Genomic DNA, 144,179 nt, shown 5'->3' with positions numbered 1-144,179 from the left:
GAAGGAGAGCAACTTAAACACTTTGTTCCCTTTCCAGGCAGGGCAATTGATGTAGGATATAAACTTTGCTGAAAACATCTAAGTGAACCCTGCCATAATACTTGTAAAACCCAACTTTATTTTTCATGAGCAGTTTTACTCCCCTCTGGTGTAATGTGTATATTTCATTCCCATAGGCAGAGAGAAAATGTTTTCTTCTGGAATAGCATTCTCTTCTCTTTAAAAACAGTTACTTAACAAGGAAAGGTTTCTAGGCCTCAGTTTCCCCATCTGAAAAAAGGTGAAAATAAGAGTTTCAACATCAAAGGGTTGTTAGAGTGAATTATATAATGTAAGTAAGGTCTTGGCCTGGTGCCTGACTTAGTGGAGACACTTTCACACTCAAACTTTCTTTTTTTTTTTTTTTTTTTTAGGTGCATTTGCAATTTCTATGCCCATCCCTCCCTTGTCAGCAGAATGTGTAGCTGTGTGCCAGTGAAAGCTGGGCTTCGGTCTTCAGTTTCTAGTCCATGTGTTCCTACTTTTGGCAGACATCTGCCCTGATTCTGTCTGTAAGAAGCTTATTTCCCTGTGTCCAGAGACTCCAGAATGACCATGTGTGGCTCTGGGGAGGGCTGGTTTTAGTGGCATCCTCACGGTGGTGCTACGGGCCACGATAGTCCAAGCTGGGCTTGCAAACCCACTTTCACCTTCCATCTCCAATCCCAGCCTTTCTTCCTGTTGTGGTGAGCAGTGCCTGCCACCGCTGCCATCTCCTCCACTCCCCTTCCACCTTGAAATGCAGTGAGGTTTCCCTTGTCTGGTTTCCCAACATTGAAACAAATTAGTCTAGCTCTTGTTGCTGATAGAAAGTGAATTAAAGTGAAGTCTGGAGTGCAGGCGCCTGTAGATGTAACTCTGGTTTTGTTTTGTCTTTACTAAGTGATGTCATCAGCCAAGAGCTACTATTCTCCTTCTTGGTTGTGTTTGTAATTTGCCTACATGTGGCATTAAATGAGAGCCTAGAAAGAGAGGAATGTACAGAAGCTGACAGTAAGGACCAATCACTGACCCACCTAATGCAAGCCCCTTTTTTCATCTCTATTTCTCCAAGTGCAATGAGAAAACAACTCTAGAGCAGCAAACGATTGTACTTTGGCCAGATAATATGGAGGCGAGTCTCCATTCGGGCTTTTGGGGTAAATACAAGGAGCTTATTCAAGATACAGAACAATTCCTTGGGCAGTATCTTTCTTCCACAGCATGGGTGCCATTGGTACAAGTGGTAAAGGGTAGCCAAGGACCTAATATGTATTGATGACCACCATTCATGTTCTAGGAATTGTGTTACACGTTTATATATATAAATATATAATATATATAAATATATAAATATAAATATATATATTTAATTTATTCATGAGAGACACACACAGAGAGAGGGAGAGGCAGAGACACAGGCAGAGGGAGAAGCAGGCTCCATGCAGGGAGCCTGATGTGGGACTCGATCCCGGGACCCCAGGACCATGCCCTGGGCTGAAGGCACATGCTTAACCGCTAAGCACCCAGATGTCCCCACATATTTATATTCTTTAAAAAAATTGATCAGGAGTGATTATTTCAGACATCTGGGCCTACTATGGTGTAATGTATGGGGGGAAAAGCATCCTGGGAATTAGAAGACCTACGCTAATGCTGGTTCAGCTGCCAACATCCTATGTAGTGTTGCATCATGTCCTTCAGAACAGTTCCTTGTACGCTGGCAGGGTTGGGTTTGTGAATCTTCTACTCAAAATCCTACAGTGGACATACTAAGAAGCCACTGTAACTCCCAAGTTAAAACCTGAATGTGCTAATCAATCTCCAGTAGATATCTGTCCTCCATCAGAGATTGATTAGTCAGTTGATGAGGTTGGGAGCTTTCTGATAGTTTTCCTTTTCTCCTGGTCACCTTTGGGGCCATTTCAACACCTACCGATTTTATATATTTATGTAAATGCACATGCTCATCTATCCCAGACTAGGGAAATAGGTGAACTTCTTTCAGTTCCTATACTTACTATCTCATTTAGTAACAATCCTGATGAAAAGACTTCAGGGGAAAAGGGTGAAACCTTTTGATTACAATGAAATTTGGGAATTTAAGCTTTTGAGGAAGTTTAGGAATATATTTCTCAATATGTGTGTTACAACAGATATGCAGGTAATGGTTATAATGTAAAAAAGTTTATTTAGAGTTAAGAGATATACATTTCCTATACACATGAAGACACTTTGTGTGTAATTTTGATATCCAGACTTACTTGGTATAGGACTAGAAACTAATTACCATTCATGAAGTGTCAGCATAGCTTCTGGGTTTATGATAGTAGATGGATTATTTTCTCTATCTATATGGTCAGGGCTTTTCCTGGAAGCTTAGGCTAGTCAAGGCTTTCCCAGTAATTAAAGAAACATTATCATTATTGTTATCCTAATTAGCTACATTGTATATTTTCACAGCACACACAAACACCCCATCTGGGGGAAGGAAAAGACTTAACACTGTTACTGTGTCTGGCACTTTGCCTAGCTCATTATATACTTTATTGCATTTAATTCTCAAAAACAAAAACAAAAACAAAAAACAAACTCACAAAACAAAACAAAACAAAAACAAAACAAAAACCCAGTAACATCTATGGTGCCAAAATGTATTGTATTCCTGGAATGCCAATGGGTAGGCCATTGTTCTCTACCATGCTTTTTTTTTTTTTTCTTTCGTGTATTCACCCATTATCTTACTCCTTGCTTTCTGTGTTTCTTTCTTCATGCTCTTCTCTCGGACTCCTTGGTCCTGGTTGCTGATACCTGTTCCTTTCCTTCTCCCTTCCCTCTGCTTCCCTCTCTACAGTCTTAAGTCAGCCAAAGGCTCCTGTGGGTGTCCTTTAGCTCTGCTGGTAACTTTTGTAGCTAAAACTGTTGTAGGCTTCTGGCATAAGTCAAACCACATTTGGCAAAATGTCTGTTCTGTATCTGGAAACTGGGTTATACTCATTCTAGAGCAATTAACTAGATAATTGCCTTGGCATAAAGACAGCCTTGTACTATTCTTGTAATGAAATAGATAATTTTAACCATAACTTCCCCTAATACTTCCAGGGAGTGCTAAAAAACCTGGCCCATTCTTGTTTTAGATCAATTAAATGCCTCCGAAGCTTTTTAAATATTCTCTCTTACAGGAAGTTTACTGGCCTTAATCACTGTGTTGTTTTTGAGCTGGGAGTCCTTGGTCTCTCATGAAATAAAAACAAATGCTCTTTGAATTAAACTCAGTTGTACATCAGAGGGGCAAAAACTTCATCCCCTTTTCTTCCTTTAATTTTCTTTGGCCAGGGCATTTGACTGGTTTGTTCAGCACTTCAAATTAGTTGGCACCAAAAGGGAAGTGAGTCGGTAGCCCTAGGGCGTGACATTGGAAAGAATGTCCTAGAGGAGGAGGACAATGTTCCTGACGATTGACTGGTCACTCCAGCTGATGTACAATTGGCTGCAAGTGACCGAGAACCCAACCTGTATGCTGGGCTTCATATTGTTCTACAAATGGAGGACAGCATGGGTCCTTGCCCATAGGAGTGTGTAATGTCCTTGGGGAGTCTAGAGGATCCCACGCACATAACAGGAACAAGCTCTGCAGGAGAATTGGGGGTGACTTGTTTTTTTGTAAACAAACATTAAAGGCTGCTGGTGTTCCCAAGAAACAGAAACAGCTGTGTGACTTAGGAAGACTTCTTGGCAGATTTGGGGTGGAAATGAGAGCCCTAAAGAATGTAACAAGTGAATGAGAAAGAAAATGCCCTAAGAAAGGCCTAGTGTCTTTTCCAACCTCCTCCCTTGTGATAAAACTAGGCAAACCAGGAAGGCGGCATGGCTAAACCTTCAGGTTTTGGAATCAGAAAATGTTGGTTTGGACTACTTGTTACTACCTGGCTCTGTGACCTTCATCAAATCTCCAGACTATCACCTATAAAATAAAAGTGATGATATTGCTTACCTCTGGGTCTCTCAAAGCATTTCTTAGGATTCTCTTCATTCACTCCATATGTTTGTTGTTGTTAATTTGTTTCAGCACTTAGTTCTATATCCTTTGCTAGGCTTGGGGGATAGAGAGGTAAATATATTGGGTACATCTTTGTCCTCAGAAAACTTAAGAGTTCAGTAGACCTATGCGATTATATGAAAGACACAGTTTGACTCCTAGCAAATCTTCTAGTGGCCTATATTGGTGCTTTCTCAGCTGCAATTGTCAACAATCATGGTGTCTCAAGGTGGGGGAGGAGGGGATTATAAAATAGAAGTAATTCCAATCTTTCTACCAACACAGCCAGTGGTATTATGCAAATTCAATATTCTGTATTGTCATTAAACTTCCTTAAAAACGTCCCAATATAGAGTATTACACTGATTTTTTTTTAATATATATACAGTAATACTTTAGGCTGGATGACCTCTCCTTGACAATAGGAGTTCTGCCTTTATATTTGTGTGATGAATAGAAAACTATAGCATAGAGAGGTTCCCCATCTTTGGAACTGAGCGACCTGCTACTTTCTTGACCTTCATTGTGAATAAATTTTACCCAGTTATACCAGCCTTTGCCACTTAGAGATGCATTGCTGTGCCAATTGTACCTGGGGATGGACCTTAATCTAGTATCTACTTAGTCTTAAGGAATTTTGTTGAGTTATTTGCATGCCTTCTGTCTCCTTCCCCCCACAAGTTGTTGATGCCTACTGGCACGGCTTCCTGAGAAATAGGACTCTGAATCGGAATCTGAGGCTAGCATACAGGAAGTACATTAGAAAGTGTGCTGGGATCACACCTAAGGTAGAAGAGGGAAAGCAAGCAAGCAAGCAGAGTTGGCCAGTGAGAAAAGTTAGGCTATGGTATGGTCTTACTGAAATCCTAAACCTGCCCATGGGGGGCTTTGAACTTGGGAGATCCTTTAAGGGTTGTCCCAAGTAGGGGGTAATATTGCCAGGCCTTTACATCCTCACATTGATCAAGTATTGGAAGGCGGCTGTCTCAGAAGAAGGGCATGTCCTTGAGTGAGGTGGCTCTCTTCAGCTGAGGTAACTCCCTGAAGAAGCTGGTAGACTAAATCCCTTAGTACCTGAAGAGGGAGGTGGGTGGTGCCTCACAGCATCCCCTACATACATACACACTCCTCTCTAAAAGGTCAATTTAAGGTAGAATCTTTATATCCTACCATGGTATTTCCAATGTCTGCAGAAAAACAATCATGAAATTGGTATTCACATCCCCTCGGGTTCTCTGGAAGCTTCCATTACAATAGAAACTTGATGTGACAGTGCGACTCAGATTCTCCGAGATGGGTAGTTGTTGGGGTTACAGAGGAGCCTGGGTGCTATCCAGATAATCCATTATAAGACCAATCTTTTTTCCATATTGGTTACATGATATGGCTGAGACTTTTTCTTGGATTCTGAGTCAGCATTGTCTCATGAAAATGTTATAGTTAAATTAGGCAGGTGCCTATCATTTACTTCTTCCCCGTTGCATGTATATTCTTCTTAATCTTGTCTACATTAGCAATAAATAGTTCCTGAAGAGCAAAATGATGCTTTTATTTCCATCAAGGACTGTGATCACTGATTCAGTCATACCCTAATACATTGCTGTACTGAGTTAAGCTAATGACTCCTCAAAGCAATGTAATAAACTCCCAAATGAGAGTTTATTCAGTTTTCAGTAACTGTGGGTTAAATCTCCCAGGGATGCATAAAATCTATGGCTTTCTAAGATTACACTTACTTCCTTGCCTTTAAATTAATTTGTTACTGTTTATCTGATATATTTTAATTCCAATTCAGATGTTAATCTTCTATTATTTAAAAATCTGTTTTTTAATGTTCTTATGCTTTTTAAAAAAAATACAACTATAAGATATGTGGGGGGTAAATTACATACAAAAATCCATTTCTATGCTAATGAAGTTGTTATATGAGACTCCTCATGCTTTTAGAGAGAAAATTGACAATACTGAAATTTATCTTGGATAAAAGGTGTTTATTAAAAATATAAACCATGAGCTTTCTAGTTAGTTACACTTTTCTCTTTACGTCTTAAAGGAAATGTTTGCTTTAAATTACCAGAGGCTTGGGGAGGAGAGTAACCTAAACAAAATAAAACAGATGACTTGGTTACAGATTTAAGACTTGACAAATCTTATTTTCTATAGTTAAAAATGGGGCTGTTCTCAAACTTAAAGATTCAGAACCAGTTTTACTCAAATACAGTAAAACAAGTTGAAAAACATTCACTTTATTTCAATAAGCAAGACTCCCTACTCCCCTTCTCCCCACTTCCCACCCCTAACTAGTTATTTTTGATCTCTTCTGTACTTAAAACAAACTTGTGGAAAATTTCGAATAAATATAAAAGTATGAAGAATAAGATAAAACCTCCATGTGTCTATTACTCAGTTTCATTAATTATCAACTCCTGACCAATCTGGTTTTGTTTTCACCCCCCACACTTGCCTCTGTCTCCACCAGATTATCTTACTGTTACATTATTTCATCTGTATATCGATGAGATTTATAGATAAGGACTCTAGGACACAGAACCACAGACCAATTCTACTTTAAGATTAATTTCCTAAGAGCATCAGATACTCCATAATTGTTCAAGGTGTCTGTCACATTTTGATTTTTCTTGTTTCAAATCAATATTGAAATAAGAGTCCTACATTACAATTGCTATAGCTTTGAAGTCTCTTTTTTTGTGTGTAAGTTTCCTTTATATTTTTTATTTTTACTTCTTACAGTTCCTTTGAAGAAGCGAGGTCATTTATTCTGTATAGTTTGCCACAGTCTGGATTTTGCTGGTTGCTTTCCAATGTGTCAATTAACATGTTCCACTTTCCCCCTCTATTTCCTGTAAAACGGTAGTAAGATCTTGAAATCTAATCAGGCTTAGCTTTAATTTTTTTTTTCATAGGAATACTTCAGATAATGTGTTGTGTTTCCATTCAGAAGCCTATAAAATTCAGTTAACTTTTTTTATGACATTAATAGCTATTAATGATTATTGCCTAGGTCCATCATTGTGTTAAATTATTCAAATTTTGTCACTCCCATTTCATTTATTAGCTGGAATACTTCTATAAAGAAACACCTCTCCTTAACAACTATTGAGGTATCCTAATATACAGTTTTAGTACATATTCAGTTTGCTCGATTCTTTCTTTTTATTTATTGGTTTTCAAAATAACATTTTGGTTCTCAACATCCTATAGATATAATCAGTGAATTTATTATCTACCACATTTGTGTGTTTGTGTCAATCCATTGTAACTATTAAATCTATTGACATTCAGTTGTCCCTTTTCAGCCGATGGGAACCTCTTTAAATTAGTTTGTATGCCCTTTGACTCTTCTGGAATACTCTTTGGCAACTTCCTAATGTCTAGTATGACAATAAGTTCCGGTTTCATTTCATATATATCCTATCAGCAATTTCTCCAGAATTCTGGGAAATGGTATTGAAAGTAATAATTTGGATGCCAGGCATCATTTGTTTTTTGTTATTTTGTTGCTATTGGTTCGGTCACTGTACCTAGGCTTTTTCAGTGAACGACTTGTTTGTCTTAGTAAGAACCCATGATGTAACTTACTGATAGTCTCCCTTTTAAGACCATAGGGTTTTTATTTAACTGCACTGATCTTGTAGAAATTCTTTGTCTCATGCTGAAAATCTCCGTTCTCAAAGAAATCCATATAATCATTCATTTGCTTTATCCCATGATACAAAAACAATTGACTCAGAGTAAAATATGAACACTGCCACCGGGAATATGATTTATACGATTTAAGGCTTTTTTGCAGTTCTTTTTATATTCCACTTATATCTCACCTGGCATATATAGTAAAAGTTACTGTATTTCAAAGTCCCTTAAAATAGTCTGCTTATTTTGCAACAAACTCCGTACACAGCTGGGTATATTTGCTATGCTTTAGCTTTTCAGAATTTGCCTTTTAAAAACTATTAAAATTAGGTACAGTATCTTCCTTGTTTCAATGTCAAGTTTACAAACAAGGTATGCGCAGAGAGGTCTAGCTTCTCCATCTTCTTGATCTGTTCCTTCTCTTCCTTATAGATGAACACTTTGGGAAATCTTTAGTCCTTTAATCAAAACTCTCCCCCCCCCCCTTTGGTACTTAGGAAGGTTTTCTAATGATTTTATATTAATATTCTCCTATAATAAACCCAATCACTCTCCTTCTGGATGTTGTCTGTTTCCTACCATAAGCACTACTGAAAGTAGCTAATGGCCTGTTTCCCTCTCCCCCTTATCTCCCAGCATTTATTTTAAAATTTTTTTTCTTTAAAGATTTTATTTACTTATTCATGAGAGACACACAGAGAGAGAAAGAGAGGCAGAGACACAGGCAGAGGGAGAAGCAGGCTCCATGCAGGGAGCCCAATGTGGGACTCGATCCCGGGTCTCCATGATCATGCCCTGGGATGAAGGCAGTGCTAAACCGCTGAGCCATCTGGGCTTCCCTATTTTAAAATGTTATCCTTTTGCAGTAAATAACCATAAGGTAATGATTAATTTTGGTCTATTTTTCATATATTCCCCATTTTTCACCTTTTTTTTTTTTGATAGCTGTATAGAAGAATGTAGAGCTATTACATAGTATGATTTCTCTACTATAAACACTAGTTAGCTTCAGTGTTTCAGGCACATATTTAATGCCCATCCCTAGTCCTACTGTCCTCATCACCCTATTTTCGTTATCAGCAGCCCATTCTGAAAAGAGTTAATAGGCATAATATTCTTGGAACTCTTGAATTCTCATAACATTGTATCATGGTCGGGATCCCTGGGTGGCACAGCGGTTTAGCGCCTGCCTTTGGCCCAGGGCGCGATCCTGGAGACCGGGAATCGAGTCCCACGTCGGGTTCCCTGCATGGAGCCTGCTTCTCCCTCTGCCTGTGTCTCTGCCTCTCTCTCTCTCTGACTATCGTAAATAAATAAAAATTAAAAAAACAAAACAAAACCAAAAAAAACATTGTATCATGGCTTTTATACCCAAATGCATTTGTGCTAAATAGTCAGTAACTCACATTTCCCATGTTTCTTCTTTATTATGTAGCCTTCTGTCATAAAACATTTCTGTAGAAAAATTTATACCGTGTCCTCCTCTTGAGCTTACTGCCTGGCTGTGCCAAGGGTTCTGTTTTTTCTTAAGGTTCATTGATTATTAGTGTATTTTTCTGCATTGGTTATTCTGGTTATAATTTCAAGTATTTATTTCAAAGTTCATTGAATTGAAATTTTTAGAATTCTATTCCATTGTGTCATTATTGAATATATGAATCTTCTTTACATTTGGTTTCCCTATTTCTATCTTTATCCCTTTAGGCTCTTATATGTGTTCATTTCTTTTAATTTTTAGATTTTTCTCCTTTTCTATGCTGTTTGTTACCCCCAGTGTTCATTCACTTTTGTGTTTCATTTGTTTATTTCTGAAATGTTTTTCTTAATTTTCCTGTGTTTTCCCAGCTATCATCCAAGTCTTTCTTTCAATCATCTAAATTCTGAAGGTTTTCTGTATCAGATTTATATCCTTTTATTTTTTAATTTCTTAATTTATATCCTTCAATTTTTTAATTTCTTATTTTAAAGCATTATATTTCAATTCTATCTTTTCAGATTTTTATCTTTATGATATACATTCATTTGTTTTATTCTGCACCTTGCTCTATTAAATAGAGATTTTGAATGGGGTTTTATCATAATCCTTTTCTGTTATTCATGTGTAAGTGTGACCATTTTTCCTGTTTTTATGGGAGATAACTTTCTTTAGAGCTTCAGAATTACTTCTGCTACTTTCACAAAGTGTTCAAGATGATGACCTTGTATATTATAGCATGGAAGGCCTCCTTCTCACCTCCACTTTTATATGGGCCTTCCTTTTTTTTTTCTCTGCTGTTCCTCTCGTTCAATGTGGATTCTATTCCCAATAGTTTTTTCCTCAGTGTAGACTTGTGTTTCAGAAGAAAGTTTCATCTAGTTTCTAGAGTTGAAAGGGCCCAGGACCACTCTACTATCATCTAAACTTAACATTCCTTCTACTACCCTGCAGATTGGAATCCATAAACTTTCCTGCCATTTTTGGCTGCTGACCTGTGCATGGCATGTTGAATATTCAAGTTTGAAGCATAGGTTTTCTGGGTCATAAGGCCATCTAATGTCCTCTGGCTTTTTGATTTCTCTCTTAAAAGTCGCAGATCCTATGTGGGCCATGTTGCTATTGGTGTCTTCTATCTTCCAGTTTACGTTTTCAGATTTGGGAAACTCCTTGCAGCTACTTTGTTGCAAAAGTATTTTGTAAGGTTTGGATTTTACTAACCTAGGTGCTCTGTCAGCTATGGAGGGTAGTAGGATTCAGATACCCAAAAACTTTCCTGCCATCATGTTTTCAAGTCAGCATTTTAAACTTAAGTTCAGGGATCCCTGGGTGGCTCAGCAGTTTGGCACCTGCCTTCAGCCCAGGGCATGATCCTGGAGTCCTGGGATCTAGTGCCACAATGGGCTCCTTGTGAGAAGTCTGCTTCTCCCTCAGCCTGTGTCTCTGCCTGTCTCTCTGTGTGTGTGTGTGTGTGTGTGTGTGTGTGTGTGTCATGAATAAATAAAATCTTTTAAAAATTCAATATTTTTGAGATACAAAAACTACACAGAAACTTAACATCAAAGACCTATTTCAGTGTTTGATTAGACTAAATGATGCTATATTCCTGTTTGAATTTGCTAGAAAAACTTTTGTAAGACTAATGTTCTAGGAGGAAGCAATTTATAAAAAAAACAAACAAAAACAAAACAAAACAAAAAAAACCCTGCATTTTTAGCAAGGAGTAGTGGAAAACATAGACAATATAGTTAGATTTGACACTCCCCAATATCATTGAGTAGTTTACTATTTGCTACCTTTCTGAGCTTCTGTTACACTGCTGAGCTCATAGTAGGTATCTAATAAACTTCACAAATGAATAATTGAACTTGTTTAAGTGTTGGTAGCTTCTTTTAATTATTTTTTGAATTGATTGAGTAATGTGTAAAGTGCCATCCACATTCTACTCCTATTCATCATTCTCCTTAGGACATCTAATGACAAATGAGTATGTTTCTATGTGACACATGCATGTGATTGTCCTAAGTGCACATGTGTTCGTGATGCCATGTGTTTGTGTGAAGACACGTACACGTGCACAGCATACCACTCCCTGGATACTAATGTACTACATCATAGCTTTATATGGTAATATTTAAGTGAATTCTGGAGTTAAAAAGGGTTAGAAATAAGCTCTGGTGACTGACTTAGTTATTTTTGAGATTGCTGACAATCTGTCATGGGGGATCCTGCTTAGTAGATTGTCATTTGACCTCTGAAAAATCTCAGACAGCATCAACAAGGCTTGGAAATAGCAAAGACACTTAACTGAGGCTTTTGGTACAGGCTTAGATGGAGCAATGATAAGACGGGTGATTAGGAACAAGCAGAAGGGAAAAAAAATTCCAATTTTTAGAAAAGATCGCCACTCACAACAATCTAAAAAATGAAAGCTGACAGGCAATTGATTGCTTCACTCCACTTCCACTAACCATAAGAGCAATAAAAATGGATGGAGGAAAAACAACTGATGAATGCTGAGGCTTTGCCTCATAAAGAGAGCAATCCACTTAATAGAAGCCAGAAATATCCTTTCCCCTTCTCAGTATTAGTTTCTAGATTCATAGACCAGGTTTGGCTCAGGCAGAAAGCTGGGCAAACTGCTGTTGATGGTAGAAAAGGTACTTTTTAGGGTAAGAGATCACTGTCCTTAGCTCTGCATCTCTACACTTCTTACCTCCCTTGGGAGATGAATTTCCACAAATGAACAGAATGGGGAGGTGGGGGAGGGCGATGGTTCCTTAAAGCATTGTGACCACTGTCAACACGTCCAATACAGTGCTGTATGGTGGGGGCTAGAGTAATAAGAATCTTGCTTCAAGGTGCTAGAGATGTAGAAAATAGACATGAAGAAGGTTATACTTTGCATAGTAGAAATATATAGCTAAATGCCTGAGAAGTACTGGAAACTGAAAAACAATCTGGGTCTATAAGCTGGCCTCTGACTTTAAGTCCGAGAAATAAACCGCAAACCCCTAAGTGGGAATTGAGCATAGTCATGGTAAACTATCTTTTGGTAAATGTTGAGTCTGAATAGAGTTCTTTTCATATACAAGTAAGTAAATAGCAACTTGTGCCTATAAAAACAGCAACAGCAAAATTGCAGGATAAGAGAATGGCAGTAACCTCTCCGCTAGTTACAAGAAGAACATGCCACTGAAAATGATCTATTTTCAGAATCCACGCAGGAACTGGAAATACAACATCAAAATGTTGTGCTGCTTCAAGAGTGTATTGGAAGGAGAGAAGAGCTTTTGGCAAAGAGTTAGAATGAACATCTACACTGGAGGTAGTACATAGTGGAATGGCCCCGGAAAATAAAATAAGTAAGAACAATTGTAAAGTTCTCCATGAATATAAATTGCAAAGAGATTAACCTCTGACAATAACAGAACAGAGATTCAGTCTAGAACTTAAAAGGTGTTTCTGAATTGGACATTAGAATAAAATATTTAAGAATACAACTGACTACTGTGAGCTGAATAAAGTATTTGAGAATGCAGATTTGAAAAATTTGCCATATTGATGTAAAAACAAAGATTTACATCTAATCCTATTCCACCAAAAGCTTTAGGAAGGATAAAAGGGAAAGTTTAAGCATTTGTGAAATCACGGTAAACTTTTTTTTTTTCTTACAAAGTAACAAATCGGGTGGCCCTGAGACTGGTCTTCCATAGCATAAAATACAAAATAAGTAGATCAGGATCTTTGGAGGGGGAGGATCTTAGGGGGAGATGTGGCTTAACCTGTAGTGACTGTCTTTCCTATGTAAGGGATATGTGCCTCTAAGGTATAGCATAACTCAGAAGACCAGATCCTTTATCTCCTACCCTTCATAAAGACCACCAAACATAATGGTTACTCAAAAGTGAACAGCTTGAGTAGGAGGATATCCAGCTCAAGTGATTCCTTATTTTTATACAAAATTAACATATTAGGGATGCCTGGGTGGCTCAGCAGTTGAGCATCTGCCTTCAGCTCAGGGCCTGACCCCGGAGTCTGGGGATCGAGTCCCGCATCGGGCTTCCTGCATGGAGCCTGCTTCTCTCTCTGCCTGGGTCTCTTATGAATAAATAAATAAAATCTTTAAAAACAACTAACATACCTAGTTACCTTAAGTGTTGTCACACTACTTCTGTAATCTAGATCCAGACCTGAGACCCATAATACTTTGCTAAATCATACCTCTCTTAATTCTGCACCTTGTACTATGGTAGAAAAAAAAATGTCTTTGATGTTAAGCATTAAATCAGAGGAGTTCATCACAGTTAAGATAATCTCCTGCTATGTATAAAGCCCACCTAAGATAATTTGGGTCTAAGTATACAGAAATATACTTAGTATTGGTGTTTGTAGTTACCAATTTATATGTCTATACACTGATACAGGCAGAATTATAACTAGGGCTACTCCATGGAGTTGAAGGTTGTACCCTACTCAAATGTGACTAAAAGGACAGGAATCGACTGAAATTTGGCCATGGTCCTCCTCAAGGAACACCCTAGCAGAGGCTGTGCCTGCTTGAAGCAAGACAAACAGGTGATTGGCATTCCAAGCCTTACGCCCACAGCGCTGTACAACCTTCTAATTCATCTTCTAGAACTATCACCCTGTTCTAGTTCTCAAGAGGCACCAGATAGGCTACCAGTGTGATATGCTGTAGTGATAGTTACTAAAACAATTGCTCTTCTTCCTCTCCCAAAAGTTGTGTGGAACCCTATAAAAGGCCATTTTGATTACCCAAGACCTTGAGGAATGACTTTCTAATCTTTATACTGTGTGACCTGGGCACTGCTTTTTAATTAAAAGGGTAAGCCAGTGGTAGATGGTTGTCAGTGGGCAAACTCTCATCACATCCTGGTTCCTCTGAGCCCAGGAAGTGTTCCTGAGATAACCATACTTAGAAGTCCCTACTACTGATACCAGCACACATGCTACAGCTAAGCTCTTCCTTAGTTAAGGAATTTGGTGAGACTTAAACCCTCCTGTCTCACTTGACAGATACAAAGAAGAGACATTTAAAGAAACAGAAGGGGGTGTGGATAGAACACAGAGTACCATGAAAGCAATGTTGACATAGAGGGGAAAATCTGTGAGGAAATAAAAATACTACCAGTTCTTATTTCTGTCAGATGAGTTTCTTGAATTATTTTGTTCAAATTTCACATGAAAGCCAATGTACAATCTTCTGGTACTATGATTAGAACCCAAATATTTTTTGGAACAAACAGGTTAGTAATTACATCGGTATGTGAATTTCCAAGGTGGTGAGACTATTGGGGATTTTATTTTCTTCTATATATGTGCGCTTTGAAATTGTCTGCAACTTATAACATATTTAAAAAACCATAAGAACTAATGCATTTCAGTTAAAAAATTTTTTAAAGAAATTTGTGGCAAGACTAGAGGAATAGAGAACATAGAATTATATATAACAGATTCCAGTGTTCTAGGACCAATGCTGCTCTACTGTTATTTACACAACAGCTTCTTATAATTCTTCATTTACAATCACAGGGAAATTTGACAGGAAATGAAGCTCTTGTGCAAATATTGTCTTTATAAGAGAATAGCTTAGGGTCTTTTTGAGATTTAATTTAGTTTGGTACTTTACAAATTTGCTGATCAGATTTTCATTTGAATTGATAGGAATCATACTCTGTCCTTAATGGTTTTTTTCTACATCTAAATGGAAAAGTTTTATAAACATTGCCTATTAATCCTCACATTTTTGTAAAGTCGAAATTAATAATTTTTACCTGTTAAGCAAGCTAATTGATAGTTTAAAAACTTTGCCTCAGTCAATGGATGTGCAGAAGAGAGGATTTTTATTCTCAAGAATAGCCATGTCCATAACATGCCTAAAGACAGCAACTGGAAAAAATTCCTTAAATTTGGTTTTTAGACTCTCCAGGGACAGACCTTTATGCAGTCCTTACCAGTGAGAACTTATGCCTGCCTGAGAGGTCCTTAACTTTCCTTTTTAGCTTGACTACACTTGAACAGGCTGCTTCTTGCCTTTAGGTCCCCGACTTCTTTCTTCTTAGAGCATTGACTTTGGAGAACTTGTAAATTCTTCCTCTGTCTCTGAAATGTAAATACTCTCCCAGTGCAGGAATGTCCTTCTCGAAGACCTGAGAGCCATCCCTCTGAAATGTAAACAAGAAAGAAAGCCCTTGCTCCTATTTCTCAGTCTCTGTGGGAAGGAAAGAGCATGAGTTCAACAGGTGCCAGTTGGGAAACACGGATGGTCTTATCACATTGACCAAGCTGTCCTATAACTTCCTTTGGGACTTGATGCATTAACTCATTCTCCGCTTCGTCTTGCTTCAGCTGAGTTGAGTTCAACTTCTTTCCTCCATGGCAATGGCACTGAAAAAAAGTCCTCCTCGCCCATTTTAACTTTGTGGTGCAATTTTCCTTATACATGCTGTATAATGTATATTTACTGAGTCTCAGATTCTTGCATCAGAAAATACAGAACGTAAGACTCCAACCTCTCTGAAATAATGTGTTAACATAGCTGTGAAAAACCATTTGCATCCAAGAATCCAAGAGGGAATGGGGAAAGAGGTGATATGATGCCAGCATCTTCCATTTCTTTCTTTAATGTCTGTATGGTACTACTGTGGAGAAGAAATTTTAAAATGTGAAAATTTTGAATTCACATTTTAGTATTTCTATGACATGTGCAATGTTGAAGGAAGTAACTTCAAGGCATTTAGAAGTCAAGCCCTTTCAGCTGAAAAGATACCTGGCAGGGCTCTTGTAGCATAGTTTGAGCTATAATTTTTTTCTCCTTCAACTTTCGGCATCTTCTTTCTTGAGATTTTTCCTTTTTGGCATTTTTTTATCTTTTATTTTAGTGACTGTAGTCCATTTTGAATGGAAATCTGAACACTTTATTTGGATTCATCACTTTGGTTGCCTTGTTGGTTTTGTTTTTTGTTTTTTGTTTTTTTTGTTTGTTTGTTTGTTTTTTCTGTCTTGTTTTGTTTTTTGTTTTACCTTTTGGTCCTTTTTTATTCGTAAGTGCTATATGGTCTCTTGCCCTACCCATGTTTTTATGGCTTTCAGTGACTTCCTCTAAGTTTCTGTGTGTGGATCTTGCACTTATGCCTAAATGATTCTAGCTCTTTTTTTTTTTTTTTAAGATTTTGAGAGAGTATGAGAAAGAGAAATCATGAACGGGGAGGGGGGAAAAAGCAGGCTTCCCACTGAGCAGGGATCATGAATGAGCCCAAGCAGATGCTTAACCAACTGAGCCACCCAGGCATCCCATAGGCTTATCTTTAAATGGTGATACCTATTGTTTGAAAAATAGCAGTGAGCAGAAGGTGGGGAAGAAGATCCAGTTCCAGGCTTTTTAGTCTTGGGCTAATGGTGTGTTGCACCTGTCACTAAATTGGTTTCTTTTAATTGGGGACACATTTCTTCTTGGTTTTGTTTTTTTTTTGTTTTTTTTTTTGTTTGGTTTTTTTTTGTCTTTTTAGGTTCCAGCAGAGACTTGTAAATCACAGGGTCTCTGAATTACATTTGGTCACTACCTAGAACCTGTTCCATCTCCCTCTGTCACTATCCTTGCTCTCCTGCAGTCTCCCTCCACTGGAAGGCAGAGTTGTTGCTCTAAGTGTCCTTTCAGTGGGTTTTCTTTCTTCTGTCTTCTCCCTCCTTGCTATTCAGTGATGTCGAACATCTCCAAGAAAGACCTACCCACCTCCAAAAGATGACTATATATGTATCTTCTAGGACTGACACATAAGGAATTCAAGGAGATATGTACTGGTAGTTAGCATGGCCTTTTCTTCTCCCCAGATTTTGCTATGACCAGAGTATTGCATCAATTATAGTCTAGAATTATGGTAGTTCCAGGTTTCATTTGAGAAGTTTTTCTTTTTCATTCCATGGTGCTTTTTGGATGATCGTTAAGAGAGGAAAACGCAAAATAGACTCATTCGGTCTTTGTTATCAAAACTGGCAATTGTGATTTTTAGTTGTGAAATTGTATGGTAAATGACCATTTCCCCTTCTAGACTCTAAGCCTTATAAGGACGAAGACCTTTGCATATTTGACTCAGGCAATGCTACTTCCAGCCTCCACTTTTGATCAATCACCTAGCCTCTGACATTCTGGTTGGTCTACTCTGTAATGGTTTCTTTGCCCCTTTTATAGGTCTTTTGTAAGGTGTAGCTTTGGTCCAAGAGAACCATGAACATTTGTGCTGTGGGCGGTTAAGTCCTCATATTCTCAGTGCTTCTCCAGCTACATTTGCCTGTAGACTCTCCCAGGGTAGAATTAAATAGCAGGGAATGCATTTCAGCCTCTGTCAGTGGTTCTCCTAAAGCTCCCTTATTTGGCTTAACTGAGTGGAGGGAATCTTTTTGAAGTGGCAGGAACAGCTCGACCATCATGGCACTACTAGCTCTAAAATCAATCAATCTATCTTTCCTTTATATACATAAACAATGTCTATATGTTTCTATGTATGTTAATCTAATATGTAAAGCTCTACTATGCCTTTTCATAATCTGTCTATAAATATGGAGCAGATACTTCATTTCATATATAATATACATTTATATATAATCTCTTTGTAGATTTAGATAAATTTACTAAGCTTTATTAGGTAATCCATAAATTTATATAATCTATAATCTTTACATTGAATGCTATATAGTACATGCCATATCCTTCCTATATTTTACTTAGCATAGTGCTATTATGTAGTATATTTACAGACTGTACATGTATGCTGATATTTAACATGTTAGATATATCTATCATGTAATTTGTACTATACATTAATAGGTTATAACTTAGATTATATTATCTTTATTAAACAATTATCATCTACCTGTATTTTTATCTTGATGAACTAGTTGGGATTAATGTACAGGCATCATGACACTTTATCCTAAATACTTCACGTATATTTCCCATCTATAAGGATGCTGTCCTACATAATCACAAAACAATAATCACACAAGAAATTAACACTGATATAGTACTGTTAGGTAACATACAGTATAAATTCACATTTTTAAATACCCAAAAATGTTCTTCATAGCTGTGCTTTAAAATAAATCAGGATATTAAAAAAAAAAAAAAGCACTTACTGAATTTAGTTGTCAGATCACTTTTCATCTTTAGTTTAGAGCAGTTTCCCTCCCTCCCAGCTCCTCAGCCTTTTTAATTCTTTTAAGACCATGACATTTTTGAAGGCCAGTTGTCTGGGTTTTTGAAGACCAGTGTCTGGATTTATCTTATGATTTTTCTCATGTTAGGCTTCAAGTAAATCCTTCAAAATGAACTCTACATAGATAATTGTGTACACCTCCTGTAACATTGCACTAGAAGAAAAGTGAAGTCAATTTATCTCATTATCAAATATGTTCTGTATATCATTAAGATGGTAGGTACCAGATTTCTCCATGTACACTTATCTTTTTGTAATTAAGCGGTAATCTGGTGGTTTATACTTCAGACAGTATTAATATCTTGATCCCCAATCACTTTTCACCTAAATGTTTTAGCATCTGCTAATCATTCTTGCCTACACTGATTATTAAAATGGTGGTTGCAAAATGAGGTCCATTCTTTCTCTGCCACCAGTAATCTAGCCTTTGGATTGTGGGCATTTTGGCACCTGTTTCTGGTTTTTAGCCTTTGTTGCATTAGCCTAAACTGATACAGATAAAGCTCAGTATAGCATCCTTATGTAAACTGTTACTAATATTTTTTTCAGAGCAGAGATTTCTGCCACTCTTTGTTATATGGCATGTGCCCCACAAACTGAATAAGTTTTACTAAATGTGATAAATGTGCATGTATAAATATATATCTTCACACTGGTGAAATTTTGCACTGACCCTATAAGATTGAAAACCCTAGATCAAAATAATATATATAGATTTGGAACTTTAAAGAGCTTGCTGGATGATGCCTAAAATCTTTGACAACTGAGAGGTAGTATATTGTACTGGTTAAATGTAGACATTTGTCTGACCTTAGGCATATTCCTTAAAATTTCTTTATCAAATTTCTATAATACTTTAAATGGGACCAGTAATGCCCACATCGCTTAAGTGTTGAGGTAAAATGACATAATGTAGAAATCTTCTGGCATAATGCCTGACACAAGGCCAAGCTTTGAAACAAGACACATGATAAATGGTAGCTAATACTATTTTTGCTACTGAATTATAATGACAAAAATGATACTGCTGTCAAACATATTAATTATGAATGCTTTTGAATATACAAATACTATATCCAATTAACAAGTGAAATAAATACCAAATGCCAAAATTTGACATTATCTGTTGGTTCTTCTGTGATGTGGATATTTGTAAATATTCTTTATGAGCTTTGTTTATAGCAGATACAGATTTGTTTTAGAAACCACATTGCAGCTTCCTAAAAACACAGCTTCTCCTGTTTCAAGTCCTGACATGTAATTTTTTTTTCAAAACCCTTTCTCGAGAGACAAATGCAGGTTGTTTGGGGCTTATTTTCCCAAACATGGTGTCTAGTTTTGTTTGTTAGCTTCACAGCTCATAATGCCCTTTTTAGTTTCCTGACAGCATTGCCCCAGTAAGGTCTGTTCCTTGACTCCTTGTTTTTATCTCTTCTTCTATTTTTTTTTTCTAAGACATCCAGGTTCACTTTGTATCTTTCTTCCAGAATCAAGCGCTCACGATTCTCTATAGCACTTTTCTCTTGTATAGCAATTTCACCTTGCCAAGCTGTGTGCCCTGCTCTCTCAAGAGGTAACACAAAGTCCATCTGGCATCTCATGACAGCATGCCTCTGGTCCATTTCCATTTTATCATAAATTATCTTATGCTGCACAGAGTGCTCGTAGTGCTTGGCCAAATTTAAACAAACTTTCTGAAGCCCATCCTCAGTTGTCCATTCTGAATGGACTTGCCTTCACTTTGAACACTGTAAGTGCCCCCTCAAGCACAATGAGCTGTGAAGCCATGGCATTTTTAATGGCTCCCAAATGTAATAAAAAGGCTTCAGGATAAAATACTGAAGTGGTAATATTTATACAAATCTTCCCTAAGTTAAGCTGGTTTGTCAGGCTAGGGAAGCCTTCAAGGATCATCTTCAACCTCCTGAGGCAATTCAGGATGAAGAAAAGTCCTCAGAGACTAGGGTGGCCAGGGACAATGAGTGTTGGATGACTCACCTAGAAATTAAAAAAAATAGGAAGAAGGAGGTACTGAAGGCAAGTGACGTTTAATTTGCCTCCTCTCTTGGTATTGATTTTTTTTTCTTTTAGGGAAACCATGATTCTATGTGAATAACATAAACATTTTGGAAAGGGCTATGGTGGTACATGTTCATGGTACGCTTGTGGGCACAGCAGGATATTAGTATATAGGTAATTCTGTGCTTCACGACATTTTCTATTAAGCACTTTTTTTGTTGTTACTGTAATGCATAGATACCTGAACTAAAGCATATGTATTGGAGAACTTACATAATCAACTCTACAGCCTCTTAAACTTATTTTTGAGAATAAACAAGCTTCTGAGTTTAGCACCACATGATGTTAATGTTTGCTCTATACATACACCCAAGGTGAGGCTGTCTGTGGGACAGGTCAATCTGTGGGTAGTACTGGATCATGCCAAAGAGCTGGGTTCTGCTGTACTTGAGATCTTTCTTATCAAAGGGCAATAGATTCTAGAGGAATCAATAAAAGATTTGTGTGGGGGGGAACTTGGGAACTTGAAGTCCTCTCTTCTATTAAGCTGTCTTTATATTGAATTTTTCTTTCAGTGTCAGGTGGAAACTATGCAGAATTTTTCCTAAATTATTTCTGTTGGAAATATGATTGGTCATCCTGAGACCATGGTGTTGCTTAAGTTTTCTATGCTTAAAATGCCTCCATGTGGGGGGTGCCTGGATTGTGCGGTCAGTTAATTGTTGGACTCTTGGTTTCGGCTCACCTCATGATCTCAGGGTCATGAGATTGAATCCCACTTCTGGCTCTGCACTCAGCATGAAGTCAGCTTGAGATTCTTTCTTCCTTCCCTTCTCCCTCTCCCCCTCCTGTTCATGTTCCCTCTCACTCTCTAAAGGTAAGTAAATCTTTAAAAAAAAAAAAAAAAAAAAAAAAAGCCTCGATGTGGATGGTAATCTGAGAACAGTTACTAATCAACTCACATGTAGGAGCCCCCAAGTGGTCAGACAGGAGTAGCCATCTTGACGAGACTCTTCAAACTGCCTTTATTTGAGCCCTGGGGAGGACAGCAAGGAGGGTGATAAAGGCTAGAGTTTTGGTGAGTTTGGGCCCAGCATGGAGGCAGAGACATTAAATGGATAGGATAGCATTTTGGTGGTAGTGGTCCTATCTGTGTACACATACCTGAGTCAGGCAAGCAAAGATTTTGCTGCTCAAAGTGGCAGTTATGAACCTAGGAGATTGCTCATGCCTTTATCCAGTTTCTCTTATTCACATGTTTGAATCGATGGTTACCTTCTCTTGTCCTGATGTTTGCTCCTTTCTTTCTCTCCTTCCAGCCAGTTTGCATGCATGGCTTCTTCTGTACTTACTTGGCTAGTCTCTACCACCTCAAAACTTCCTGTTCCTTGCTCTTCCTTCCCTTGCCATTCTGAAGATCCCAATCTCTATCCACTTTGAACATTAGGTTAAACCTGGCCAGGCCACTCTTATGTGTGATAGGAAGTGGTAAAAGTTGGGACAGATGTCCATTTAGTCCTATACCTTTCTTCCCGTTTAGATAAAAATTGGCATTACTTGCATTGTATTGTCAGAGCTACAAGGAAGACTCAAATGTCACTCTCTCCTTTAACTTACTTGGAGAGAAAGATGGAGAGAGCTGGAAGGAGAACATGAGCAATGAGCTTTCTAGAAATTGTGGTAATCCCTGCCTGCCTTTAATATAGTAATTTCTATTAGGGTCTAGTGTCAATATTTATGCTATGTTAGATTTTATTTTTTTAAAGATTTTATTTATTTATTCATGAGAGACACAGAGAGACAGAGAGAGACAGACAGACAGAGACACAGGCAGAGGGAGAAGCAGGCTCCATGGAGGGAGCTCAACATGGGACTCAATCCCAGGTCTCCAGGATCAGGCCCTGGGCTGAAGGTGGCGCTAAACCGCTGAGCCACCGGGGCTGCCCACTATGTTAGATTTTAATTTATGAAATCACTGCATAATATTGGACTCTCTTTGGCCCACTCTTTGGTTAACCTACCATTCCCTTCTTGAGATACTTTTCTCTTAGCTTTTGTGATGATACTTCCATATTTTGTCCTATTGTGCCTCTTTTCTTGGTCTTGTTACTAGCTTCTCTTCTGCAATGATACTTCTAGTATTGTTGGGCCTTTGGGCATTATCCTAATCTCTTTTCTCTGTATTTTGTCTCACTATATCATCACAACCTTTGTATATGCTCACAAATTTATGTCACCAGATCAAATTACACCCTTGAGTGGCTTATCCTAAAACCTGAATCTGCCAATTCTTCCCTTTCCTATCCATATCTTGTCCATTTCTCTGCATTTTCCCCTCCACTATCCTAAAACACCATCAACTTTCCCATAAAATGCTGTAAGTATAACATGTTATCTTTTATTCTTTATCACCTTTAGTAATCCAATATCCACAAGAAAATCAGAGTGATTTTAAAGATGTGTTTAGATTTATGGAACTCTCTTGCTCAAAATATTGAACTGGCTTATGGTTCCTAGAGTAAAACACAAGTCTGTGATGTGACTGCCTGCCTCATGAGTTACATCTTATAATACTGTTGGTGTTTTGCAAGTTGGTCCTGGTACACAGCAAGCAAGGAGAGACTGAAGAAAGTGTACATTCCAAGGACACGGGAGGAAGTTAGGAGCCCCTGATTGCCCAGTCCAGCTCTCAAGTCAACAAACAGCATTGTCTTCCTCAGTGACCTCCAACAACTAATTTAACTCGCTACTCTCTGGGTGTACTGCCCTCCTTTCCAGCCTTTAAATCCACTAAGCTCTTGCATACTTCAATCTTTGCATTTACAATTCCTTTTCTTAGGAATGCCTGTCTTTTGGCTTGGTTGGTTCTTTCATCCTTCATATTTACCCAGTTTATCTGAAGTCTATTTCTAACCAGTTATTCTCCATTTCTATTACCAAACTTTTCATAGCTTTCATACTTATCACTATCTATAATTACATACTTGCTGTTTATTTTCTTTTCTTTCATCTCCACTGCCCCACCTCTCCAGAATGTAAACTGTGTGAGTGCGGATTACTGGTCTGACTTACTCACAGCAGCATCCCTAGGAACTGGCACTTTCTGGCACATAAAATGTGTTCAATAAAATTTTGATAAGTAAATGCATAGAAAGTTACATATAGCATATCTGTCATGTAAGGGACATTCGTTTAAATAAAGCTTATCTCCTTTTAGAATTAGTGAATGCTAAGAGAGTATTAGAAAATAGAGGGTAAGCATCCATGGAGCTCTTTGTCATGCTGAAATAGATTGTAATCCAAATGTATTTGGAAGTCTCTGTAAAAAGATTTTCTTAATCACTTCTATGATGGGCTTTAATGTGCTTTCTCTATTTCCTCGGACCACAAAAATGAAAATTCCTGGCTTAGTAGAACCTGAAGCAAGGCTACTTTTTCATGTACAGCCTCCAGATCAGGATTCAGCTGCAAGAAAATAATGATCCCAGTTAATGAGTTAACAGTTAAGCCAATCTGTGTGAAAGCCAAGCATAAACACCTCGCCCAGGTTGTCTGTAAATCTGAAATACGAACACTTTGAGAAGTCAAATTTCACTCAAAGTCTGTAGCAAACTCTTATTGCAGCAAATCCTGATCTGAACTTACATGAGGCCATTTCAAATGTTTACCTCCAAATTCATGCTTCCCTGGAGAAATGTTAATGTTTTCAATCAATGTGACAAGATATTTGTAGCTTATTTGCATGAAGATGCATGGAGATCCATGAAAATCCACATCTCTGGATGGGTGGTTTCCAAAATGATAGTCCTTGCGTTCTGGGCTGAACTCAGGGTGGTTCTTTTGTGATGCCCCAGAATAACATATAACTGATGAAAGACAGGTTTATTTTGTACCCACAGATATAATAAGTAAGCGCCTGTTAATGCACAGAGGCAAGTTTATCCAGGAAATTAAAACCTAGAAGCTTCTGACTGTAATTTAAATAGAGCAGGAAAAGAAGTTTCTTTTTTAGTAACTTATATTCAGTGCCACAGAAGAGATTGCAGCAGATAGAGAGGTGGTTGCACGTGGAATGAACAAATACAGTCAGTAATAAAGCGGGTCTTACAGTCTTAATGACTTTTCAAATGAATGACAAGCGGTGACAATGTTTGGAGTGTGATCCAAGTTGAACTGGCCATCACTAATTACTAGGTCTTTTGTTTGTGCTTGGCTTTCATACAGATTGGCTTGCAATATGCCAGATTCAGTCAACTGCAAACTCAAACTCAACATTTTCTAGCACTGACAACTCTTCATTAACTCTGACCATTTCACTGCAGCTGAAACCTCATCTATCTGGAGGGGATACATTGGGAACCTGCCTTGTTTCAACTTCTACTGAGGGATATTTATGTCCTCAGGTGCTGCCACTGCAATTAGTCAATCCTGTGTTTGGTATCTCTTATTTCTAAGCACTCAGGACTGCATGTTTGATGGCTAGTAGAATGTTTGACAACCAGTACTATTGCAAGCAGTGTTAGTTCCAAGGAAAAAATAATAGACTGCCAGTGCATTTTATTTTCTTTCCTGAACCTGGCGCTTTATTCTCTTTCTGCTTCTCAATCTGTCTCTAATGGACCCTGGTGAACTTCGAAACCAGCAGTTAAAAATAGAAGCTTTCAAGGACAAAGAAGAGAAATGACTCGAGGTTGGTAAATACCATGTCCTAAAGAAGTGAAAATAAAGTGCTTGACACAGAACATGCAAATACAACTTGTGAGTTTAAGTATATTCAATATGATGATCTCCTAGAAGGGGAGAAAACATTGCCCTCTAAATAAAATAAAAAGAGTTTCTTTCCTACTTTTGTATATTTTGCCAAAGCAAAGAAAGTAATTTCTGACATTAATTAATAGTACTTTTTGAGTATATATATATATGTATATATAGTAAAATGATTATAAGTTAATACTTGATTGAGTTTGATAAATGTCCAAACCCATGTAACATATACCCCTATCAGGATATAGAATATTTCCATCCTCCCAGGTGTACCCCCCCCTTTGTAATCTCCTACTCTCAAGAGACAAATAACTATTGTGATTTCTATTACCATAGATAACTTTTGTCTATTCTTGAACTTTATATAAGTGGAATCATTATGTTATACAGTGATTGATAATGGAATTTCTTTGCTCAAAATGTTTTTTTGAGATTCACCCATGCTGTTTTGTAGTTCTATGTTTTGTTCATTTTTATTTTGAATGGTATTTTGTGTGACTGTAACAGATTTATTTTAAAAAAATTATTCCGTTGGTGGACATGTGAATTATTTCTACATTTGACTATTATGGATAAAGCTGCTTGAATATTTTTGTACAAATCTATATATTTTCATTTTGTGTGGATGAAGGCCTAGACTGATGATTGTTCTGTCAGAATAATGGTATGTCTGACTTTGTAAGAAACTAATTTTCCAAGGTGATTGTAACTTGATTCCCATGAGTAGGGCAAGAGGGTTCTAGTTGCTCCATAAACTCTACAATAGTGTAATTAGCCATTCCAGTTGTTTTTACATTCTGGCAGTTTTAATTTGCATTTTTTAGATGACTAATGGGTCTGGGACACCTATGTGCACACTGACTTTGGTTGAGGGAGGAGGAGGTTTCTTTGCAAATGTAGGTAATACAGAAGAAGAAAAAGGAAGAAAGATAAAGAATTTGGATTTGAGTATATTAGTTGGAAATAAAGCACTAGATTTTAGGAGAAGAGTTCGGGGAACACAGGTTTAAAAACTTATGACCTGTTAAATAGGAAAGTTTATGCCACTCTTAGTAAAAGGACAAAGATCCAGTTTTAAAATTCCATAAATTGTCAAAAATAACTTCAGTCTTTCTTCTCTACTTCTCTTCCCCACTAGAATGAGAATTCATCTGGTCAGGAAGAGTTTTTCGTTGTGTTGAGGATATGAGTCTTTCTCCTCCCTCCAAAAATACAAGAAGTTTGGTGTTACACTTGAAGAGAATTGGGTACATATTTTTCCAAAGAACACAACCTTTCTAAATCCAGGAATGAGTGTTCATAATTATTCATTTCCAGACCTCGTAATTCTCTGGGAAAGAAGACCTACCAAGAAGCTGGGGCACATGGGGGGCTCAGTCAATTAAGTGTCCGACTCTTGATTTCAGCTCAGTCATGGTCTCAGGGTCCTGAGATCAAGCCCCATAGTCAGGCTCCATGCTCAGCAGGGAACCTGCTTCTCTCTCTCCCTCTGCCACTCTTCCTGCTTGTGCTTGCTCTCTCTGTTCAAATAAATAAAATATTAAAGGAGGGGGGTGGATTCTTACTTTCCTCTAGCACTTTGGGTATCTTGGATATCTGCTCATGGTTTTCCAAGCCAGATGTCTTGGGGTCTTCTTTGTGGAAATCCCAGGAGTAGGGTTGCCTCCCTGACTCTTCTGGAAAAGGTGCTAGGCTGGTATGATCCCTCCCACTTGTGTGTCGCTGTGCTGGGGGCTGGGTTTTTGGTGAGACCATATCTCTGTCTCTCCTACCTGTCTTAATGTGATCTTCCTATGGTTTGCTGTGGAGAAACAGCTCATGTAGTTTTTAGATATTTTTCAGAGGAAAATGATCTATATATACACCGTAGATTTAGACACAGGGGAGGAGGATTCCCTGGGAGGAGGTGAGTTCAGGATCTTCCTATGATGCCTTTCTGCAGAAGACTCCCAAGAATTTTTTTTTTTCCTTTAAAGCAAATGACTACAATGTGAAGAGTCCTATGCTTATTTACATAGAGTTCTGTCTATCTTATCTAAATAACAGGGAATTGGGGAAAGCTAGGAGTGAACCAAGCAGAAAAGAAGTACACAGAGTAGGGGGAAAAATAGGAACTATCAGGCAGGCAGAGAAAGCAATGAGTGCAAATTTTGGAGCTCTAGCATAAACTCATTTGGGATGGATGGAGCATTTACTTGTCAATAATCGGGGTTAGGGAGATGATTCTGGAAAAATTGGAATGGGTCAAATCTTTAAGAGCTTTGTATGTTACTGAGGATTGTATTTGGGAAACCACTGAAAAATTTTAACATCATCTCATTTATATATGCTGTGATCCTTCTAATAGCTTGTAGGAGAGAAGTTGTCAGAGACTACAAGACAAAATATGGGAGGGTGTTTTCTCCAGGTTAGAACTACTGGGGCTAGACTTAAGACATTGGCAATAAAAGTGGGGAGAAGAGTAACCATTCCAGAGATGCTAAGGATCCATGTATAGGGTAATAATGACAATGTACAAGACATGTCCTGTCAAGATTTGTTTTATTAAATAGGATAATGCTTCAGCTTTCCCTACCTTCCAACTTGGTAAAGTGAATACATGCAAATACATAATTGTCAACTGCAGCTGTGTGCATAACTTGACAATTGTTTTCCCTAGACCTGCAGAGAATATTTTAGGCTTCAACAATAAGCCCTTGCTACCATAAACCAAAGGTGGATAGTTAGGCCATTAGAATTGAATGGATGAAGATCCAAATCAAGTGATAGAACTGGCCCTGAGGAAAAATCACTTTCTTTAATCAAATCTGGTCTTTAGTATTCGACGTTAATGACCTAAATCCATTGCGCAGATGAGAGTAGTGAAGTCAAGAGACATTAAGTTGTCATTGATACAGTACTACTAGAATCCAAGTATAGTCTAACTTAGTTGACAGCACTTTCTACTGTACCACTCTGCCACTACTATTCGATTTGCAAATTATCCTTGCTTGGATTAAATTGTTTTTCTTGTAATCCTTGAATGAGTTTTTAATCTGTTTTTATTTAGTTTCAAGATTTTATCCCTATTTTTTTTCATTTTGTGTTTTTAGTTCTACTTGCTGATATTTCCTTTAATGGAATAAAATTTTAGTTTTACTTTGTGTACTACAAAAGAAATTGATTAAAATAAAACTATTTCCAGGGAGGAAATTGAAGCAGTCATCAAAAACCTCCCAAGACACAAGAGTCCAGGGCCAGATGGCCTCCCAGGGAAATTCTATCAAACATTTAAAGAAGAAACCACACCTATTCTCCTAAAGCTGTTTGGAAAGATAGAAAGAGATGGAGTACTTCCAAATTCGTTCCATGAGGCCAGCATCACCTTAATTCCAAAACCAGACAAAGACCCCACCAAAAAGGAGAATTACAGACCAATATCCCTGATGAACATGGATGCAAAAATTCCCAACAAGATACTGGCCAATAGGATCCAACAATACATTAAGAAAATTATTCGCCATGACCAAGTAGGATTTATCCCCGGGACACAAGGCTGGTTCAACACCCGTAAAACAATCAATGTGATTCATCATATCAGCAAGAGAAAAACCAAGAACCATATGATCCTCTCATTAGATGCAGAGAAAGCATTTGACGATATACAGCATCCATTTCTGATCAAAACTCTTCAGAGTGTAGGGATAGAGGGAACATTCCTCAACATCTTAAAAGCCATCTACCAAAAGCCCACAGCAAATATCATTCTCAATGGGGAAGCACTGGGAGCTTTTCCCCTAAGATCAGGAACAAGACAGGGATGTCCACTCTCACCACTGCTATTCAACATAGTACTGGAAGTCCTAGCCTCAGCAATCAGACAACAAAAAGACATTAAAGGCATTCAAATTGGCAAAGAAGAAGTCAAACTCTCCCTCTTCGCCGATGACATGATACTCTACATAGAAAACCCAAAAGTCTCCACCCCAAGATTGCTAGAACTCATACAGCAATTTGGTAGCGTGACAGGATACAAAATCAATGCCCAGAAGTCAGTGGCATTTCTATACACTAACAATGAGACTGAAGAAAGAGAAATTAAGGAGTCAATCCCATTTACAATTGCACCCAAAAGCATAAGATACCTAGGAATAAACCTAACCAAAGAGGTAAAGGATCTATACCCTCAAAACTATAGAACACTTCTGAAAGAAATTGAGGAAGACACAAAGAGATGGAAAAATATTCCATGCTCATGGATTGGCAGAATTAATATTGTGAAAATGTCAATGTTACCCAGGGAAATGTACATGTTTAATGCAATCCCTATCAAAATACCATGGACTTTCTTCAGAGAGTTAGAACAAATTATTTTAAGATTTGTGTGGAATCAGAAAAGACCCCGAATAGCCAGGGAATTTTAAAAAAGAAAACCATATCTGGGGGCATCACAATGCCAGATTTCAGGTTGTACTACAAAGCTGTGGTCATCAAGACAGTGTGGTACTGGCACAAAAACAGACACATAGATCAGTGGAACAGAATAGAGAACCCAGAAGTGGACCCTGAACTTTATGGTCAACTAATATTCAATAAAGGAGGAAAGACTATCCATTGGAAGAAAGACAGTCTCTTCAATAAATGGTGCTGGGAACACTGGACATCCACATGCAGAAGAATGAAACTAGACCACTCTCTTTCACCATACACAAAGATAAACTCAAAATGGATGAAAGATCTAAATGTGAGACAAGATTCCATCAAAATCCTAGAGGGGAGCACAGGCAACACCCTTTTTGAACTCAGCCACAGTAACTTCTTGCAAGATACATCCACGAAGGCAAAAGAAACAAAAGCAAAAATGAACTATTGGGACTTCATCAAGATAAGAAGCTTTTGCACAGAAAAGGATACAGTCAACAAAACTAAAAGACAACCTACAGAATGGGAGAAGATATTTGCAAATGACGTATCAGATAAAGGGCTAGTTTCCAAGATCTATAAAGAACTTATTAAACTCAACACCCAAGAAACAAACAATCCAATCATGAAATGGGCAAAAGACATGAACAGAAATCTCACAGAGGAAGACATAGACATGGCCAACATGCATATGAGAAAATGCTCTGCATCACTTGTCATCAGGGAAATACAAATCAAAACCACAATGAGATACCACCTCACACCAGTGAGAATGGGGAAAATTAACAAGGCAGGAAACCACAAATGTTGTAGAGGATGCGGAGAAAAGGGAACCCTCTTACACTGTTGGTGGGAATGTGAACTGGTGCAGCCACTCTGGAAAACTGTGTGGAGGTTCCTCAAAGAGTTAAAAATAGACCTGCCCTATGAACCAGCAATTGCACTGCTGGGGATTTACCCCAAAGATACAGATGCAATGAAACGCCGGGACACCTGCACCCCGATGTTTCTAGCAGCAATGGCCACAATAGCCAAACTGCAGAAGGAGCCTCGGTGTCCATCTAAAGATGAATGGATAAAGAAGATGTGGTTTATGTATACAATGGAATATTACTCAGCTATTAGAAATGACAAATACCCACCATTTGCTTCAACGTGGATGGAACTGGAGGGTATTATGCTGAGTGAAGTAAGTCAGTCGGAGAAGGACAAACATTATGTGTTCTCATTCATTTGGGGAATATAAATAATAGTGAAAGGGAATATAAGGGAAGGGAGAAGAAATGTGTGGGAAATATCAGAAAGGGAGACAGAACGTAAAGACTGCTAACTCTGGGAAACGAACTAGGGGTGGTAGAAGGGGAGAAGGGCGGGGGGTGGGAGTGAATGGGTAATGGGCACTGGGGGTTATTCTGTATGTTGGTAAATTGAACACCTATAAAAAATAAATTAAAAAACAAACAAAAAAAAAACAAAAAAAAATAAAATAAAACTTTTTAAAAGAATAAGTTAAGCCTCAAATGCATCCTCCCTGTAATTTGATAGAGTACTTTTAAATAAATTATAGTTCATTAAGCATGCAAATACACTAACTACTTTAAGTACTCAATTAGCTACCTTACCCTAAATAATTGTCCTGAATAGCACATTTTTAAAAGGCATTTTTTTCAAGGTGCTACATAAATCTTTGTCTCTGATGTGAAAAATGTAATTACTCTTGGAAGAAAGAGTATGGTAGCAGTTGATTGTTCAGGAATACAAATGTTGTAGCATGAATTACTAGCCTCTCTAGACCCCACTGTCTTCATCTATTAAATAAAGTGCCTGACCTAGAAATTTACAAAGGTTCTCCACTTCTCTAAAGTCTTGCAATCCTTCATCTATGAGCTATGATCTATAACTCATTTTGTTTACGGGATCCTATACATTCTTTAAGTCTGACTTCTTTTATACCATCTGCACCCATGCCGCTATTTCAGCCCTACTGGATCTCATTAATTACTAAGTTACATGAAATGGCTAACCACTTGGAAATTCTATTTTCATTCTCTGGAAAAAAAATCACTCAAGTTCTGACCTGGAGACCTATCTTTGAGGGTCTGCATGGCCTATTTTTTTTTCCTAATTTTCAGTTTTCATTTAAATAACCTAACAAAAGCTTTGTGGTGTCATCTCACTATTCTTATTTCAACAACTTAGTGCTCTATCCATTTCAAATGATTTTATGCTAGAGCCCCTAAATTAGCATCTGACTCCTATAACCAGGTGCAGCTTAATGATTCTTATATTTTGTGTTACATTTTTAAAGTCACACCATAGGAGGAATAAAGAACACCCTGTCTCTGTATCCTGGGGGCTTACATTCTTTTCATTTAAAAAAAAATTGTGTCTTCCCCAATTTCTTTCATAACTGTTCTATAGTTTTCAGAGTACAGATCTTTTACCTTTTTGCTTAGGTTAATTCCTAGGTATCTGATGGGTTTTGATGCAATTGTAAATGGGATCAATTCTTTGATTTCACTCATTAGTGAATAGAAATGCAACAGACTTCTGTGAATTGACAGATGAATGGATAAAGAAGATGTTATATATAACAATATGCACACAATGGAATATTACTCAGCCATCCATCAAAAAGAATGAAATCTTGCCATTTGCAATGATATGAATGGAACTACAGGGTATCATACTAGTGAAATAAGTTAGAGAAAGACAAATACCATAAAATTTCACTCATGTGGAATTTAAGGAAAAAAACAGGTGAACATAAGAGAAGGAAAAATAAGAGGAAATCCAAGAAGAAGAGAAACCATAAGAGACTTTTAACTATAGGGAACAAAAAGAGTTACTGGAAGGGAGGTGGTGACACAATGAAGTAACTGCATAATGGGTATTAAGGAGGACACTTGAAGTAGTGAGCACTGGGTGTTGTATGCAACAGAATCCCTGAATTCTATCTCTGAAACTAATAATATAGTGTACGTTAATCAAGATAAAAAGCTCTGCACAGCAAAAGAAACTGTCAACAAAACAAAAAGGCAACCTATGGAAGAGAAGAGATTTGCAAATGTCTTATCAGATAAAGGGCCAGTATCTAAGATCTATAGAGAACTTATGCGAACTCAACACTCAAAAAACAAATAATCCAGTCAAAAAATAGGCAGAAGACATGAACAGACATTTCTCCAAAGAAGACCTACCAATGGCCAACAGACAAATGACAAAATGCTCCACACCACTTGGCGCCAGGAAAATACAAGTCAAAACCACAATGAGATACCACCTCACATAGGTCAGAATGACTAAAATTAACAAGTTAGGGAATGACAGATGTTGGTGAGAATGCAGAGAAAGGAGAACCCTCTTACGCTGTTCATGGGAATGCAAGTTGAGCAGTCTCTCAGGATAACAGTATGGAGGTTCCTCAGGAAGTTAAAAATAGAGCTACCCCATGATCCAGCAATTGCACTACTAGGTATTTATCCAAATAATACAGTGATTCGAAGGGGCACCTGCATCCCAATATTTATAGCAGGAATGTCCACAATTGCCTTTTTAAAAAAATATACCTTAAAAGTTCAACATCCATGCTTTCCTTGGTAAAATCTAAAGTTAGTTATCATCCCTATTCTCCTCTAGAACAATATTAATACATTAGAATTCTTAAGTATAATCAATGGTCCTTATCTAACCTGTTACTATACAGCATTTTAGTTTCATCAGTTTTAAAAATCGACTTCTGGGCTATAATTTACATGAAGTAAAATACATACATGTTAAGTGTACCATGGGGTGAGTTGAGTTTTGACGATGAACACTCACCTATTTGATTTTTAACATCCCCAAAGTTAGTCACTATTGTTAGGATGAATTATATGTAATCACCAACAGGGTTCAATCTAATTTGTGTTAGTTATAACTGAATTCAGGATTATTTACAATGCTTTCAATTCCTTTGTTCCTAATGCTTCTTTCATTCTTCTCTTTGATTCTTTGTTTCTAATTTTATTTTTCTAGAACTACAATCTTCAGTCTATTCCATGAAGAACCTAGTTTTGAGTAACTTGTCTTTCAGCACATTAAAGATACTTCTTTTCTGTTCTCCTTTTCCATTGTTAAGACAGCTGTCAGTCTAACTGTTCTCCTTTTAAGTAATTTTTTGTCTTTAGCTGCTTTTAGATCTCCTGAGTTTCACTTATAATTATGCTATTGTGAATTTATTTTTATTTACTCTGTGTGGGATCTATTGAGCTTCCTGAATTGGAGAAATTTTTCATCAAATTTTTGTTTGCTGGTGATTCAAGTTATATCCTCCATTTTCTCTATTTTTTTTCCTCTGTGAATTCTATTCAGCTAGGCTTTGGCTTCATTATTTTATCCTTTGTGTCCTTTAATCTTCAAATTATAATCTCTTCATTTCTCTGTGCTGCATTTTGGGTATCCTCGGTTATATATGGTTATTTATTTGGTTGTGTTTGACATGTTGACCTGCTCAGAGATTTTAATTGGTTATCTCTTTATGTGTCCTTTTCCCATGATGTATTATTCCTGAGCAGTCTTTACCTTCATACATCTCTTTAGTTATTTTGAGCATACTTGATATCTCTAGATTGTTTCCCAGGCCTGTTCGAATAAAGTGCCACAAACTGGGTGGTTTCAACATGGGAATGTGTTGTCTTGCAGTTCTTGAGGCTAGAAGTCCGAAATCAAGGTATCGGTGGAGTTGGTTCCTCCTTAGAGCTGTGAGGGGATGCCCTGCCCCTGCTTACAGCTCATGGTTTGCTGGCAATTTTTGGCATTTCTTGATCTTTGTCTTTGTGTACATGTGGTGTTCTTCCCTGCATTTGTGTCTCTGCCCAAAGCCCCTTTTTATAAGGAAACTGGTCATGGTGGATTAAGAGCCCACCCTTTTCAGAAAGGCCTATTAACCGGTTACTTCTGTAATAACTGTTTCCAATAAGATCACATTCTGAGGTACTAGGGGTGTATAAATACTGAGGGGTGTATGTATGAATGAGGGGTGAATGTATGAATATTGAGGGGTGGGTGGAGGAGACACCATTCAACCCATTAACAGTCTCATAAAAACCATTGACCTAAAATTTGAGAACTTGGAGTGTTAATTGGTTTTTGTGTCTGCTGAGCAGATTACTTCCTTTTGGTTTTGAGGTTTTTGAATGTGTACTTGAATTTTCAATGAGAGAACATTGGCTTTTCTCCATGAGGATACTGCAAGGTCTGGGGGCGGAGGTAGAAGAGCCCTTCACATTAGTTTTGCTTGAACTTCTGCAGGCATGGGAAAGCACAACCTCAGGGATATTTTTTTTACCATTATTGATTTCTGGCCTTGGGGTTTTCTGTACCATATATCTAGTGTCCATTTATACTCCAAACTCAGAAACAAAACTGGAGTTGAAAATTCTTTATAAACGCTATTCTCTATCAAAAATCAGCTTAGAGCACCACTTCCTTGACTTTTTCCTGGCTGTGGACCTGAGATTGTTTCAGTCCTTCCTTAATTAAGATTACAGCCCTCAGAGGGGCTGGGATTTATAGGAGATTTCTATGCCCACTACCCTTCCTTCAGTGCCCAAGGTCTCATAATGTGTCCCATGGAGATAAAATATCCAACCTACAGACATTCCAAACATGCCAGAGCTGCTGCTTTGGCTTTCAACTTTCATTTTCGCTCCTGCCGTCTTTTTCTTTTTCTCATTCTCTTAAAAATCTCAGGCATAATTAGTGATATTTTATCCTGTAGTGATACATACCAGTAGAAGGAGAGTTTCTTCAGTAGCCTTCCCTTATTTGCCAAAACCAGAAGTTCTGATTCCTTTTTACCGAAGAGTTAAAAACAGATGTTTATAAAGTTTAAAGTGCCTTAGCTAAGGCACATCGTTTTTTTAGAATTCTAGTCTTTTGACTACCTGTTTAGTGACCTTTTTACCTTCTCTATTTTCTTTCTTACTGACCATTTTCGCCTTACTTGATGAAACAACTGAGAGGCCCTTTGATTTTATGTCCTTTACCCCAGATTCTAGGCTACGTCCAAAGTCTTCTGAATCTTAGAAACCACAGTAGGAAGTAGCTCAAACATTCAGGCAAAGAAAAATTTTAATACCATTAGCAATTATTATAGAGAAAAATGTTCCTTTTCTTTGACCAAATAGTGATTGACACAATGATCTTAATACTGCCTAATTCTGCAGGAGGTGCTTCTAGATCTTTAATATTAAATAATTTAATGCAATTTTAAGATATGAATTTGACATTTCTTCAACTTCATATGTTACTTGAGCCGAAGGCAGATTTAGGTGACTCCTTAATTAGAGTTTCATTTAATTGTTCTTGAGGACATCAGCATAGATTCAACCACACGCTGACTTCTGCCATGAGACTAGCAGGAATGGGATTTTTGTAGAGAAAATCTGGAGATAAGTATAATTGAGAATTGGGTTTATTGGGGGTTTTGTCTTAGTCTTCATTTAAAATAATCTATATTAGTTTAAATTCCATTTCCTATAAGGTTACACTGACTATTGTTACATATCATGACTCCTGTCAACCTCTTAGGTATACCTCACACTTGAGACTCTTGGATCAAAGTTCCTGAGTCCCACATAGCAATCAGTTAAAGATTTGAATTGGGGTGTGAAATTAATATTCAGATACTTTATAACACCTTTCCCCCCTATTTCCAGTTTCATCCTAAAGATGGGGGATTTTAGTGGTTTTTAGGATAAGCCTAAACATAATTCTCCTCTGTAAATGAATAGGAATTTAGGGAAAGGAGCATACAAAGAGACAGGAGACTTGACCTTTCCTTAGATCAACTAGGAGTGTACCAAAACATGAAATCTCACCAAATTTTATGATGAATGAGTTAGGAATCAGCCAGCACCTGGAAGGTTCCCTTGGTAATTTTTTAATTGTCAAGAGCTGGGGGGAGGGGATGTACACACAAGTTCACTCTCCTATGCAAAAGTATGCCCCAAGTCTATAATTTGATTGGCAAGCACTTTACTATACATTCTTATTAGATGTAAAAAGAATCTTGCTGTGACATCTATCTCATCAAGGAAAACTACCATTGATCCAGATGATCTGGTTCATAAACTGAGCTCTCAAAGTGTTATCCTTGGTTGAAAAGGAAGATTTGCCTTGCAAAAAGAACACTAATCACTTTACTTCCTTGAAACATTTGCTATATCTTACAAATCTACCAGAAAACCAGAAGTGACTTTCATTAAGATGAACTACTTTCCATTAAGCTGTGAAGCAAAGGAAACCTTAGGGAAAAATTGGTTCTTACATCCCAGTCCAATGCATAAAACACCATTGCTTTATTAATAGTGTAAGTATAAAATTGTACACTTGATTATATTTCAGTTTGCTACCATTTTGAAGAGAAAATAGAAAAAAGATCCCATGAAAATCCATATCATAATTAACTAGAAGACCTAAAAAGGCTCCTAGGATATTGCTCAAGATGATTTCTTTAATGAAGATTTCAAAAGAATACTAGTGATGAAAAAGAACCAACAAATTCACAAGTGTGCATGATTGCAAATGAGATTCTCGATAAATGGTTCTTAACGAATAAAGACCTCCTGTGTAGTGTGAAGGTGTTTGTTCTACTTAGAGTATCTTAAAACTTCAGCCATCTGAAATAATCCTAAGAAATCTGTTTACCACTGGGTTCTACATTACATTCAGAATTCACTACATTAATGGATATTTTCCTATTATTCAGCTATTTTTCATTATTGGATATTTGGCATTTTGCCTTTCCTAAATTAAGGAGTCTTATCCAAATGTGACAGAAATAAAAAGGCTTGATCATCAGAACAGGGAAAGAGAATCACTGTTAACTCATTTTTTATTACAGTTCCTATTTTTTCCATCATATTACCTTATATTTCCAAAAAGAGTATCTAAAAGATATTTTGTAAGATACGTTTCTTTTATATTGGTACTGTTTTCCTGTATAAGCTAAGTCATGGCAATACTTTGCGTTTTTAACAGTATTTTAGTTCCTCCTTTGTTATTTGACCCCTGATATAGCCAAATTTATAATATTGCAATAAATTATATTATATCAGGAGAATATCATCTTCCATAGTTCACTTAGTGAAGTGTGCAGAAAATACCCTGTCTTGGGAGTTGAGAAACTCCTGGATCTCAGCTCAATCACATTGAAATGAATGTGATTTTTTTTTTCTATCCTTCTTTCCTTCTATCATTTATAAACAAATTCAATATAGACTTATCATACTCCTGGCCAGAAACAGAACAACAACAGCAACCCTGACACCTGCTTTCAAAGGACATAGAAGTTAGGGATACAGAAGAGTAAGCGTGTAGACTTCCATAATAGATGTAATGCATAGAAGGCAACTGATCCCCAAAGGGGCAGTTAAGACACTCTGGGGATCAGTGAAGTCTTGATGAAGGAGAAAGAAAGGCCCTGAGTTGAGTTTTAAAAGACAAGTGGAGTTAATGAGGAGTGATGAGAGAGCATTCTAGGTTGAGGAGAAGGGAGGTATGAAGTCACAGAGGCATGAAACAATATGATATATTTAGAGAAATCCAAGTAACTTTATAGTTTGAACAAGAAATGTGGATAGGGAAGAGAGTGACAAGAGATTAAATACTATTAAATCTATATATTACTGGAAGCTGATAAGCAAATTATCAAAGGGTTAGTGTGTATTTTAGAAAGATTGCTCTCATAGCAGCATGGGGAAGTTGTTAAGAGGAATTAGAAAGGCAGTGGAGGAACATTGAAGACCTGAACTAATACTGCAGCAGTGAGGTGACAAGGAAGTAGATTATTTAAGGAATGTTGAGGAGGTAGATTGGGCAGGTAGGTCCATGTGACTGGCAGGTTTGACATTGGAGTAAGATAGTAGAGTATCAGGTCTGATGCCTTAAATTCCAACTGGGCCGGTTGAGAGAATAGTGGAGCCATTCACAAAGAGATTAGAGATAGAAGTATAGGTTTTATGAAAGCATTACAGTGAATTGGTCTTTAACTTGTAAAGTCTGTGCCTATAGCACAAAATAAAAAGGATCTGTAACTAACCATAGAAAACCGAGGTCTGGAGTTCAGCATTCTAGAGTCAGGGAGTCTCCAGCATATTCTTTCTGCCTCATGTATCTGACAGATGTGTTTTGAGAAACAAGCAATATGGTTTTGGGAAAAAATACATTGCTTTACACAGTTGTATAGTAGCTACAATTTATTGCATGTACTGGGCTAAGTATTATACATAAATCCTTGCTGCAGTCCTATGAGAGGAGTATTTCCTAAGGCTTAATGTTATTAAGCAACTTGTTTAATGTCACACTGCTTAAAATGGTGGAGAATTTGAATCTGGATCTGACTAAAAGCCTGTGCTGGGATGACCATATCTTGTGACTTGTGATTTATCTCTCCAGATGGTAGAAGTTACTTATACCAGGCACCTTTAACATCTACATTTAATGGAATTGGTTCTTAAAACTTTTTTTAAAAAATTTTAAGATACTAGTAAATATTAGGCAATATTCTAGGCATGTTTATTTCTGTCCAGATGAAAAAATATGTAAAGATCTCTTTGAAAGTAGTAATTAAAACCAAAAACTAATGTCTCTAAGTCTAAATATAATTAACTTCTCTCTGTACAGAACAGTTGAAGAGAGAGGGTGCCATTAATATTTTTATAGAACTGTGTATGTTACAAAATGTATTGATACATCACTCATCATTCTTGCAACAAATGAACATAACAGGTATTTCCTTTCATAGTTGAAGAAATTTGAAACATGTAAGCACATCAAATAGTTGCTTCTTCTTTTTTCATATTAACGAAACCCTGGCATTGAAAAATACAATGCCCTTGTATTGATATGTTGAAACAGCTTATCAAAGATAAAATACCTAGTCAAATTGTGGCATAAGTTTTAATCTCCTAAAATCTCCCAAGTGATCAATATTTTTTCCTTATAAGAATGATGATTTTTCCCTTCACAGAGACTGCAAACTTAATTAAAGTTTAGTTGCTATTTAGCCAAACTACAACACAATTTCATTGATTAGAAATGATGAATCATATTCATAAATTCAACAGCATTAGGAAATGAAAATATATGCTGTACTTTAGGAAAAGTCACTTCTATGAAAGGAAAGCCATCTTCCCAAGGATATTACAAAAGGAAAAATTGTAACATTTGTTTGACCATCTTTTTTTTTTTTTTTTTTTTTTTACTTACTTACAAGTCCATGTCATCCTAACATCCCATTTACTAGTGGATGTTAGTAATAAGAAAGCCTGCTCAAATGAACCATGAATCTTTACAGCTATAGCCTGAGAAAGTGGTAACATTTTGAACACAGTCTGAATTTACAATAGTAGGTTAACATAAAAATCCCACCAGTAGATGGTATGTATGTTTGTTGCTTGCACAAGAACCAGGTCACCTAAAGAGTATCCTATAGAAGTATCCTTAAATTCCTCACTTCTATTAGAGAAAGTCCTGTTCTACCAAAAGATGTGCTGCACTGTCTTTGAAAAACATTTTAACATTATGTAAGAGATAGTAGAAAGGGATATTTTAATATGCTTCACATGCTTAATTTAGAATTATAGAGATTATAAATGATCTTAAATTGTAAAAAAAAAAAAAACTGAGTAGAATTCAGTGGGAGCTTACAACAGAGTATAACTGCTAAAATGTGTCTTTTGTCATCAAAGCAAAAATAATGAAAAGATAAGCACTTTAAGAATGGTCTTCCTTTGATTTACTAATAGCATGGGAAAGAAGCATGACATATAATGGCAGAATGAGAGTTCAAGTTTATTTGGGGCTTTACGTAAAAAAGACATCAGTACTTTGGAATAAAAACGAGGGTCCTTTACTCCGTGACTGGAGTAACTTCACTGAGGAAAGGTCTTCTTAGGATTAAAAAAAAATGCTAAAAATATCATAGAATAATAATTGAGATATAAAGAGATTAAAGACTTGCTTTATGGAAAAGGGTGAAAACAAAACCAGGAACCAGCTCCACTGCCCATTTGCTTCAAAATCCTAGAGTCCCTAGGATCTCATTAGGTTGAACAGAACTGTCATTGGTGGTCTAGTGTACAGTTGCAGGGGCTCTGGTACAAGTTTATGGGCAGCACCCAGATAGGTCAGCATCAGTCCATGACCTCAAGAATTTTACATTTTAGATGAAGAATAAGGAAAGGGCAGTTACAAGACTGTCTAAAACACAAAATGAGAAGTTTTATAAACTTCAAGTTTATAAGCCAAGTTTTATAAACCCGATATTGCACAGAGTCAGAGGAGAGAGAGATTGAACTCAGAGAGCCAGGAAGTATTTTCTGGAGGAGAGGGCTTCTGAGAAAGGTCTTTAAAAGGGGGGTTAGAATCTGAATAGGAGAGTTCTATTGTGGAGAATCTAAATACAGCTTATAGGCTGTAATGAACTGGGAGTGTTAGGCATGCTGACTATAGAGTTGGATTCAACTAGAATTTGGAGGAGAATAGTAAGTAACAAGGCTGGGAAGATGTGCTGGGGCTTTGCTGATGGGGGCATGTAATGCTAGGGGATGAAAGCATGGGTACGGGTGTCTGTGGGCCTCTGACGCAGATCCATTGTTTGTTCTTTATGTGACACATTTCCTTTAGTAAAAATAAATTTCTTAGAACGTTGCTCTCCTCTTTCACAATAAAAATGAAGATTTAGTTTTTAGGGACTACTTTTAGGAGTTATGATAATCTGATAAGATAATGTTGCTTATTGTACAAAGTGGATGATCATTAAATGTTTATGATTGATGTTGTTGGTGCTGTGATGAAGAAAGATTTATCTGACAGTATTGTGCACGGTAGATTTGGATAGGGAGATGGCTATGGTGGAGAGACCCACAAGGAAGCCTAGCAGAGAGAAACAATGCAAAAATAGAATTAATAGGACATACAAATTTTATGCACATGAAAAGGGAGTCAATAGTGACTGACTCCAAATTTTTTTTTTTTTCCCAAGAGGTGAACTTTATTGCAAGCACCCTCTGGCGAGGTTCCACGACTCAGGGGGGTGGGGGGGAGTGAGAGAGAGAGAAAGAGAGAAAGAGAAAGATGACTCCAAAATTTGATTCTAGTCTAAAGAGAAAAAAATGGAAAGCCATGTAGATTTAGGTTTTTTCTTAAAGAGTAAACGAGTTGGATTTATAATACGCTAGTTTTGTGGTTTGGATAAGTCATTTAGGTATGCTCTAAAGGCAGTTAGAAATGCAGGCTTGATGCTTAGGACAGAGGATGAAATTTGTGAAGTGTTTTTAGGAGTCATCTGCTGAAAAGTACTAGTTAAGGACCTGGTAGGGAATGAAATCAGCTGGGGCTACTATATAGACACAGAAGAAGATAGAGGATGTATCCTGAAGATCATCTACATATGGGATCTAGGAGGAGGATGGGGTGTCATCAGGGATGGAGAACATAGCAAGATCATGCTGATAATGCAGTCTCCTGAGAACCAATCAATGAAATAGGAAGCTTTGAAAAAGAGATGCCTGCAAAAGATAGGGAAATTCAAAGAGTATGAGGATTCTAAAACACTCCCCCTATATTTGGTGAAAAGGAAGACTTTGAAACAATAGTAAGAAAAAGTATTGGGAGTAGTAGAGTTAAATGGTAAAAGACTTAGGAGTAAATAGAAAAGTGAATGTAGGCTATTAAGGCGAACTGCAAGGATTAAAAAAACAAAATAGGGCTTGAATATGAGAAGACAGCAAGAAGGAGGGAAGATTTTGTAAAGTTGTGGGGAGGTGGTGCTGGTGTAGGATTTGTGTGTGTTTGTAGGCAGGGAGATTGGAGACAACACAACTAAAGAAGAGAGAGGAGAAAGATTTTCCTTGCAGGGACTCTGGGATTGGAATGAAGACCGGAAGGAGAAGTGTGGTCCCCTGGCTGGGTTTGAATGACCTGTTGGGTTTTTAACCAAGAACATTTGCTCAGTCTCCTGCTACTTAAGAGGCCCGACGATAATCTGGCTGAGTGGGTGAGTGACTCCAGGATTGTGGTAGGCATTTTGAGGCCTGAGACCATGGAGCACACAGCAGGCATGTGCTGTCAAAATGGCAATGAGATGAGGATTGAGAGAAGCACAGGTTCAAGTGCTATCTCTACCACTTACCAGCTCTGTGATCCTCAGCAAACTTCACGATCTTTGGAAGCTTCAGTTTTTCCATCCATAAATGAAAAAGCACTTATAGAGTCCCTTCTGTTTTCTGCGATAGGCACATAGCAGTTGCTAAATTCAGTGTGAATTACTACTTTTAAGATGTACTATTTATATATTCATTAATGTTATGGTTGTAGGATAAATGCTCTTACTCTATTTTTTTTCCTGGCCATAAAGTTACTCCATCATCCACGGAAGTAATAATTTAATAAATGCTTTCCAGGTGAACTGAGAAAAATCACTGTATGTTCCCCAAGGTAATTAACTGTCTTCCTAACCATAATCAGGAATTAATCTAAAATATTGATTTAGCATTTTCTAATATGCATTTTCAATAAAATACAACATTAATTGAAAGTGGAACAACCCTCTCCTCTCATTATTGAGGTCACATATACAATTATTACCTTTTAATGTCCTGTTCTATCATCTTAATTTTACATATGTGCAGTAACAATAGCCTCCTGTGAGCCCAAGTACACAGGAGTCTGTTGGACAGTGGTTTTCCCCTATCCTGAATCAGACTTGTTCTCAGGGTATCAGGAGATTTTACAGACAGTTAGTATTCACATGTAGTATTCAGGTGTATATTTTTAAATCTTTTTATCTCAAATAAGAAAAGGACATCCAATAGCCTATTCTGAATATTCATATCATGCTAATTGTTAAATGCCTATCCTTTTCCCTCTTTCCAATTGCACCTAGAAAAGCAGAATTCTCAAGCCAAATCCCTGGATAGCCCAGTGGGTCATAATTTTATAGAAGGATCTGAGTTAGGCATAGTACAAAAACAATAGATTCATAAGACTGAGGGCATCTGACATGCTCTAGATGGGGCCACTTGAAAGCTACAGAGGGATGATGAAAAGAAATTTTATTTTCTGGTATCTCTAAGATTCTATATTGTTCCTCTCCCTCACTGATTCACAGAGATGGCATATTATCCTATACTGGATACTAACAAGCTCTTCTAAAAAAAGGCCTAATTTAGATAAGATGGATTTAGTGTAAATTAAGCTGGATTTTTGTGAGACTTAATGAAGATCTTCCTAATATAAACCAGTTGTTCTTTCTTTCTTGTGCTCTCTCTCTTTCTCTCTAATAGCAGAATCTGTCCTCGACATGAAAGCTTAACCCAGAAATGAATCTATAAAACTAATGGAGGCAGTACTATCCTGCTAAGGGTTAGGTTCCTTTGTGTTCTTTTACTCCATTAGGGCTGATAATAGACTGATTAATTTACAAACAACAGAAATTTATTTATCATGTTCTGAGACTGGGAGTCCAAGACAAGGGTACCAAAAAGGTTGAGTGAGGGCTTTCCTCCAGGTTGCAGAGCTTCTTGTGATATTCTCACATGGGAGACAGGGGCAAGTGAATTCTCTGTGGCCTCCTTTGTAAGGGCACTCCAGTGTGTTTTTTCAACACCACCAAGCAATTAACTCATTCAAACACTACCTCCCTGGAGATAGCATCAGATCCCACAGGCTAAGGACTGGTGCCACAAGACTATCACCACTTCACTTGCCAATTGCAAATCTAGGTTTTTACCTGTGCTTCTGATTGGCTATAAATGGAAGGTATTTACAACCCCTTCTCATGTTCAATTAATTTCCTAGAGCAACTCCTAGAACTCAGACATTTACTTATGCTTATTAGTTTATTATAAAGGATATTATAATGGACACAGATGAACAGCCATATGAAGAGGTATGTGGGGTGGGTCCAGAATGGTCCCGAGTACAGGAGCTTCTGCCCTATAGAACTGGGGGGTGCCATCCTCTCAGCACATGGATGTATTCTGAATTTTTACAGAGCTAAATATCAGGCTTGTCCTTATTACCAGAGGTTAGTGGGTGTGGCTAAAAATTCCAGCCCTCTAATCACTTGGTGCTTCTGGTGACCAGCCACAACCTAAGGCTGCCTAGTGGCCTCATTTTAAATCACCTCATTCATATAAACTTAAGTGTGATTAAAAGGGGCTCCTTATGAGTAACAAAACACAGTCCTATCAAGAGATTCCAAGTGTTTCAGAAGTTTTGTGCCAGAAACAGGACAAAAAGACCAAATTAATGTCTTATATTACAAGCACTTATCTTACTCATGAAGGGTCTGCCCTATGACCTCATCAGGCCTCACATCCTAACACTACCACTACCTTTGCAGTTAGGATGTCAACGTGAATTTTGAGAAGCAACATAAATGCTCAGACCATAGCACCTGCTTTCTGGACTTTAAACTCTTTGAAGTTAGGACAGTGTTTGAGAAGCCAATAAAATGGATTTTTCCTCTATGATCTTTTTACTATACAAAGATCACACACCAGGATTAAGGCAAATAGAGTTTTTACAGTAGTGAGTAGAAAACAATAAGAGGTAATTTTGGAGTCTGCAGATCTAGGTGACAAAGTGAAAAGGGAAAATTTGAGCAGAAAACTTGAGTAAATAGAGGGCAGTAGGAAGCTCTTTTGTCCTTGAGGATTGCACTGAAGCGAGAAGTAAGGAAGAAGAAATCCTGATAAGATATATTGAAGTCATACAGGGTGCTAAGCATACTAGTTATATTTAATCCTAGCAACATTGCTCTGAAATAGATATCCTATTCATTTTACAGATGGAGAAGTTAAGTCTCAGAGTTTAAATGACTTGCCCATTATTTGTAAGTGGCAGAGCTTGGATTTGAAATCAAATCTGCTTAATTCTAATTCTTAGCCTAAGATTTCCACTATAATGTGCTAATTTAGAGTAGAACAAGGGATAGAGAGAAGGAGTTTGCTGACATCGATGGTCTCTTTACATTTTAATTTTATTTGGGTCTGTCTCTAGAAGTTGTGCCTCCTGGAGAGGGAATGCAGATGTTACTCAGTGAGTAGCAGGATAACACTAAGAGGTTGCCTCCTTGCTCCAGCCTGACAGTCCTGGATAGAGCTGCCTCTTCTCATTTCCTGACCCTGCCCAAGGAGAGGAATCAAGAGCTTCCCATGCTATTCTTAAACGCATTTAAGTGTTAACACATCCTGTTCTTTTAATATCCTTGTCTTGACACAATATGTAACCTAGGACTATAAAAATCATTTTTTAACATAAAAAACATACTTTATTAATATTCGGGGTCACAGGCTGGAATCTTAGATGTAGAAGCGCCTTTAGAGGTTCTCTCATCACACCTTGGATCATAGCTTGGATTGTTGGGTTATCTGCTGTGGGCTAGACAGTCTGGAGATGAAAGGCATGGGGCAGGGCTCTGATTTCATCCATCCTTTGGGGGTGCAGGCAGCAAGGGCCCTGATCTGCCTGTAGTATCCATGGACACTGGGTTGGGATCAGAAGTTTAGTCCAAGGGAGAACCTAGCAAGAGGAGGGTGGGTTAAGATAAGGATCCTGGGATATTAGATAATTTACCAAGTTACTTCAGGGACATGGAACAGGACAGGGTTCTAGGTATCAACTCTAGAATGTAGATGGGGTCTAAGTCTTCTCGAAAGATGGATCTGGTTAAGAGTATTAAAGCCAAGCTGGAAAAATAGAACAAATGTGGCTCAGTGCTGAGGGTTGGTTTTGTTCCCTGAGTTGTTGGCCACTGGTTTGCAACCATGAAGCAGGGCAAGTAGCTGATGGGCTCAGTTTCCTGCTAGCTGAACCTGGAAGAACTTAATATGTATTCTTTGGGGACAAATGAGCAGGGGCTTCATTCTAGGAAGAATGACACTCAGATCCTCTACCATTTAATATCCACTTGGAGAGTCATTTAACATCTCCTTTCTCCGTTTTCTTTATGCATGGAAGAGGGATAATAGCATGTTTCAGAGGGCCATTGAGGAGATTAAACTAGATAACTCAGGTACAGTGTTTAGAACACATAGTCGCTTAATGTAACTATTGTTACCTGGATCAGCTGCTAGACTGAGATGACTAATAATATTTGTGCATAAGATACGTTAGTAAAGCAAATCTGGTGAGGAAATGGTAAATAAGTGCCCCACTCCCAGTCTTGGACATACTTTGCTAAGACCTCATGGCATTCTTCCCTGACAAACTTAGACGTAGCTTCACAGATATTCCCCATATAGAGGTCTAGGCATTCCCTACTAATCAATTAGATATAGAAAGTTATTTAATATCTTTATTCTAATGTGTGAATTTCCCTCATGGTCTTTGTAACAGATGAACATCCAGTTTTTTAAACCTTTCACTATTGAGCTTACTGCCTCCAAAAGTCACCATTTCATTGTTAAATACTCTTAGTTATTACAGTTGGTGTAGGGAGTATACTTATTAACTTATTAAATAAAAACATTTTAATCTAGTTTATCCCAAAGAGATGGGCTTTTACTACCAAGTCATGTGCACATATGCGATACCTTTTATATGACTATCCATCAACCTTTAGTTACTATATACTGATATTTTTTAAAATTATCAAATATATCTTTGTGGATGTTAATTTGCATTTGGCAACTGGCCTTCAATAAAAGGTACAACGTTCTTGCAGATATATCTCTTGACACTTACTCTTGGCAAGATAAATATAGTTCTAGTGCCTTTTTACAATGTCACACACATAAAAGCACATAAAAGCAGTAGTAGACAAATAATCTGAACTGTCTATAAAATATTTTTGAATTGGTGCACTCCATTGATTCTAAATATGAGTTCTAATTTAATCATGAAATTCAATTATTTTTTTAAGGAGAGATTAAAAAGAAAAACTGAAAACCAAAAGCCAAAATTTCACAATGCTAGATCTGAATTTTTTTTTATTTTTTATTTTATTTTATTTTATTTTATTTTATTTTATTTTATTTTATTTTATTTTTTTTGAATTTTTTTTTTTTAAATTAAGGGCAAAAACCTTTATTCTGGATTATCTGTCCATTTAGATAAAATTGTTAGTACTTCAAAGGAATAAAAACCAAAAAGACACCAACAGGCTTTTTGTTACTTTTTGTTGTTTTTGCCTCCCTTATATAGACATTAGTTCTGACTCTTCATAATAGTTTAAAGGGTGAATATGAGTGAAAAGCCTTATGTTTTCTGTCTTTGTTTTTGTAATCTCCTCATGCCCAGCATCAGTTTTCATATTCAGACCTCAGTCTAGTTCTCTTCCTCCTTTGTTCCCTAGCGATGTCTGGGTCTACATGAAAATAGCCATCTGATTTGACCTTTGTAGAAGAATAGAATGTTTTTTACTGACCTGTAGCTGGAAATAATTTGATATTATATACAATATTGTTTCCAAACTAATAGGAGATAAAATGATAAGCATTCACTAAACATCCACTATATGTCAGGTGTTTAAATATTTACCTCTATTTTAATGCCTTAAAAAGTGATTATTTACATAGTCTTCATTTTGCAGAAGAAGAAACTGAGGCTCAGAGTTTAAGCAACTTGCCCAGTGTTTCTCTAATAAGCAGTAGAGCTGGGATTTGAATCCAGGTTTGCCTAGTATTACAAACACCTCCCCTTTCCACTGAACTGCCCTGACTCCTACCCAGATTGAGAGTATGGACTTGGAAGAGAAAAGGCATATCTGATCCTCAAAGGCTATTTTTTTTTAAAGATTTATTTATTTTAGAGAGCGCACTGGGGAGGGGCAACAAAGGGAGAGGGAGAGAGAATCTTAAGCAAACTCTGCACTGAGTGTGGAGCCCGACTTGGGGCTCCATCTCATGACCTGGAGATCATGAGTTGAGCTGGAACCAAGAGGCAAACACTTAACTGCCTATGCCACCCAGGTGCCCCTCAAAGACTATATTATATGGGAATCACATGCTACACATCTGATTACATCTGTCAAATACATAAGGAAAACATTTCTTAAAAGAAAATACTCTCAAATGGAGGGAATTTGTACAAAACCATGAAAGTCCTGAGATTCATTATTTTCTCAAAGTCTAAGATCTAAAACAGAGCCATAAGTAACCTTCAGTTTGCAGGCTCCTCAGGAGGATTGTTATTCTTCTTCTTTTCATTTTACAGCTAGCTGTCTGTGGTTTTATTACAACTTTAATTGGCTAGAGCCTTTAATTATGGTTAGGTGAATCCATTTGTGTGAAATAACAAGCATAAACTTTCTTCCATTTTCAAAAGAGAACATTTGTGCAAATTCAGATTTTTTTCACTGTATTTATCTTTTACTCTAGTCTCCCATTTCTGTGTAATTTGTGTCTTTCAGATTTTATATTATTAGCTGCAAAATGTGACAGGTAAAAAAAGGCACAAGGTCATTTCATTATTCTCTGAATCTGTTTCAGGCACGTCACTTTTTTGGTTTAAAAATCTGTATGATAACTTGCAATTTAATCTTCTGTTTTAAATGTCTCCTTTCCTGATGACATTCCTTCAGCTGCTTGATTCAGTGTAAATGCTGAAGCAGATATCAAATTTCTCATTGAGTATTCTATATTTTACTTTAAAAATGGAGGTTAAAAAATAAAACCCTTACTTAATTCTGGGAGATGGCATCAGTGGCAGCCTAATTTGGGGGTCTTCTTGCATCCCTACAAAAGTGATATTCAACATTTGCCACTGCAAATACCAGATGTTACCACATACTAGACGTTACGACAACTCCCAGAACCCCAACGTATATGCCGGTGGGAACAAACCACTGAGAGCCACCAAACCTGTGTGCAGTTGGCTTTGTGCAATTGAAAATGAAGAGAAGAAATGTGGCCAAACAGAGCTCATAAACCCCTCCGACTCCTCTTTAAGTTTCCTTGCTGGAGGAATGGGATTAGCTCTTAACTTTCTCCGGATCTGCTTTACTTTTGAACTTCCAACTTTTTGGAATGTGACCCCAGCTGATGACTAGCCAAGATCACGATGAATAGTGTAGCCATTTCTACCAGCAAGGAGAACCTCTAATATGAAATACAGACCACAGATTGGCATTGTGGCTTCGTGGCTTTCTTGCCCAATCTTGCTTTATCTTCATGCCTCATACTTTTGCATTCCTAACTCATCTCAGTGTCAGTTTCTGGGATGTTGCTGCTGACACAGGCCCAGAAACTCTGAGAAAGCAAGCAGTAAGACAGAGTGGTGTGACACAGATGGTGGACTGATTGCCAGAGCCTTCCCTGCTGGTGATGTAGGAGAATGTTTTGGTGGAGGAGACCTAAACGTGCAACGATTTAGGCTTTGAACATGCATGGGGAACACTGTACACAAAAACAATGAAATTGGCTTATTAGGTTTTATGGATCATCTCCAAAGGATTCCTGAAAATCTGGGGATGGTTAATAGGCAACTGAAAACTAAGTATGGAGTCCAGAAAGCTTGTTTGGTAGAACTTATAAAGAGGCCCATATCTCTTAGAATAGGAATGCAGAAACCAACTGGAAATCAAATCTACTCTTTAGGGTAAACATTCTGTGTCATAAGGCCACAAGGATCCCCCTTGGGATCTCCTACTTCCACTTCTGGCTGCCAGATCAATAACTGGGGTTAAATTGCAGGTTAACCCAGCTAAGGACATTCTGGGCTTGATAGGGCCCTAAAAGGGCTATAAGAATTAGCCAGCATGTACTAGAAGAAATTGATGGAGTACTGATACCACTGGAGCTTGAGGGCACCAAGGGGACCACTCTATAGGACTAAAGAAGGGAGATCGAATTGACCTCAAGAAACCGTTTGGGATGTGAGATGTAACACCCTAGCAAGGACCTCAGAAGATGGTACAAACTCCTTTCTTGGATGCCTTCCAGAAACCTGGAAAAAGTTCTTGCCCATGCCAAGAGAAACTAAAATGGCCGAGTTGGGATGAGCACCAGAGGGATATGCATCATAGATGAGGAATCTTGAGCTACGGAACCTGAATCTTTAATAATGGGTAGTAAGCTTGCCTGTCTTTTGGCCTAGATAGAGACATCTTCTTTATTATATAGGAAATAAAGAAACTTGCCCTTTGCTCTAGAAGGAAATGGAATCCCTATCTTCAAGTCTCTTCTCTATATAAATATCCTTTTAAAGATAGTTTGGAACAAAGGCAGTCAGTGCTTCTCTTAACACCAGATACCCATGGAGTTTTGTCACCCAACAGCCCATACTTTGGAATGGAACACAGTGTACCAATTCAGAATCTATTACCCGTGACCCAAAGCGTTGTTTTGAGAGTGCTGCTTTTGTTTCTTGTTTTGTTGTGCTTTTTTTTTTTTTTTGACAGTGCTACTCTTTAATTGATCAATTAATACTTTTATTCTTGAGTCTCTTCTAAGACTTTCTGACTTATTCTAGGCATTTTTCTTCTAGGATGATAGAACATGTAAAAGGAAATTCTACAAATAATATCTCTTCTTAACCTTATGGAGCAGGTTATTACCACCTTATATACCCTTAACTAAAAAACCAGGCTTTCCTACTTCCTCCTTCTGTCAAGTACCCAAATCTCTTAGAATGGGAAAATGTACTGCAGTAGAACTGAATTCATTGCTTTTGATCCCTTCAGATTGACTAGTGGGCATATGGGACTTACAAATTTGAGTGGCAAGAATTTGGTGACATCAGTATTTCACTTCAGTGGATTGTCTCTTTTATCTCAACACTGTATGCTTACTTTCTCTGCTTACTGTCTGCATTGAACCAGCAGCCTGTTCTTATTATTTCAAGTATGGTATTTACCTAACTCTGTCACTATACTGATATACTATATATTTTTGGCAAATCCCATCATGCATTTTGACTTCAGTTTCCAGATCTGAAAAATGAGAGACTTGGACAAGATAAAGAGGTCAAGAATTCAAATTCCTATGGTCAGGGCCACTGGGTGAGCACAATTCCAAAGGGTAATATTCACATTGTACTCTATATGAATGGAAAACCCTTAGTTACCAATGCCTGCTAGAGCTATGCCTCTTGAGAACTCTGTCTATAGGAAAGCCCCAGGGTATTAGGGCCGTTGTACTAATAAGACCAGGATACAATATGATGGCACAGCCTGTGGCCAAACCAGAAAGGTCAGATCCTTAAAATTTTGACTCATACTGTGGTGTAGATGGACTTTGGAACTTCTACCTAGGTTTTATATATTACGATTTTGTTGGTGTGTTGTAGGCACTCATTACTCTTTTGTTTCTCCTTTGAGGTATAGGCCTTTCTCTGATGGGCAATTACTTGAAAGTAAGAAATATACAAAAGAAATGAGTGGAAAAAGCAAGTACTCCACCAGCTGAAACATGATTCTGGCTCAAAGAGCCATTATTCTGCTTTTCAAAGACTGATTCCTGCACTAATTGTGTACGAATCCCTGGGAGGACTCAACTAAAAATAATCAAAAAGCTTTCTGGGTTCACACCCACTGAATCTGCTTCTCTGGGGTGGAGAGGTGGGGAAGTTTGTGTGTTGTCAAGGCTTCCTCAGGTGACTATAAGATGCAACCAGATTTGGGAATCAGTGACTGTAGAAGTTTGGAAGGAGCAGGGACTGTGTGTGTGTGTGTGTGTGTGTGTGTGTGTGTGTGTGTATCAACTCTACACTTCCATTGTCAATCTACTCACTCTGAATAAAGATTGGGGGCTACAGCATGGAGCAATTTAAGTTAAAGACAGTATTTCTTTCTCTAGATAATTGCTTTTAGAGGCTCAGGTGCTCAAATGAGCACAGGTCTGAATATGCTTATCAAACTGTTTTGAAGTGTTTAGCTTTGATGGGTGACTAAGATTTTAGAAACTGAAGATTGGCAAAGGATGGCCATGAGAGTTTTAAATGACCAAGTAATAGTACTTGCTTTAATTGAATTCAATTAATTTCCTTTCTGCTCTGAGGTTTTTCTGTTCGTTTGTCCTTTTATAAGTTTCTAGTTTGTCTAGTTGGGATTTGATTTTTAATAGGGTGTGTGCAGAGTTGGACTGAAAAGAAAATGTTTCTGTTCAAATTAAAAATCAGCAGAATTCATTCTTTTAGTCATCTTCTGTCTGGATCTGTAAAGTACAGTTGAGTTGGGTGCAGGGCCATAAAAGTAGCTCTAAGAAGTTCTCTGGAAGATACCTTGATGGAGATAAACAGCAACCTATTTATGCTCCTGACCTCATAGTTTGACTGTGATGATATGTGCTAATTTGATGGACCCAATTTTGCCAGCGAGCCTGAAAATAGTATTCACATGGCATTAAAGCCAGCATCAACTTCCTTGGAACCCATAGCAGACATGGACTAACAGTCATGACATCTTTTGCACGAGTTCTTGATGTGACCTCAAAATTCCTCTGAAGAATGATTCAAGGCAGCACTACCAATTGACCAGAACTGCTTTACCAAATGATCTATAGTGTGGTGGAGTGAAAAAAGTGGAGAATAAAAGGGAAAAGATTCACATCTCACCTGGAACAAGCCACTTCCTCTCTCAGGATTTTCTGTTTCTCATGTATGAAATGAGATGGCTGGTTCCTTTTCAGTGTTTGTTCTTTTCATGGAGTTCTTGCTAGCGTTTAGCTTCTATCCCGCTAGTTATGGACATTAGCTAATGGCTACTGTTCAGTAGTTTTTTTTTTAAATGTTAGCTCATCTCATACCTGTTTTTACTTGTTCAGTTTAACACTAGATAATATCTTAGAAAAAAAAAGATAATCTCTTAGATTTGTTTCAATTTTAAAAGAGTGACACTTAGACAATCTTATATGTTAACTATTGTGATATTGCAATTTAGGCTTCTTTAGGGTAAAATAAATTTGGAGATGGGTAGAAATAAATTTATGTGAAACTCCAAATTGGATACTTCGAATAGATTTGCCCAGAGATAAGGAATTCTTTTGCTCTGAACTTCCCTTTCTCTTAGACCTCTTCAATTTTCTAAAATCTGAAATTTCTAATGTCCTACATTTTGATTAGATTGTAATATTTTTCTGTTATATTCAGCTCTTAGACCAACTTTCAGACAAAAATTTTCCAAAGCTGGAGGTTGATACAGTATACAAATGTGTGAAAAGCCAAAGTTGGTCCAACAATTTATCCAGGAATTCTTCCTACTTTAATTAACCATTGACCTAGGGCACTCCTCTCTACAGTGGCACTTAACCATCCAGTAGCTAGCTCCTGTAGGGGAGTGGCATCATTTCACTGTCTACAGGTCGGTTTTTGACAATGGAGTAGACGTAAAGCACTTACTAGGAGAGCAGTGTCTTTTTTTTTTTCCTCCTAGAAACCATCAGTTTAAAGACAAAAACAAACCATCAGTATACTAAACCTTATGCATCAGTTTCTACTACAGGTGATGACCTTGATCTTAAACTGCTAAAACCTTAAAGTTCTCCCTTTAAATCTAAAGAGCCATGAATAAGCCTTCTTTTTAAAGATATAGTGTATGAATAAAATGATGTGCTCTTTGAGAGTGTTATTCAAAATACAAAAGGTGTTATTCATAAAACCTCCTTTACTGTAGAAAATGCATGCTTGCTAACTTGGGCTTCAGCTGTTGTTAAAAGAAAATCTGCAGATAGAGCAAAAGGGCAAAAGGGTGACATCTGGCATAACAGACTTTCTAAGATGGTTTTGGCATAAAGCCTGCATTAAACAGTAGAAGCAGAAAAAAATCTATTGAAATAAAAAGAAAAAATGAGGACAATGCAACACTGACTTCTAATTTTTAGCAAACCTGTTTAAAACTAGTGCAACCGTTTTGTTGTTGTTATGACCTAAAATGGACCATCACCTCTAATATTGGCTCTGAAAGACAGGAGAATATGACTACGTGATATTTTTTCAAGTGGTGGAGGCTGAATCCTTTCATAAATTCCCAGCCACTGTACAGTTGACTTCACCTTTTCACCTGAGTGAGTAATGCACCAAAATGTCTACCTTATTACAGGATCTCCTCCACTTGACTTGTTTGGATACTTGTTAAAGGTAACGCATCAAGTGCTGTTTGAAGTAATAAATATATTTCATATTCAAAACAACAGTGGCATGGAAATTATGATCTCTTACCCTGAAAAGAAAATAATATACTACTTGATACAAACAAGGGAAAGATTAGGATAAAGTTTCTAAATCATGTAATTACTCAAGATACCAAACGATAAGAATCATTGTAGAGAATTACCTTTGCAGGAAGCAGGTTTAAGAATAACAATCTTGTGGGCTCCCATTTTCCTTAAAATATATTATTTTGCCTGCATCATCTCAGCTAGCAGCTGAGTGGATAAGTGAGAGGGAGGCAGGGGTGTAACTACAGGTTCTGGATGATCAATAGCCTATTGTTGGACAGCTCCAAAGCAGTGATTCTGCTGAATTTTGAGTGACTGAGTCCTTTGGTTCGTTCTGATCTGAGCAGTTTCAGTTTGTGCCTGTTGCTTTGATATGCATGCACATCTGTGAGGTGACCAAGCCATGGCAACAATTCTGTTAAAATCAGCCTTTGTGTTTGGCCTTGGACACCATTCACTTACACTGGAGCTTGAACTTTACTGATGTAAAGGACTTATGCTTTCACCCTAGTTTCTCACATGGAGATGAAAGTGAGAATATTAACCATGGTATGACCTTGATCTGCACATGACTAGATCTCAGTAGGAGTTTGGCATGTGAATTGGGGACACAATATGGCCTTTGAGAATTGTTTATAAATAGAACCTGTGTTGCCTTACATGATTTCAGAGATTGAGCAATATTTGTTGGTTGAAAGAGAGTAAACTGTGATGGCAAATAACAGAATGTTACTTTATACAGCAGCTATTTAAAACCTTTCCAGGGTAGAGTTCCTTGACCCAGACACTGAATTACATGAATTTTTGTTCCTAATTTCTTAGTAATTCTATTATTAAAAGTGCAAGCCCTACCATTTTTTTTTAAGTTAAGAATTCTAAATAAAAAGACTGGGCATAAAGTGTTAAATGAAGGAAAATGAGATACTTAAGAGCATTTAGAGGAGATGCATCTTGAACATTAATGAGAAATTTAATCCTCCTGAGTGTTCAGATTGACCTGAAGATAAAGGACCACAGATTTAAAAAAAAAAAAAATTGTTTTCTCTCTCCTTTATCTGTTAGAATGGTGACTCCTTTTATGAATTCTCTAGTGTTCCAGGGCCTACTTTCCATCAGACTGGATTTGGATTTACAAAGAATGGATCCAAAATGAAAAAGAAGCAATCACAAAGATGGGTGTGAATATTTAGCATTAAGGAGGAAGTGGACAAGAGTATCTGAGGACATAGGCTCTGAAATCAGATTGTGTGTCTCATCTTTATGAGTTACAATCTTTATGAGTTACTATGCCCAAGTATTCTTCTTTGTAACATGGGGATAATATGGTTGGATATGGTGGATTAGTACTCAAATCATTCTACCTTCTTTGTAGTCTGCTTTCTCTGTAGTGTAGAAAACTAAAAACTGTATTTCTGAATTAGTTTGCTTCTCCCCATGAAGGATGAACTTACATAGGAGTTGTTCTCCTGCCATAAGAAACTTAGAAAGATGGCAATATACTATTTTAAAAATATTTTTCAAAAATTGGACCACAGGGCTGCAATACTGTGATCTCTGAGAGAAGAGAAATAACTAAGGTGAGCCCAACAGTTTCCTCAGCTTACTGCCCAAGAACATTTCCCAGCTTACAACATGGGAAAGGAAAGCCAAAGAAAGCCTGATAGTGTTGCTGAACCGAGGGTATGGAGATGAAGGCCTAGGGAAGACAAGGTGACTATACTTTGCAAGACCAAATGTTAGAAAGGAGAAAGCTATAAAGAGAAAAAGAACTCCAGAGATTTGCAGAGGAGTCCTATTTAGTCTTTGAGTAGTGATTTGTCTCAACATGAGGTGCAATTTCATGAAGCCGGGGAAAGAGAAAACACTGGAAGTCAATAGGCCAAGTAATTCCAGGAGCACATACGGTTAGGGATACACCACATTTCTTCCAGCCAAAGTGTCTAACCTTTATTACACATAAGCCACTGGATAAGAGTCCTCAGAAAGGTCATGCTTTAGCAGTGAAGATAAATTATCCCAGAAAGAAGACCATTCTGCATATGCCAAGGGCGAGCAGTGGGGGGGGACAGCAGGGAGAAACATAAAGCCACAAAAGAATCAAACTGAACTGAAAGTCACTTTATTGCAGGCCAGTATAAAGTTGGATTTCTCAACAGAATACAATACAAAATAGCACTTACTATCTTTAAATTCACAATGTCTGGCATTAGAGAAAATTTCCTGGCATGCTAGGAGATAGGAAAACACCATCCAAAAGAAAAATTAATAGAAAAAGATAAAGAACCGATACAGATGATGGAATTAACAGCTATTATATATTTTGTAAATTTGTTGAACATAAAAGAGTGGAAATTAAGAGCTAAATGAAAAATATGAGAAAGACCCAAGTGGAACTCAAAGCAATGAAAAATACAATATCTGAGATAAAAAAAAATACACCAGAGAAGATTAATAGCAAATTAGAGCAGAAAAAATGATCAATCAACTTAAAGACCTAGTACTAGAGATATTAAAAACAAAGCAGGGAGATAAAAAAAATTAAACAAAATTTAAAACGGCATCAGTAACCTGTGGGATGATATAAATATGTCTAATAAGTATTTGAGTTCTAGAAAGAAAGGAAAATGGTAGGGTAGAGAGACAACATAGTACAGAAGTATCTGAAGAAAATGCCTCAGATTTTTCCATATGGACAAAAGCTTAAATCCATAGATCTAAGAAGCTCACAGAATCCCAAGCCAAATAAAAATAGAGAGCTACACCAAAGTATAACATTATCAAATTGCTGAAAAAATATGACACTGAGAAAATCTAAAAGCTGTCAAAGGCAAAAACTGCCATTCAAAAATGAAAAGAAAAATATATTTTTCAAACAATCGGAAGCTAAGAGAATTGTTTGCCAGTAAAACTACACCACAATGAATATTAAAGGAATTGTTTCATGCAAAAGAAAATTGGTACCAGAAAAAGCTGTATTTATAAAAATGAAGATTGACAGATACAGTAAATATGCGGGTAAATATAAAATGGAGTTTGATCTCATTTAGAAAATCTCTTAAAAGAGAAAAAGATAATTGCTAAAAACAAAATAACATATTGCAGGGTTTATAACACATGCAAAAGTAAAATACGGAAGCACAAGGGATGAGAGAAGAAATGCAATATGCTACTGTAGTGGTACAAACTATATTGCAAGTATTTTTTTGAACCTTGGTTGTGATAATATAAAGATGTATTATAACCTACAGAGAAACCTCTAAAGAACAAACAAATATATGTAGAAAGTCAGCCATTAGTAGAGATAAACAGAATCATAAATACTAAATTCAAAAGAAGCAGGACAGGAGAAGAAAAAGAAGCAACGAATAAATGGAACAATTCAGAAAACGAAGAGGAAAATGGAACACTTAAAATGTTCATATTTATAACCACAAAATAAATGGTCTAAGCTCAAAAGTAGACAAATGATTGTCATATTGGATAAAAAAGCAAGACTCTATATTAAGAGATAAAAAGAAAAGGATAGGAGGAAATACATTATGCAAACCATAATCAAAAGAAAGCTAGAGTGAAAAAAAAAAAAAAAAAAAAGCCGGGGTGGCTATGCTAATATCAGAATAGATTTAAAAACAAGGGATTTGACCTGGGATAAAAAAGAAATATTTTATAATTAAAACAGGCCACTTAATAAAGAAGATAAAATAGTCCTTAATATATATTCATAACAGAGCTTCAACATACCTGACTCCAAATCTGATAAAACTGAAAGAGTAGGGAGATCTATACCTATAGTTGAAAATTTAAATACTTAACTCTCAGAAATGTATATGGAAAGGTGACAAATAAGTATATTACTGTAATAAGACCGAATGTGTGTCCCCAAATTCCTATGTTGAAGCCCTCCTCTCCAACGTTGACAGTATTTGGAGGGCAGGGCCTTTGGGAGGTAGGTGGGGTTACATTAGGTCATGAAGAAGGAAAGCTCTCATGATGGAAACACTTTTTTTTTTTTTTTTAAGATTTTATTTATTCATGAGAGACACAGAGAAAGGCAGAGACACAGGCAGAGGAAGAAGCAGGCTCCTTGCGGGGAGCAAGATGCAAGACTCCATCCCAGGACCCCAGAACCACAACCTGAACCAAAGGCAGATGCTCAACCACTGAACCACCCAGGTGTCCCAGAAACACTACTCTTAAATTAAAAACAACACAAACACAAGAGCTCTTGCTCCATTTGTACCCACCAAGGAAAAACTATATGAGCAAATAGCAAGATGATGATCATCTACAAGCCAGGAGGAGAGCCCATATCAGGCACTGAATCTGTTAACACATTGATCGTGGATTGTGTAGGCATGAGGAATGTGTTTTTATGGTGTTTTGTTATAGCAGCCCAAGTCTAGTAACAGAGGACTGTTAGGTCTCCTGATGTATGAACCTGGTACAGGCTTTTTTAAAAAAAAAACAAATTTAACCTTTTTTATTTTTTTCTAAGCAATTTTTTATAGTTTACAGTGTAAAGACATGCAGGTTTTACACATATTTTGTTGAATTCTCCCATGTATTTCATGTATTTATTCCAATGTAAATGCTGTTTTTAAAAATTATTTATTGCCAAAATCTCTATATCAGGATTTTGTGTATTTGTCCTATAACTTTCATTCTTACTAAACTTATTCTAATAACTTTTGTAAATTAATTATATTTTACCTTTAGTCAATCATTTATCTGTATATAAGACATTTTATGTCTTATATACCAATTTCTATGTCCTTTCTTGCTTTCTCTTGGCTTATTGATCTGACTACACCTTAAGCATGGTATTGAAGAGAAGCAGTCAGTAGACATCCTTGTCTTGTTTCCAATATTGGACTTTTAAGGGGAAATTATTCGATACTTTATATTAACATGATTTTTGGAATGAGTTTTCATCATTTTTATTATCAAATTGAGAATATTCTCTTCCATTCTTAGTTTTCTGAGTTTTTTTTTTTAATCAGGAATAACTGTTGAATTTGTAAAAATGCTTTTTCTACATCTGCAGACATGTTAATATAGTTTTTCTTTCACATTCACCTATTAGGGTGGTTTACATTTATTTATTTTTAAAGATTTAATTTTAGAGAGCACAAGCGAGGAGAGGGAGAGGAATAAGCAGACTCCATGCTCAGCGTGGAGCCTGATGCAGGACTCGATTGCAGGACCCTAAGATCATTACCTTAGCCAAACTCAAGAGTCAGACACTTAACTAACTGAGCCACCTAGGCACCCCTACATTGTTTTTTTTTTAAACTAACCTTACATTATGGGGATTATCCTAATTTAGTCATGTTTACTAAATATATATATTTTTATGCCACTAGATTCAAACTAGTATTTTGTTGAGGACTTTTGCATGCATGTTCATAAGGGATATTTGTTTTCCTGTCCCATTTTTGTCTGACTTTAGTATCAGGATAGTGAAAATATTCATGGAATAATGTCCATATATTGGGATACATGCCGGTTTATAATTTTTTTCAGTGAAGTGTTTCCTCTTCTATTTTTGTAAGACTTTGTATAGAATTGGTATTAGTTCGTCATTAAATGTAGAAATCACCAATGAAGTAATTAGAGGTTAGAATTCTCTTTGCTTGAATGTTCTTAACTAACTCTCATTGGAAAGCCAGCAAGGAAAAGGAGTCCTAAAACCATAGGAATTGAATTATTCTAACCACCTGCTAGTAGGAAAGGATTTCTCCCCTAGAACTTCCATAGGATAACACAGCCATGTGGGCAAACTGATGTTAGCCCAGCAAGACCTATGTCAGACTTATGATATATAGAACTATAAGAAAATAAGTTGTTGTTGTTTTATACTTGTTACAGGAGCAACTAATATACTAATATTCTAAAAAAAGAACACATTTGGGAGACTCACAATATCTGATTTCAAGTCTTTTTTATTTTTTTAAGATTTTATTAATTTATTCATGGGAGACACAGGCAGAGGGAGAAGCAGGCTCCATGCAGGGAGCCCAATGTAGGACTCAATCCCGGGTCTCCAGGATCATGCCCTGGGCCAAAGGCAGGCGCCAAACTGCTGAACTACCCAGGCGTCCCTGATTTCAAGTCTTACTATGAAATTAGAGTAATCCCTATTGTCATAGGGATAATATCTGAAAAAAGTTTGGTATCAGAACCCCTTTATATGCTTAAAAATTGAAGATCCAAAAGTGCTTTTTAGGGACACCCGGGTGGCTCAGCAGTTGAGGGTCTGCCTTTGGCTCAGGGCATGATCCCCGGGTCCAGAATCCAGTCCCACATCGGGCTCCTTGCAGGGATCCTGCTTCTCTCTCTGCCTGTGTCTCTGCCTTTCTCTCTCTGTGTCTCTCATGAATAAATTTTTTTTTAAAGTGCTTTTTGCTTAGGAGTTTTATGAGTTTATGTCTGTTGATATCTATCATATATTTTAATTCTATTTAACATAAACTTGAATTGAGTCTAAAAATATGTATTTGAACTATTTTAAATGTTAATTACTGAACAAATTTGAAAAATAGCTAAGTTCACAATCCCCTCAAAAATTAGAAGTGGCATTATTTTTCAATTTTGAAAATTTAATGTTTGGTTTATTAAAAAAAAGTAGATTTCATATTTTTTGTGGCTGAATAATATTCCATTGTCTATATATACCACCTCTTTATCTATTCATCAGTTGGTGGACACTTGAGCTGTTTCCATAACTTGGCTATTGTAGATAATGCTACCATAACCATCAGGGTGCATGTTTCCCTTTGGATTAGGATTTTTGTATTCTTTGGGTAAATACCTAGTACTGCAATTGCTGGCTCGTAGGGTGGTTCTATTTTTAACTTTCTGAGGAACCTCCATACTGTTTTCCAGAGTGGCTGCACCAGTTTACATTCTGACCAACAATGTAAGAGGGTCCCCTATGTCTGCATCCTCACCAACATCTGTTCTTTATTTTTGATTTGTATGGAGCTAGAGAGTATTATGCAAAGTGAAATAAGTCATAGAAAGACAAATACCATATGCTTCCACTCATGTGTTGAATTTAAGAAAAAAAAAAAACATAAGGGGGAGTGGAGAAAAAGGCAAACCAAGAAACAAACTCTTTACTATAGAGAATAAATTGATGTTTATAAGATGGGAGGAGATTGGGGATGGGTTAAACAAGTGATGAGGATTAAGGACTGCATTTGTAACAGATGAGCACTGGGTGCTATATGGAAGTGCTGAATTACTATATTGTGTACCTGAATCTAGTATTAAACTATATGTTAGCGAACTGGAATTTAAATGAAAACTTTAAAAAAAATGTGTTAATACACCTGTAAGAAGCAAAAAAAAAAAAAGAAGATAGATTTTCATTTCTGTTTTGCATTTAATTTGTTGCAATATCAAATTTAACATAGCTTCTAGAAAACTCTATTGAAATATTATGAAAGAATGAAAGTAAAAAGGTAAATGACTTAGTATTATTATGAAACTAATTTTGACCTCAGAGATCACTGAAAGGATGTCTGAGATCTAGATCACATTTTGAGAATCAGTTATATAGATCAATGGAACAGAATAAAGTCTAGAAATAGGCCAGTAATATATATTCAGTGGATTTTCATCAGAAGTTTAATGGTAGTTCAATGGAAAAAGGATAATCTTTTCAACAAGTGGTATGTAACAACTGGGGAGGCATATTTGGAAAAATGAACTTCAATCCTTCCTCACACCACATAGAAAAAGAACCCCAAATGGATCACAGACTAAATAAATGACAGGAGCTAAAACCATAAGCCTGATAGATAAAAACATAGGTAAAATCCTGTGTATTAGGCCCAAATATTTTAGATAGGCCTCAGAAGATAGCATAAACCATAAAAGAACACCAAAAACTCACATATCATCAAAATATTCTTTGAAAGAAAACAAAAAGATAAGCCACAGATTGAAGAAAAATATCAGTCATTTAACAAATGACTTCCAAAAAAAAAAGACTTCAATCCATAATATATGATCAACACTTGCAGCTTAATACTAAGAAGATAAAAAATATGATTTAAAAATGAGCATAATATTTGAGCAAATACTTTACACAAAAAGATGAGAAAGATATGAAAATACCATAAAAACTGTTCATCATCATTAGTTATAAAGACAATGCTACATTTCCCACAGCATAGCTATTAGAATGGATAGCTAGGAAAAGAATTACATATCAAGTGTTGTCATTAGGACAATACTAATTTTCCTACAATACACTCACTAGAATAGATAGGAAAAATAGTATCAAGTACTGGTGAGGATATAAAATATCTGCATCTCTTATACACAGGTGGGAATGCAAAAGTATGATCACTTTGGAAAATGGCTTGAAACTTTCTTGTAAAATTGAGCATATCCCATATGACTCAAAAGGCCTATTTTTGGAATTTACTCGTAAGAAATGGAAGTATAATCACGAACAGACTTGTAAGTGAATATTCCGAGCACTTTACTCATAGTAGCTTTGAACTGGAAACAACTAAATGTCCAGTTAGGTTCATGGACAAAGAAATTGTGGTATATCCATACTTTGGAATATTAATCAGCAATTGAAAGAAACAGACCACCACTGATATGTACAACAACATATCAACTCAAAATCCCTTCTAGTTGGAAAATCCAAGCACAAAAGACAATCACACATCAGTAAGATTCCATTTACATGAAATTTTTTAAAAGGCAAAATTGTAATAGAAGAAAATAGATCCATGGTGCTTGGGCCTGTGGTAGCCAGTGACAGTTGTCAAGGACATACCTGTGACATACCTGTGAACATTTTTGGGTAGTGAGAATGTTCTAGATCTTGATTATGATGTTAGTTATATAACTGTATAACTTCTCAAAACTCAGCTCTGTGATTACCAAAGGAGAATGTAATTTTTATATAATTTGATGCCAATAAAGCCAATTAAAAAAGAAACAATATCTCCAAACCTCATTTGCAGCAAGGGCTCTGGGTATAAATTAACCAGTAAGATACAGTTCCTGACATTTGAAAGGCCAAGGTTGGGTAGATGACGGACTCCTGCAGCTTCTGCTTTTTCTGTTGGCAAAGGGGTTGGAGGCATTTAATTTGTTCTGTGACAGTGTTAAGCAGAGTTCACCATGTCCAGTTATTCGCTTCGTAGGTGCCAAGAGGCAGGCTTGGGACATCCATTCTGCTAGTGCAGATTGTAGCTAGCAGGGAATGATTCCTAACCTGACCACTATGGCAGCTTCTGATTTATGGCAGTGCTTTGATTGTGGCAGCCACCTGGCCGTTGTGGCTTCCTAACCAGCGTTTTGGGGCCAGTGGTTTTCTGAACTAAAAAGAGGCAGCACTGATTTTTGTGGTGTGGCTCTTGGATGTTTTCTCCCTAAACTCAATCCAGATGCAGTTTCTTCAGTCTTTTCAATGATGCTATGAGCTACATGGTATCCTAATGGAGTTTATTCTTTAAATGTTAATATACAGATTGGAAGGCCTATTCTAAGAAGTAAATTATGTAGGTAAAAAACATAGTAGTTCTTAATAGTTCTTTACTAAGTAGTAAGGAACCCAAATATTTGTTGTTATTAATGCCGATGTTGCTAAGTATATGGTGAGCAAATCAGCATAAGAGTATTAAATAGAGGATCAATTTTTTACTTACTGTCTTAGTTCTGGTGCCATAACCAATTATCATGGACTGTGTGGCTTGGATAACAAACACGTCTCAGAGTTCTGAAAGCTGGAAGTCCAAGTCAGGGTGCCAGCAGATCCATTGTCTGTTGAGGGCCTCTTTCCTGGTTTATAGTTGCTGTCTTTTCACGGTATCCTCACATGGAAGAGAGCAAAGAGCAGCAAGTTTTCTCATGATTCTTATCAGGCCACTAATCCCATTCTTGAGCACCCTGCCCTCAAAACCTCATCCTAAACCTAATTACTTCCCAAAGTCCCCATCTTTTAATACAATCACACTGGGGGAAGGGTTTCAACATGTGAATTTTGGGAGAATGTAAGCATTGGGTTCTTAACCGAAATCATGGGAAATTAGATTTGGAAGACTCTGGAGTGTGACAGTCCTAGTGTAAACATCTAGCAAAAACATCTAATAGATGTTTTAAATGGCTTTGAGAGGTTGGGGGAAAAAGAAAGTATTAGTAAGAGGTAGCTTCAGTTTACAGAGAACAAGTTCAGCCAAATGAAATGTGCTGCTGCTTTTCAATTTGGCAGATGAAGGGGATGGCTGTAGACTTAATTCAGCAAGGAATTTGATGAAGTTGTAATATCCTTAGTAATAAGACGGAGAAATGTAAGCTGTCTCATAACACAATACAGTGACCTATCTGACTCGGTACATCTAATGTGGGACCAATTAGTGAGTGCCTACTGGCAAGCTCAACCCCACCTGAGGCTCTGAGACCATTTCTGACCCGGGTCAAGATTTAGGTCAGGAACTCTGTGTCCAAGCATGCAAGTCAGCATCATACCTTGTTCTCCCGGACATACTGCTTGAAATCTTCATTTGGGATTTTGGAGTCATTTTTGACATCCCTCTCACTTCTCAGGTTCATAGTCTATTAAATATTGGTTAAATTTGTCTTATCCCAAATAAGGGATACTGTTAGGTGTCTCAGCACCCATTTAACCTTCTTTCAACTATTATAACAGCCTTCTAACTAGTCTTTCCATCACCGCTGCCGTGCTTCTCCCAACTGGTCCTTCCCATTGTTCCCAGTCATCTCCTAAAAAGTTAAACATGATCATGTCACTCTCCTGACTACCCCAAACAAAATCTAAATTTCATTCGTGATCTGCCCTAGATATATATTTCTAGATTTATTTTCTGTGTTTATCTGCTTGTATACAATACTCATGTTTAAAACACTTCAAGTTCTTGTAGTCTGTGTTTTGGGCCTGGCTATTTCCATGTCTGTTGTTCTCTTCTACATGCTTGACTATCAGATGATCATTCCTCTTTAAGGGGCACTGAAATTAAAAAAAAAAATCTATCTATCTATATTATGTATTTTCTATGCATTTCCTATTTTACACTGCTGATCATAGCCAAGTTGCAGAACTTCAAGGTCTCCACTCCATTGTAGTTTATGTGAATGATACACTGCACAGTCCATGTGAGCAAGCTCTTCACTTATCCTTCAATGTGAATGACAGTCCTTGGAGTTCAGAAACTGGGTGGCTGTGAACATGGAAAGTCTCATGCTAAAAAATTTCAAATTGTGTTTAGGTATAGATAGAGAGCACACTCAGGTCTCAATTTACTGCCCTATACTCCCCGTTCTTTCCAAAAGTAACAGCTGATATCTGTCGAGTTCTATTATTTTACATACTATTTTATATATTTACCTATGTATGTGTGCACATACATTCTTATGTGAGTAGAATCATAATAAACATTTTGTGCTATAATCTTTTACGCTCTCCGGTATGCCTTAGAATATGTTGCTGGTCAATATATATAGACCTACCTCATGTTTTCTTCCTCATTCCTTTTTTAAGTTGAACTTGTGTCAGAATTCAGTTCATATAATGTCTGTTTTTGTCAAACTCCTCTTGGAAGGTCGGTTACCCTTTGTGTGCAATCTCTTAACATTGAATGTTCCAACATACTAGCATTTATTAGAATGAGTTATAATTATGTCTCTACATTCTATGTTCTCCCTCAATAGATCTGATGTCCTCAGATAGAGATTGGGTTTTTGGAACATTTTAGTGGCTCAAAAATAATTTCTGTGAATAACTTGATTATGTTGGAGTTTTCCTCATAAGCCCAATACCAGAGAGTTAAGGAGGTAAAAGCAAGTGCTGTATTGCTTAGACATCTCTTTGGATTGGAATGATTACCTTATGAATCTGACCTCTCTACGAAAAGGTATGGGTGGCCTTATTTTCTGGGCATTTTTAATGCTCTCCTTGCTGATATTTTTGGATTATTCTTCGAATTGTTGTGAAATACGAAACTTCATGATGAAATGTAAAATTCAGGGAGAAACTCCTATTCATCCAGGTTATGAGTGCCTCCAGGCCCAAATTCATTTTAAATTGGGTGTTATGCGCACATGATAAATTATTGAACACGACATCTTAAACTAAGTATTATACTATATGTTGGCTAACTGAAATTGAATTTAAAAAATAAAGTTACAATGATGATACACCTAAAAAAACAAAACAAAACTGGAACTCAGTTGAACCAGTGTTTTCCTGGCTTACCTTTTCCTTATATAGATATAAATTAAAACTCATGTTAAAAGCCTGCTCTTTATTACTTTCTTTTTAAATTGAGATATAATTGGCACATGACAACTTAATATTTGTGTAAATTGCAAAATTATCGCCACAATAAGTATAGTTAACATCCGTCATAGTACATAGTAAATTTTTTTTGGTGTGTAATGGGAATTTTGATTTACTCTTAGCATCCTTTAAATCTGCAATACAGTATTATTAGTAGTATTTTTTTTTTCAAATTTATACCAGTGTATAACTGCAGAGTGAGGTCTATTTTGTTTTCACTATTCACTATATAATTAGTAGGTTTATTTCATGAATATAAATAAAGTTTATAAGACAATTTTATAAACTTTTGTTTTTATATATTTTATTCTATTTTTTTTTAAGGGTTTATCTTGAGAAGTAGAGGAAAGGGTAAACTGAGCTACCTGGGAATGCAGTATTAACTATGGTCACCATACCATATAAATAAGTCAAGGGTATATTATATGCCCTTGACTTATTTATTCCATAAGTAGAAACTTTTACCTTTTCATTGACCCCCTTCAACTATTTCACCCATCCTTGACTTCATGTCTGGCAATCACCAATCTTTCTCTGTACCTATGAATTTACTTATTTCTTAATTTAGACTCCATATACAAGGGAGATGATACAGTACTTGTCTTCCTCTGACTTTTTTCACTAGCATCCCCTCAAATTTCATCTATGTTGTTGCAAATGGCAAATTTTCCTTCTTTTCTATAGCAGAATAATACTCAAGTGTGTAAATACCACATTTTTAATCCAATAAACCATCACTGGATATTTAGGTTGTTTCTGTGTTTTGGCAATTGTCAATAATGCTGTAATGAATCAGAAGGGGACATATGTCTTTTCAAGTTACTATTTTCATTTGCTTTGGATAAATACCCAGAAGGGGAAAAGGGAAATTTCTAGATCATATAATTATTCTATTTTTAATTTTTTGAGAAATCTACATACTGTTTTCCACAGTGGCTGTGCTAATTCATATTCTAATAGTGCCCCTGGATTCTCTTTTCTCCAAATTTTTGTCAACAGTAATTTCTTTGTCTTCTTGATGATAGCCATTCTGACAAGTATGAGACAAAACAGAATTGTAGCTTTGATTTTTTGTTTCCTTGGTGATTACTGATGTTGAGCACCTTTTTTTTTTTCATGTACCTGTTGGCCATTTGTATACCTTCTTAGGAAATGAGAGATAATGGAGGTGTATTGGTGCAAACATTTTGTATGTTATTAATTTTAAGTTGTTATCCATCTAAACTAGATTAGGGTGCTAATTGTAATAAGTAGTGAAACAAATAACAAAATAACTAAAAAATGTAATAAAAGAAATGAGAACTAAAATGATAAATCCTTTAAAACCAAAGAAGGCAATAATAGAGGAAGATAAACAAAAAAGACAAAAAACAGAAGACCAATATGCAAAACTAAAAACAAAATGGCAGACATAAATCCTACTTGATGATACTTACATTAAATGTAAATGAGCTAAATACTTCAATGAAAAGGCAAAAATTGACAAGATGGATTTTAAAAACATAATTGAACTATATGCTGTATATGAGACCTACTGAGAACTAAAGACAAAAATAGGTTGAAAATAAATGGTGGAAAAATATATGCCATGCACATAGTAACCAAAAGTAGTAATGAAAATATCAGGCAAAATATCAGACAAAAATTGTTTATTAGAGACAGAAAAAAACATTTTATAATTTCTATACATCTTACATGTCTAATGAAAGTTGCAAAATAAATGAAGAAAATATTGACATGAAGCAAAACCTAACAGAAATATATGAAACAGAAACTGACAAATGTATGATTCAAGAATTAGTAGTTGGGAGGTTTATTTACCTTACTTTCAATAATGAATAGAAAAACTGGACATAATGCACAAAATAAATGAACTATATCATAAGCCAAATAAACCTAACAGATCTATAGAACACTCCATCCCCAAATAATAGAACACACAGTTCTCTCAAGTATACAGAAATTTTGTACAGGATAGACCATAGGCCATAAATGTCTCTCCATAAATGTAAAAGGGTTGAAATCATAAAAAATGTTTTCTCCAATTATAAATGAATGAAATTAGATACCAGTAGCTGCAAATTTGTGATTTCTAACATTGGATGGGCCTTAGCTTCTCTTGTATGTTCTGTATATGGCCTAGGTTACATCTCTTACTTTCACATAATAACTTAAAATTTCACCACTCTTTAATACTTTCAATTCTGCCTCTAATTTTATTGATAAAGGAGAGGCCATCAAGCAGAAACACTAGAGCCTCTTCTATTTTGTCATATTTACAGGCTTTGTTGAATCTACCGTCTTTTCCTTCTATTCATCTTTTCCTTCTACTTTCAGAAGAGGACTCTTTTCTCCTGATCAAGGTCAAACACCACGCCTGCTCTCTGGATTCCACCCTCCCAGTCTCCAGAAGAACCTGCTGTGACTGTTTCCTCTTTTTTCATATCATTAGTCTCTCCCCACTGTGAGCTCTTCATCCTTAACTGTAAATATGTTTAGTTCTTTCCCGCATTAAAAATGTTGAACTCATCCTCAGTTCACAGTATTGACCAATATCTTACCTTTCTTTCACAGTCTAAAATTCTTAAAAGTGCTGTTGGGGGTATCCTGGTTAAGAAACTAGCCCATATAAATAAATAAAAATTTATTAAAAAAAAAAATAGGGATCCCTGGGTGGCGCAGCGGTTTGGCGCCTGCCTTTGGCCCACGGCTGATCCTGGAGATCTGGGATCGAATCCCACGTCGGGCTCCTGGCATGGAGCCTGCTTCTCCCTCTGCCTGTGTCTCTGCCTCTCTCTCTCTCTCTCTGTGTGTGACTATCATAAATAAATAAAAATTTATAAAAAAAAAAAAAGAAACTAGCCCATAGGAGCTTTAAGAACCTAAATAGTAGAGACTAGAAACGCAGTTATTTCAAAACTTTAATAATTTTTTTTTCTGTAAGATCAGAAGAAAATGTTCCTTTACTCTGGAAAAAAATATTTAATTGGACCCTTTTATTAGATAAATATAAAGCAAGTGTTTGCCTTTGCCTATTGTTCTTGAGGAGAATAGAACCCTATTAACTCAAATCTGACAGATTTTTTAGAATGAGAAGTTAAGTATTCTCTTAGTGTAAAATAAATTGTTCAGTGTTCCTAGAGAAGATTAACATCTCTGGGATGTTCTTTATGTTGGTTTCTGTGGTAGGAAGGGATAAGAACTTTTTTTTTTTTTTTTTTTTTTTTTTTTTGGTCTTCAATAAATTGAGAATGCCCAGTACTTCAGTGTTGCTTGTTCCTGTGGGGGGATTTTTTGGCATTCTTGTTCAAGAGGTTAAGGAAGGGATAAGTAATTAAGATGCATCTAGAAAGAATATGGGATAATTATCTTTATCAGGGACATTACTAGTACCTGGCACTGAGAGCAGTAGAGAGAAAGAACCAGACTGGTACTAATATCCAGTGTTATATAAGTCTGATTGATGCAGAAAGTACTGATATTGAATAAATTTTCCATAAAGAAAGGCTGTGTTCCTATAAATGGAGAGGATATTTTCTCTGAAGTTGTTAATATTCCTCCATTAATTGTTCAAGAATGAGGTATAACCTGACAATGGAGGAAATGGGGGTTTAAAGGCCTGGGCAGCAATACTTCAACAGACAGTGTGTTATGATCTGATTTCTATCTACCATTCTCTAAAGAGAACCAGAGTTCCTTGGAAAAAAAAGTCTATTTCATCAGAAAGTACAAGATGAGCCCGGGGATTTTGTTTTGACAGAAAGTAAGACTATGGTAAAAGAAGGATGCAGACACAACAAAGGGCATCGAAGCCGGCTAGTTCTGACCAGTGGTTTCCACCAGCTAGTTTCTGACCAGTGGTCAAATATGGTATAATTTGAGCATTAAAATAATGAAAGCATAGATCATAACCAATTAAATAGTAGCCCCTGAACTCATATTGGTATAAATAAGTGTATAAATCAAATATTTGATTATGAATGGGATATTCTAATAACCTCAAAATACCTCCCCATAAAATACTGACTGATTGCAAAGAGATAAATAACTGCAGTTGTTATCAGGGAGACACCACTTTAGTGATGAGATCAAATTTAACATTGTTAGTTATGGGAACAATTGAAGTATTGTACCACCTGATAGGTGTGGGGCGAACACAGTATCACTTCTGTCATTTTCCCACCCAAGATGTATAATCTAAATCTAATTATGAGTAAATACCAGATAAATTCAAGTTGAGGGACAGTTCACAAGGTAATTGTCCTGTAATCCTCAAACTTACTGAGTTCTTGAAAACCAAGGAAAGACAAATGGTTTCAGATTGAAGGAAACTAAAGATTGAAATGACAACCTAGTGTGTCATCCTGAATTGGAGGTCTTTTGTTATAAATGACATTGGGACATTAAAGCTTGAACTGGGTACAGCCACTAGCTAGAGTACCTTATCAATTCCAGTTTCTGGATTTTGGTAGTTGTTTTGTGGTTATCAACAAATAAAAGAGGCTAATGTCATCTCATTTTATCTTCAGTGGCTAGTAAGACCTAGATACTTATGTTAGGAAACAGTGATCTATATTACTTCTTGTTCCTTATCTCTTATTCATGCTTTAACATACTGTACTTTTTCCCTTTTATCTTTCTTCTACTCCATTTTAACTCAATACCAAGGATTCCAGCAAAATCTTGACCGATCTTGGGCCACTTAGTGTCTATATGACCTTAGAAATTTAACTTGTGCCTCAGTTCATTGTAATCAATTACATGGAAAATGATAAAATTGTTATCAAGATGTAGATATATGAAAAATCTGTAGAATCACTCTTGAACCATATCAAGTGCTCAAATCTGAATCATTCCTTACTATCATTATTTCCATCCCATAATTCTGGCTTGTGATTCAGATCTCTGTATTCCAGTGCCTGGATATTGCGCACAGATGCCTAGAACACAAAATGCCAAAAACTGAGCTCTACTCTGTAGTCCAGGACTTGTTTCCATTCCTTTGTTCCTTAATCTGATGATTGCCTAAGTCAGAAAGTTGGATACCATCTTTCTTGACTCTTCCCTTTAAAATTATCCTGTTCAGTTAATGGCCAAATAATGTCAATATCCGTGATGTCTTTTCATTCATTCTCCTCCTTCTCCTTCCTGTTGTCACTCCTTCAGTTCATCACATAGCCTTTCCTGTTAATGACTGCAATCTACCTGGTTTTCCCACTTATTCTTGACTCTCTCAAATCATCTTCCTATCCTATCTCAAAAGTAATCCTACTAAAATATAAATATGAACGAGTTCATCCTCCCCCTTTAATGAATTCACATTGACTTCTAGATAAAATACCCTTCTTCAATATGACTTACAAAGGGTATTCTCACTAGCTTTACCCCTTGCTCTTTGTCCTTCACCTTTTCCGCTCAATTCTATGGTTCCTAACTAACTAGATACCCGTAAGCACCAATGTCTCTCTTTTATAGATCTTTTCACAAATGCTGTTCTCTCTGTCTGGGATGCTATTGCTCATAATCTTTGCTTAGCTAACTCTTGACTTTCAAGACTTGGCTCACGCACAATCAACTCCAGGAAGCTTTGCTTGATCCTTGCAATAGGCTAGATGCTCTCTCATTTTGTGCTTCTTTCACAGCACTCATCACGTGATTTCATAAATGCTTATTTGTTCTTTATTCCTGCATTATACTGAAAACAGCCAGAAGTCCGAAATTCTGGATGTGTGTGGACTTGAGTCTATTCATTTCTTACACTGTATTCTTAGCACCTCGTACATTGTCTGAAATAGAGAAAATATTTATTCAAAAATATTAATTAAAGAATAACCCCAGCTGTATCAGTGACTTTCCCCTAATTCTACATCATTTTAGACTGCCATCTATTTATAGTTATATTGACAATCGTTATGTAATTACTATATATTGATAAGGTAGTCAATATTTCCTATTCTCAGTATCCGGCTTACAATATGTAGTCAATAAATATTTTTAAATGAATATGCAGTTTTTAATTAATAATACATTGACTCGTGTTAAATCTTTAAATTCTTTATACCTTTTTCTTTATTTTCTTTATTTTTTATATTTCTTTTTTTCTTCTTTTTTTGGTGTCCTCATGATTTTTTTTATTGGAGTTCAATTTGCCAACATAAAGCATTTCACCCAGTGCTCATCCTGTCAAGTGCCCCCCTCAGTGCTAGTCACCCAGTCCTCCAACCCCCCACCCACCTCCCTTTCCACTACCCCTTTTTCGTTTCCCAGAGTTAGGAGTCTCCCATGTTCTGTATACTTTTTTCTTTAAATATATACTTTCAAACATATACTTTTAAAAGTATACTTTTAAAAATATGTACTTTTTCTGTCAGGCAGATTTCTCTGCCTATAAGATCTGAACTTTTGAGAGCCTTTAAGATCCAGGCTTTTTAGTATCTACTGACTCATTAAAGATGAAAATGGTTATTTTATTGTAATTTTTCAGGGAGTCCATTTCTACTATGCATGGCAGTGGCATTGGAATAGTCCTCCCACTCCCAGCTAAGACCAATGGGTTATTTTCTATATATTTCTTATAGATTTATAATCACCTGAACCTCAAGTGGTCCCCAAAAAGAAACTAGGGTACTTTATACCACAAGAGTTAAAAGTTCATAAAACAACAAAAATAAAAACAATCAATAAATCCTGAAAATGAGTCCCTTAAAAGTCTTTCACAAAAGCTCTGAAGAAGCTTTTATAAAGTTCTAGATTTCCAGAACTTCCTTGAGTATGAAAGAAGCTTTAATGGCTTTAGTTCATATGATAGAATCAGATATTACTAAAGAGCTTTGTTGCTTATTTTATATATCTTCATGACCCTGAATTGGTATTTTAAGTGTCTAACTTATGGAGGGAGTAAAATAATTACCAAACAGGGAATCACTAAGGACTTCAACAACAATGGGCTTATATTTGGCGCTTCTCCCCAGTGACATACAAATATTGGACTGCTAAAAAGTACCTTCATGTCCAGGATTTTTTTCAGCATTCTTAAAATGGTTTGACTCTTTAGTTGACTCTATGCTGCCATTATTAAAAAAAAAAAAAAAAAAAAGCAGTCAGCCTCTAACCCCAGAAGAATGAATTTCACCAAAAACTGATTGAGATATTGTAGGATAGGCCTACAGTGAGCTACACACACAAATTCCAATTTGCTTGAAAATGATGCCTCCGTCATCTCTCATATATATTGAAGATGAATATTTAGCTTGGGCCCTGCTTATCTGGGACACTAGAGGCTGTTGAAATCATCAGTAGGTCATTATGAAAGCAGAGCTTATAGAGCAAAAAAAAAAGGTAGCTGCCATTTTATCTAGTGATCTTTGTCAGTGCAGTGAGATCCCTTGAAATTGAAAAGTTAACCACGCTCCACAAACAAATTACATGGCCTAGAGAAGCTGGAAGTCCATAGACTCTGAGGATTCTACAGTCAGAGGTCCTCACATTGGAGGCTGTTTATATAGTCTCTAGCCTGCAACTGGGCCTAAAAGTCCTGGATATAACCTCCAGAGAGAGATATTTAAACCATTAGAACCACTAGGAGGTGAAAGAGCTCATGATTCTATCCCAGGAGTTATGAAATGGAATCTACAAATTGCAGTCAATGGGCAGGTGAGCTCATCTCTAAATTTCTTGGTAATTTAATGCACTAGAACAGCCCAAAGTGCCCATGATACCTTCTAAAGAATTTCCATTTTTACGTAGAAGGTATTAGATACACTGAACCCTTTGTGACTTCGGGTCACTTACTCTGAGACATAAAAGCAAAATGGGATTTGTTAGTAAAGTAGAGCTCTTAATATGTATCTCAGCAGGTCTGATTATATAATAAGCACCCAGTGAAATAACAGCCTTCATTTTACTGTACATTGTGTATATATTCCTTGAAATCATTTGGTAATATTTAAAGCCCCTTGAACAATTAGGAATACTTATTATATTTTTAATAAATAAGATTGTTGAGTAATTATTTCCAGTAAATCTCTTGTAAAGCTTTGCCATTTATTACAAATAAAACACAATAGAATAAATAAAAGGTCAAGGTAATTGCAGAGGAAACACCATATTCCACATTACCTAGAGTAAAACAGACATGAAGCTATAAAAAGATGCAAAATAAAAATCCATTTACTCATTTTAAAATTATATTTGTTGAAATCTGTCTGTATGCAGTGTTGTTGTTAATGTCTGTAGAACAGAGAGGGTGCTTCTCCTATGTGTTTGCAATCTAGTAAGAAAGAATAGACATTCCTGAGATAAGTGGAGTAATATAAGACCTAAAAACACTGTTTTTTCTTGTTTGTTAATGTTACCCCCTTCTGCAATATAAGCAAAGTCAACTATGGAATAAGGTATAATTGGTTTATGCATTTTGCTGTTTAAGAAAAAAGTCTAGCAAAGTGGTGACTACAATTTTAAAAAGTACTGGCAAATTTGGTAAACAGTAACCACAGAATACCTTCTGAATCACGTACTACAATGGGACAAAATACATGATTTTTTGGTTGAAGGCCCTTAGTTGAAGGCCCAAAGCAAATATGCTTTGGTTGAAGCATATTTATTAGCTTCCAGTTTGCTCATTTGCAAAATAGAAAAGATGGTGAGAACCATGTCACCATGTGTCATTTTCACAGTGACCTGCAGGATTAAAGAGATATATATGGTAAAGAAAGACAATACCTTTGTAACGTAGATACTATTATATCAGGAGATGAAGATTTAAGAAGATTAAGTACCTTGTAAAAGGTTATACAAGGGAGTGACTGAGTTGTGCCAAGGTTCATAAACTATTATTACCGTTTTCATCTTGGAGATATATAGGAAAGATAATTCTTATATTTGTTACTTGGCTCTCTTCACAGTTTTATATAGCAGCTACCATTTAATACCTGGATACAATATCTGTACAATGATTCTGATTTTATTGTGCACAAGAATTATCTGGTAAGCTTCTTTAAAATACAGATTTTGTGATGCCCTTAGCCTCTCAAACTGATTCACGTATCTGGTGTGAACCCAGGATTCTGCATTTTAAACAACCATTTCCCAGGTGATTTCATCACAAATGACCCACAGATCACATTTTGGGAAACCCCTCTCTCAATCAGATAGGGGATTATTAGTGGAAAAATAAGACATCATTTATTACTAGAACCTAACATATTGACAATATCTAGGCCCTATCAAAATACCTAGTTAAATATGTCTCATTAAGCTGAAATGACCTAAAAGTTCAGGCTGATTTAATTTGTCTTCATTTGAATGGATGTGAACTGAGTCAAAAAAAAAATTGATACATATAATTATATGTTTATATGCAAGGTAGATGCTTGCTCTCTGTGATAGAAGATAATAGGAAACCATCACTGATCAAAGAGTATTATAATTCATGAATTTTCAACTAGGTTTGATATTAAAATCCTTAAGGGAAATCTGTCGTATCAATTTAGTTGATCAAAAAGAAATAGTGGTATCTCTGGATCAGGGGGGAAAATTCTAAATTTAATTGAATGAAAAACAAACAATCAAAGAATTTTGAGACCATGAGATAATCTTTCCACAAATCTTGGCATAACCCATTCCTTAGAAATGATAGAATAAGGTGTTCTATTGATGTTTCTGTAAATCTTCTATTCTGTCTCCTTATTAAATTGACTTCAGCTTTAAATTGATCTGCTTAGCATACAGCCATTGACTTTATACCTAAAGGCATCGGTCTAACCACCCTGTCTAATCCAGAACTACTATTAAATCAATGGACAGGAGTGATTTATGGCTTCCTTAAGGATACTAAAACTCCTTACAATTCTTTCCAGTATAAATATCAAAGGACTAGCAAATTTTTTGTTTGCTTGTTCTTAATGCTACAAAATTTTAGTGACAAAATATTTATGATATTCCCATAATATGTGAGAAGAGTAATAAGTTCAAAGGCAAGTAAGAGGCCAGAACATGAGCTTTTCTACCTGCATCAGAGGTACTAAGATAAAAGTCTCTGTCTTTGTGGCCAAGAAAACAAACGTTTTTCCAAAAGGATATTTAGTATCATTTGTACTTTGTGATTTGCTGAATGGTTGATATGCAGTATGACCATCAGGATACTATCTTCCAAAATGCATTCCAGTAACAGGTATCAACTACTTTTTTGGAAAAAAAAATATCCTACCAATATGTGCCAATGTATGTTTGACATCTATTAAACTTGAAGTTAGCAAGGAACTTAAAGACCACCTAGATTAACCTTTCACCTAATGAAGGACCTATATACTATATAGCCTGCTGGACTGCTGTTATTAAAAATTTGACCATGTTGGAGGCTTTGACTTATAGTTATAAAAACAGATGGCTGGGCCTCCAAAACTTTTTAAAGTTGTATTTTAGGGAAAATCTAGAGTTCTCTGTACCAATATGTCCATTAATTTTCACCTCATCTTTAATGCTGTTTAGAAGACACAAGCTTTCTATAAATGTAAAGAATTTATTAAGAATCATAGAAATATTAGGGTGCTTCAGTGGCTCAGTCAGTTAAGCTTCCAACTCTTGATTTCAGCTCACGTCATGACCTCAGAATTGTGAGATCAAGTCCCACATCGGGCTCAGTGTTGGTTGTGGATACTGCTTAAGATTCTCTCCCTCTTCCTCTACTCTTCCCGTTCCCTCTCTCCCTCATTAAAACAAAACAAAACAAAAAAAAAAAACCCAAAAAAAACCAATATTGATTTAAATACAATTAACAAAAAAAGTAGTAGTTCACAATTAGTAAACAGTTGTACTTGACATTGTGATAACTGCTTTATATTTACTAATTTCAATGATGTTATGAGAGACATGGTGTTATCACCATGTCTCACAAATGAGGAAACGGTGTTTAGTAAATGCTGAGCAGCTTGCCCAATTTAATAAGACCAGCGAGTAGCAGAACAAGACTCCAACTTTGCCTGCTTGACTTGGAAGCCTCCGGTTTTTTTCTCTTGAAGCCATTTGCTCCTCTCTTGTATACCTTTTTTCAGTTAACTGAAAAAATTCCTAGCAACCACAGTTCTTATTTCTCTTTACCCACTCTGGATTTGAAGAGTCATCCTTTTGTAATGGAAAGAGCATGGGCTTGTGAATAGGATCAGATCTCCTATTTGCTCTTTGTGTAACTTTGGAAAAGATTCATTATCTCTTGTGGCTCAATGTCCTCATCTGTAAAAAGGTAAAAGATAATCTATCTCCATAGCAGAAGCTAAGTATTGTCTTCTTCCTTCAGTGTAGAGTTAAAGAGTCATGAGGGTAGGGTAGGTATACAAAAGTAAGAGAAAATTTATCTTCATTCCATCACTATATGACATGAACCACCCCCAACCTGAACAACTGCCTTAAAACTATCTGGCTGAAACAGTTGAGGCTGTTATATTACAGTCTATTACAAAGACAGATTAATGAGCGTAATGAAGAAAAAAAGATGCTGAAGTTCTGGTTATACAGCTATTAATTTATGTCACTTCTAATATTCCTGGATATTAATTCTGCAGAAACACATTTTCCCAATTCAACCAATGCCCTATATTGCTAATTTTCAAGGGAATATTCCAGACTTGAATATTGAGCATATTTAATGAGAGAACTCTTGGCTTAAGAACAACTTGATTGAATATTAACAATGCATTTTTATTGCATATTTAATTCCAAGGACGTAACCTTATTTTTAGTATAATCAAAGCATTAATCACCATATTTATTCAATTATTTTGAATAGTTTAAGTGAGGTTGGTCCTACCCTTCTATTGCACAGTCTAATAGCTAATTAACAGAACTATATATGTTTCCAACCTTGTTTTATTCTTTTAGTTTTAGTTCTAGGGTCTTTCACCTGTGGAAAATTTTTTTTCTACAATATCTGCTCAGTCCTTTGTTTTGATTTAACTCATCATTACACTGATTTTTACCTTATTTTTTTCTTTTAAGATAGAAAAACTAAAAAAAGAGAGATACTCTCTTCTTGTGCTATTAGTTTTATTTTTATCTACCTTTTAAAATCTACACAATTGTCATTTACAGTTGAATACCAAGACCAGCCATGAATTAAAAAAATGGATAATGTAGACAACATGGCTACTCAGTTTCCATTTTAGGGAGTGATCCTCATTTGAGTGTAGTTGGGGATATTGGGAAAAGCACTATGCTTGAAGTGATCTGTGTTCCACTTGTGATTCTGCCTTTAGTCTTTCCCTTTACTTTGTAGGGGCACAATTTCCTTATGAATTCATGAAGTTGGATTGGCTCTTAGTTTCTTTCTACCTGGAAAATTATGGGATTGTATGGGTTTTTTTGGTGGATCCATGCAACTCTTCAATATCAATAAGTGATAGACACTATAAATGTATCTTATTATACTATGTGTGTAGTCTTTGTCAAACACTCCTAGATGGATCTAGCATAATTTAAAAAAAATTCTGCCCTACCAGCACCTCACTGTCTTTGAGTTAGGCTGCCCCTCCCCTCCCCCAAGAGGCAGGATCTTGCATGGGTAGTTGAGGATGCGTTGCGGAAGGTCTAACCTTTAGAATACAAAAATCAGTTGCTTTCTGTTACTTATTCTTTTTGTTCCCCTAAGAGATGTGATTGCTCTGAACTAAGCACTAAGTAGGCAATGATTTTGTAGATTGACAATTGGGGAGAATAAATGAAGGTGCTTCTTTCTATTCCACAGGTAAGGAACACTGGGCTGGGAAGAACCTAATGAATCTCTTGGAGGAGGGCCAATCATTATTTACACACTTATTCATGATTGCTCTTAGATTTTTAATATCATTATACCTTGAAAAAGGCACAAATACCAGAGTAACAGTGCTTTTGTTCCTTTTTCTTCCACTGCTACACTCCTCCTCAGCCAACTGTAGTAGCCTTTCTTTACTGATGTTTTTCATGCGCCCTACTTGGATATTAACAATAAATTTAATTAACATGTTGTTTATTACCTCTTCTAGTTCCTTAATAGGCATCTCACGTTATCAGACTCAAACTACCTTTGTAGCACCCAATCATTATACATCCCCCAAAAAGGATTATCATTATCATTGTCTTTAAGTCTTTGAGCCATTTAAAAAAAAACAAATCTGCATAACTGTGTTGTTTGTTGTTCTTCGTCTTCTTTTTAGACTGTAGTTGACACAGTATTACCTTAGTTTCAGGTGTACAACATAGTCATTCAGTATCTCTATATGTTATGCTCTGCTTACCACAAGTGTGGCTGCCCTCTGTCACCATACACCACTATTATAGTATCTGACTCTTTTCCATAGGCTGTGCCTGTGACTTGTTCATTCTGCAACTGGATGCCTGTGTCTTCTACTTCCCTGCAGCCATTTCGCCCATGTCCCTTTCCGCTGGCAACCATCTGTTTTTTCTCTATAGGAGTAATTCTGCTTTTTGTTCGCATTTGTTTTGGTTTTTAGATTCCACATATGAGTAAAATTATATGATATTTGCATGGCTGTTTTCTTAACATTTCTTGAGTATATTTTTGAAATAAAACATTATGAGACTAACGTTTTGCATCTTGATGTAATGATGTAAAAATGAACTGGTTGATATGCTCAGAGTAAACAGCCTGCCTAGTCTCCATTAATTTATGATATTCTAAATTCACACATTTGTTTATTCTTTTGTTTCAATTCCCCCACCCCACCCCACCCCAACCCCAGCTGTATTGCTTAGATTCAGGCAAATACCTAGAAGTAGAATTACTAGGTCACAGAAGTAGGTATATGCTTAACATGAGAAAGTGCCAGGAAGATTTCCAAAAACAGTTGGACTATTTTATACTCTGACTAGCAATGTCTAAGAGTTCCAGTTCCTCCAAATCCTTGCCAACATTTGGCAGTTAGTCTTTTTTATTTTATCCTAATGCAAATGTACAATGGCACAGCCACTTTGTAAAACACTTTGGTGGTTTGTCAAAATGTTAAACACAGTTGTATGATTCAACAGTTTAATACCAGGGATCCCTGGGTGGCGCAGCAGTTTGGCGCCTGCCTTTGGCCCAGGGTGCGATCCTGGAGACCCAGGATCGAATCCCACATTGGGCTCCCAGTGCATGAAGCCTGCTTCTCCCTCTGCCTATGTCTCTGCCTCTCTGTCTCTCTGTCTCTCTCTCTCTCTCTCTCTCTCTCTCTCTCTGTGACTATCATAAATAAATAAGAATTTTAAAAAAACAGTTTAATACACAAGAAAAATGAGAACATAGATCCCTACAAAAATGCATGCATGTACATTCACAATAGTATTGTCCATAGTCAAAAAGTGAAGACAACCCAATATTCATCAACTAATAAATGGTTAAATAAAATGTAGTATATTCATACAGTGGAGTGTTAGCAATAAAAAATGATATATTGAGGCAAATGGGTGGCTCAGTTGGTTAAGTGTCTGCCTGCAGCTCAGGTTATAATTTCATGGTCTTGGGATCCAGCCTCTTGTCAGCTTCCATGCTCAGAAGTAGGTGTGCCTCTCCTTCTTCCTATACTCTGCTTGTGCCTACTCTCTTTCTCTCTCAAATGAATAATTTTTTTAAAAATGATGTATGAATACTTATCACAATATGTATAAACCTTGAAAAATTATGCTGGGAGAAGTCAGTCCTAAAGAACATGTATTGTGTGATTCCACGTATATGAAATGTCCAGAAGAGAAAAAAACTACAGAGACAGAAAGATTAATGATTGTCTAGGGTTTATGAGGGATAAGGGAAAATGAAGAGTGCCTATGAATAATTATGGGATTTCTTGGTGGGGACAAAATGTTCTAAAATTGATAGTGATGATGGTTGCACAAGCCTGTGAATACACTAAAAAAAAAAAGCCTTGAATTGTACATTTTATATGGGTGAATTGTACAGCATGTAAAGTATATCTCAACAAATCAACAAAGGTCTTTTTAAAAAGGACCAATACAGAGAGTATAACAGGTACAAAAACCCTGAGGCAGGAACATACTGTGTGTGACTGAGGAGCAACAAGCTCTGTACAGCTGGAGTGGAGCGAACACAGAGAAAGTTATGGGTCGTGAGATTGGAGAGGTAGGCCAATGTCACAATATATGGGGTAGTATAGCCCATGAAAAGGAGTTTATATTTTATTATGAATGTTGTAGGAAGCCACTGGAGGCTTCTGAACAGAGAATTAGCATGATTTGATGGGTATTATAGATATAAATGTATTGCCTATGTGGGATGGGAGCTACAGAATGGACACAGGGAGGGCAATTAGGAGGCTCCAGCAGGGGTGAGACATGGTTGTAAGATAAGAATGTAAAGTGTGAAGGCTGTGTAAATGGTTGGACTTGGGAAATTTCGAAGTTAGAACTTACTGGCCGATTGGATGTTTGTGAGGGAAAGGAAAGTGTAGGGAGAGCCATGTGCCTGTGTACTTCCGTCTGTGTATTTAGGTGTGCATTCTGCCTCATGATAAAGAAGAGCTGATTTCATTGTATTAATTGTTGTAAAGGCTCAGAACATTTTATTTGGAGGGGAAAAGGATGTGGTTATATTTTTGTTTCTCTAAACTGTTTTATAGTTTATTCATTGAATGTGCATCTTCAAATAAACTCAGAGAATGTTCTTAATATCATTGATGTAAGAAATGAAGTAACCATAGAGTTCAAACAAAGTGTTTTTACATACATAGCGATGACCTGAGAGGCAGTCATAGTAATGTCTTTGTGCACTCACATATTTCTCTGTGACAGTTTCATGTTGTGGCGCTGTATTAAATGTTTGCAATTGATCACATCTCATTAATTTTTTGACGTAGTTTTTAGTTACTGTCTAGGCTTTAGGGGGAATTTTCTGTTGCATATTTTTTAATAACCATTTTAACCTTTTCACATGCCGCCTTCTTATCTCTATTTATATTCTAAAGCTGATTCTACAAATCAAAGTCCTGTTTAAATTAAGCCTTTGTTCTCTTCAGGTAATCATAGTTGGCCTCTTTGTAGCAATGAATTTATTTTTTTTAAAGCATAATTTACATTTGGAAAGAGTTCAGGATTGTTTAGATTTTGTACTTGGTGATCATTTATATGCACATAGCACCTTGTTTATATAGTCATGAAATCAGAACATAGCCACAAAATGTATCAAAGTACAGAGTTAACTGCAAAAAATTGCAGTGAAGTATAAGCTGGTTCTTTTGTATTTTCATTTAAAAACACTGAATTGTTGAATTAGGCTATTGTTGTTGAGTGGTGACCTACAATAAAGGAGCCTGTAATTATTGCCTAAGGCTATTATTAAGGTAAATAAATGACTTGAATATTTAAAATAAATCCCCCTGTCTGGCTGGTACAGTCTGTAGAGTGTGAGACTCTTGATCTTGAGGTTGTGAGTTCAAGCTCCACCTTGGGCTTAGAGCCTACTTAAGAAAAATAAATAAGTAAAAATAAAAGAAATCTGTCATTCTGAGAACCTTTTAGTGTTGTAGGTTTGCATTCATTTCAGAAAACTCCTTTATGTTTGCACAAACCCCAGCTTCATAATTCTAGTTTCCTCTGTCCGTCATCGGTGGACCAGGGTGTCTTTCCGGTTAGGGGCTCTTTCTGGTTTTAAGGATAGCAAAGAGTTTTCTAATTCTCAAAAGTGGGTGATATTTTTAACTACAATTGTCATCCACAAGAGACTGGAAATCCAATGATATGTCCCTTATACATAACCTTTTGGCAATCAATCACACAGTATGGCCGACATCAGTGCTGCTTGCCAACAAGTCTCCTGGGGCTTCTTTCTCCTGTTCTGTTTTTATTTTTACATTGGGAACACCCTGCAAAGACGAGAATATAGTGGGGGCTAGTGACTCCCAGGGTATCAAAGCAAGAGCTATAAGTGCTCCTGCTTTTGTTCTAGGGATAAACAAAGTCGGAGCCAATTCCTATTGCCCATGAAGAATTTTAACTGGAGTTAGATGTCTGCAGGCTGAATCAATCACAGAAGGCAGATGTTGGGGATTTTGAGGTGAATGCTAAAGGGAAGAAAAACCCCAGGGAAAGGAGAATGCATAAGGGCAAAGGGCCATCTCCTTCCTGTACCAAGGAAATACCGTGCCATTCTTCTGTACATTGCTTGGGGTTGCAGACCAGCCATCATAGACATGTGAAATGTTGACAAGCTGCTTGACTCCAACAACATTGTAACTGCTTGACGATATGAATAGCATTTATCGTTGTTCTTACCATTATAGACTTTATTTCCCCTCAAAATGGTGATAGCTTACATTTTTTCCTAATTTCATACTGTAGCAATCAGTGATCTACAGGTGGAATCAGCAATCCAGGGTACAAACTGGCCAGCTGACCTGAGTGAAAACCAGTCCTAAATAATGCATGTAGGCATCCAGTGCTGCCCCAACTTGGTCTCCACTCATGCTCTGCTCTCACAACTTACAATCATTAAGTTAATGTGTTTATATGTCCTAAGCATAGGGAATTTAAATCTTTAGATAGGTAATGTAAATGTCTAATAATGTGAATGTAGAGAACAGTTGTATATTTTCTCTCAATAAACTAATTGTGAGAGAGATAGTCTTGCTAATACTTAATTTTTAAACCCTATGTAATATGTATGAATCTATATAGCCACATGTACTTTCATAGATGCAGCAGTAGAGATGGTAATAGGTCCCAAAGTATCTTTTTGATTACTGTGATTATTGTTTTTAGTCACCAAGTAAGTTGAGGGATCAGGGAACTGGCCTACAGGCATGAAAGGTGATATAATTGAAAGTTGACTATCTTCTTGGCCAATAATTCTAGACTACTTGCCATAGTTTTTAATAGAAAAAAAACTCCAGGGATCCCTGGGTGGCGCAGCTGTTTGGCGCCTGCCTTTGGCCCAGGGCGCGATCCTGGAGACCCGGGATCGAATCCCACGTCGGGCTCCCGGTGCATGGAGCCTGCTTCTCCCTCTGCCTATGTCTCTGCCTCTCTCTCTTTCTCTCTCTGTGACTATCATAAATAAATAAAAATTAAAAAAAAAAAAAACTCCATTATCTGCCCATGATCCTTCAAGAGAATGGAAAATGGAATAATAATAATGTGTTAGCTTAGTTAGCAGGTAGAGTAAGCAGGTCATAAAACTGTTAGTTCCTGTTCCATGGTACTAAAGGAGAAACATTGAAACAATAAACCTATTTTGGCTGCCTAGCTTTCATCCATGATATACTTTAAATGAAACACACAAAAATAATTTAAATAATTTAACAGTGAAAAGTGTATATCCTGGAGTCAAACATTCTGTAATATATCCCCATAAGTTATTGATCTTAAATACAAATTTCCTCATCCCCAAGATGAGGTATTAACTGTACCTGATGCGTATGGTTCCAATGAGGAAGAAGTTGTATACAACATTTAGTCATTAGTCTGATACATATCTTCATCATTTGATCACTATGTTTCAATTGTCTAAGGGCAGGAAACAACAATATTTGTTATAAGAAAATTCTTGGGATGCCTGGGTAGCTCAGTGGTTGAGCATCTGCCTTTGACTTAGAGCCTGATCCTAGGCTCTGGGATCCATTCCCGTTTCGGGCTCCCTGTGGGGAGCCTACTTCTCATCTGCCTGTGTCTCTACCTCTCTCTCTCTCTCTGTGTGTCTCTCATGAACAAATAAAATCTTTAAAAAAAATTCTCATACATAAATGAACACCTCTTTTACTCCGATTCCCAGTGTAGACACAAAATATTTTTTAACAAATAATCTGGTTATTAAGATTACTATCTCATCACAGCTAGAGATCACAAATCTAAAACAGGTGGATTTGGTAAGACATGGTTACTCATGGATTTATTTTTACTGATCTATAATTATATCTATAACATCTATCTATAACATAAAATTCACCATTTTAAGTGTGCAGTTCTGTGGTTTTTAGTACATTCATCATGTAGTATATCATCATCACTATGTAATTTTGGAATGCATCCATCACCCTAGTAGAAAACCCTATAACCCATGTCTATTAGCAGTCAGTCCTTATTCTCCTTGCTCCACTAGCAATCATTAATTTACTTTATATCTCTGTGGATTTGCCTATTCTGGATATTCCATATAAAGGGAATCTTAAAATGTGTGGCCTCATGTATCTGCATAGCTATTCCATAGTTCATCCATGTTGTAGCATGAAATAGTACTTCATTTCTTTTTGTGGTTGACTAATACTCAGCAGTATGGATATGCAAAATTGAGTTTAATTATTCATCAATTGATGGACATTTGAATTCTTTCCATTTAGGGGCTATTATGAATAATGCTTCTATGAATATTCATATACAAGTTTCTGTGAAAATGTTTGGTGAAAATGTTTTCAATTCTCTTGGATATATACCTAGGCTTAGAATTGCTGTTTCAATGTTATGGTAATTATTTTACTTTTGAGAAACTCCCAAACTATTTGCCATAGTGGCTGTACCATAGTGGCATTTACATTACTGCCAGCAATATATGAGAATTCCTATTTCTTCTGATACTTGCCAAAACTTATTTCCCTTTATTTTTGATAATAATGATCCCAATAGGTATGAAATGCTGGCTCATTTTAGTTTTGATTTGTATTTCTCCGATAATTAATGATGTTGAAAATCTTGGCATATGTCAATTGGTGACCTGTATACCTTTATTGTAAAAAAAGAAAAAAAGTATCATTAGTTGATAAACCCTTTACAATTTGGATTACATGTCTCTTATTGTTGAGGTATAAGAATCCTTTATATATTCTGGATACCAGAACCTTATCAGATGAATAATTTGCAAATATAGTTGACCCCTGAATAATGTAGTGGTTAGGGGTGCTGATGCCAGCTCAGTTGTAAATCCCCATATAACATTTGACACTCCCACAAAATTTAATTATTAATAGCATACTGTTAACTGGAAGCCTTACTGATAACAGTGGATTAACACATATTTTCTGTATTATGTTTATTGTATACTGTATTCTTACAGTGAAGTAAACTAGAGAAGAGATGATACTAAGAAAATCATTAGGAAGAGGAAACCTACTTAGGTCATACATATGTAAATTTCTTATACTACACTATGTGGTTCAAAGATCACTGTATCTTTTCTTATTCAATGGGTTGTCTTTTCATTTTCTTAATAGTGTCCTGTGAAACACAAAAGTTTTTAATGTTGATGAAGTCTTTTTTTTCTTCAGTTGCTTGTGTTTTGAATGTTTATTCTAAGAAAATGTTACCTAATCCAAGTTCATGGAAATATACACCATGGTTTCCTTCTAAGAGTTTTATAGTTTTAGCTTTTAGGTCTTTTAACAGGTAAGTCTTTGCTCCATTTTGATTTAATTTTTATGCTATGTAAAGTAGAAGTCCGATGTGGATATCATTGTTTTGGTGATGGATTATTGATAACTCAAATCCTTAGTAATTTGGATAGTTTGTGACACCTAGGCTGATTCTGTGTCCTTCTGCCATGCTTAACAGTTTAAACATTTGAAAGATACAGATAAAAATCACTTTTAAAACATTTTTAATTAAGCAGAAGATTGCAAGGACAGGAACAATATAAAGAAAAATAAAAGTCACTCCTACACCTAAAACTTTAGGTTAACCAGTTTAAATATTTTGTTATATATTTTTTCTATGTCCTATGTATTCGTTTATACCACAATGTGCGTACTATTTTATAAATTTCTTTTCAATTAATATAAGCATTTTATGGTGGCAATATTTTTTAAATTTTAAATACAGTACTAAACAGGTAACTATATGATCAATTTCATTCCGTATTGTTACACATTTTCATTTAAAAGTGTTACTATGGATATTCTTAGACATTAACATAAGTATGTGACTCTGATTATTACCCTAGGAAAAGTTTTAGGATTTGAATTTCATTATCAGAGACTTTTGATTGATACTGCCAACTTTCTAGAAATATTCCAAGTATCACTTGACTTTGTCTCTAGCATTTCTTTCTGATTCTTACTTAGGATTTCCATATCTCTACCTACATGATTCCTCTGTTCTTAGATGCTATCTGCTCTACCCATTGGAGACTAGTATATTATTACAGTTAAGTTTCCAGTCTGATAATTCCAACATCTCTGCACGTCTGCTTCTGATGTTTGCTCTGTCTCTTTGAGTAAGGGACAGGCAGGGCTAGGCAGGGAGACGTAGGTAGGGGGCCACCGAATCAGGCTCACAAAAATCCCAAATATGTGGAGATGAAAGTAAACCAGAGAGAAATAAACCAGACCATCCTGTTCCAGCTGCCAGAGGTGGGGTCTTGCTGTTATAACAAGCTACTTGTGACCAATGAAGAATTACTGGACTCCAAAAAGGAAGTAAGCCATTAAAGATGTTATCACTAGTCCTTACTCAGTAGCAATATCAGTAGAGATGTTAAAATGATGTAGGTTCCCTGGTTAGCTTTCAATAAAAGACCAACCCCCCAGGGGCAACCCTGTTGGGACACCTCTCACTTCTGAGAGCTTTCTCTGTATCTTTGTTTAATAAACTTCCATCGCTTTACTCTCCTTTTATTTATTTATTTATTTATTTATTTATTTATTTATTTATGATAGTCACACACAGAGAGAGAGAGAGAGAGGCAGAGACACAGGCAGAGGGAGAAGCAGGCTCCATGCACCGGGAGCCCGATGTGGGATTCCATCCCGGGTCTCCAGGATCGCGCCCTGGGCCAAAGGCAGGCGCTAAACCGCTGCGCCATCCAGGGATCCCTACTCTCCTTTGTCTGCAAAATTCATTCTTCAGCTCTGTGAGACAAGAACCAAGCTCTCCTGCTTCATCTTTAATTTGTACTTTTTGATTTTTTTGGTATGCCATATAATTTTTTCTTGATAGCCTGACTTGAGGTAGTGGAACCATTACGTATAGGCCTTTAGTAATGTGGTGAATGAGGTGTGGGGAGGAGGAAGGAGAACTGTATAGTACTGTGGGCCGGTTTCAGCCTCTCTGTGAGCCTTAGCCTCCGGAATATGAACTTTCTGTGTTTCTCATGGATTTTTTTATCCTCCTGTAGGTGGGGCAGGTTGGCTACAACTGGCAGGAGCTGTATATTTTCCTTCTCCCCCATAGGTCAGCTAGCTCTGATGATAACTTTTGCAGGTTAGGCTCCAATTAACCAGTTTTCCCTAAGGGCAGGCCTTGTTAAGAACAGAGTGTATTTTTAAATTGTTTCTCTCCCCCTCCTTCAGCTGGAAGCACAAAGCGATTTTTCTCTGATATTTACTGTGGGGAAACTGTCAAGCTCTTTTAGGTGAATCTCCAAATATTGTAAGGTCTTTCTTATGACTGACCCTCCCTGGAGTTTTTAACTCTCAGATTTAATTAACCACACCAAGCCTTCAGGGATTTATTGATGACAGTGCAGGTTTCCTTACCTTTGCACTCATTTCCAAGCTTGGTTTTGTTTCTGTGGTTTGTGAGCCACTACCCCTTGTATAGCCTGCTTGTCTCTCCAATTTTGAGGTCAACGATTTATCCTGTTTCCTCCCCTCTCTTAAGGTTTCAAAAAAGAGTTGTAGATATTTCAGTTTGTCCAGCTTTCTACTAGTTATTAAGACAGAGTGGCAACTTATAAGATCCTTATGTGCAGAACCAGAAACCAATGATCAACTTTGAATTCTTTTAATAGGAATGTACATTTAGAAAATATAGGAAGGGAAGCCTAACCACCTCTTGCCTGAATGGAAAGAAGTTTAAAGAAATTTAGAGAAGATGTGAGTCCTTTTTACTTACAAAGATAAGAAAATAAGGATAGCCATTGAGAGGAATATGGCATAAAATCCTCTAAATTGAGAGCTCAATGAGTCAGCGGCGTGATGTGAGAGCAGGACCTAGATATCATTTCTTTTGTAAATTCTTCAAACATAGAGCAGTCAGTAAATGTGATCAGCAGCCTGGAAGAAATGTAATTTGTTCTGGCTATGGGTTAGTTACTTCAAAGTATCTAAAAAGCATACAGCATTCTCTCACCATAGCTTACAGGAATGGGTAGTCTTAAGGAGCTATGTTTTCTAGAGTATGACTCTTTACCTATCTCCTGCCACGGCTAAGTAAAGCAATGACAAGCAGTTAAGTGGGCTCAAAAAACCCATGATGTGGCCTCATACAAATAGACAAATGGGTCATTTAGATTCTCTTAGAAATTTGACCTGGAAAATTTTATAAGGCTAATGTCATGAAGAAGGAGAGGATTAAGTGGAATGAGTTTGTCATCAAGAACATAAAGTAGAAAAGAACATAAGGAATGCTGACAACCACAGGCATGAGAGAGAAGATTAAGCAGGGACTATTGAGTTAGGGACAAATGGGGCTAGGCAGGGCTAAGTAGGGGGCCAGGGAATCAGGCTCACAAAAATACCCAAAATATGAAGATGAAAGTAAACCAGAGATAAATAAACCAGACCACCCTGCCCCAGGTGCCAGAAGTGGGGTCTTATAACAGCTACTTGTGACCAACAAAGAAATATTGAACTCTAAAAAGGAAGTAAGCCATTGAAGACATTATCACCAGTCCTTACTCAATAGTGATATCAATAGATGTTAAAAGGATTTAGGTTCCCTAGATGGCTTACAATAAAAGACCAACCCTGCAAGCCCTCAGTGGCAACCCCGTTGGGGCCCCTCTCACTTGTGAGAAATTTCTCTGTATCTTTAGTTAATACACTTCTATCTCTTTACTCACTCTCCTGTGTCCGCGAGATTCATTCTTCGACTCTGTAAGACAAGGACCAAGCTCTCCCGTATCACTATGAGAAAATGGAAAGATACAGAGTGCAGATGTTCACAGATAGTAAGAATAGATGGAAATAGATGTGAAAATAAGTGAAGATCAGCTGTATATTCCTACTAGTGTGATGGCTTGATTTGCTTTGGATCCAGAATACCACTCTATACAGGGCCCAATTCAACTCTGACTCCTTATATATGAAATTCCATCTCACTTACTATTCCATATGCATCCATTGATACCCTACCCATCCAGCCTTATTAGAAAAGGTTCTAAATAAAGCAACATACGTTGATTTTTCTCCATTTTATTGATGTAGATAAAACTTAATTTAGTTCAATTTCCAATAAGACGTGCACAGACACACACAGAAACACACTGGATGATTTTCTGTAAACTCTTTAAAGGAAGGAATCTTCTTTAATTCACAATAGTTGAATGAAATGTGACCTTTATTTGAACTGATTTTATTACCTACTTAACCACTTAATTCATATTGCTTATATTTAAGTTAAAAATTAATGATTTAATTAATGATTTAAAGGAGTGTATCTAATAATTAAACAAAGACAAAATAGTTTCTACATACATACTTCAGACTATAAGCCACTTACCAGTTGAGATTTGAGTGTTTCCCAAAAATACTTTTTAAATATTAGTAGTTGGCTTAAGAGTTCCTTAGACACCCCCCCCCCCAAAAAAAAAGAGTTCCTTAGACCTTCCTCAGATACACCAATATATGTCTCTTTGGAAGTATAATAGTGTTTTGAAACTGATATTTTTACCTCAACACCAAAATTACTGAGTTCTTATAGAAACAAGTATAAATTATACACAGTAAATTCGCTTTATTTTTGGTTTTGCTCTTAAATATAAAAGTTGCACAAAGAATTCTTTTAACAACTTCTCTTTATAATTAAAATCCCATATATAAATGCCTGGATGGCTCAGTTGGTTAAGCATCTGTCTCTGGCTCAGGTCATGATCCCAGGATCCTGGGATTGAGCTCTGAGTTGGGCTCCCTGCTCAATGGTTGAGCTCCCTGCTTGTCCCTCTCCCTGTGCCCCTTTCTCCGCTACCACACTTGTGCTCTATCATTCTCTCTCTCTCTCTCTCTTTCTCTCTCTCTTTCAAATAAATAAATAAAATCTTTTTAAAAAAATCTTTTAAAAATCTTTTAAAAAATCTTTTTAATTAAAAAAAATTAAAATCCCATATAGTACCTTAATATTTCAGTAGGGGCATTTGGACAAGACCTCTTTAGCAGTGGACATTGATTCTTGACTGGAAGTCTTCACAACATCATACAGAGTCAATATTATAAGAACAAAAAGAATTCTTGAAATCTTGATGTGTTTCTTAAACTGGTTGGCTCACTGCCAAAAACACCTAAAAGAATGCTTAGTAGATGCTTAGGTGGGTTGGGAACTTGACAGAATAGATAGTAGAAAAGAAATCTTATTTGTTTATAACACAGAAGATTTGGATGAGAGCAGAGTAGGGGGAAAAAAGTAAGAAAGAAGCTGAAAGATTTGGAAGCAGTTGGAGAGAATCTTAGAATCGATACACTTGAGGAAAATTATATGCTATTCCACAAGTCGACCCCACAACCAAAGAAGGGAACAGCATGATTCATAAAGCAGTATTAAGTCTCTTACCCTATAATTTTTTAAGTACTTATGAATGCAAATTAAAGGAGAGGTGGATATGTTCCACTTGCTCTAAAAGAATAGACATCTGTTTATGTACAATTAAACAATGAGAAAATTTGGTTAGAATACTATAATAGTTCTTTTGTTACAATTGTATAAAGGGAAAAGTGACTTTTTTTTTTTTTTTGCAATATCATGGCAAAATAGGTACTCTAAGAACTTTTTCCCCTACAAAGCATCATGTTTATGAAAAATCATATATTGTAAAATATGGTGGATTAAAATAGTCCAGAATACCTATTATAAGCAAAAGCAAATTATTCTCATGAAATATAACCTATGCCATGTTCTTCAAGATAACTATAGATTTAATCACCCAAATATATGGTTTTAATAAAAAATAGGAAAAAAAACTACCGTGAGAGAAAATTAGAAGAAATTTCAATTACAGAATTAGAGCTCAGAGATACTGAAATAATCAGAAAAATACATTTTTAAAATGTATTTTAAGTGTATGGATAAAACATTTAAGAGATAAAATGCAAAACTGATACCTTGAATGAGTGAAAAAAATTATCATAAGTAACCAGGGAATTTTGAAAAAGAAACATCTATAACATTTAAGATACATAAATATTGACATTTAACATTTAAAAAACATAAAATACTAAATGGTAGAATAGATATAGTTGAAGGAAAAATTCATAAAGAGGAAAATCTGAGGAAATTCTGCAGACTTCAGTTTAGAGAGAAGAGATCAAATATATGAAAAAGAACTTAACCATTAAGACAGAAATAAGTTCTTGAATTTGTCTCTGTGTATTTCTAAATACAATATAGAGAATGAGCCAGTCAGCATTCAGAGTGTTAATAGTTGAGACCTTTTCAAAATAGGTAAGACATAAATATTCATGACAAATGCCAAATAGAGTGAATAAAAAGAAATTCTATCTATGCTTTAGTAAAAAAACAAAATCCAAAGACACACAAAAAAGGAATAATTTAGAAGAAGAAAGAATGAAACAAAAGATTCCTACCAGACAATAGCAATGACTGGATAGGGAACTTCTCAATAATAATGCCAGCAAGAAAATAATGAAATATTTTCTTTGAAATATTGAGAGAAATGTAAGGGTTAAAATAATACTGTGTACCTATAAGCAATTATTCAAGAAGAGAACCGGATTAAGCCAGTTTAAAAAAAAAAAGAGAGAATATACTAGCAATAAGATCTGTAGAATATACTTCAGAGAAAGAAAAATCCTGGAGATAAGAGATGCAAGAAGCAATAAAATTAATGATGTGGAATGAAATTGGTAAAGCAGTGAAATTATGTTAACAATAAAATTTGTGTTATTAGAAGTATGAAAATACAAACAGGGATGCCTGGATGGCTCAGCAGTTGAGTGCCTGCCTTTGGCTCAAGGCGTGATACCAGGATTCTGGGTTGGAGTCCCATATCTGGCTCCCCGTGTGGAGCCTGCTTCTTCCTCTGCCTGTGTCTCCACCTCTCTCTGTGTGTCTCTCATGAATAAATATAAAATCTTTAAAAAAAAAAAGAAAATACAAACAAATATTATTTCAAATAACAATTGTGGAGTCTTTGATGTTTTCCAAAATGACAGGTTAAGATGGGAGGGGTTAATTGGAATCAGAGCATTTGGTTTCTTCCAAACCTGGTATTATTGAGAGGAAGATGGAGGTATTCAATAAGTTTGGATTTCACATTAAGCATGCAAATTAAAGTTTTAAGAATACTCAGAAAAAATATTAGAACAGGGAACAGCCTGCTCTTTCTGTAAAACCAATAAATAATCCAAACCTTGCATCTTTAGTCTTTATAATAACTACTTAATTGTAGCATGAAGGCAGTCATAGATAATATGTAGAAAAATAAGCATGGCTGTGTTCTAATAAAACTTTATTTACCAAACAGACTGCAGGCCAAATATGACTGTGGGCTACAGTTTGCTTGCCCCAGGTTACAGGGCATAACTATCAAACAAATAGAAAGATAAAACAAAATTTAAAAGTAACAGATTTAATCAACTCTATCAGACTAAATGTAGGAAAGAAAATAAACAAGATTGAAAAAAATCAAATGATCCATAATGACATACATATAAGTAGAACCAATTGCAACTATCAACTATAGTAGCACTAACATAGATTAATTAAACTACTTAGTTGAGAGAGATTACCAGAAAAGATACAAAACAAAATCTATTTTCATATTCCTTCTAAAAAAAAGACTAAAATCCACCAGAGTTTGGAAGTAAGTATACACATAAAGATACATCAAGAAAATGCTAATCAATAGCTATTCTAGCTGCATTAGTTTCAGAGGAAATAGACTTTAAGACAAGTAATAAAAAACATTATTAGTTATAAAAGAAGATGACACAGTGATGAATTATAAATTCAGTAAGATATACTACTAATAATATATAATGTAAAAATGACAGGATCATGAGGAAAAATAAGGACAAATGTCACTCTAATGGGAGCTTATATCACAGGAATTGATAGAACAAACAGGAAAATAAAAGTTTAAATAAATTTTCTTATTTTGATTATGCCTGGGGTATTTCTTTCTTTTCAAAAAATTTTGTTTCCAAGGCAGCCCGGGTGGCTCAGTGGTTTAGCGCCACTTTCAGCCCAGGGCCTGATCCTGGAGACCTGGGATTGAGTCCCACATCAGGCTCCCTGCATGGGGCCTGCTTCTCCCTCTGCCTGTGTCTTGGCTTTTCTCTCTCTGTGTCTCTCATGAATAAATAAATAAAATCTTTAAAAAAATTGTTTTTGATTCCAGTATATTTAACAGTGTTATATTAGTTTCAGGTGTAAAATATAGTGATTCAACAATTTTACACATTATTCAGTGCTCATCACAATAAGTGTACTCTTAATCCCCTTCACTTATTTGACCCACCCCTCCACCCACCTCCCTTCTGTAACCATTAGTTTGTTTTCTAAGAGTCTGTTTTGTTTTGTTTTGTTTTGTTTTTTTGGTCTCTTTTTTCCATTGTTCCTAAACAAATTTTAGAGACTATCATTTTAGGCCACATTAAGCCACTTCAAGATAGTTCTGGTAGGAATCAACTTAATTGGATAGCCTTAATAACAAACCAGGAAATAATTAAGTCTCCCACAACAATTTATATATTCAAATAATTGCCAATAAAAATTCTGCTAGCAGTTATTTTGAAACATACAAAATCTAAATATAAAATGTATATGGAAGGATATTACTAATAATGACAAACCTGAGAAAACAAGAACAACAACAACAAAAAACCCCAGGAGCTTACTGTACCAGAAATTAAGACTTATGAATTTATGGTAATCAAGACAAATTGACCAAGTAAAAGAGAGCAAAGAACACAGAAAGAAACCTGAACATACATGGAAATTCAATATATGATGTGGTATTATTGCAGATTATTGAAGAGAAATGTATTGTTCAAGAAAAGATGCTGAGAAGACTAGCTCAACATATGAAAAAATAACATTGCGTTACTACCTCACAACACACACGGACACACCTGTACATATAAGAATTTCAAATGGATAAATTATCTAAATGTGAAGGTTATATTTTGAGGTGTTTTAGAAAAAAGAAACATATAGGGAATGAGCTTTATGTTCTTAAGTCCTAGGAGTATTTTTTGAACGCCTATTTTTGTCCTCTGAACACTAAACTGATCTTATATTTGCTAGAACTAAGCAAATTTGCTTTACTACTACATGTGGTAAATGCCTGAGATAGAAGCCTAGGCTTATGTTTATATGAATGCTTCACTATACAGCACTTCACAGTACAACAATTGGGCTACTCCATGATATGGCCTAAAGCCCATTGATAAAAGACTTTTTTTCATAAACCAATGCAAGACTGTACTGTGATAGTTGTGAGTTATAGCAATGACATTTGAAAATTAGACACTACACTCTTAGGCTGGATATAATGAATTAGTTGGAATAACTCAGAATTGTAATTATTAAAAACATTTAGCCTCTAAATTATTTACATTGCTGATGAAATAGTCTTTGTGGGTGTTAGCATAGGTCTTAGGTAGTGTAAATTCGAGGTTAGAGTTTCAGTGCATGAGTTTTTCCCTATGCTAATTTTTCATGAGGCTATAACATAATTTCAGGGTAGAGAAAAATTTTCTATGGGGACTTATTTGTCTCACATTTTGTTCAAATTTATCAACATTCAAACAAAAAAGGGAAGAAAGAAACAGCACAAGTGGTAGAACAGGCTTTCATATATTTGACAGAAGATACACTAATTTCAATCTTAAAATAATAGAAGCTAAGCAGTAGAATTGGATGTTGAATTGGGCTTCTTCTGGACACTGGTGTCCAAAATAAAGTACCAAATAACTGAGCACATGTATCCCTTCAAAGCTTGCAATGAAGCCAAATCCTTTTATTAGCCTCAAATATCACTCCTACCCCCTAGCTTCTTTAAATAGAAAAAGAACTAGGAGGCATTAATCAGTCATGTGATAAATGGTTGGTTTATGAGGTTTTCCTTCCCCTCCCCATAGAAGTTGTCTACTCAGTAACTCCTTCCCATCAAACTAAGTGATAGAGGCTCTGAGATTAGAAATGCCTATGAGATTAGAAATGCCTAGTGGCTTCTCATTTTTTTGGTTGGATGTTTCCTTACACATCAAACTTCGTTTTCCTATGGAAGTGAGGAATGGGATTGGGAAAAAAAAAAATGGAGACAGCAGGTCTAGACTGGGCTCAGCTATGGAACAGGCTGCTTTTGTACTGCTTGATGTGGTAGGAATATGGGAATTCTCCATGAGCCAATAGATAAAGTAGATACTACAGAAAGAAACTGAGTTTGATTTATCTTGGAGGCATGTCACTTATGAGAGTTGAGTGCTAGACTGGATGAAGATATCCCCTAAAAAAGATGAGATGAGGTATACCACCAACCACAAGAGAAGTGGTCAAACTGGAGCATATTCCCCCTTTGCAGAGGAGGGCAATGGAAAGGACCTCCCAACAGGGTCATACAAAATGCTCCTTACAATATCTGTAAGCCAGTTTCTATTGTGTGTCCTCTTTTTTCATCTTTCCTGTCCCTTCATTCCTATCCCAATCAATTAAGGAGGGAAGAGACCCAAAAATATGGGGAGGAAGTGTCTTAAAACAAACACTTTCCAAGAAAATGTGAGGTAAAATTTAAGGAATAAGGAAGCCATGTCCTTGTGACCAATACCATATTCAACAAGAAGGAAAAGGAAGGGAAGGGTAATAACTACCCAAATAATTAAAGAAAAAAAACTTACATGCTGAAGAAGAACCCCATATGTAATTTTTACTTGCTGGTAGGATTATTGAGGAATTTACCAGACATCTAGTAAAATTTCAGAATTTGAAAAATAAAAATTTTAATATGTAATAGGTTACTTAAAAAGAGAAGGGCACTTGTGTGGTTCAGTCAGTTAAACAACCATTCAGGTCATGATCCTGGAGTCCTGGAATTGAGCTGGCATCAGGCTCCCTGCTCTAAGGGAAGTCTGCTCCCTTCTCCTCTCCCCTGCTCCTGCTTGCTCTCTCTTTCAAATAAATAAACTCTTAAAACTTACAAAAAGATTTTAAAAAATGAAAAGATAATCAGGCTGAAATCAAACTTATAATTTGTACATTAGAGTTTAGACTATGGAATAGAATCTACCAGATTTCTAAAAATACCTGATGCACAGTATTCAAAAATCATATAAACTACATATTCTATATAAAGAGAGTACTTGGGAGGAGATTCTAATCAAGTGACAAACCCCAAGGAAAACATCAAGAAAGGGGATAATAAGGAGAAGAAGAAATAGTAGCGAGCAATGAAACCACCTCTCCAATTGTAGACACATAGATGGATAATGTTACATAATGATTCAAAGAATGAAAAATTTACAAATAGATAATTTGTAACAAAAGGACTAGAGGAATTAATTTTGGTAAAATCTATAAACATAAATGAGAGAGATGAAATAAAAAATGTTTAGTAAAGGGAATTTTAGAGTGGAAAAAGTAAAAGTGTTCTACAAGGTTGATCTCTGGGTCATGAGAGAGGGCACATTGTAGGAGGGGAAACAGTGACTTCCTTATTTTCATATGATTGCTGGAATAAGTGCTCAATTTTGTGTTTCATTAGAATCCTACTTGTGAAAGAGAAAATTAAAGAACTTTAAAATTAACAAAGGGAATAAATGGAATGAATAGTGACTGATCATACCAGTTGAAATATAGATTGTCATCCTTCATGGTTTCCTCTCTTATCAATCAACATAAATTAAAATGGAAGAAATGAAACACCAGATATTATACTGTGAATGCCTTTAGATTCCCTTAGATTAGAGATTCAGTTTGGATTAGAACACAAAACCCAGAAATAGATACTTCACAAGAAATGCACTTAAAAGTGGCAAAGGCTGATGAAAATGGGCAAAGAGATACCAAGAAACTGCAAATAAAAAGCAATTGGTCATAATAATATTTGACAATGTGGGATTTAAATTAGGAACACTTAACAATATAGTAGGTAAAAATAATGACTCATGAAGACGATGTAACAGATACACTCAGGTATTTCTAAACACTACAGTTGACATAGAGAATAAAATTAATTTCATTGGAAAGCTGTCTTGGTAAGTAAAATTGATAGATTTTAATATACTCCTTTATAGTTGTAAATACATACAAATATTAGTAAAGATGTTGAATGAAAGAAAAAATACACATGTATATATGTATAACATTAAGATGCAAGGTTTATATATATACTTATATAAGAAATGATAAAATATATTTGTATATGCCCATGAACAATTACAAACTAGATTGTACTTAGAAAAATAAAAATTAAGCTACTATTTCTTTTCAAAACCTAATAAAATTTAAAATAATGAAATTAACTGGTTATAAAAATGTTAATGTCTTAGAAATTAAACATACTTGCTGGAGAATAAAAAAATGAAATTGCAAGCACAAAAGCAGTAAGAAGCAAAATATTTTGTCACAAATTATAGAGCACAAAAAATCCTTTAATCAATAGAAAATTAAATTAACATACCTTCATTAGACTAAATATAAGCAATATTACTATTTATCTCAAGCAGTTGGAAATTGCATAACAATAAACAGGAAAAGGGAGTTACCAAATACAAAAACTGAAATTAATGAAATATAAGCAAAAAATAATAGTGCAATGAATAAATCCCAGATTACATCTTTTTTTTTTTTAATTTTATTTATTTATTCATGATAGTCACAGAGAGAGAGAGAGAGAGAGAGGCAGAGACACAGGCAGAGGGAGAAGCAGGCTCCATGCACCGGGAGCCCGACGTGGGATTCGATCCCGGGTCTCCAGGATCACGCCCCGGGCCAAAGGCAGGCGCCAAACCGCTGCGCCACCCAGGGATCCCCCAGATTACATCTTTAGGAAGAAAAATCAAAGTGTCACATACCATATTAGCTTGATTAAGGAAGAATTAAAAACATGATAGTTTGATAGGAAATGAGAAAACTCACAAAACTGAACATTAGATTGTAAGAGACAATGCAATTTTATGTCAAAATTTTTAAAAACTAAAGGAAATGATTAAATATAACTTCCCAAAGAAAAAACTTGACTAAATGAATGAACATAAAATATTACAAAGATGATTATAAAGCTTACCATTAAGAAAAAGCAGGAAAAAAAAAAAAAAAAAAAAAAAGAAAAAGCAGGAAGACTGGTGTATTCATGCCTAATCTGTATCTAAATTTTAAAGATAAATTCCATGTTTTTGAAATCATGAATATTTGGCGATTACTTTTCAAGGCTACATAACTGGAATAGCAAATAATAATATGGGTAAGGCCCCAAAGAAAATGATACACAAAACTAATGAATAGAGCTGTAAAACATATTAAAGAAAACCCAGGGGGGCAGCCCATATTAAAGAAAACCCAGTGGCTCAGCAGTTTAGTGCTGCCTTCGGCCCAGGGCGTGATCCTGGAGACCCAGGATCAAGTCCCACATTGGGCTCCCTGCATGGAGCCTTCTTCTCTCTCTGCCTGTATCTCTGCCTCTCTCTCTCTCTCTCTCTCTCTCTCTCTCATAAATAAATAAAATCTTTTAGAAATAGAAAATCCAGTAATGCATGGGTGCTTCAATAACAGGAAATCTGTCAACATAACTCAAAATATCACTCCCATGGTTGGAGAAAAATAATGTGTTGCTACCAATAGATTCTGAAAAATCCTTTGATAAAAGTCAGCAGTGATACCTAATAAGAATTCAATTAAGATAAAAATAGAGTTAAGCTATTTAAATATGATGAAAGGTTTTTAAACACAACTTATACCATATCATGAAAACATCATTCTTACCTGAATTAATATGTAAGTTTAATGATATTACATGTAGAATTTCATTTTATAATGACTGGATCAAGGATTTTAAAGTTTATATAAATATAAACAAATAAATACAAATTACTGAGGATAATTAGAATCCATAAATACTAATGGAAGCCTTGCCTTTCTAGAAAGCAGAACTATAAAGCTACTATAATCAAATCAACATGATGTGAGGACAAGAACAGGCAAATTAAGAAGTACAACAGCATAACATCCAGAAATAGTTCACAGTATATATATTTTTAAATATGATTTTGTAAATATTATATATGATTTTAAAATCATAGCAAAAATGCTGTTTAAATTCAATATGGGGGAAACAGCATATTTAGTAAATGGGGTTGGCACAGCTGGATATATATTTCGAAGAAAATTGAACTGTCTCATATAAATTAAAGATGTCTAGAAAATAATTTTTTAATCAAAAGGATATTTTAAAAAGATTTTATTTATTTAGAAAGTGATGGAAAGTGAGCAAAGGGAGAAGGGGGAGAGGGACAAGCACTGAACTCCAAATGGGATTGGATCTCAGGACCCTGAGAGCCTGACCTGAACTGAAACCAAGAGTCAGATGTTTGAGCCACCAAGTACCCCCCAAATAAAGGATTTAAATGCACATGAAAAGAAACCCAAAACACATTAAGAAAAACTGCAATATTAAACTTGAATTGGAAAAATTCCAATATGACATCATGATTTCCTTTTCTTGTTTTTAAATTTTAATTACCTGGTACTCATCACAACAAGCGCCCTCTTTAATCCCAGTCACCTATATCATCCATCCCCCCCATCCACCTCCCCTTTGGTAACCATCACTTTGTTCTCTATAGTTAGGTCTGTTGCTTAGGGGTGTCTGGGTGGTTCAGTTGGTTAAACATTCCACCCTTCATTTTGACCCAGGTCATGATCTCGGGGTCTTGGGATTGAGCACCACATTGGTCTCTACTCTGGGTGTGAAGCCTGTTTGGGATTCTCTCTTTCCCTCTCTCTACCCCTCCTACCACCACCACCTAACCCCTGCCAAACCCCACTCATACTCTCTCTCTCTCAAAAAAAAAAAAAAAAATCCATTGCTTGATTTGTCTTTTTTCCCTTTGCTCATTTGTTTCTTTAGTTCCACATGAGTGAAATCAGAGTATTTGTCTTTCTCTTACTTATTTCGTTTAGCATTACACTCTCTAGATCCATCCAAGTTAATGTAAATAGTAAGGTTTTAGTCTCTTTTATGGCTCAGTAATATTCCATTGCATATGTATATCACTTCTTCATGCATGAATCAACAGACACTTGGGTTACTTCCATATTTTGACTATTGTAAGTAATGCTGCTATAAACATAGGGGTACATGTATCCTTCTGAATTAATGTTTTCATGTTCTTTGGGCAAATACCCAATAGTGGGATTTCTGGCTTCTAGGATGGTTCTATTTTTAACTTTTTAAGGAACCTCTATGCTGTTTTCCAGAGTGGCTGTCTGAGTTAGCATTCACACCAAGAGAGCAAGAGGGTTCCTTTTTTTTCCCATATTGTTCCTGATTCTCCACTAGTTGTTTCTTGTGTTGTTGATTTAGCCATTCTGACTAAATGTGCTGTGATACCTCCTTGTAGTTTTGACTTGTGTTTCTCTTATAAGTAACGAAGAATAGCTTTTCATGTGTGTATTGGTCATCTGTATGTCTTCCTTGCGGAAATGTCTGTTCATGTCTTCTACTCTTAAATTGGATTACTTGTTTAGATGTTGAGTTTTATCAGTTCTTTATGTATTTTTGATATTAACACTTTATTGAATATGTCATTTGCAAATATCTTCTCCCATTCTGTTGCCTTTTAGTTTTGTGGATTGTTTCCTTCACTGTGCAGAAGATCTTTATTTTGATGTAGTATCAATAGTTTATTTTTACTTTTGTTTCCCTTGCCTCATGGGACTGTCTAGAAAAAAAATTGATATGGCTGATGTCAAAGAAATTACTGCTTAAGTCTTTTCTATAGTTGTTATGATTTGAAGTCTCATATTTAGTTGTTAATACATTTTGAGTTTACTTTTTGTGTATGGTGTAAGAAAGTGGTTCAGTTGCATTCTTTTGCACATTGCTGTCCAGTTTTCCCAACACCATTTGTTAAAAAGACTTTTTCCCATGGGATATTCTTTATTGCTTTGTTTAAGATTAGTTGACCTTATGATTGTGGATTTATTTCTAAATTTTCTATTCTGTTCCATTGATCTATGTGTCTGGTCTTGTGCCAGCACCATACTCTAGATTAATACAGCTTCCTAATATAACTTGAAGTCTAGAATATTTGTGATGCTTCAAGCTTTGCTTTTCTTTTTTAAGGTTGCTTTGGCTGTTCAGGATTTTTGCGGTTTTTATACAAATTTTAGGATTGTTCATTCTAGTTTTGTGAAAAATGCTATTGGTATTTTGACAGGGATTGCATTAAATGTGTAGATTGCTTTGGGTAATATAGACATTTTAACAATATTAGCTCTTCTAATCCATGAGTATGCAATAACGTTCCATTTCTTAGTATCATCTTCAATCTTTTTCATCAGTGGTTTATGGTTTTCAGAGTAGAGATCCGTGACTCCTTTGGTTAGGTTATTTCTAGGTAGGTTATTGTTTTTGGTGTAATTGTAAATGGGATTAATTCCTTAATTTCCCTTTCTACTGCTTAATTATTAGTGTATAGAAGTGCTACGAACTTCTGTAGATTGATTTTTGTATCCTGCAACAGGACTGAATTCCTGTATCAGTTTTCTTTTTTGGTGGAGACTTTTGGGTTTTCTATACAGAGTATCATGTCATCTATGAATAACAAAACTTTTACTTCTTCCTTAACACTCCTAGATGGCTTTTCTTTCTTTTTGTTGCCTAATAACTAATTACTGCAGCTAGGACTTCCAGTACTATGTTAAATAGAAGTGAGAGTGGGCCTATTTGTTTTATTTCTGACCTTAAGAGAAAGGCTCTTAGTTTTTCCCCATTGAGAGATGTTAGTTGTGGGTTTTTCCTAGGTCGCCTTTAATAAGGTTATATTCCCTTTAAATCTACTTTGTTGAAGATTTTATCATGTATGGATGTTGTACTTTGTCAAGTGCTTTTTCTACATCTATTGAAATGATCTTATGGTTCTTCTTTCTCTTATTGATGTGATGTGTCATGGTGATTGATTTGTGAATACTGAATCACCTTTGGAACCCAGAAATAAATCTCACTTGATCATGGTGAATGGTTTTTAAATGTATGGTTGGATTTAGTTTGCTAGTATTTTTTTGAGGATTTTTGCATTTATATTCACCAGAGATACTGGCCCTTAGTTCATTTTCTTGCCCTCTCTCGCGTGCGTGCGCTTTCTCTAGCTCTCTCTCTCTCTTGCTCTTTCTCTTCTCTCTCTCTCTCTCTTGCTCTTTCAGTGTCTTTATCCAATTTTTGTACCATGGTAATGCTCATCTCAGAATGAAATTGAAAGTTTATCTTCCTTTTCTATTTTTTGGATTACTTCAAGAATAATAGGTATTGACTCTAAATGTTTGGTAAAATTTGCCTATGAAGCCATCTGGTCCTGGATGTTTGCTTGTCAGAAGTTTTTTGATTATTGATTCCATTTCTTTGTTGGCTATCAGTCTGTTCAATTTTTTCTTTTTTATTTCTTCTTGTTTCAGTTTTGGTAGTTGATATGTTCCTAGGAATTTATCCAATTCTTCTAGGTTGTCCTATTTGTTGGCATATAGTTTTTCAGAATACTCTCTTAGAATTGTATTTCTGTGCTGTTGGTTATTTTTTCCTCCTCTCACCATTATGATTTTATTTAATTAAGTATGTTCTTTTTTCTTAATATGTCTGGCTAGAGTTTTATCAGTTTTACTCATTTTTTCCCCAGAGAATATCGGTTCCTGGTTTTATTGATCTGTTTTATTGTTTTGTTTTGTTTCTATATCATTTATTTCTGCTGTAATCATTATTTCCTTCTTCCCCCTAGTTTTAGGTTTTACTTGTTCTTTTTCTGGCTCCTTTTGGTGTAAGGCTAAGTTGTTTATTTGAGATTTCTCTTACTTCTTGTGGTAGGCCTATATTACTACATATTTCCTTTTTAGAACCACTTGTGCTGCATCCCAAGGCTATGGACAGTTGTGTTTTCATTTTTATTTGTTTCCAAATTATTTCTTCTTTTATTTCTGACTGATCCATTCACTGTTTCATAACATGTATTTGTGATCTTTCTGGACTTTTTCTTGTGGTTGATGTCTAATTTCATAACATTGTGGTCAGAAGAGATGGATAGTATGATTTCAGTCTTTAATTTGCTGAGGCTTGTTTTTTGACGTAATATGTGATTTATTGTGGAGATGTTCCATGTGCACTTAAAAAGAATATGCATTCTACTCTTTTAGGATGGAATGTTCTTGAATATATCTGTTAAGTCCATCTGGTCTAGTGTGTCATTCTAAACCATTATATCCTTCTTTATTTTCTGTTTAGATGATCTATCATTTTTTAAAATATTTATTTATTTATTTTTATTTATGATAGACAAAGAGAGAGAGAAAAAGAGGCAGAGACACAAGAGGAGGGAGAAGCAGGCTCCATGCCGGGAGTCTGATGTGGGACTCGATCGCGGGACTCCAGGATCGTGCCCTGGGCCAAAGACAGGTGCCAAACCGCTGAGCCACCCAGGGATCCCCTAGATGATCTATCATTGATATAAGTGAGGTGTTAAAGTCCCCTACTCTTCTGTATTATGTTTTTTAAAATTCCTTTATGTTTATTATTGTGTTTTATATTTGGATGCTCCCATATTGGGTGCACAAATATTTATAGTTATTATGTCTTCTTGTTGGGTTGTCCCTTTATGATTATATAGTCTCTGTCTTTGTCTCTTGTTACAATCTTTAAGTCTGTGTTGTCTAAGTATTGCTAACCCTGGTTTTCTTTCTTTTTTTTTAAAGATTATTATTTATTCATTCATGAGACACACACACACACACACACACACACACACACACACGGGGGGCGGGGGGGGGGCAGAGACACAGGCAGAGGGAGAAGCAGGCTCCATGCAGGTAGCCTGACGTGGGACTCGATCCCGGGTCTCCAGGATCATACCCTGGGCTGAAGGTGGCGCTAAACCGCTGAGCCACCCGGGTTGCCCTGGTTTTTTTGTTTCTTTGTTTGTTTGTTTTTTGTTTTTTTCTTGACAACCATTTGCATGATAAATGTTTTTCTCCATCCCCTTACTTTCAATGTGCATGTGTCTTAGGTCTAAAATGAGTCTCCTATAGGCAGCATATAGATGAATTTTTTAATAAAGATTTTATTTATTTATTCATGAGAGACACACACACACACAGAGAGAGGCAGAGACATAGGCAGAGGGAAAGCAGGCTCCATGCAGGGAGCCTTCTGCGGGTCTCGATCCCTGAACTCTGGGATCACATCCTGAGCTAAAGGTAGACACTCAACTGCTGAGGCACCCAGGCATCCCGGATTTTTTTTAATCCATTATGTCACCCCATGTCTTTCCATTGGAACATTTGGTACATTTACATTCAAAGTAATTATTGATACATAGGAATTTATTGCCATTTTATTACTTATTTTTTGTTGGTTTCTGATTATTTTTTCTGACCCTTTCTCTCTTTTATGGTTGCCTGTTTTCTTTAATGACATATTTGGATTACTTTCTCTTTATTTTTTGCATATCTATTACTGGTTTTTAATTTGTGGTTACCGGGATCCCTGGGTGGCGCAGCGGTTTGGCGCCTGCCTTTGGCCCAGGGCGCGATTCTGGAGACCCGGGATCAAATCCCACGTCAGGCTCCTGGTGCACGGAGCCTGCTTCTCCCTCTGCCTATGTCTCTGCCTCTCTCTCTCTGTGACTATCATAAATAAATAAAAATTAAAAAAAAAAAAATAATAATTTGTGGTTACCATTAGGTTTCTATATAACATCTCTGCCTATAGCAGTCTATATTAAGTTGATGGTCACTTAAGTTTGAACTCATTCTTTAGTCCTCTCTTTCTCACATTTTAAGTGTGTAGTTTCCTTTTAACTCCTTTTATTTTGTGAGTCCTTTGGCTGATTTTTTTTTTTTACAGAAATATTTATTTTTATTGCTTTTGTGCTTCTTTTATACCATCAGTTTTGGTCTTTGCTTTCCACAAAGAGTTCCCTTTATATTTCTTTTAAGGCTGGTTTAGTGGTCATGCACTCCTTTAATTTTTGTTTGAATGTGAAAATCTATCTTTTTATTCTGAACTATAACTTTGCTGGATAGAGCATTCTTGGCTGCAGGTTTTTCCCACTGAGCACTTTGAATAGATCATGTTATCCCCTTCTGGCTTGCAAAGGGTCTACTGAAAAATCCACTGAGACCTTAGGAGGTTTCTTTTGTTTTTAGTTGTCTTTTTTTGTTTTGCTTATTTTAATATTTTTTTCTTTGTCACTATATTTTGTCATTTCAATTTTAGTATGTGTGGCTCTGCTTTTGCTGAATTTTGAAGGCAGGCATTCTACATCCTGGATCTGGATCTCTGTTTCCTTCCCAGATTAGGGAAATTTTCAGCTATTATTTCTTCAAATAAATTCCCTGCTTCCTATTCTCTCTCTTCTTCTTCTGAGACTCTTATATTATGAATATTATCACATTTGATGGAATCATTGAGTTCCCTGAGTCTGTTCTCATTTTTCATGATGCTTTTTTCTCTCTTTTGTTCAGCTCGATTACTTTCCATTACTTTGAATTCTAGGATATTAATTCAGTCCTCGACTTCTTCCAGCCTGCTGTTCATTCCATCAGGCATGTTTCTCATTTTGTTTGTTGAGCTCTTTATGTCTGCCATGTTATTCCTTATCTCTATGTTAATGGTATCACTGATATCCTCCACTCTTTCCTCAAGTCCAGTACGTATCTTTATGATCATTGCTTTAAATTATCCATCAGGCATGTTGCTTACATCTGTTTTGCTTAGATCTCTGGCCATGGCCTTGTCTTGTTCTTTCATTTGGGAAAAATTCCTGTCTTCTAATTTTATCTAAGCCTTTGTGCCCGTTTCTTTGTGTTAGAAAAGTCAGATATGTTTTCTTGAGGGTAGTGGCTGTAGTTGTTTGTATGTTGTGTGTGTGTGTGTGTTTAGTATTTATTTAGCATTCATTTTGCTTTGGTGGTTTATTTGGTGCTTGCCATTAATTTTAGAAATTTTTCAGCTATTGATTCAAATATTTCTTGTCTGTTTTCTTATATCAATTGTATATGCATGTTACATCTGACATTGACCCACAATTTGTGGATGCTTTGTGGTTTCTTTTTTCTTTTTTCTTCCCTACCCTTTTTGAATTTTAGTTTGGGAAATACCATTTGATCTATCTTCAAGCTCATGAATTCTTTCTTCAAAATTGATATCTAGTCTATTGAGGAGGCCATTGAAGGCATACTTCATTTCTGTTATCGTGGTTTTGTTTTCTAGCATTTCATTTATTTCTTTGTTCTAGTTTTCATTTCTCTGCATACATTACTCATATGTTTTTGCATAATATCTCTTTATTACATTAGAGTCCTTTAAATATTAATCATGATTATTTTTAATTTTCTCATAATTCTGAATTTTCTAATAATTCTGATGTCTGTTTTATATCCAAGTTTGGTTGTGATTCCTTTCCAACTATGATTTTTCTTGACTTTGTTATGTTTTGCAATTTTTTGTTGAAAGCTGAACATGTTAGATACAGTAATGAGAAATGAAGTAAATAGGCCTTTAGTATGAGGATCTATGTGTTAATATATCATTTTATTAATATGATTATTACATTAAACTATTAACAAATTAATATATATATTAACATCTAGGAGTTCAGCTAATATAGCTAGGAGTTAGAATTTTCTAGAGGCTTCAGATTCTTCTAGTGTCCCTGTTTTTTGTCTTTCCTTTTGACTTTGGCTTTCCTAAGTACTCCTCAGATTGTATGTTTTAGCCCTTTAGCTGTCATTCACTGTTTTTATACTGGAATTTTGTTGATGTGGTGTTAAAGTATGGGGGAGAGTAAATGTTCTATAATCTTTCACTAAATCTAAGCCCTTTTGTGGGCCTGTTTCAAATTTTGATATCCATGTGTTTCTTCAGTGTTATAGTTTTGGGTTTTTTTTCTCCTTTCCCTCTATTTCTTGAATCTATGACCCCGGATTACTGTATATCTCTACCAATTAGGTGAGACAGGAAGGCTGGAGGGAAGCTAAGTGGGAGGAATTCCCTTCCCCCAGCAGGGCTTTGACAAAGAGCTTTACTCTGGAAAATAGGCATTTATTATGGAGAAGCCTGTTGGCTTGTTTTGCCTTGGTTTCTCTTTTGTTCCCCCATCAAAAGCACTGGGGATCTTCCTAGAAAACAACATAAGAACTTGGTGAGATTCTGGAAGAAAAAGTTCCTCCAAAATATGGTTGCCCCTCTAGTTTCTCATTCTCTACTTGTTCATAATTAGTCTCTACCAATTCATCAAATTATTTAAAGCTCTTACCACTTTATTCCATGTAATCAGATTTCAGTTGGTATTTCTTCTTTGAGGCACATTTCTCTCTAGATTTTTGGGTGATGGTTTGTATATAACTCCAGCTCCTTGACCAGTTCAAGAAAATTGTTGATTTTAAATTTGTATAGGTGTTTTTTATTTGTATTTTGTTTGTTTGTTTGTTTTTTGGTGTTTTTTTTTTTTTTTTTTTTTTTGGCAAGGTTTGGAGTGATGATTTTTAATCTCTTTACATGTGGGAGCTGAAACTGGAAGCTATATGATGGAAAAAATATCTGAGTATATAAAAATATAAAACTTAGTATAACAAAAAGCATAGAAAAAAACAATATTAATAAGACTTAGCTTTTGGAAAGATCTATTTGCAACCTAGATGACAGCTATAGAATGTATTGCTGTGCAATACAAGAAGTCTTAACAAACAAGATAAAGATGAGTTAGGAATGTAATGAGTTCACAAAAAGCAAACCAAAAATGCCCAGATAAATACCTGAAAAATTAAATTAATTACTAGTTCAGGAAATACAAAGAACAGTAACAAAACTTCAAAATTAATACTAAAAAATTTGGGCACTCATATTCTGGTTGCAAATATAAATTGTTGCAACATTTTTTGGAAAATAACCTGGTCACAGTCATTAAATTAAAAGGCCCAGGGATGCCTGGGTGGCTCAGCAGTTGAGCATTTGCATTCAGCTCAGGGTGTGATCCTGGAGTTCTGGGATTGAAACCTGCATCAGGCTCCCAGCAAGGAGCCTGTTTCTCCCTCTGCCTGTGTTTCTGCCTCTCTCTTTCTGTGTCTTTCATAAATAAATAAATAAATAAATAGTCCACAAACTCCTAGCTCCAGACTACTCAATGTTATAACCATTCCATACAAATAAAAATAAATGAAGGTATGCACATGGAAGTTGATAGCATAAAACTGTTAACAAAGTGAATACTCAGTACTAGGAAAGTGCCTAAATAAATTGTGAAATAGCCAAACTGTAAGATATTTTACACTCATTGAAATGAACAATATGAATTAGTGGTATCACTTGACTTGAAGGAATTGCCATAAAGTATTTATGAATGAGAAAAGCAGAATGTAGAAAAGCAGAATGTAGAAAAGTATGTTTAATATGATCTTAATGTTGAAAATACTGAAAAACCATATATATATATATATACCTACATAAAGATTTTTGTCATCATTATAGATTATTTTATGGTATGATTTTATATGACAAAATAATGGAGCATAGGACATTTTTAAATATTCCTCTATATGCATGGAAATGTTTGTATAAGTTTGAATAAACAAGTTGAAACATTAAAAAAACACATAAAACAATTGACATGGGTTGGCTCAGAAGATGGGATCATGGAGAAGGTATGGAGCAAATGATTAACTTTTTCTTCCCACATTTTTGTATTTCTTCGCTGTTTTAAAGCTTATATTAACATATAAATTTGGAAAAAGTCAAATATACAAGCTACGAAGAATTAAAAAAAAAACTAATCTACTACCATATAGATTTTTTTAGTTTATCAGCCTGGATTTGGTGAGTATAACAGTCACAAGTATTACAGGAATATAAGTGACTTAGTATAGGAATCAAGTGTTATAGGGCTTTAGGAATAATTGTAGGAATGATACTCTGTAAGGCTGTATCTGGGTGATCAGAGAAGGTTATTATCCACTTGAGCAAAGCCACTGAGTCAGATGCCCAGGTCTCTCTAGAAAAATGTTTTTTATTTCTGTCTTAACAGATTGGACTGCCTTAACAGAAGAATGTCTTAACACCAAGTTCTCTCAGTCATAGGCTTGGTTAGTCATAGTTTCAACCTTAACCAAGTTGATGTAGCACAGTCTAGTACAGTCCCCCTTTTTTTGCCAACTCAGCATTCATATGGTTCTTTAAACTTTCAAATTAATATAATAACCACATCATGCTTCGGGCTAACATAATGTAAATATGCATACCTAATCATGAAGTGGCATCACATCTTGTGAGAAACTAAACCCATTGCTGTATTATGCTGGTTAGAAGCACATCACTAACTTTAGCCCCCATTCAAAAGAAGTAGATTAAATAGGACCATAAATATCAAAGGGCAGGGATGATGGAAGGTCATCTTAGAAGTCGGCCTGCCACATTGGGCATACTTCTGCTTGCTACAGACCAATTGTACCTATCACCTTTTTTTTTTTTTTTTTTTTGGTCGAATTCCATGGCATAAGGAGCTCAAAGTGACCAGGTGGAATTCTTCACTCTTAATTCAATGGAACCATTGCTTTATCTCCTTGTGGATTCATTCCATTGGGAACTAACGTCTCTAAGCCAGTGGGAACCTTTTGAACAGGAAAGGCAAATTCAAATAGCTCAACTGTCTATTCCAGTAACAAATCACTGCCCCTTCCATGAAAATGTATTTAATTTAGTCATTGTGCAGATCTTTGGTCACTCTGGAATAGTATTATACCAGGGACTCATGGTGTGTCTCTACCATTGGCAAATTGGGCGCTCAGCATTGATAGAACGGGATTAGCCTTGTTAGGTGGATGCCCATGTTGATGATTGTATATGTTCCCACTCTTCATTTTAGAACTAGGAGCATGGCAACTGTGTCACTTGAGTTATCTACTGTAGATATTTAAATAACATTAATCATTTGACTTTCATAAGCCCCCCCCCCCCTTTTGAAAAGTGGATCACTGTGCTGTTTTTGTATCCATGAGAATTTGAATTAGCTCAGAGCTAGTGTCCAGTAATACTTAAGATGTTTGGTTATTTCTTTCCTTAAAGCAGAAATGCCCTGGTAAATGGCCACAGATGCAGGTTCTTTTGGAAAGAACTAAATGAATAATTTACAATATACTCTTTAGGCAGTGCAGCAGTATCTTTTCTCAAGGAAATAAAGCAGGCCTCCTCTTCATATAAAGTACTCTGAGTCTGCAAACTGCTCAAGTCTGAGAAGTGGATAAGGCCCACAACTCTTGTAATAATGCAAGTCAGGCTTCTATTTACCAGTTCTAAAACTTTTGCTTATACAAATTAAATATACTTGATTTAGGAGGCTGTTCATCTGTACCAGTCCTAAGATACAATTATTTAGCCACAGACAAAAATCTCTACATGCCAAATTATGTGACTACTGCTCTATCCCTTCTACTCACTCTGGTAACTATGCTCATCCCAACCCTAGTAATTCAGTGAAAGCAGCAATTAAATGCATCATGTGGTTCCTGTCATTTCAGACAGAATTCCACCATTCATTCCTATTGGTTTTTGGGAGTCCATTCCACTGTTAGCCTTCCCCATTGTCATTTCTGATATGGAAAGAATAGTCATTTAAGAGTATTTCAAGATTGAATGTTTCTCCCTCATCAAAGTATTTCTGAATAACTTGAAAGAGGGGGTAGGGAGGAGCAGTGGAAAACAATAAAACCTTCCTATCTTTATAAACCTTTGGATACTGCTGCATTCAGTTCATTTTGGCCACCACAGAGACTAAGTTACAGTCAACCAACCAAACAAGGTCTCACAGTTACTCCCAATTGTTCAGGGCAGCACACTGCATCCAAAATCACTGAGTGATTCCTATTAACCCAGCTGAATCCCACAGTGTATTCCTTCCTCTCTCTTCTAACATCCTTAGAATTCATTCTCAAAAACATTCTCCCAGTTTTCACTGATGTAAATTGCCAAAATATTGTATTTTTTATGTGTATGGTATGTCCTTCAAACTCATACTTGGCATTTTTTTAAGGTTTGAGTACAGTTAAGAGTTAAGAATCAATGAGCGATGATGGAGTGGTCTTTGCGAAAATGAGCTTTCTCCCACAAGGCTACAGATTGTTTAGAGGAGTAAGATGTGGTTTCTATTAAGTGAAATTTGTGGATAAAAACTTTTCAGGTTCATTGGGACCAGTCCAAACATCTCAATATCTAGGGCTCCTTTCCTTCCCAATTGATGTCCCCCCACCCCCCACACACACACGTAAGAGACTCTGAGATATTATGGATTTGATTAACATTTTAATTCAGTCACTTGCAGTGTCAGATTTTGGATTTTGTTTTCAGAAACTTTAAATCTGCAACTTAAAGCTATAGGTAATCTTTCAGGATAGTCATAAATATTTCTGGTTCCTTACCCAGGACTTGAGATGGGGATTTAAAGCCTTGACTTAATCTTTTTTTTTTTTTCCCCAAATTGTTCAATGCAGTTAAAATAGCCAGGCCAGGATCCCCTGACTCAATATATCCCACCCTTATAGTCCATATTATGATGACAATGTTGGTTTTGTTTTTAGGTAGGACATTATTCAACCAAAACTATAAGTGACTCAACATGATAATTTAAGAAACTATTTTACCACTCTGTATCATGGTCTGTATCTAATTTGTCACTGACAATCAGGTCATTAATGCTTTTAAATCTAGTTACATTATAGAACTAATTTCAAGTTCCCATCTTTTAGGTTCTATTTCCCTGGATCTACTTTTAGTACCAAAAGTTGTATCAGTCTGGATCTGTTCAGGAAAACTGAGACAAGTATTACAGGAATAAGTGGTTTAATATGGGAATTAAAGTTTATACACATGTATAGTCTGGAAAGCTATAGTTAGCACATCAGAGAAATTCATTAATCATTTCAGTCTGAAGCACTAGTACTAGCATGAGTGAAAAATCTTGTAGGATATTCATGAGGTTACACATGTGAAACTTCAAAGTGGGAACTCACAGAGAGGTCTGAGGAAGTACCACAGTGAATGAGGTCATCATGCCTGATTCTCATGGGCTCCCAAGAACAATGGCATCTGCTTCACATCTGCCTTCCAAATAGTTTGTGAGGTCCCCTCACTGGCAAGTTCCAACTTGAAATAATACAGTGAGGGGGATTGTGTGAAGTAGCAGCAGTGTGTCAGGTTGGCAACTGACAGTAGAACGACCTAGTTCTTTTCTATCTGCACTTTTGTTTTCTAAATGCCAGAACCCTGAAAAGTCTAGGCATCTTTAGAAACTTTCTATATTGAGTTGAATTCAACCACCATTTATAAAGTGTCCTGTCAGATATTATACTAAAATATGGGATACAAAGATGAGAAAATCACATTTCTTCCAGATCTCATAGGCCAGCAGGAAAGAAAAATATAGCAACAAAAAGTGATGTTTATTTGAATAACACTACAATAATGACATAATTCAAGGTACAGTGAAGTGAAATGGATTTTTTTCAGGTAGAAAAGTGAAGATCATTCTAAGGAGAAAGAACAGGATGTGAAAAGACATATTTCAAAAGATGAAATATTTAGGAGAAATGCAAATAGATTTGCATGACTGGAAATTAGGAGTTCAAAACACAATAAGGGGGCTTAAGTTGGAAAAGCAGGCAGAGGTGAAGTCAGGAGAAATATATATACAAGGGGCTTAACTGTTTTCTGTAGGAAATTGAAACCAATAAAGAGATTTAAGCCCTGGAGACATGTTTTGTATAAGAATCACTTTTATAGCAGTATAGCAGAGGAACTGGAGTGGGTCAAGGACAGAAGTAGAAAGGTATGTTGGAAGGCAATTGCCATAGTCGAGGTGAAAATTGCATAAATAATATGGTAGTTGAAGATGAGGGAATGGTTTCAAAAGGTAGTTCCGCTTAATTTAGTGATTGATTGGTGGGATCTGGAGATGTTCAGGGAGAGACAATCTGGCATAAGCTTTCTAGTTCTGGCTTGGTTGACCAAACAGATAGATAAAGGCCATTAGCTAAAATAGGAACTCAAATTAATGTGTTCTTTTTAAAAACGAAACCATGGAGAAATATCCTGATCCATTTTATTTCTTTGAAATGGAACTATTCTTAATATTATAAAATGGACAAAATGTTCCTGTGTTCCATGGTGTATAAAAAGAACATACTTTAATAATGTCCAAATGGAAAGTGTATGTGTAAATTTAGCTACTCAACATGACCTCTCATATCTATCAATTAGAGACTCTTGTAAATAGCATGCTGTGAATGGCAGGCCATGTAGGCAAAGTGTAAGAAACTTACTGGATTTTGTCTGAGCTCTTCACTTTATATAAGTCAAGGCATAATCTATCCATTTCCCTGTTTTGTTTCTCTCCCTTCCTTTTCTTCTTAATAAATTTGTAAATTTGGAGTTCACAGTTTATATCCTTGGCATAGTTTTCTTTCCACAATAACTCACATAGTTCTGTTCCTAAGTCTACTTCTTGAACAAATAAAGGAATAATTTAATTAATTAATTGGGAAGTACCGCAATATCACAAAGTATGATAACAGCAGTAGATTAGGGTCAGGAGACCTGGGTCCTGGACTCAGTTCTGCCACTTTGGCAGGTGACTTAATTTTCTTTGGGCTTCAGTTACATTACATGAATGATTGATTACTTCTATTTTTGCACTTATGAGACTACATTTTAGTGGATCTATTTTCTGGAATGCCCCACTGGGTAGAGAAGCAGTGGATCCTAATGACTTCCTATTCCCAACAATTGGTCTAGTACCAAACCTATGGTAGAGGCTTAATGGATAATAGTTGAAAGATTAAATAATTATCAAGAGTTTGAAGGAAGTCTAGGGTTTGGAAGCTGGGGTCAAAACACTATCTTGAGACTCTGTAGCACCTAAGATGAAGAGAAGACAAAAATCCGAGGCTCAAAAGAACAATCATAAATCGGGGGTAAAGCCAGGAGTGAGTTCGGAATACCTCAACTCCAGTAGAACAAGTCAGCTCTTAGGATCAAAAGGCAAAAGTAGGGCTTAATCCTGAGCAACAGTGATTCGCTATGTTGACCAACTGTGGTTTGAGAGCATAATGTAAGAAATAATTAGTTGGCGACTTGCTATTTCTGGGTTGTGACCGTTTGTTTGGTGGGCTGGGTGGTGATGATGGCAGTGTAGTATAGTTAATACAGTAAATTATACTGTTCCTTAAACTTTCATTTCGAATATATTCTTCAGAGTCAAAACCAATCTGTGGTTAAAAATCTACTTAGGATTTCACAAATATTTGTTCAGATCCTGTCTTCAAAAGGGTGCCTGGCTGAGGCATAAGAATCTACATGGAGCCCTGACTGCCGGGTCATGACCCTGGGAAGGGGAAAGGAGGAAGACAGACACAGGAAGAGCTGTGCTTTTTAGTTGATCAGTCTGACAGAAACTTGTTTCTAATTTGCATTTGTTTTAAAACACTGTGGGTCTTGAATTGGATTTTTGACTTCTTGAGCTATCATTTAAAATCCTTCCTACCCCTCGTCTTCTACCCTGAGGTAGTGGACAATATATTTCACAACAACTAATATTTTGTTAGATGAAAATAATTCTAACCTGAGTTTTATATTTTTCAGACTGAATAGTTCCAAGTCTTCCAAGTATCTTCTATATCACTGAATTTCCTAGAAATTCACACTTATTTTTCTTCCTCTTGCTAGTCTTTAGTTTTATGGAGATCTCCTTAAAAAACTAAGGTTTGAATTCCAGCTCCACTTTTTACTAACTCTATGATTTTGGACAGTTATTTAAACTCCCCTTGCCTTGGTTTAGTTGTTACATGTAAAACATTAATTATTTCACAAATATTTATTGAGCACCTACCATATACCACACAGTCTTTTAGGTTGTAGAAAAATAGTGACAAATACAAAGCTCCTTGGTCTCATGGAAATTATATTACTTCTTATATTTCCTGGTACATAGTAGATGATATTAGTTATATGTATATATGTTATATGAAATATGGTATTATGTATAGTATAGAAATTATATATGCCATGAGATATATATGTTTGTGTGTATCTGTGTAGGAAGGTGGTACCCAAAGTAATCAGAATATATCAGACATACTCTCATAATGTTGAATACATAAGTTTTAAAACCTTCTTAGGGCAGCCCCGGTGGCACAGCGGTTTGGCACCGCCTGCAGCCTGGGGTGTGATCCTGGAGACCTGGGATCGAGTCCCACATCAGGCTCTCTGTATGACTCCTGCTCCTCCCTCTGCCTGTGTCTCTGCCTATCTCTCTGTGTCTATGAATAAATAAATAAAATCTTTAAAAAAAATAAAAATAAAATAAAACCTTCTTAAAATTGAATTAATATTCTTTAAAGGTGGCATAGAATAGCTTTAGTAGCAGAGTTAATCATCACTCTTGTTAAGGCTAAGGTCAGCTGATAGCTTCAGTTATTATTTTTAAAAAGTAACAGAGTGCTATTATTACTTAATATGAAACTGATTGTTGTGTGGAGTGCAAGGCTATGGGAAAGACCAGAACTTATTCTGTGTATGTGGGGCTAAGTTTCCTTGACATTGCCTCTGCCTTACTGTGAGTTCTGCTTTCACACTTCTTGTCTTTGATCCCGTGCCCACTCTCCCCAGCCAAGTGGTGAGCTGGAGCCAACTTGTACCTGCTGTTCAGCGGATAGTTAAAAATTCAGGAATTTCACAAGCTGGTTGAAAGCTACTATTGGTGGCTTAAAAGTAGCTACAAAAGGGGTTTTTGCACAGAAATCAGCAAATCCTGCACATCAAAACTTAAAAAAAAAAAAAGAAAAACTTACTAGTATATTTTTCAAGCCAAGGATCTTGACCAATGTCTCCTTGTTTGTTTTTTGTTGCCAACTGAGTTTGTTTGAATATTTACTAAAAATTAGGCTTTGACTAGTACATAATCAACTGTGTGCTCCATCTAGGATATTGGCATTTTAAAACATTTTAATTCTAATATAGTTAACATAGAGTATTTTATTAGTTTCATGTGTACGATAGAGTGATTCAACAATTCTATATATTACTCAATGCTTACTGAACATGTTAAGTATTTTCTAAATTCCTTTCACCTATCCCCCTGCCCACCTCTCCCCTGGTAACCATCAGCTTGTTCTCTCTCTTTTCAAAACGATTTATTTATTTATTTATTTATTTATTTATTTATTTATTTATTTATCAGAGAATGAGAGAGAGCACAAGAGGAGTGGCAGACAGAGGGAGAGGGAGAAACAGGCCCTCCACTGAGCAGAGAGCCTGATGTAGGGCTCAGTCCCAGGATCCTGGGATCATGACCTGAGCCAAAGGCAGATGCTTAACCCACTGAGCCACACAAGTGCCCCTCAGTTTGTTCTCTATACTTAAGAGCCTCTTTTTCACTTTGTCTCTTTTTTCAGTTTGTTCATTTGTTTTATTTCTTAAATTCCACATAGGGGTGAAATCATGTTATTTGTGTTTCTCTGAATGACTTATTTCACTTAGTTTTATGCTCTCTAGTTCCATTCATGGAGTTGCAAATGGCAAGATTTTATTCTTTTTTATGGCTGAGTAATACTCCATTGTATGCATGTGTGTATATACATATATATGAATAATGTACCATTGTATGTGTATTATATATATATGTATTATATATATATACACATATAAACAATCTTCTTTATCCATTCATATGGAAAATTGCTTTCATAATTGGGCTATTGTAAATAATGCTGCAATAAACATAGGAGAATATATATCTTTTTAAGTAATGTTTTCATATCCTTTGGGTAAATAACCCAGTGGTGGAATTACTGGATCATATGGCAATTCTATTTTTAAGTATTTGTGGAACATCCATACTGTTTTCCACAGTGGCTGCACCAGTTTGCATTCCCGCTAATGGTACATGAGGATTACTTTTTGTCTGCATTCTCACTAACACTTACTGTATCTTATATTTTTTTATTTTAGCTATCCTCACAGGTGTGAGGTAATATCTCATGGTGGTTTTGATTTGCATTTCCCTGATGATGAGTAACATTGAACGTGTTTTCATGTGTTTGTTGGCCGTATGAAGTCTTATTTGGAGAAATGTCTGTTTATGTCTTCTCATTTTAAATTGAATTATGGTTTTTTTGGTGATCAGTTTTATCAGCTCTTTATATATTTGGGACATTAATGCCTTATCAGATAGGTCATTTTCAAATATTTTTCCCATTCAGAAAATTGTCTTTCAATGATTGCTCCCTTTGTGCGAAAGTGTTTTCTTTTGATGGAGTTCCTAATAGTTTATTTTTGCTTGTTTCCTTTGCCTCAGGAGACATATCTAGAAAAATATTGCTAAGGATCATGTCAGAGAAATTTTGCGTGTGCTCTCTTCTAAGACTTTTATGGTTTTAAGTCTCACATTTAGCTTTTTAATTAATTTTGAGTTTAGATTTGTGTATAATATAAGAAAATGGCCCAGTTTCATTCTATCCAGTTTGTTTAAAAGACTATCTTTTTTCCTCTTGCATATTCTTGACTTCTTTGTAGATTACTTGACCACTAATAGGTTATGGTATTTTAAGACAGATTATTTTTAAAGGTAAAAATACTTTTATATATAATATAAAAGATATTTATAAATATAATAAATATAAATAATAAAATTTCTATGTGTATAAGCTATGATAGTGGGAGTTCCCAAAAACTTTTTATTTTTAAAAAATTTCATTTATTTATTCATGAGAGACACAGAGAGAGGGCAGAGACACAGGCAGAGGGAGAAGCAGGCTCCCTGCAGGAAGCCCAATGTGAGACTTGATCCTGAACTCCAGGATCACACCCTGGGCTGAAGGCAGATGCTCAACAGCTGAGCCACCCAGGTATCCCCCAAAAGACTTTCATGATCGTAAGATTCCTAGTTTTTGTCACTAATACATCTCAGCCACCTAGAAGATTGTGTGGTACATAGTAGATGTTCAATAAATATTTGTAGAACAAATGAATGCTTTACTTGTAGTTGCTGAACTGAAACAATGTAGTTAAGTAACTGTCTGAGGTCATGCAGCTAGTATGCAACAGAGCTGGAATTCAAATATAGGCAATCTTTTAAGATTTTGTTTCTTTTCCAAAACTCAAGGAGCTAACGTTTAACTGTGATTTAGTCACATTCCACCCAGAGGTGATACTCTGAGGGAGAGAAAGGGAAGCAGGTGACCCCATCAAATCTCCCTGTCAATTGGAACTTAAGCTGTACAGAGTAATAATATTATTCAAGAGGGAGAAGACTTTATCTATTTAGCGTTGCTATGGTTGAGCATCTGCCTTCAGCTCAGGCCCTGATTCCAGGATCCAGGATTTAGTCCCATATCGGGCTCCCTCCGAGGAGCCTGCTTCTTCCTCTGCCTATGTCTCTTCCTCTCTCTCTCACTTTCATGAATGAATGAATGAATATGAATGAATGAATGAATGAATAAATAAATAAATAAATATTTAGTGTTGCTAAAAATTCCTTGCAGGGCTAACTCTAGGGCATGTGGAACCCTGTTTTCTGGGGATGAGGTATAGAGACCTTGTCTGTATAAATAATTTAATTAAATAATATATTATAAAATTAATACATGGGTATGTAGTGATCTAATGAAAATTTAGAGTAATGGACAGAATAGTGGTACTTATATTTTTGTTTACTTTCTGACCAGAGCACATGGTGGCCAGTCAATATCTCTTTTTGTTCAGGTTCAGAAACCATGCTCTTCATGTTATTTCTTGTCAAATGTACATTCCCCGACTAGTTTGATATTTGCTGTGCAAGAAAAAGGTAGTTATACATTTATTACAAGGTCATAGATCTTCAAACCTTATTTGTATTAAAACAATATGAATCTTACTAGTTCTGCAGTTTCCCTAATAACATTTATTTATTTTTCTGATTACATCTTTATGGAGGATGCTGTATTATCCATCATGCCATCCATAAATATGAACTTCAATGGCTCTCTCAAAGGATTTTACTGTACTTTGCCGTTGATAACCACAAATGCAAGACTTTCATAGAGTGTGTAAGAAAATGTGAACAATAATTTATTTCTTCCGTTAAATTTACTGCCTGGAGTTTTACAGTATAAGTACAGAAGAACATATATTCCAAACACGTGTTCTTCTGAACTCTTGAGGCCTCATATGTGGTGTAGAGCCTGCAAAAGGGGTAGGGTAACTGCATTCTGTGCCAGCACTATGGTACACAGGGTAAAGGATGCCTACCTCCACCATTCCTGGGTACGGAAGCTCAGAGGCAGCACCATGGTCAGGACATAGGTGAGAATTGACACATGAGCATAAACAAGCAGCTCAAGTTAAGGGTCATGGATGGACATTCAGAAATCCATAGCCCAAACCTGTCCTATGTCTTACATGAATGGGAGTCACACACAAAATTGTGGGTAAGCACAATTCTGGGGGCCAGATCTCATGATATTTAATGAAAGAAACATCACACTGGCCAGTGGAACAATCTGCTTGTAAGACTGTTCTCCTGGAACTGGGTCCAATTTTGGGGGCTGAGGAACATCAAAGACAGTCCCAGAGCTCCTCAGAGCATCTGGTCAACTGTGTGTGTAGTATAAAGGACCAAAGAGTCTCCAAAGAGAACAAAAAACTGGAAATGACAGCACATGTGGCCCTCTCCCTGCAAGAATACTGGTTTCAGGCAGTCCCATCCACTGGAGAGGGCCTTTACAAATCTGTAGAAGGTATTTCTAGCAAAGAGACCCAAATAGGGTCTGATCCTGGCCAAGTTCCAGGTCTTAGCTAGTCTCAGTCATCGGAGTGAGACAAAGGTTTTGATGTATTTCTGGTAACCAGGATCCACGCAAGACCAGATTTGATCTTAGGGCCTCCTGCCAGAATGGTCAACTCCAGACAATTCCAGACACTGGACTAAGACTTAGAGAATTTCAGTGAAGGGAATCCAAAGCTCTGAGTGCTCTTAGGGAACTGTCCTTGGGGAGGGACTCTGCTTGCTGGGTCTCAAGGTAGTACTATTTCCTGGATAATGAATTTTTTTTTAAGATTTTATTTATTTATTCATGAGAGACACTGAGAGAAAGAGAGGCAGAGACTCAGGCAGAGGGAGAAGCAGGCCCCATGCAGGGAGCCCAATGTGGAACTCTATCCAGGGCCTCAGGGATCATGCCCTGGGCTGAAGGTGGCGCTAAACCACTGAGCCACCCAAGCTGCCCTAATAAACTTATAATCTTATAAGGCAGGGCTTCCTGGAAAATGTTATGTAAGTGCTTTAAGTCTAGCGTATTAAAAGGAGATGTCTCACAATTAAAGCTTCCTTTATGATGTTGGTAAGAAGTATATATGCTATATGAAGTAGCCCTTTGGACTTCATTTATAGAAATTTCCTCTATTATTCCATGCCAGTATTTCACATGCAAAAAATAGTACTAGGGGAACTGTCTTTGATGTCCTAGGCATCTTCTGCTTTGTCTGAATCTCTTGTCTCTTTCCTTAGAATTATTAGTAAAATTACCACTTGGTATTATCTCTGCTTCATTTAAGTCTGATTTGCTAGTCTGACTTTATGTTACTCAAATGGTTGGTTAGGGTTGATGTTTGGGGGTACAAACCATGAACTTGGTGTTGCATTAGTTTCTCCCTCTTCTCCTAAACTCAGAAATGGCAGGTAGCAAAGCAACACCTTTAGTCTTTTCCTTCAGTGGGGGATAGAGGGAAGATTGAAGAAGAGCAGTCTAGTTTTTAATTTAATTTTTTTATTCGATATTGTTTATATTGCAGAACGAGCACCATGATAAATCACCATACATAGTTACTTGATATTTATTTTGTAACTGAAAATGTCTGACTTTTGACCTCCTTCATCCATTAGACCTCCATCCATGGTAGACCTCCATCTACCTCCCAACCTCTGCCCCTGGCAACCACCAAACTGTTCTGTTTATCTATCAGCTCAGGGATTTTTTTTTTTTTTTTTTGATGGCACACGTAAGTGAAATCATATGGTATATGTCTTTCTCTGACTTGTTTCATTCAATGTCATTTCCTCCAGGTCCATCGAGGTCATTGCAAATGGCCAGATTTCCTCCTTTTTTGTGGCTGAGTGATACTTCATTATGTGCATGTATATATGCAGCTAGGTAGAAAGCATACATATACACTACTTATTAAAAAAATTGAGTATAGTTAACAAAATGTTACTAGTTTCAGGTGTACAACTTGGTGTTTTGACAAGTTCATACATTATGCTACATTCCCAGGTATAACTACCAACTGACTCATTTCCTCACCATTAACATATTATCCGTATACCCTTATACCTTGCTTTTTAGTCCTATGACTTACTTATTCTATGACTGGAAGCCTGTATCTCCCTCTCTCCTTCACCTATTTTGCCCAACTCCCCCAACACCCTCCCCACTGACAACCATCAGTTTGTTTTCCGTTTTTATAGTTCTGATTCTGCTTTTTGTTCATTTTTTTATGATTCCATTTATGGGTTGAATCATATGGTATTTGTTTTTCTCAGTCTGACTTACTTCACTTAACATAATAACCTCTAGGTCCATCCATGTTGTCTCAGATGGCATGATCTCATCCTTTTTATGGATGCGTAATATTCCATTGTGTGTGTATGAGTGTGTGTGTGTGTGTGTGTGTGTACACACAAACCACATCTTCTTTATGCCTTCATCTTGTAATGGACATTTAGGTTGCTTCCATGTCTTGGCTCTTATAAATAATGCTGCAATAAACATAAGGGCACATATATCTTTTTGAGTTAGTGTTTTTAATTTGCCTAGGTAAATACTTAATAGTGGAATTATTGGATCTTATGATATTTCTATTTTTAATTATTTGAAGAAACTCCATGTTTTCCACAGTGGATGTACCAATTTACATTCCTACCAACAGTACACAAGGGTTCCTTTTCGCCCAATCCTTGCCAATACGTGTTTCCTGCCTTTTTGAATTTAGCCATTCTGATAGGTGTGAGGTGATATCTCATTGTAGTTTTGATTTACATTTCCCTGGATGATGAGTTATGCTGAGCATCATTTCATGTATCTGTATGTCATCTTTGGAAAAATATCTATTCAGGTCCTCTGCCTATTTTTTAATCAGATTGGTTTTTTGGTGTTGAGTTAGTTGTATTGGTTATTTTTATATTTGGGATATTAACCCTTTATTGGATATATCATTTGCAAGAATATATTCTCCCCTACAGTAGATTGTCTTTTAGTTTTGTTGTTTCCTTTGCTGTACAGAAGCTTTTTATTTTGATGTAGCCCCAATAGTTTATTTTTGCTTTGTTTTCTCTTATCTTAGGGGAGATATCTAGAAAAGGTTGCTATGGCTGATGATAGGGAAATTACTGCCTGTGCTCTCTTTAGGATTTTTTGTTGTTGTTGTTTCAAGTCAGGTCTCACATTTAGGTCTTTAATCCCTTTTATTTTGTGTATGGTGTTAGAAAGTAGTCCAGTTTCTTGCTTTTACATGTTGCTGTCCCGTCTTTCCAGCACCATTTATTGAAGAGGCCGTCTTTTCCCCATTGTATATTCTTGCCTCCTTTGCCATAGATTAATTGACTATATAAATGCGGGTTTATTTTTTAATCTTTATTCTCTTCCATTGATCTTTGTGTCTGTTTTTGTGCCAGTACCATTTGGTTTTGATGACAATAGCTTTGTAGTGTATCTTGAAATGCGGAATTGTGTTACTTCCTGCTTTGTTGTTCTTTCTCCCAACTGCTGTGAATATTTGGGATCTTCTGTAGTTCCATGCAAATTTTAGTATTTTTTCTGGTTTTATGAAAAATGCTGGTGGCATTTTGAAAGGGACTGCAATGAATCTGTAGATTGTTTTGGATAGTATGGACATTTTGCCAATATTTTTCTAACCCAAGAATGTGCAGTATCTTTCCATTTGTTTGTGTCAGTATTTTATAGTTTTCAGAGTACAGATTATTCACCTCTGATTAAATTTACCTCTATTATTTTTGGTGTTATTTTAAGTGGTATTGTTTCTTTAATTTCTCTTTCTGTAGTTTCATTGTTAGTGTATAGAAATACTACTGATTTCTGGATATTAATTTTGTACCCTGCCACTTTATTGAGTTTATTTATTCTGGTAGTTTCTTAGTGGCATTTTTAGGATTTTCTATATAATTGGAAAAGTGACAAATAGTGAGAATTTAACTTATTTACCAACATGGATACCTCTTATTTCTTTCTATGGTCTGATTGTTATTGCTAGGACTTCCAGTACTGTGTTTAATAGATGTGGCTATGGTGGATATTGTTGTCTTGTTCTTGACCTAAGAGGAAAAGCTCTCAGTTTTTCACCATTGAGGATGATGTTAGCTCTGGGTTTTTCATGTATTGTCTTTATTATATTGAGGTATGTTCCCTCTAACCCCATTTTGTTGACAGTTCGAATCATGAATGGAAGTTGAATCTTTTCAAATGCTTTTTCTGCATCTGTTAAAATGATCATGTGATTTTTATCCTTCATTTTGTTGTCATTGTGTATGACATTGATTCATTTGCAAATATTGAACCATTCTTGCATTCTGGGAACAAATCCCACCTGATTATGGTGAATGATGTTAATGAGCTTTTGTGTGCAGTTTGATATTTTGTTGAGGATTTTTGCATTTATGATCATCTGGATATTTGCCTGTAGTTTTCTTTTTTGTGTGGTGTGTCTGATTTTGATATCAGGGTAATGTTGGCCTCATAGAATACATTTGGAAACTTTCCTTCCTCTTCCATTTTTTGGAATATTTTTAGAAGAATAGATACTACCTGTTATTTAAATGTTTGGCAGAATTCACCTGTGAATCTATTTGGTCCTGGATTTTTATTTTTTGGTAGTTTTTTGACTACCAATTCAATTTTGTTACTCAAAACTTGTTCAAGTTTTGTTTCTTCCTGGTTCAGTTTGGAAGATTATATAGTTCTAGGAATTTATCCATTTCTTCTAGGTTGTCCAATTTTGTCAGCATATAATTATTCATAGTATTATCTATTAATCTTCTGTATTTCTATGGAGTCAGTTGTTACTTCTCTTTCATATCTGATTTTATTTGAGTGCTTTCTCTTTATTTCTTGATGAGTCTGGCTAAGGGTTTGTTAATTTTGTTTATCTTTTCAAAAAACTAGCTCTTGGTTTCATTAATTTTTTTTATGTTTGTCATTTACTCTCTACAATGTTTAGTCTCTACATGTTACTTTTTTTTTTTTACAGTTTTCTTATGTTTTATTTCTAGTTCCATTTCATTGTGGTTGGAAAAGATGCATGGTATGATTTCAGTCTTCTTAGGTTTATTGAGGCTTGTTTTAATGGTCTAATATATCATCTATTCTAAAAAATGTCCATGTACATTTTAAAATGCTGGGTATTCTGGTTTTGGATAAAATGTTCTGTATATATCTGTTATTTCTATCTGGACCAATGTGTCATTCAAAGATATCATTTCCTTATTGATTTTCTGTCTGGAGGATTTATCCATTGATATAAGTAATGTTAAAGTACCCTAATATTATTCTATTACATCAATTTCTCTTTTTATATATGTTAAATGTTTCCTTTATGTATTATGATTATGCTCCAATGTTGGGTATGTAGATATTTACAATTGTTATATCCTCTTGTAGGATTAATTCCTTTATCAGTATGTAATATCTTTTGTCTCTTGTTACAGTCTTTAACATCTATAATTCTGATAAAAATATTGCTACCCTAGCTTTTTTGCACTTTCTTTTTGCATAGTGAATGTTTTTCTATCCCTTCACTTGCAGTTTGGATGTGTCTTTACATTAGAGCTGTGTCTCTTGTAGGCTGTGTGTAGTGTGTCTTTTTTTGTTTTTGTTTTTTTTAAATCCATTCTGCTACTCTATGTCTTTATTGGAGCATTTAGGGCCTTTACGCACATACATACATACATACATACATACATACGTTTATTTATTTATTTATTTATTTATTTATTTATTTACTTATTAAGATTTTATTGATTTATCCATGAGACAGAGAGAGATAGATTTATTCATGAGAGACACAGGCAGAGGGAGAAGCAGGCTCCATGCAGGGAGCCCGACGTAGGACTTGATCCCGGGTCTCCAGGATCATTGCTGCATAGAGTATTCTTAGTCATTTTTTTTTTTTTCCTTTCAGCACTTGAATGAATCTATCATGCCACTTTATTCTGGCCTGCAAAGTTTCTACTGAAAAATCAGCTCATTGCCTTATAGGTTGTCCCCTGTAGGTAACTTTTTGTTTCTTTTGTGCTCCTTTTAAGATTATTTAATCTTTGACATTTTACTTATTATGACCCATGGTGTAAACCTCTTTGGGTCATCTTGTTTGGAACGCTGTGCTTCTTGGACTTGGATATCTATATCCTTCCCTAGATTTGGAAAGTTTCAGTTATTTCTTCAAAAAAGTTTTATATACCTTCCTCTCTTCTAGAACTCCTATAATGCAAATGTCTGCTTGCTTGATGTCCATGAGATCTTTTAATCTAGCCTCAGTTTAAAAAAAATTCTTTTCTTTTTGCACTTCAGCTTATGTGCTTTCCATTACCCTATCTTCTAGATCACTGATCCATTCTTCTGCAACTATTAATCTACTCTTGATTTCCTTTAGTGTGTTTTTTTATTTCACTTACTGTATTCTTTAACTCTGATTGGTTCTTTTTAATATTTTTGTCTCTTCACTGAAGGTCTCACTGAGTTATTCCACTCCTCTCTCCAGCCCCATGAGCATCTTTGTGATAATTACTTTAAATTCTTTATCAGGTGGGATGCCTGGGTGGCTCAGCAGTTGAGTGCTGCCTTCGGCTCAGGGCATGATCCTGGAATCCCAGGATCGAGTCCTATATCAGGCTCCCTGAGAGGGGCCTGCTTCTCCCTCTGCCTATGTCTCTGCCTTTCTCTGTGTCCTTCATGAATAAACAAAATCTTAAGGAATTTTTTATTATTATTTTTAATCAGGCATTTAGTTCTTTTTCTGATTTTTTTTTCTCCTTCTCTTTTCTGGAGCATATGCCTCTCTCCCCATTTTCCTTGACTTCCTGTATTTGTTTCTACGGATTAGGCAAAATGGCTACTTCGACTAAACTTGAAGTAGTGGTTTTGTATATGGTGTCCTCTATGTAGAGAGTATGCTGGCTGGCTGGGGCTTTGGCTAGTTATTCTTTTAAACAGTGGTGTGTCTACATATCTCTTGCTGTTCTCTTGACATTCTCCCTATATTTGGTTGTTGAGTAGCTGTTCAGTCAACCCTCAGTTCTTCAGGAGGAATTATCCTATTAATAGATATAATTTGGGTTTTCTGTGAAGGAAGTGAGATCAGTCATTGTATGTCACATCTTGAATAGGAATTATACCTATATCATAATTTCTTTATTCATTCATCCATGCATGGACACTTAGGTTTTTTCTTTATCTTGGCTATTACATATAACTCTGCAATGATCATGGGGGTGCATACCTTTTTGTTAGTGTTTTTATTTTCTTCAGATAAATACCCAGAAGTAATTGTAGGATCATAGGGTAGTTATATTTTTAATATTTTGAGGAACCTCCATATTTTCCGTATTGGCTGTACCAATTTACCCTCCCACCAATAGTGCCCAAGGCTTGCCTTTCCACCACATCCTCATCAACACTTCTTTTTTCTCTTTTTGAGAATAGCATTTCTAACAGTTGTGAGGTGATATCTCATTGTAGTTTTGATTTGCTTTTCTCTAATAATTAGTGATGTCAAACACATTTTCATGTACTTGTTGACCATCTGTATGTCTTCTTTGGAAAAAATGTCTCTTCAGATCCTCTGCTCATTGTTTAAGATTTTTTGTTTGTTTGCTATTGAGTGTAGGAGGTTTATTTTTTTAAAAAAATATGTTATTTTATTTATTTGAGAGAGTGAGAGAAAGAACACAAGAGCACAGATAGGGGTAAGGGAGGGCAGAGGGAGAAGCAGACTCCCTGCCGAACAGTGAGCCTGACACAGGACTTGATCCCAAGATGCTGAGCTGAAGGTAGATTCTTAACTGACTGAGCCACCCAGGTGCCTCAAGTTGTATGAGTTCTTATTATATTTTACATATTAACATTTTATAAGATACATGATTTGCAAATGTGTTCTCATTCAGTAGGTTGCCTTTTTATTTTGTTGATGGTCTCCATTGCTGTGCAGAGGTTTGTCATTTTTTTCTTTTGTTATCTTTGCTTCCAAGAAATAAGTGCCATGACCAATGTCAAGGAGATTACCATCTATGTTTTGTTTTTAATGGTTTCAAGCCTTACATTCATGTCTTTAATCCACCTAAGTTTTGTGTATATTATAAGACAGTGGTCTAGTATTATTCTTTTGCATTTGGCTAATTTTCCAAGTACCACTTCCTTTCCCCATTGTACATTCTTGGCTCATTTGTCATAAATTAACTCCCAAACATGAATTTGTTCTAGACTCTATATTCTATTATATATGTGGTTTTATGCAAATGCCATACAATTTTGATTACTATAGCAATGTAATATGATTTGAAATCAGAGAATGTGATTCCTCCAGCTTTGTTCTTTCTTAGGATTGCTTTTGCTATTTGGGATGAGATCTGTCTAGCTTGTAAATTCAGTGCTCTCAGAGTTATATTCTATTTCTATTAACATGTCTAGCTGACAAATTAATTTAGAAAAACTTATCAACTGTTAAGAAAAGGAACAAAGCATTCATCACACTATCAAAATAAGCTGTGTATTCTTTCTATCCTAGCCCTTGCTCTGTAAAAGAAAAATAATCTCAACAAAGCTCTATATTTTCTAAATATATCTATTTTGTGGCTACACATTTCAATGACAGGATATCCAAACAGAGGTGTTCATTTGTATACATAAAATACAGCCAGTATCTAAGAGTATCTTTGATTTCAAGTGACTTCAAGAAGTCAAGGTGATCATTTTTGGACACTTGCACAAACTTAAAGTGGTAGGGGATCTTTTTGAATCCTAGAGAATAATTTATTAATGATGCTTAACTGATGTGTAGTGCCCATTTTGGAGAATTGGTCTGAACCATAGTTATTAACCATTATAATTCTATTTACTGTAAATTTATTGAAAACTTACTATATGCTAGGCATTGTTCTAAGAACTTCCTTTTTTGGGGATCCCTGGGTGGCGCAGTGGTTTGGCCCCTGCCTTTGGCCCAGGGCGCGATCCTGGAGACCCGGGATCGAATCCCACGTCGGACTCCCGGTGCATGGAGCCTGCTTCTCCCTCTGCCTGTGTCTCTGCCTCTCTCTCTCTCTCTCTCTCTCTCTCTGTGACTAACATAAATAAATAAAAAAATTTAAAAAAAAACTTAAGAACTTCCTTTTTTGGTAAGATTTTATTTATTCATTAGAGACACACAGAGAGAGGCAGACATAGGCAGAGGGAGAAGGCTCCTCTCAGGGAGCCTAATGTGGGACTTGATCCCTGGCCTCAGGATCACACCCTGAGCTGAAGGCAGATGCTCAACCACTGAGCCACCCAGGCATCCCAAGAACTTTCTGTCGAATATCTCCTTTAATCCTCCCAGTAACACCTGAGGTGTAGATACTATTCTCCTCACTTTACAGATTAAAAAAAAAAAAAAAAAAAAAAACAGGTACAGAGAAATTACGTAGTTTGCCCATGCTTGGTAATTTCTGTGAGTCAGAGGGTTTAGATTGATTTCAACCTGGAAGCAAACTTGAAGATCAGAATGGGTATAGAACCCCTGATATAATAGGTCAGTAATTGTAGATGATTCCTCTCTAGCTATTTATATCCTAAGCTGAAAGACTAGTTCCAAAAATCAAGAAGTGCTAAAAGAAAGCAATCATAGCTGTTCATTTTAGGGATATAGAGTTAATATAAATTATAGATATTATAGATCTATATATAGAATTAATATAAATTATATGTATATATGTACACTATGACATCCATTCCCACATTAACACTATATTTTGAGGAACACCTAGAATGGAAATATGATAGAGTGGTAGGAAGATGATGATTGCATTGAATTGATGAGTTTTGTCTGTGTCTATCATTCATCAATCATACTTATTAATAAATACCTATATTATATGATGTAGGGGTTTTCTGATATTTAGCAGAAAATGTGATACTATCCCAACTTTTATACATTTAAAAGTACAAATAAAAAGTCAAGAGTATGAGAGGGAATAGATATAAATTACTTTCACTTTAATTTATGAACCACACTATTAAAATGATTGACATGTGCATAGCTGTACATTATTTAATGTATACATCTCAATGAGTCTGGAATTATCACCACCATGGAATTATTAGCACCATCAAGTCCATAACATATCCACCACCTCCCATAGTTTCCTCCAAACCCTGTTATTATTACTATTCTTTTTTTTTGTGGTATAGACACTTAAGAATTTACCATCTTTGCAGCTTTTAAATGCACAGTAGAGAATTGTTAACTCTAGGCACTATGTTATATAGTAGATCTTTAGAAATTATTTATCTTACATAATTTAAACTTTATATACTTGTGGCCATCAATTCCCCATTTCCTCCCCCACCTCCCCAAGCAGTCACAAGTCTACTTTCTGCTTCTATGAGTTGGACTATTTTAGATTCACATATAACTGAAATCATATAGTATTTGTCTTTCTGTCTTAACTTATTTCACTTAGCATAATGCCCTACAGATCCATCCACATTGTTTAAATGGCAGGATTTTCTCCCTTTTCAATGCTGAATAATATTCCATTGTATGTATATATCATAATTTCTTTTCAGTTATCCATCAATGGACACTTAGGTTGTTTCCATATCTTAGCTATTGTGAATAATTCTGAAAGAAACATGGGAGTGCAAGCATCTCTTTGACATTCTGACTTCAATTGTTTGGATAAATTTTCTAGAAGTGGGACTTCTGGATCATAAGATATAATTTTTAATGGAATCTTTATACTGCTTTCAATAATGGCTGTACCAATTTAAATTAACACCAAGAATATACCAGAATTTTATTTTCTCCACATCTTCACCAACATTTACATCTTGTCTTTTCAATAATAGCTGTCCTAACAAGTGTAAGGTGTTATCTCACTGTGGTTTTGATTTGCATTTGCCTAATGGCCAGTGATAAATTCCTCTATACATCTTAGTGAAATTTTTCTTTATGTGTAATGTACATCTTTGTATTATTCGTAGTTCACATACTATACATTTACTTGTATAAATATGTATATATTAAAAACATATTTTAGTACTTAGTTTTATGGTCACTTTTATGATCATTACTTAAAATTATGTATATTTTTATACTGTTGTAATAGCAATGATTTTATCTCTTATCCCTTCTAAATAACGTCCCTTTATTTATTCAAAAGAAGAAGTAGTTTCCCATCAGTTTATAGTGGCTGAATGCTTTGCATTACATTTTAAATGTTGCTCTGGAAACAGGCAATTAGTTATAAACTGGGCCTGCCATTGTCATTTATTGATGAAGAAACACTGATACTGAGTTCCTTCTTTTGTAAATTCAAGATAAGCTGTCCTCCCAAAGACATCAAGATAAGAGGAATCAATGTACATTGTCATTTTGACAGGCCATACTCTCCTGTTAGTTTACACATCTGCTCAAGGGGAGAAAACTACCAGATACTTTTGCTGATAATGATGAACAAGAGAGTAAGTCTTGGGATGGTATCTGAGGACAGCCTGTCAAGGCTGAATAGAAACACAATCAGTCGTTCTAATGAATGTCATTGCCCTACAGGGGGAGCCATGATGACAGCTGATTCCTCCCTGAAGTTTGAAGTCCTTGCTAATGACCTAACTCTAATTCTCAGACCCATCAGCAAGGATCCTACATGCTTTCTCAGGCCAGCAAGGTACTGTGAGCTATTTTCATTATATATGTTTTCAAGACATTACTCCTGTTTTGATAGCACTCTGTTCTGTTGGGGTAGGAATACCAAGGACAATTTAGTTGCTCCCAGATGTTATGGAGAAAGGACTGGGTCATCTTAGAAGTTGAGAAAAACTGATAATTTTTACTACAGTTACTGAAAAACTTAAATGGTTTGTGGGGGACAATATTAAATTAATACCATTTAATTAATTATAAATGTATATATCCACCATGAATTTCAGCTTTCACAAGTAGCCATGAAGCCCAACTCACGGACCTAGTCTCATGAAATAACTGTTATTCATGACTTTCTTTTTAGGAAGTCAAATGAAAAGCAAAGATGACTCTATTTTCTTAACTCTTTTCACCTTCTTGTGTCAGAAAAATATCTAATTTTTTTACTACTACATTAAACAAATGCAGATGTATTTTTACAGACTCACTGATCAGAACCAATGTGTTAAAACCAAAGGCATGATTATTTTATTCTTAAGTCTGAATTTTTTTGTTCTTAAGGAAAAGATAATTTTAATAATTAACAGTTAAAACCAATAAAAGAAGTACAAATATTACCCCAAACAGTATTCTAAGGGAATTTTAGGTGAATCATAGGCTATTTTTTACTTATGTGAAATAAAGAGCTAGATGGATAAATGTTGATATATGAATGGTGGTCGCTGACTTCTATTTTGCTAAAGATAAAAATTTATGATACGTGCACTGCTGGATTTTTCTTTTATTACTGTTCTTGTGGTGGTATAGGATAAAAATGACAAGCATATTGAAAACCCAAAATTATTTTCATTGCTGTTGTGGTTTTATAAGGTAATAGGGATCACTGTATTATCAATAGAACTAATGGCAGCCATTCCAATTGTGAATACTGACTCCGTAGATATTGTCACAGTCAATTTTGTATCGATGGCCTATTGGGCTGAGTTAGTGAGACATGGCCCATGGAGTGTAAAGTCTTTCAGAATCTTAATATAAGGCTAAAGAAACACATGCCAAAAAGATCTATAATATAAATATGCTGAAGTTACTTTCATTCTTCTACATTATTCCCTTTATCACTTGTATTAATTCTGTTCAAAGGCAAAATAAGATATAGATAAATAGCCAAGAATTAGTTTTCATAGTCTTTTGGGAAAATGCTACTTAAAAGTGATTATTAGTTCAACCAACAAATCCCACTGAATGGGTTCCAATAAAGATATGCTTTGTACGGAGATACAACTTACTAAAAAAAAACAAAAACAAAAACAAAAACAAAAAAAACAAAAACAAAAAAAATTATCCTGACAAGGAATGACTCTGGTCTTGCTTTTTCCTTTGGATTATTAATATAAATTGACTTATGGTTTCCTGAACCTGAATTTTACTTGGTTTTAATTTATTTCTGATAGCATAAAGAAAGAAAACAGCTCTTGCTAAATTATTCTTCATGTTGTTTAATAAGAGTGAGCACTGCACCACGTTATGGCTCCTGAAAATCCATTAGTCTATTGTGAAATATATAATTATAGACTATTATGAAAATAAGAAATTTTTATTACACATATGCATTTGACAGCCTGCAATTAGTTCAGACTCTCTAATTAACATATGTTTTACTTAATGGTGAGTGATTAGGGATTATCATTTAATTATGGATAATTTCAAATACTCTTCTATTTTTTTTTTTTGTGAATCTTAGAAATAAAAAATAAACATTTGTCAAGAGCAAGAAAAGTGTGCTTTCCTGTTTTATTTTTGTCCGGTACCAAGAGTTATTATGAAATAAGTAGTAATAAAATAGCTTTCCTCTGAGTAAATTGCTGAGTATTTTTTGCCATATATATCCTATCATATTTATGAATGCTGCTATTCTTTTATATGAGTTATTCATGAGCAAATTTGCACATAAAGAAGAATCAATAGTACAGAGAACTATAGAAGTGGTTGTGATTTGCATTAATTGACTACCATTTTTTTCCCAAGTAGTTGTTCTAAATACTTGGATTCATCAATCTACCCTAATTAAAAGAATGTATTTGTATAATCAGGTTACAGACAAATTATCCTTTTTAGTATAATAGTACCTGACCATCTTTGAATAGTTCATTTGTTTTGTGTAATGTTTGATGAACTCACAAAAGTTTTTCTACTTTATTGATGGTTTTGCTATATCTCAAAGATAAATTTCTATGTTTAGAAAAATGTATAAACAGGAAAAACATGAAGCATAAGAACCCATTTCTTCTATATACCAAATGAAACTGCCATCAAAGTAGAAGGCTTTTGAAATGTTCTTAATTGTTTTCTCTTTCTGCAAATCCAGAGTTAATGGGAGTAATTAATATTTTTAAAATCAGAATATCCTTATTGAGGTTTCTAGGTGAGGGAAAGATGTTTAGTAATTTCTTGTAATATCTGTCTTGGTATTTATGGTTTAATTTGCATTTTTGACATACATTGCTTTAAAAAATCCACATATTAAAAATATAATTAAGTTTGGGCTGTGTAGACGTTTGCTAAAAGTAACTAATGCCATAAAGCAGACTTTTAAAAATTGGAGGTGGGGAGTGAGAATTATCTACTGTGTTTGTATTTAAAATATAAGTGGCCTACTTAACTGTATTGCTTCTCTGTTTTGAAATAAACCTCAACAAGAATGCTAGCTGAATGGCATGTACTGAGTAACTTGTGGGGGCGGGGGGTGGTCAGGGGAGCAGAATAATGGTCCCAGAGATGTTCATACCCTAATCCCTGGGACCTCTGAATATGCTACTTTCTAGGCAAAAGGGGTTTTGCCAGTGTGATTAAATTAAGGTTCCTTGAGATGAGGAGATTATCCTGAATTTCCATGGTGGTTCCGGTGAAATCACAAGGGTCTTTATAAATGGAGGAGAGAGACAGAAGAGTCAGAGGGAGATGTGACTAAGGAAAAACAGTCAAGAGATACATATGGTTGCCTTTGAAGATATGTAGGAACAAGGGAATGTTTTTTAGGTGCTGAAAAGTACAAGGAAACAGATTTAGCCAAGAACCCCCAACAAGGAATGCAACTCTGTCAATACCTTGATTTCAGCCCTGAAAAAACCATGTTAGACTTTGACCTACTTGCATATGTTTTTCTACAAGGTAAAACAGAGCCATAAGATAATACATTGGTGTTGTTTTAAGCTACCAAGTTTGTGGGAATTTATTATAGTGGCAGTATATGGCTATTATATAGCAGTATAGAAAACTAACAAATATTAACTACAACTCCAATATCATGACACTACTAGCAATAAAACAACTAATATTTATTGACCTCTTAATACAGCACAAGAATTTTGCAAAAATCTAATTTAAATCTCACAACAAATTTATTAGCTCCATTTGAGAGATGTAAAAATTGAGATTCTGCATAAGCATTCAGGAAGTCTGACTTCAGCAAATTCTTTCTAGATGACTTTCTGTGCATTTCCTGTTGGGTTAATGGTGGGTTAAACAGAATCTTCTTCTGGTTCAGTTCTGGTTATTGGAAATCTTTCTAAAAGGCTTTCTAAGTTTAATATTTATCTAAACTTAGTGTAGGGTGCATGGCTGGCTCACTTGATTAAGCATCTGCCTTCAGCTCTGGCTCAAGTCATGATCCCAGAGTCCTTGGATCCAGCCACATCAGGCTCCCTGCTCAGGAGTCTGTTTCTCCCTCTCCCTCTGCTCTTCCCCCTGCTTGTGCTCTCCTGCACTCTCTCTCTCTGAAATAAGTAAATAAAAAAAAACTTTAGTATGTATCTAAACTTAGTAAAATATAAATTCTTCTTTTGGAAGTACCTTAAAGTACCACAAGATAGTAATTCAAACCACTAATTCTTAATGAGTAGAAATGTAGGGGGACCAATGTCAAGCCTGGGTCAATTTTAAACAGATTCGAGGACATAGAATTGAGTCTGGAGCCTCAAATCACCCTTTTCTTGTCCCAGCTTAATAAAGTGTGTCCCTTAATTGAGTTTTATATTATTTAGATTTCTATCATCCAAGACTCTAAGTATTTTGCTCGAGATAAAAATAGTCTTTTTATTGCCTATCTGACTCCACCCACCTGCTTTATCCCCTTATTATTTTTTTAAAATCTGTAACATATTTTATATATCTGAGAATAAGGCCATATTATATTTACAATATAGCAGGTATAATGTATTTCTAGTAAACTTGTCTGCACAGGAATTTTTCCTTAACTCCCCCTATGTTTTTCTTAAAATCTATTTTTAATCCTACCAAAGTTTGCTATTTTTTTTTTACCTGCTTTTGACCGTCTGAGTCTGATGAATCAAATCCACATACTTTTCCTAAACAGGTCTTTTTTTCTTGGTTTATATTGTGTATAATTGTGGACTGAAATCATTTTCTTAGACTCATTTCTCATTTTCTTGACACCTTTTACTATGTTAATACCCTTCGACTCCAGTTTTTCATTTAGATAATATCTGATGATGACAGCCATCGCAGTATAAGTTATATACGAGATAGTAGGGAGTGTATTTTGATGACTGCTCCTCTACACAAGACAGGCTATTAAGTCTTGTCCATCTTGGCTGATATCTTTGTCCACCTAGCTTAAGGGGATTACTGATTCCAGTTTCCTGACTCTCATGTTTCCCAATTGCAAATGGCATTTTTAGAAGCTACATAATAATGTTCATGAAAATAATCATGATTATCATGGAGGGAGTCACATGACCCACAGTTTATCATCAGGCACCTCTCCAAGGCTGAATCATACAGAGAGGTATTTAGAACTTTTATATAATTACTCAGTTGGCATCCTATAACCATTATAGGTTTGTAAGGGAAAGAATCACAAAGAAGAAGGTCAGGCCAAAAACCCAAAACAAAGAGAATAAGACACTTAGAAATATTGGGGATTTGAACCTAAATTTCTCTGTGGACTTCTGGCCTCAATGAGTTGATTATTTACTAGTTCACAAAACATGGTCCCCAGACTAGCAACATCACTATCACCTGAGAACTTGAAGCGTTCTACTTCAAACTTAGTCAAACTCATGAAAAGGTCCAGGAATCCGTGTTTTCACACTCCCTCTGAGTGACTGTGAGGCATGCCAACATCTGAGACCAATGGAGCAGATGATCCTGGGAAAGCTAGGATTAGAGTCTAGTTAAAGCATTTTTTTATGATGCCTCCTTTTCTGTAGACTGTACCCCAGCTATTGGTTATCCTTCAGAGAGCAGAGTGACCTCCCAGGACAGAGAAGCAGCCACAGAACAAGCAAAACAAAACCAAAACCAAAAGTATAAATTATAAAAAACAGAGAGAGAGACTTTAATAAGAAATACCACATAGGCAGAAGCACTTTTAACTTTTTTTCACATTGAGAAATCTATTGCTGAAAACAATGAGCCAAGATGGTCCTCAAAGCTGGCCAGCTGGACATAGGATGTTTTCAAGTTGCTATTTTATGACATGTACTAAAATATCAGAGAAGTAAGTTAGAAAAGCTGTCAATTAATTCAGGTTTCCACAGATGATTTGTCTTATTCCTAAGAAAGTTGCCACCTTTGAGTGAACAAATAATCCCCCTGATTGTTGCCAATTTATCTTTAAGAAGTTCTTTTGTGGCTCTCTATGCAGGTTGTCCTATGCAAAACAGCACATCTACCAAACCCAGCACTTGATGGTTGCAGACAGTTAACACTTTGAAACTGAATAATGCATGATGTGTGACGTTTACTAAGAATGAGTACATTTTATTAATTAAATATTTTTATCATGCCCCTTACATTTTTCTGTTTTGGAACATTGCAGTTTGATGACAATATATTTAAAATTCTATGTTATAATCACTGCATCTATTCCTTATATCAGATTTAAATAGAAGTGTACAAATTTTATTAATAAAAAACTTGTTTCTGGCTATTAATACTAAATATATATATAAATACTGGTGAAAAGAGAGTCATATTTTCAGCTTTTCATGCCACATGTCTCCATTTGTCCTCCTCTAGACTTCCAATGAACATTCTTCTTCATGATGGGATGAAAATGGAGACTTTCATAGCATCTGGGGTGTAATCCTTGCCTATAGCATCTTTGTGTAGTATCCAAATAGTTCAGTGGGAACCTTTTTCCAAATGTTTAAGGGTAATACTAGTTGAGGGAGTCTCCCTTTTTGTGTAAAGTATTGTAATATCACTTGATATCAAGTTGATATCACTTGTCCTAGTTTTTCCCTTCTAACCCACCTTACTCCAAGCTAAATCTTTTTTTTTTTAATTTTCTGTAACTTTCATTAAAACCTTCATTAGGTGTTCATTATCTGTGGGCTATGTCATTTCTATTTCATCTCTTATTGTGCTCTTACATCTAGATTTTAGAAAACTGATGAGTATGGGTATGTGTGCTCATGACAGATCTTGTCCTCTACCAGGAAGTATATAAAACAACACTATCAACATGGCACATCTTCCTGGAGTGTCATTTTTACTCTTTAATAGTAGTTTAAATAAATTTTATAGTTACATTCAGTTTTAAAATAAATCAAGAGTCTTCCATGCTCATATAGGATTGCTTTGAGGTCAGTTTAAATTCTTCTGTAAAAACATCTGAGAAGACCAGCACCATATAAACTTTACATTCCAGCCAGCCATGCTGGCTTTGGCGTTATCTCACCTTAAAGCTGTCTAGACTATGGTTCTCTAGGTAAGGCCCCCCATGCACCAGGGACAATCCCTCTTTCTCCTCCTTTTCAGGAGGATTCACCATACAGCACTGCCGAAGGGTAGGTGAATTGTTGTACAAAGCTTGCAAATTCCAAAAACTCCTCTAGATAGCCACATTTATATAACTTGCATGGATCAATTTGATCTGACCATCTCAGACAGGCTACTGAACCAACAGCTACTACTATAGGGATGTCAGATATGCCTCTAAATTGTTGAAATTCTTCTTGATCATCACTGGAACAGGTTCCCAGACAAAACAGAAGTTTTTAAAAACCAATATCCTAAAACATGTAAGAAGGTGTTGAGTATGACTTTTTTTGGGGGGAGGAGGAGTAGTGCTTATAACTTTGGGTTTAGTCTCAAACCAATTACAAAGAGGTAAGTCCATCCCTATTTTACAGAAAGCACAAAACTGCTGTCAGATATTCCTTCCATCATTGATGAAGGAACCAGCCTTTCTGAGAACCTCACCTACCATGCCATCTAGCCTACAACCAGAAGACAAAACTAGAGAAATGTTGGTTAGAGAACAATATTTCAGAGTATTAAGTTCTTTCCCAGGAGGAAAGTGCTGTGTTGGGCCAAGAGACTCCCAACCCTAAAGTTAGAAAGGAGCTTGAAATAATTCAACTTTATTGAGGTAGTTTTTGATGTATACAATAAAATGCACCATTTAAAATGTGTAGTCTAATGAGTTTTGATAAATATATACACGGATAGAATCACTACAATCAAGAGTAAAACATTTTCGCCACCCCAAAAGTTCCATCTTGTACCTTTGCAGTAAATTTCAACCCACTATAGGTCTTTTGCAACACTTATTTGCTTTCTGTTAATATTAATTAGCTTTCTCTATACAGCAACTTCACTGATTATCAGGGAAATGCAATTCAAAACTTCAGTAAGATATCACCTCACACCTGTCAGAATGGCTAAAAGCAATACAAACAACAGGTGTTGGTGAGGATGTGGAGAAAGGGTCACCCTCTTTTACTGGGAATGCAGACTGGGGCAGCCACTCCCAAAAACAGTATGGAGTTTCCTCTAAAATAGAACTACCCTATGAGCCAGTGGTTGTACTGTGGGGTATTTACCCAAAGGATACAAAAATACTAATTCAAAGGGACACATGCACCCCAATGTGCACGCATTGAAGTTCGCTTTGCAACTTCAATAGTAGAGTTATGGAACCAGCCCAAGTATCCATCAACTGATGAATGGATAAAGAAGTGGTATGTATAATATGTATGATGGAATATTACTCAACCACAAAAAACAAAATCTTGCTGTTTGAAAAGACATGGATGGAGCTAGAGTGTATTGTGCTAAACTGAAATAAGAGAAAGACAAATACCATGTGATTTCACTCATATGCGGAATTTAAGAAGCACAACAAATAAGCAAAGGGGAAAAAAGAGAGGCAATGAAGAAACAGACTGATAACTACAGATGACAAGCTGATAGTTTCCAGAGAGGAGGTCAGTGGGGAATGAGTTAAATAGGGAATGAGGGTTAAGGTGTGATAAGCACCTGATGTTATAGGGAAGTATTGAATCACTATATGGTACACTTAAAACAAATGTTACACTATTAACTGGAATTCATATAAAAACTTAAACAAGTTTTATATATAAGGAATCAAGTAGCATGTGCTTCTAGCATCTATTGTCTTTTGCACAGCGTAATGTTTTTGAACATTATTAAAGTTGTTGCCTAAATCAGTATTTACTCCTTTTTATTGCTAAGCTGTATTCCAATGGAGAAATACTACATTTTGTTTAATTTTTACCGATTGATGAATAATTACATTTCCAGTTCAAGGCTATTATAAATAAAGTTGCTATAGACCTTCATATGCGAATCTTAGAGTGAACATGGGCTTTCATTTATTGGTGTAAATGGGCTGGAATGGCAATATTGTCTGTTAAGTGTATGGCTAACTCCATAAGACAGTGTCAAAATTTTTGCTAAAATGATGTGTCACTTCACATTCCCACCAGCAATGTATGAAAGTAGTTTTTCTACATTTTGGCAACATTTGATATTGTTAATCTCTTAAATGTCATCTTTTCCATGATTTTAGTTTGCATTTCCCTAATGACTAATGATGTTGGGCTCTTATTGCCCATTCAAATATTTTCATGTGAACATCTGTTAAAATCTTTTGTTTTCAAGGTCAATTGTTTCTCTGCTTATTTTTGAACTTTAGGTTTTCTTTAAATATTCTAGATACAAGTCCTTGATCCTAAATGAGAATACATACGTGGTATCAATATTATGTGTGTGTGTGTGTGTATATATATATATATATATATATACACACACATATATATATATCTAAAATATCAATATATAAATTATATCCTTTGAGAAGCAGAGGTTTTTAATCTTTATGAATTCCTTTTTATATTTTATCTCTTATCATTTTCCAAGTCCTAAAAATTGTGTTTTTTTTTTTTTTAGGATTTTATTTATTTGTTCATGGGAGATGCAGAGGGAGAAGCAGGCTCCATCCCTGTACACCAGGATCACACCCTGAGCTGGAAGGCAGATGTCTGCCCAACTGCTGAGCCACCCAGGAGTCCCTTAAAAATGTTTACCCTCATCACCCCATAGGTTCTCCCAGAAGTTTTATATATTTACTTTGCAAATGAAGGTCTATGATTTACTTTGACTTTGAACTAATTCTTGAAATGTCTTTTTTCAAAATCATTTATTGACAATCCATACTTTTCCCCTTGAGTTACCTTGGAACTTTTGTTGTATGAATATATCTCTGGACTCTGTTTTATTGCAGTAACCAATATAAAAATCCATATGGCAATAGACAGTTTATTGATAAGTCTTGAAAACAGGTGGTATAAATCTTCCAACTTTGTTATTTTTTAAAGTATTTTGATTATTCTCAGTCCCTTTAATTTTGATGTAAATTATGTAGTCAGCTTGTTCATTCTTATAAAACTATTGGTATTTTATTTGGAAAAACTGACATCCTAACACTATTGAGTTTTAACAATACTGATCCATTAAAATGGTATGTCTTTCCATTTGTTTAGATCTTTTAAAATATCTCTCAGCAATGTGTATAGCTTTTAGTGTATAGGCTGTGGGCATTTAAAAAATGATCTGTAAGTATCTCTTGGGTTTGGATGGTTGGTATTGGAAATTCTCTCTTTAAAAAATTGTATTTTCTGTTGCATTGATTCTTGCATTTTAACCATATATCCTGAGACCTCAACAAATTCACTTAGTTCAGGTACTTGTTTTGAAATACGTGTAGTTTTCTTTCTGTACACACAATCCTGTTTCCCAAGAACAGTGACATGTAACTTCTTTCAGTTCCATATGCTTTAATTTTTTTTCTCTTCTTGCATAATTCTATTTGCTAGAAACTCCAGTGGAATATTTATTAGAAGTTTTAAAAGCAGACTTACTTTTTTTTCTCCCAGATTATTCCTACCAGTATATCATTTACATATATAATTTACCTATAACATTATGTAATTTTAAGGTATACAACCTGTTAATTTGATATATATTGCAAAATGATTACCACTCTAGTGTTTGCTCCATTATGTCACTAATTATCATTTCTTTTTGTGATGAGAGCATTTAAGGTCTACTCTTGGCAACTTTCAAGTAAATAATATTGTTAACGAATCATCTTATAACTGGAAGTTTATATTCTTTGGCCAGGCTTTCCTATTTCTTATTCTCAAAGTTAATAGAGGAAGACTGAATGTCCCTCTTTAAGTATGACATTAACTGAGGTTTTTCACAGATTCTCACTATTAGATTGAGTTTCCTTTTATTCTTGCTTTGCTAAGAAATTTATTTAAAAGGTGTTCAGTCTGAATAAGAACATCTATTGAAATAATTGTTTCCCCCTTTATTCTGTTAAGATGGGGAACTCTTGTTTTCAGCTGTTAAAGCATCCTTGAATTCCTAGAATAAATGCTACTTGGTCATGGTATCTTTTTAAAATATGTATTGTGGACTCAGTCTGATACTTTGCTAAGAATTTTTGTGTCTCTGTTCATGAGACATACACTGGCCTTTAGGTTTCTTTTCTTTCTTTCTTTTTGTAATGCTCTTTTATTTTATAGTTTTTCTTTTTGTAATGCTCTTTTCTTTTTTGCTGAAGGTTTGTACTTGTCTGGTTCTAACATCATAAGACAACTTAACATGTGTTCCTCTATTATTTTCTTGAAATCATTTGTGTAGGATTGCTATTGTATTTTCTTTAAATGTTGTAGGTTAAAGCAAAGAAGTTGTCTGGGCCTGAAATTTCCCTGTGGAAAGATGTTAATTGTA

General features: G+C 35.8%; 1 long non-coding RNA gene across 1 annotated transcript; it reads left to right on the top strand.

Annotated features, from left to right (window-relative positions):
- The first annotated feature begins 82,102 nt into the window (after positions 1-82,102).
- LOC144288258 (uncharacterized) lies at positions 82,103-143,713 on the top strand. Its single transcript, XR_013356231.1, has 3 exons — positions 82,103-82,178; positions 133,020-133,134; positions 142,329-143,713. It is a non-coding gene; the product is annotated as an uncharacterized LOC144288258 (long non-coding RNA).
- The last annotated feature ends 466 nt before the right edge of the window (positions 143,714-144,179 follow it).

The sequence above is a fragment of the Canis aureus genome, chromosome 18, assembly GCF_053574225.1.
Source record: "Canis aureus isolate CA01 chromosome 18, VMU_Caureus_v.1.0, whole genome shotgun sequence".
Classification (NCBI taxonomy): domain Eukaryota; kingdom Metazoa; phylum Chordata; class Mammalia; order Carnivora; family Canidae; genus Canis; species Canis aureus.
This window is presented reverse-complemented; position numbering and strand designations above follow the sequence as displayed.